We start from the raw sequence: 142084 nt of genomic DNA, 5'->3' as shown, positions 1-142084 counted from the left end.
AAACTGCAGGGGTAGTAGTTGCAAAGTATTAGACGCCACTTGTCAAGAATGCTTACATGCAATTACATTAAAAGAAAAGACAGTAAATAATATTACTGTTATTTCCGAAGAGGAGCGGAAACAAAGCTATACGGTTCCAGAGGGTTTTTGTCTGTCGAATGTCGGAGCAGCCGAAGACACCGTGTTGCGGGACTCGTACCCCATATGGTTATAAGGCAAAATCGAGCACAGGTGACGTAAACGGAAGCAGCTGCGTTCTCAGCTGATGTAAATAACTAGTGCCTGACTGGATAAAACTGACAACATGGCGGCCCTTTCGATTGTCTTAATGTGCATGGTTTTGTTTTGAGAACTACCACCAATCTCGGCTAAGCAAAGATCACAAAATATAAAAAAAATATGCTTTTTGAACATCCTGTGATATACCTGGGACTACTATAAGTTACATTAGTCCCAGGGTATACTTCATCGAATAAAGTATACATTTGGCCTACTGTCGTCTTTTCTTTCAAAACAATGCAAAGGGACAAGACCATTGTTTTCTCAACTACCCACTGACAGACAAACTTCCCTCAACAGATACCTTTAATTAAAATCCGTTCCCCGAGTGACGTCTGGTTGCGTTTTCATCGATCTATATAACGAAGTAATCCTTTCCAGATAACGAATTTATCTGTCATCAGGAAAGGATTAGTCCATTAGATGGAAAAACATACCTACGTAAAAACAATTCTGTCGTTAAACCCCTTCCGGATGGTGATTTATTGCATTTTCATCGGTCTATCCTGATAACGAATTAATACATTCTTGATAACGAGCTAATCCTTACTCGAGAACGGGTTAAACTGTTTGATTCACGAAAATGTAATACGTCATCACTCGAGGAAAAGATTTAACGAAAGATTTGTTTTGAGGGTTCGACTGGGTGGAGAGTCACAGACGAGGAACGAAGGAGCCGATAGCCACAGACAAGGAGTGGAGGAGCGGATGGTGACAGAGGAGGAGTGAAGGAGCCAATAGTCACAGACAAGGAGTGGAGGGCTGATGGTTACAGACAAGGAGTGAAGGAGCCCTCTGGTCACAGACAAGGAGTGAAGGAGTCGATGGTCAAAGACAAGGAGTGAAGGAGACGATGGTCACAGATATGGGGGAAGGGAGCAGATGGTCACATACAAGGAGTTAAGGAGCCGGACAGTCGAATACAATTCGGGATTGTTCAGCACCAAGCTGCAATAGCTACAGAATACTAATCATTGTTTTATTTCATTGTCACTAAACACTTCAGTCCATACATATTAGTGCCGACACAAGGCCAGTATTCTAAAAGGAGAATCCTGGACGCGTCCAAACTTACGAGAAACCGTGTCGTGGGAAGTCTTCTGCCATTCTCCAAGTTCCTGTTATTTATTTGTTTGTTTGGTGTTTAATGTGGTGCTCATTAAATTTTCACTTTGACACCAGTCAGGTTTATGAAATTGCCCACAGGAAACCAGAGTGCCCGGAGAAAACCGGCGTGCCTGTAGAAAACCACTGCGCCAGGTACCGACTTACATGACAAACCTCCACATGCTTGCCACGTTTTCAGCGGTGAGCCGGGATCAAGCATCTGTTCAATCCATTGCACAAAACTTTTGATATTGTCAGGTGCGATGTCCCTATGTGTGCTTCTGTGACTCCAAAGAGAGGATTAACCCCGCCTATACCTTTCTACAGGAGAAGGCCAGGAGCTCAGGCCATGGGACTTAAGCGAATGAGGTACAGCATTATACTGGCCACCTGAAATGGACAAATCGATTTCTGCCCGACGCCACCATCCGCAGCGCGTTGTCCCCTGAACACCCTAAAATGGGCCTACCTCAACCACTGAGTGAATTGAGTAAGTGCTTGGGGTTCAACGTCGTACTTAACAATTTTTCAGTCGTATGACGACGAAGGAATCCCTTAGAGTGCATGTAATGTGCCTCGTTGTTGCTGGACTGATTTCCGCTGTTCTTTTATCTAGTGCTGCCATTATACTGATACGGGTCAACCAGTCGTTGCACTATCCTCTTCATGCCAAGCGAGCAAGTTACAACTTTTAAGAGGGGTGACTCGACCCAGGATTGGCTCTGGGTCTACCGCTCCCGAAGCGGACACTCTACCAAATGTGCTATTGGGGCCGGTCCCTCAAACACTAAGGTACCAGTCTACACTACTTTTACATTGAGCACCTTTACAGGATCAAAAACAGGCCGCACTTCCCAGGTATATTAACCAATGCTTAAGGGCCACCAAATTTGGGCCAACCAATGAAATAAACAAATCAAGTGGCACTGAAGCTTCTTTCCCAGGCGTACAGTTTATTATTGAGGAAACTTGTTTTTACATCGAAATTAATTTTTTTTTCCGTGTTGGTTTACTTCCCAGGCAGAATGATTCCATCGTACTGCAAAGAGAAAGTGAAAGTAAATAACCATCCTGTGTATCAAGGACGTGAATATATAAAGGTGTCCAAGTTTCACTGCAACAACCAGGAAGGCTCACTTTTTACCGAGCAATGTACGACGCCTAAGTGCCACGGTAACACCCAAGAAGGCTCACTTATTACTGAGCAATCTATGAAACTTAACTGCCACGGTAAGACCCAGGAAGGCTCACTTTTTGCTGAGCAATCTATGATACCTAAGTGCCACGGTAAGACCAAGGAAGGCTAATTTATTACTGAGCAATCTATGACGCCTTAGTGCCTCGGTAACAACCAGGAAGGCTCACTTATTACTGAGCAATCTGACGCCTTAGTGCCACGGTAACAACCAGAAAGGCTCACTTATTACTGAGCAATCTATGACGCCTTAGTGCCACGGTAACAACCAGGAAGGCTCACTTATTACTGAGCAATCTATGACGCCTTAGTGCCACGGTAACAACCAGGAAGGCTCACTTATTACTGAGCAATCTATGACGCCTTAGTGCCACGGTAACACCCAGGAAGGCTCACTTATTACTGAGCAATCTATGACGCCTTAGTGCCACGGTAACACCCAGGAAGGCTCACTTATTACTGAGCAATCTATGACGCCTTAGTGCCACGGTAACACCCAGGAAGGCTCACTTATTACTGAGCAATCTATGACGCCTTAGTGCCACAGTAACAACAAGGAAGGCTCACTTATTACTGAGCAATCCATGACGCCTTAGTGCCACGGTAACAACCAGGAAGGCTCACTTATTACTGAACAATCTATGACGCCTTAGCCGTGTATGTACACGGTAACAACCAGGACGGCTCACTTATTACTGAGCAATCTATGACGCCTTAGTGCCACGGTAACAACAAGGAAGGCTCACTTATTACTGAACAATCTATGACGCCTTAGTGCCACGGTAACAACAAGGAAGGCTCACTTATTACTGAGCAATCTATGACGCCTTAGTGCCACGGTAACACCCAGGAAGGCTCACTTATTACTGAGCAATCTACGTTGCCTATTTGGTCACTTTCTACATGCATATACATAACTGCTCGTTGATGGACCAGTCTAACTGCACAGTTCACCTGGCACTATGACAAAAATAAAACACTTAAAATGTTTTTAATATCTGATGTTTTGAAATATTTCCTTTGACTTGGACATTAAGGTCAAGTGCTCTGTTGATCGGCTAATCATGTTAAAAAGGTTATCTTCAATGCAACATTATCAACAAATATTATTGTTTCGCAATACAACTGCAGTGACATCCTTTTGTGCAAGGACATTATTTTATAGCATGGTAGGCCTATAGAAAAAAAGAAAAAAAAAATCACCATTTGATGGAATGGTAGGGTTACTTGTCCACGCTTTAGCATAGTAGTTTATCAAAATAGGAAACATCAGTTAGGTTTTCTTTAGTTTTCCTACATTTTTTTAAATTTTTCACTGGAATATAAAGAACATACTTTGAGAGATTGGCTCAACCAGTGTTTTCTGTATTCATGGCCCTGCCCCCGTTCAGTTTTGTGAATTGGCTCTACCTTACATTAAAGAGACGACACGTTGTAAACGGGTGCCTCTCTGTTGTTGTTATGTCATATCTCCATCGATGCCTATTGCATTAATTCTGATGCAACAACCAGGAAGGCTCACTTTTTACTTATTCATACCTTTTGTTGGAACCATTTCATGGACTCCTCTTTATTGACTCTGTGTTTGGCTCCAATTGTGCTCTTCCTCCGCCTTCTTTGCGAGATGTTAAAGCCTATGGCCAAACAAAGCCAACAGGAAACAAAATCATAGGTCTGCTGCTACATAACGTTTGGCAGGACAAAAAAAGTGAGTGAATGAATGTTTGGGGTTTAACGTCGTACTTCACAATTTTTCAGTCATATGACGATGGAGGAATCCTAGAATGCATGTAATGTGCCTCCTTGTTGCAGGACGGATTTCCACCGCTCTTTTATTTAGTGCTGCTTCACTGAGACGACTTACCGAAAGCAAGTAAGCTGCCTCGCCCGAGCCATTATACTGATACGGGTCAACCAGTCGTTGCACTATCCCCTTCATGCTGAACGCCAAGCGAGGAAGTTACAACTTCCTCTTTTAAAGTCTTAGGTGTGACTCGATCAAGGATTGATCCAGGATCTACCGGTCCCGAAAACTGACATTTAGAAACTTCGTCACACTGTTCAAGCTTGTTTATGTAAGGTATCTGTATGATTTTTTCTTGCTATCTGCCATGCAGACATTTCCACAGACAGACACATCGCACAGAACCAGATTTCTATAGCATATGTATGATCCCCCCGGCAGAGTGATCAACAACACACAACCGGGTCTACTGATATGCATTCCCCCTCACCACTAACATCTATCCCCTTACATCAACATAATACCTGGCCACTGCTCTCACCCTTTACTAACATAGTTATCTGATTTTTGTCTGTCATACTGGTTGTTAGTTTTACTTATTTATTTGATTGGTGTTTAACGCAGTACAAGAATATTTCACTTATACGACAGTAACCAGCATTATGATGGCAGGAAACCAAGCAGGGCCAGGGTGAAACACATGACCATTCGCAGGTTGTTGCCAGACCTTCCCACGTATGGCTGGAAAGAAAGCCAGCATGACCTGGACTTGAACTCACAGCGACCACACTGGGGATTTATTTATTTATTTGATTGGTGTTTTATATATTTGGTGGGCTCAAACTGTGCAGATCAGAGGGGAAACCCGCAACCAGCCGGATTGGTGAGAGGCTCCTAGGGAATTGTGCCGCGTTGACGTGCTAACCCACCCGACACAGTTTTATAGTTGGAGGAAACCATAGTGCCCAGGGTACACGACCAAATGTTGACAAGTTAAAAACTTTTCCCCATGACAAAAACACTCGTGTACACAAGAATGCTCATTGCAATCGATGTCCCACAAATAAGCCGATGATATTCGTAAAAATTCCTGTCAAAGGTCGGAGTTCAAGTCACAAGCCATGTGCCGCAGGACATGCTCATTGGAACAAGCCGAATGAATAAATGAATGAATGCATGAATGCTTGGGATTTAACGTCAAACTTAACAATTTTTCAGTCATAAAACTCAGGAAGCCATTAGGTGTGTGCCGCCTCTGAAGTATCACCAAAGACACCAGACATGACACCCCACCCAGTCATACTATACTGACACCGGGCCCAACAGTCCTGGTTCGTTGCTCTAACCCCTCAGAGCTGAGCGCTAAGCAACAACCAATAAGTGCCAGTTTTGAAGTCCTTGGTATGACCCGAGGACTCCTGATTTCCCCGGACGCCCTATTAGGCAACAGAAGCGGTCCAACAGCAAACCAAAACCGGTTACAATTAATACCAGATGATTGCCGACTGCTTACCTGGTCGTCCTAAAACAACGTAGAAATCCATCCCGTAGATTCCAATACCAGGGTCATACTTGATTCCCAAGTCAATGTGTTCCTGGATGCCGAAGCCAAAGTTTCCTGTATCGGAAAAGTTGCCTTTTTTCAACTCGTACTCCCGCACCTGTTCAAATTAGGTATTTCTATACATTACTGAGTTTCATCCACACCTTCAGAAGAACAAGTAGCAGAGGACCCCACATATAAAGTTACTATTTTGTTTATCTGGCTGGTGTTTGACGCCATACTCAAGAATATTTCACTTACACAACGGCGGCCATCATGATGATGGGAGGAAACCCTCCGCAGGTTACTGGCAGAAAGTCCCACATACGGCCGGAGAGGAAGCCAGCATGAGCTGGAATTGAACTCTCAGCAAACGCATTAGTGAGACGCTCCTGGGTCATTATGACACGCTGGCATGCTAAACCCCTCGACCACGGATCCCCCATCATCATAAGTGTATTCAAAGGAAAGTCTGGCGTTGCTCCGTTTAAAGTGTATTCAAATATTTCTGTCTTCTATGGCAAGTTGCCATGTTTATAGCCTAACCACATACTAGTATGGAAGAAACCCTGAAACCAATTTCATACTACGTTCCTTAATACCCAGGTTTCAATATACAACCTTACGACAGCAGAGCGGCATGCCATTGAAATTGGATGTCATTCTATTATACCTTTCATCAATTACATCAATCTGCCAGTCTGGCATATACAACACAAAAACACTAATTATACAACACAAAAACACTTATTATACAAAACAAAAACTAATTATACCACACAAACACTAATTATACAAAACAAAAACACTAATTATACAACACAAAAACACTAATTATGCCACACAAACACTAATTATACAACACAAAAACACTAATTATACAAAACAAAAACACTAATTATACCACACAAACACTAATTATACAAAACAAAAACACTAATTATACAACACAAAAACACTAATTATACAAGATCAGACTGAATATCTGAATTATCTTCTTGGGTGGGCTTGGCTGTGAACTATTGCAAATATGATCATAACCTGTCAGTAGTTTTAGGGTGCGACTTTGCCACAGTAATGAAAAAATTCAAAAACTGCACATGGATGTGGACAAGAGAGAAAATAAACAACATAACATTTCATCATTACTTAAATGATTCTGAAAATTGTATTATGTACTAGAATACGAATTTTAAATTTTTTTTTTCAATTTTTTGAAGTGATATACAGTGGATGTCATTTAGGGATTATGTTAACTAACTCATTGACTCCGACAGCCCACTACAGCCGCCAGTACAGCGACGGGCTGTAGCCGTGCCTGCCTTCCGCCCGAGCAGGCTCCAGCGATCAGCCTCAACGGCTGCACTCGCCTCAGTGTGAGATTATACTGTAACGGGGAGTGACGCAGAGCATTTTTCTATTTTAGCATTCTAATGCTGGATGGATTTTGTCATTTATGTTTACAATATTAGTGTAGTTGAGGACGTACATTCATACAGACATCTATAAAATTGGATTATCAAACTGAGCATTCAAAGAAAATGCCACACCAGCAAAAAGTATTGTAATTTTGGAGGTGATGATACACGAATTCCCTGAATAAAATAATGTGTTTCTAAGTCATCTTTGAGGAAATACAGAGAAACCAGTTATTTATCGTGGGTTTGTTGATGTGTTGAATAGAGCCGTGCTATAGTCAGTCGTTTTCTCACTTCAGCTACGCAAAAATACCAAAACATCTTGTCGCCGAAGGCATTTGTCGTTCATTGATCAGTAGTTGCCCTAGATTTTGTCACATGACACAGCGTGACAGAATCATTGGTCAGTGATATTCAGGTCAGATCTACACTCTCCTTTCAGAATAAATGATAAATACAGAACAAAAGAATGTCTTCACTTTCACTTTCACTTTCCGATACACTAATATCTGATTCAGTGTCACATTCCCTTTGAGCAGACTGTCTATCATCGTTTGTGAAGCCTAAACAAACCTCTTCTTCACTGGACTCGGCCAACGAAAACATGTTGACACTTAATTTATTTATTTATTTATTTGATTGGTGTTTTACGCCGTACTCAAGAATATTTCACTTATATGACGGTGGCCAGCATTATGATTATGGTGGGTGGAAACCGGGCACAGTCCGGGGGAAACCAAAGACCATCTGCAGGTTGTTGGCAGACCTTCCCCACATACGGCCGGAGAGGAAGCCAGCATGAACTGGACTTGAACTCACAGCGACCGCATTGGTGAGAGACTCCTGGGTCATTACGCTGCGCTAGCGCGCTAACTGACTGAGCCACGGAGGCCCCTGTTGACACCTAAGTGTGTGCAACTCGAAAAATAGGTTCTAATCTGTGGTTACACATTCAAGCCAATAAAAACTGCCAAAATACTAGTAAATATAAGCCAAAGATATCAAGACAGGTGTGTTTTGATTGATTTATACTTGAACAAAACATTTGAAAGCAAAATATGCACCCAATGTGAAGTAGTGTCATGTGCGGGTTTAGCCGCTCCTCGGGAAATGAGGTCCTTATCGGCCGGATATACCTGCACCTCGGGTTGAGACAGAGCACTTTGCATGCGCCCACGCCGTGCTTTGGAGTGAATGAGTTAAAAAAAACAGCAGTCAATGATTTGATAATATTAACTTGGCCGACTGCCTTTTTTATTTAAAAAAAAACACACAATTTAACCTTGCATCAGCAAATGATACTAGCTGTCATTTCTCTGATATCAATCATATTTGTTCCTCCCTGGTGAACTAGTTAACATTAACATGAAGGACAGGTTTCCTGTCTCACATCAAGTAACTAAGGCTGCCAGAAGACAGGTTAGTGTTGCAAATTCAGTGAGTTTATTGTGGCACTTTGGTAAAGGAATGAAACAAGTTGAAGCAGTATATCTTACAGCAACTTGTGCCAAAAGTGCAATACTTTGTAAGGGACAGAACTCTGTTAGAATTATACAATGTTACCTCCCTTCAATATTCTAAATCAGTGGTGGTGGTGGGGGGTGGGTGGTGGTGGTGGGGGGTGGGGGGGTGGGGGGGGGGAGATGACAATTCATTTACAGTCAAACCTCTTGTATGTGGCCAGTGGAGTGAAACAAAATAAGGGGACGCTTAGAGCAGGTGGCCACATAACACACGCCAGGTAAAAGACCGAGCCAACACGTTCCTGTCTTATCTGTATTCATTTCAGATATGATAAACGTTTATGCGTACATATATTTAGCAGGTATATATAACAACAGTATACTTATGTTATATCTCCAAAAAATTAAGCATTGAGGGTTATAAGCCTAAAGCGTTAATGGTGTTCCCACAGAGTGTACATAAACACGCACTTACAACGAAGTCAGTGCATATGTGGCTTGAGCGCTTTTCTCTCCAGTATTTCAATGGTGTAGACAGTTCTACGCCTGTTGGGCTATTCCAATAACATTTTGAACTTTGAATTGCAGCTAGACGGATGAGCTGTATGAAAGTTTATTCGGTGATTTATGTATTTTTTGCCACTGTCGGTGAAGCAATCAACATACTTGTATACAGATCAGGGAAGTTCAACAGGTGTTCGCGAGGTCATATTTTGGCAAACCAAAAGGAAGACAATTCCAGGGGCCTACAAAGATTATGGCGGGACAAGCTTTCTGCTTTCACAGCTTCAGACGACCTCTACATGGGCCTAATCCAGTGGGTGTCTAGACAATAACCAGCTGGGCATTAAAGCAAAGAGGCTTTACTGTTATTGACCTGTAAACCACAAACTTCACTGGTCAAGACAACGATGTAGGTTACAACATCGCAAATTTTCAATCACTATCAAAGCTGCCGAAGTCTGTGGCCGCTATTTTGAAATTTTCAAATCTCTGATCGTCATTACTTTTGAAAATCTTGGCCGTGTAGGGCAGGTTGATACTGGACTTTGTTGCAATGTATAGTGGCAGCTGGCCATGTAGGGCAGGTTGATACTGGACTTTGTTACAATGTATAGTGGCCGCTGGCCATGTAGGGCAGGTTGATACTGGACTTTGTTACAAAATATAGTGGCCGCTAGCCGCATAGGGCATGTTGATACTGGACTTTGTTTACAATACATTGTGGCCAATGGCCACATAGAGCATGTTGATACTGGACTATATAAACTGGCCGCATTGGACAGGTGTCCGCATATTACAGGTAGTTTAACGTGGAAAATCGTTCAGGCGTGGCAGAGAGTGGCTGCTTGGGACAGTTAGAAACTAAACACAGGTGCCCGGAAGTACAGGTTTGACTGTATTTATGTTCACAATGCAACATTTACTTGGTAGACGGGTGCCTCAAGAGCACACCTGGAACCACTGTCAATAGCCCTTTGAATGGTGTACAATTTCTATCAATCCACACTTTCCACAAGTGTAACGCTGACACGATGATTTGACTCAGTGTTGCTGTTGCACCACTTACACTGGTGTTGTCACGTTATGGTCTTCACTATTCATGAATTACAAGGTGACATGAAGTCAGAATTACTGTAGGATTAAAGAAACATGTTTTTTTTTTTCAGTGTACAGCTTTTCCATGTCAAAGACAGCACATTTAAAAATGGAGCAAATCTAGGTTAGAGCATGGAAGAATACTTTAGGTTACACGGGTGCCTCAGTTTACACGCCCTTGTTTTCACGGATGCTTTGTCACTCAGTGGCCGAAACTAACGTCATGCCCCATGCCCGACTGTGAACCATGGCTGAGCTGAGAGAAAATACTTGCCTAAGGGGAACTGCCGGTTAGTCGTTTTTCAATTCAATTTGTACGAGTGGGCAATTCAACTGTTCAAAAAGAGGCTACAGGAAGTTTTTTCCAAATGTTACTGGTAGCTGGTGGATCATAAAGAGAATCAAGGCAAGAATTTACTAGCAAGTACAACGTCGAAGACAGTTGCAATTTCCGGGCACATGCTTCTGTGATTCCATAGGTATAGAGAAACAAACATTCAAGGAGTGACACTGTAGTCTTTGCGTGTTCAGCAAATGCAGTAGCTTTTCCAAGGCAGATTAACCAATCAGAAGCCTAGAATTTTCTTTGAATTGTGATAAAGATCTGTATTCCTGAGAGCTTAGTTGGGAATAATGAAGCCCATCTCGAACATGAAAATCTGTTTACCTTCAAGCCTCGCTCCAGGATTTCCTCAGCCTTCGCCCCGCGGACCGTACAGTGGACTGCGATCTTCTCGTTTCTACGGATACCAAATGATCGCACGGTATAACGAGCTGAAAGTGAAATGGCCTCAATAGAAACAAGCACAAACTACATAGCAAGAATTTACTCTATTTAAATCAGTTCCAGTTTCACATCCCACTGAAGAATGTTACATACACAATAGCTAAATTTTGATTGTCAAAAATACCCCTTAAGATTGTTTAGCTTTTTCTCTCTATAGGACATAACTGATGATTACGATTTATGATCGTTTAGCTTTTTTTATCTTTATAGGATATATGTATATAAATATATATATATGTATATATATAAACATATATATATGTATATATATAAATATATATGTATACATATATATATATGTATATAAATATATATATATATATGTATATAAATATATATACAAGCATAACTGCTATTATCAAATGAAAAGAAAAAAAAGCAACATTTACTTATTTGAGTTTTATGCTGTCTTCAAGAATATTTTCACTTATGCAACTCATTAGGGTGAGAGGAAAGCAGGCAAAGCCTGCAGGAAAGCAGCATTATGGTGGGAGGAAAGCTAGCAAAACCTGGCGGTAACCGGCATTATGATAGGAGGAAAGCTAGCAAAGCCTGGGGGAAACAAGCATTATTGTGAGAAGAAAGCAGCAATATGGTGGGAGGAAAGCAGCAATATGGTGGGAAGAAAGCAGTATTATGGTGGGAGGAAAAGCATGTAAAGCCTTGAACCCACAAAATAAAGCGGTAAGTTGAATAGTGAGATCTACTTAAGCCGGCTTGACCCACATCAGTGGTTACCTTTAGAGAAGACTGGTTGTTGTCCAGTGAGTTGCTCCAGCACCTTGGCTGCTCGGGTCAGTCTGTCACCCGACTCCCCCACACAGATGTTAAGACAGAGCTTACGGATCCTAAGGTCCTTCATTGGGTTATGCTTCCCCTTAGGGTCCTTTTGTTCCTGAAATATTTATTTTATTTGATTTATTTCATTGATGTTTTACGCCGGAATATTTCACTTATACAACAGCAGCCAGCATTATGGTGGGAGGAAACCGGGCAGAGCCCCGGGGAAACCCTCTACCATCCGCAGGTTGCTGGCAACCCTTCCCACTTACGGCTGGAGAGGAAGACAGCATGAGCTGGACTCGAACTCAGAGTGACCGCATTGGTGAGAGGCTTCTGGGTCGGTACGCTTCCGAGCTACGGAGCCCCCAGTTCGTGAAATAAGATTGTCTGATTGACTGATGTATATATCAGTGTTCAAGAATTTTCAATTGTATCATAGTGGTCACGTTTATGGGTTGAAGATAGCGAGAGCTGGATTTGAACACACAACCTCACTGGTCAAAACCCTGATAGTGGCAGCAAGCCAGTGCCTGATCCTGCAAGAATGTTGTTACCAGATCTCACTCTAAGTTTTGTACCTTTCCAATAGTAACGTAATGGACACGATCACGTACAGAAATGACAAACCATTTATTATTAATTCATGGATTTGATTGTTGTTTTCATGACATACTCAAGAATTCAGCTTGGGAAATGGATAACTTGCTAAACCCTTTAATGACGATTTATCAGCATAAATATTGAGCTACAAAATAATTTCGAGACATGGAATATGGCTTTTGTTATCGGGCAGGAAATCAGTCATGGTGCAAGTGAATAGCTATATGTTTTAGTCCTTTATCCATTTCCCACATTATCTGGTTCAGATGCCAAATCTATTTTCGGGCATTGTATGAACGTAGCTTTAATCCATCTCATTCATCACATGTGGTGTGCAAAGCCTGGCAAGTGTCTAGATAGACAGACAGATAGATAGATCCTTTATTTACCAAGGGTTAACATAATTAGTTATAGAACCAGTTTACATTATAGCCCTGCATTCGAACCTATACACATTAGTATGAGTAAAACATTACATATACAATTATATAACACAGAAAAATGTGATAATTTTAAATCAGCAAATCTTTAAATCATTTGGAGTTAAGTAGGAATATGACATATATGCTGTATTTAAACAGATGTATAATTTCATTATTTGATAAAATATTGCTTTAAGTATGCTCGTTTAAAAAGACAACATTTGGACAATATTTCACAGACACACTCAGGCTGTTCCATAAAATTGTAGCATAGTAAATAAAACTTCGTTTAAACTACTGTGTCCTATGTTTTGATACACAGAGTTTCTTGCTGTAAGGGGATCGGGTATTATAATTATGTACAGTTGGAGAAACGTTGAAGCTGTGCAAGTACTGAGGGGCAGTGCTGTTAAAAACTTTATAGGCCAGAACTTCACGCCTAAAATTTATCCTGTTAGCAATAGGCATGCAGTTCAGCTATTAGACTGTTTTGTCTTCAGTCTTCAGTAGAGGTGACATTTATTTACTTGATTGGTGGTATTTCACTTATATGACGGTGGCCAGCTTTATGGCAATAGGAAATCTGGTCGAGCCTGAAAGAAACCCACAATCCTTTGAAAAGATGGCCCTATGTGTACGCATTGTCTTATTTCGTTTTTCTTTACTGTCAGTGTGCTGTTGCACTGATGTTTCTACTAATGTTTCGGTAGTGTGTAATCCCTGCCCATTTCTGTATGTCAGTTTGGTGATGTGTGGTACGAGATATTTGATGGTTAATGTTTTTGTTGAATGCCGTGAAAGCTTTAACAGCACTGCATCAGATTTTTAAATGGCCTGCAAACCTGCATCTAATCCACGACGGATTTGATGTTTGATGGTTTGGCAAAGTTTTGTTTGGCCAAGGATGGCCACAAATGTATGTCGGAGTGCGCTCCATTTAGAGACCTGATGCGGTCACCTGGCCAGCAGCTTGCTTTGAGCATTACCAAAGAAGCCTAGGAAATTAGAGGTCAAAGTTGCGACAAAACGACAAATGAAAAGCTAAAAAACAGGAGTGTCCACAAACTCCAGGACCTGTGAGATGTACTTAGGCCTAATGGGTAAGTTTTTCCTCCAATGCCACAACAAATTGCTATGTTAACTGCAACCGGTTTTGACACGAGTGTTCTGACGCTGGTTTGGGGCTATCCTTGGGTGAACAAAATCTTTGCCAAACAGCACGTCAGCGCAATCTCAGATAAAGCTGCACCATACAGCGGACATCAGTATGTTAAGGACAGCACAGGAGAAGTGCAGGGTATTAATGCTCGCACACATAACCATGTTCCTGCATACATGTACACATAGCACAGTAAAGATCTTCGACTTCCGTGGAACTATTATGTGTCTCATTGTGTTGTTTAGTTACTCCGTTTTACCCGATTCTTTCCAAAATACAGAGACCTAACCTAGATTCGTCGACATTTTTGTAAACAACGTACGCTATGCACGGAAGACATCACATTCTGACCTCAGCCCGAGTACAGTCAAAGCATGTTGACAACTACAACATGGGAGGGTAGCTTGGAATAAAACGTGAAATTTAACATTTTCCGGGTTTGTCGATCTACGATATACTTCCCAAAACACTCAGAAAAAGTTTCCTAAACAGACGAACAAGGATGCGGTATAAGACGGTTTATATTTAGGGCAGATGACGGACGATTTCAACATTTATTTCCATACTCCAAAAATGTGATACCAACCACCATGTCTGAAGGGTAAAAAAGGAAGTGAAGTGAGAACTGTGGGAAAATTTTATTTCACTTTCGCGTGCAATTAATTTAACTAAAAATAAATAATTTCAGTGACATCTGATTTAAATTTTATAATAGGAAGTTTTTGCACTTTTACCAATTCGTACGTTCATACCAGACACTCCGATCTCGAGGTCACGTGACCAAATACATACCAGCCGCATAGCAACCATAAATAAGGAAAATCTGCAAAGTTGAAGCGTAAGGGTTACACAACGGAGAGTCAGAGATCAACTAAGGATGAGTTCAAGCGGCGAAGAAGAAGAAGTTGGCCCTTCTGTGGATTCCAATGACCCAGAAGAAAGAATCGCGGCTCGTCGTATTAGAATAGCGCGACGAATAGAAGCTCAAAGACGGTAGTTGCATATTACTATGTGTTGTTGTTGTTAATGCTATAATGCCATTTTGGGAGGTTTGCACTATACTTTGTCCACAGGTCGAGTGCTTAAACAGTGGACAAACTTCTGTAGAAGTGTGACTTATTGTAACACACGTTAAGGCAAGAAGTCGTTCATTTCAAATCAAACATATATCAAATATTAAAAATTTTCCAAAATGAACTTACTTTCACGGTTTCAGCTGTCATTTTTTTTTATTAACCGAGTTACCAAGGTTCTTGGAATTTGCTAGTCATCAAGATCCGTATATGGTGAAACTCTGGCAATACTGTTTGAAGAACAAAAGAATGAAAATTTTCAGCATGCTTTTTTTTGTGTGGCTTCTGCCCCCAAAATCAGTAGAAATTAATTTCTTTGAAACAATCTTCTGATGACTGTCATCACAATGCTGCCAATAAGACCATTACACATTTCAGTAGTCATGAGAGTTCATTTAGATGTATTCAAAACAATATTCAATATCAGAGCTACGATGAAAGCCCTCACCCTGTCTCGCCTAAATCTGTGTGAACTGACAAAACCCCAGGAATGCTGATTGGTCTTATATGTATGCACAGGTACAAATCTAACTAATTGAAATAAATAAGAAATCAATTTGGGACAGAAAAATCAGCATCAGTGTCAACAAGTCAGCAAAGTGAAACATTTTTAAAATTACTGACATCCACATTAAAGACCAGATGAAATATGCTTTTGTTTGCTGACAAAACCACATGGCTGCAAGATGTAATAGAAGAGTTTTGGCGACCAAGTATATGTCTACAAATCCACATTTCTTCAGAAAAAAGCAGTATCCAGTGCCATCTTAATAGCCCTTCATTTAACTGTACATGAATTGGCGTCACCATTAAGCTATTTTATTTTTCACTTTTGAAAAAAAAAAATGAGTGATATATAACATTTTACATGGTTGCAGTGCTGCTATGGGTGTCAACCCTGATGATCAGAAAGAGGTGAAGGAAGAGACAAGTAAGAGCGGGAAACAAATGGAAGACAGTCGACTGAGGTTGACCAAGCTTAGAGATGATGGAATGGAGCTGGTCACAAACATCAGGGTCGCTGGAGATGCTCGGGAACAGATCCGCAGAGGTGAAGAAGAGGAGTCAAAACGCCAGAGGTTGGTGCCCATGTGTAACCCCACACTATTCATTGTGCTCTGGGTGACAGTAAGCAGCCAGAGGCACTTGTAGAGCTGTTTAGATATTCCATTTATCAACCATAAATCTTTACAAAAATAAAAAAGATGTATGAGTGGAATACACTTAGCGAGAATAAAGCTCATAGGAGCGTGTTCTATCCTATGGCAGAAAGTAGAACAATAACAGACTGACAGAGTATAAGGGAATATTTGCATGTGGTGATAATATTACTGTGTCATATATAAAGATACGTGGCAACAAAACAAATTAACACAAAAAGGAATCATAAAAGATGTAAGAAACTTGATGGACATTTATGTGTGAATTTTATTTTACTTTTTTTCTTCATATTTGTCATTTAACCTATACGAGCAAACCAAAAGTGTGCCTTAATTAAACTGTTCAGTGAGATGTAATTTAAGCCTGGATTTAAAAAGAGATGTGATTTAAAAAGAGTGAGTGGTTTACTCTATTCTCGAGGGCAAATTGTTCTAAGGGAGAAGTATGACAGATTCGTTTTGTACATAGTTGTGTTTAAATCTAATCGCGTTCCTTTTGTCACATTGTAATGGGTAACTGATTGGATGAATTAAACATTCCGTTGCATGTAGATCAACTTGTATTCCACAGTATGGTGTGCATGTTCCACCAGTATGGTGTGCATGTTCCACCAGTGTGGTGTGTGTGTTCCACCAGTGTGAATGTTCCACCAGTATGGTGTGCGTGTTCCACCAGTATGGTGTGCATGTTTCACCAGTATGGTGCGATGTTCCACCAGTATGGTGTGCACATCTGCGAATCACCTACCGGGAAGTTTGGCATAACTATGGTTTACCCGAGCAACTCTGGTTTCCTCCACCCATGAAACTGACCACCATCGTAAAAGTAAAAAGAAGTCCTGTGTATGGCATTAAACGACAATAAATGATGTCATATTGTTACCCCTCTGCCTTGTATGTTGGATGGAGGTATTTCTAGGCCTGTACTGTTTTGGTCACCATCAGATGAAATGAATGGTGAATTTTAAGTTTTACTTTTATTCCATTTTGGGATCTTTTTGGTGTCTGTTTGTCCATAAAGCACGTATAGGGAAAACAGATGACTCTCTGTGTGAGACCTAATTGCGAGACACTCATGTTACAGTTAACTGATATTTACATTTGACATTTAAGAACGTTTTGTTTTGGTTTATTTTTTGTATAGAAAGGAAAAACTAGAACAAGAAGCCAAAACCGGGAGTGAAAGGTTTGAAGAGGTAAATATGAAATCTGGATCTGTATTTGCAGACTACTGTATATATAGTATATCATTTGTATATATACATGTGCAGATACAGGTATGTACAGTAATGTTCTCCATAGGTAAATTGTAGGGGCTCATTTGAATCTTTCAATTTTCGTACAAATGTGCTTGTTCTGTTCTCTTAATGGATGGATATGTTAAGTATACATGTTTAAGTTTCTTCTTGATCTTTTTTTTTTTGGTCCTCCATGGCTCAGTTGGTTAGCGCGCTAGTGCAGTGTAATGACCACCAATGCTGTCGCTGTGAGTTCAAGTCCAGCTCATTCTGGCTTCCTCGTCGTTCTTCCAACAACCTGTGGATGGTCGTGGGTTTCTCCTGGGTTCTGCCCAGTTTCCTTCCACCATAATGCTGGTCGCCGTTGTATAAGTGAAATATTCTTGAGTTCGGCGTAAAACACCTATCAAATAAATAAATAAATCTTCATCTTTTATTAGTGTTATTACACCTCGTACAGGAAAATTATATACTGATAACTATTTTTTCTTTTTTTTACAGATCACAAAGAAATGGGAATCTGCCTTGCAGAAAGATATTCCTCAACATTTACATGAGGTAAATATTAAGACCACACATACAATTTGTTGTTGTTGTTAACGTTCAATTTAACTAATAGGAAAATGTGTATTGACATTATCACAATCAACAAGACCCTCTTTCAAAAACTTGGTCAGTTAAATTTTCCGTAATTTTTCTCACAAATGACATCACCTTATGGCACTGTAATCTAGACAACGTGTTTCACAAAAGAACTGAGGAAGACTTACAAAATTTTGTGAAAGTGGCAGCTGCTCTCTGGAATGTGGAGTGGAAATAAGAAGATGAATATACTTAACCTGTAACTTTAAATAGGAGGGTTTTTGAAGTACTTGGCAAATTGAATTGTGGTTAACTCGGGTTTCCTCTTGAAAATTTGTAAGTGAAACTTCTTGAGTACAGTATGTAGTAAATCACCAGTCAAATGTGTGAAAACATGTAACTCTCACCAATGTGGTCGCTGTGAGTTCAAGTCCAGCTCATGCTAGCTTCCTCTCTGTCCATAAGTGAGAAGGTCTGTCCAAACCTGTGGATGGTCGTGGGTTTCCGCCCATCATAATGCTGGCCGCTGTCATATAAGTGAAATATTCTTGAGTACGGCATAAAACACCAATCAAATAAATTAAAAAATAAGTTTTAGGATTTTGTATTAGTGATTTTTGGTCATATTGCCTTTTTAACTACTACAATCTTTTTCTAGAATACTACTTGTTCTTCTGTTCATTGAACTCAGATTTACTCCAATTGACCCGTCTCTGTTTATTTAGATGCTTCGACAACAGAAGAGTTCATGTGATGCAATGATTGACGAAAAGAACAAACTAATATCTGACTTTCAAACAGTAAGTACATTGTTCTTGAGTCCTAAGAGAGGCCAGGCAGAAATATTAAACTGATATGAATAATAATATTCCTTATCTGATGAGGAATCGGACAGATATGACGTCGAGTGAGGTTGTTATGATGGAATGACTTTAAGCGCATTGAAGAGTACAATGTCATTTGTGGCTATATGTCAGGGTTGGGTGACATGAAGCGTTCTTGCATGACGCCACACTAGGGAAAATCAGTAAGGACAGAAAACTTTTGTTTCCGTGTTACCCTCCCAAATTCGCAACAGTGACTGTAATATGTTGCATTTTTCCTGACAACGTAAGGAAGTAATTCTGACCATTTAACCATGTTTTTAGGAAGTACAAGTCATGACACTAAATTAGCTCGTTCAGGTAGAAATAAGCCATTTCTAATTTTGAGAGGTTTGATGCCGAATGGTGTGGGTAATATCTACAGATAAATGATGGCGTATAAGTCCACTTAGGTGGACTTACAGATAAATGACCTTGTATAAGCACATTTAGGTGGACGTACAGATAAATGACCGTGTATAAGCCCATTTAGGTGGACGTACAGATAAATGACAGTGTATAAGCACATTTAGGTGGACTTACAGATAAATGACTGTGTATAAGCACATTTAGGTGGACGTACAGATAAATGACCGTGCATAAGCCCATTTAGGTGGACGTACAGATAAATGATTGTGTATAAGCCCATTTGGGTGGACTTATATGAAGTTTATTGGAGATCTTTTGGCAGTTATAAGTATATACCTTAAGCTCTAAAATGAAAAAAAAAACTTAAAATTTAGCCTCTGGTAAAGTTACCCATTTGCCTAATCCTTATCAACAGTTCTGTTGATCTTGGAAAATTGTTTTGAGGTTTGTTTCTGAGATATGTGTCAGATGATATCCTATTACTTGAAGAAATGGAAGTTTTAGCATCTAAGGTATTATTTTATGGCATTTATTTGCCTCTAAATGTACTCTTTTTTTAACATTTGACTATAGACTGTAGTAATAACACTGTGTTTGCATGTGCTCCCCCACCCAGGAACTAAAAGCAAAGGATGACCAGTATGTTAAGGATCTGAAGAAACAGGCTGAGGACGTGGACTTGATGATAGAGAGGATGGAAGAGCAGATCAAGAACCTGAGTAAAGCCTACCGAGAAGAGCTGAACCAGTGTGAGGTAAGGGAGATAACTACGCTAGTTGACGTATCGCTGAGTATAGCATACAGAGAACATATAGGTGACAGACTCAACAACGTTTCTAGGCATTACAATTTTCAGAGATCTGGAAAAACTGTGTAAAGAAAATTTAGATCCAGATATAAAGAAATTAAAAAGTTAAAAGAAGTGTGATGTCTAAGGATACGTTTGAGAGAGATCAAGTCTTCGGTCTTTGTATGAATGAATAAAGCACCAAAGCTTGTCTGGCTAAGAAGGTATTTTAGTGATGCAGAAAGTTTATGGGAACTGATTCCAACTCACCTATTCAATGGGCTAGGTGGGTTAAGTTTCCGACTACTTTGTAATTATCATATCAAAAAACTGAGCAAAATCCTTAAGCGTTTTTACTGTAGTGTCCTTAAGTTTTGGAAAGAAATACAGCCAGAGGTTGTTCCATTTTAGGGTCAAATTGTTTGGAACAATAAACTCATTTTGAAGGGAGGGAAATCTAGTTATAAGGCACTCTGGAGAGAAGCTGGGATTGTGTATATTCAAGATTTGTTTGATGAAACTGTCACTTTTAACCATTGAATTTGTTTGGTTAGCAAAATATGGTTATCCCAGTAACATACAACAGCTATAAGTTTGAAAAACTCTGAAAACTGATATTTTGAAAAATGTCTCAAATCACCCTATTGTTGTCGGTAAAAGGCCAAACTTTATTTTGATATGACGTACATCGGAGACATTAGAATGGATAGTGATAAAATAGCAACTAAATTAATGTGTAAATTTCTTTTAGATCGTATTTTTGTAGAAACAGCTGTTAAATCTGCCCCAGCCAATCTTCATTTCTCCAGATAAGAAAATTTGGCTTTTATCTCATGAAATTGGTGTGAACAACAAAGTGAAATCAATGCAATACAAGATTTTGGACTATTTATCCATGTAATAAGTATCTGTTCAGAGTGACAGTTAATGAGTTCCCAACCTGTGACTGGTGTGACCAGGAAGATACGACAGAACATATTTTAATTACATGTCCTCAGAAAGGCAGATTTTGGCATTTATATGTTTAAATTCTGAGATAAAATACTTTACAGAAGCTTCTGGGATATTTTGAGGGTCCGCATAACAAAGAAGTTAATTTCTCCGTATTACATTCAAAGTATTATATATATGTATGTCACATTATGAAAAACAGTGTCTATTTCTCGTGTGTCACTTCGTATATTCGTAACAAAATATCAACTTTATTAGGAGGTATCAGAAAGAGTAAATTTGATTACTTGAAGGCATTCCAGGTTTAGATATAGCATGCTGTTCTAGATCTAACCCTACATGAATATTATGTTCAGTCCATACTGATGCAGTCCATCCTCCTTCTGAAAATATTGTACATCATGACAAATGTTAGTGTTTCGGTATAACTGTGATATTGGAACGTTGTACACACATATATAGATACACAGAGATTGATACAATAATGTTCCCAAAGTAGCTTATCTACAATGTACCCTGTAACCCAGGCCACTTGGTCAATGTAAGGGTGAGTTGTAAATTCGTGGCCAACGGAAAATAAATCCCCAGTGGTACGTCCAGGGTTAACCGAAAAAAAATAAAAACAAGCATACAGAGAAGATCTGAATAAGTGTGAAATAGGGGGAGATAACAAGCTGACAGCTCTGCTTTAGGCAATACCAAGTTTATTTTATCTAACAAGTGAGCAGACACTAAAAAATGGAATAAAAATAAAACTGAAAATCCACCTTTTGATTTTGTTTCATCTTGAAAAGCATCTAATTTGTCGAAAATGTAGACCATCGTGGAAAATTTTTTCCTGTTGAAGACATGTTCACATGAAAACAGCCTATTCATAAAAACAGATCTGACAAAAGGTGGATTTACAGGTTTATTTTTATTTTTTTTCTGACTGTTTGGTGTCGGCTGGCCTGTCAAACACAAAACAAAATTGGTGTCACCTTAGGGAGAACTTATGATTATCCATTTTCTGTAATGGCTACTAAATACTTTTACCGGCCCGGATAGCACAGTTGGTAGAGCGTCTGCTTCCGGTAGATCCAGGATCAAGACTGGATCGAGTCACACCTAAGACTTTAAAAGAGGAAGTTGTAACTTCCTCGCTTGGCGTTCAGCATGAAGGGGATAGTGCAACGACTGGTTGACCCGTATCAGTATAATGGCTCGGGGCAGCTTACTTGCCTTCGGTAAGTCGTATCAGTGAAGCAGCACTAAATAAAAGTGCGGTGGAAATCCGTCCCGCAACAAGGAGGCACATTACACGTGCATGCACCCTAATGATTCCTTCGTCGTCATATGACTGAAAAATTGTTGAGAACGACGTTAAACCCCAAGCACTCACTCACTCACTCACTAAATACTTTTCATGCACACAGAAAGCGTTTGTGACAGAAAGGAGCGAGTTGCTGGAGATGCACAGGAAAAAGTGGGAGGAGAGGATGGTGTTAAGGCGTGAGAAGGAGGTGGAGTTTCTGAAGACACGCGAGAAACGCGTGGAAGAGTACGAGAACCAGCTGCAGCTGCTGCGCATCCAAGACTCTGAGGAGTACAACATGGTGAAGATACGACTGGAAACTGATGTACAGGTGGGTTGTTTTTTTCTACGAGTGCAGATATGGGGTATTCAAGCAGGGTGTAGCAAAAAGCATGTTCACATTTACTGTTTTGTAAAGATGTATTTTAAAGTGTTTAAATAAGGGTCTTAAGATAATTACTTTTGGTGCGGAAACTCATATTTTCAGGTAAGTATCATCCTAGTATCCAAAGAAGGTCCTCCATGGCCGAGATGTTAGGGGTGCCAGCACGGCGCGATGACCCAAGAGTCTCTCTCCAATGCGGGACGCTATGAGTTCAAGTCTAGCTCATGCTGGTTTCCTCTCTGATCATACATAGGAAGGTCTGTCAGCAACTTGTGGATGGCCAGGTGTTCCCCATACCGCATAAAACACCAATCAAATAAATAAAATTGATACCTACCAGAGAAACCCTAAAGCCAAAAAGACGATATGTCAGCACAATGCAAACAGGTGTTCAGATATTGGGTCAAACAGCCAATTCCCTCTGCAAAAATCAGTATTTCAACCGACTTGAACAAGTATGATGACAGTTGCACAAAACATATTTTCATTATTCTGCAGCTTGTTGACATATTTCTTACAACCTATTTGAGAAGAATTTCGATACTCGGTATACCTAGTACTGTTTATGAGTTAAGTTTATGAAGCTAAAGGATTGCAAATCACATCTAAAGCTGTTACCTGTGCTCTGAAAGGTTGAAAAATTTTAAAAATATTTTTGTTTTGAGCAGATCTTAGAGCAGCAGTTACAACAGATGAGAGCAACGTATCAGCTGAACCAGGAGAAGCTGGAGTACAATTTCCAGGTGCTCAAGAAAAGAGATGATGAAAACACAATCACAAAATCCCAGCAAAAAAGAAAGATTACAAGGTACACCTGCTGTATTTTCATAAAGGTTAACAGTCCAGATGGGTAGGACCAAAAAATAAAGAAGAAGAAAGCATAAAAAAGTAGGAACTGAAAATGTTGTCTTGTTATTTTCCATTTTGCTAGTTGATTTAATATATTTATTTATTATGTCTCCCTGCCCAAAAGTTAGTTGTCACCAGATTGCTGTCATTTATTTATTATGTCTCCCTGCCCAAAAGTTAGCCGTCAGCAGACTGCTTGTCATTTATTTATTATGTCTCCCTGCCCAAAAGTTAGTCGTCACCAGACTGCCTGTCATTTATTTAATATTCACACACAGAGCTTAATATACACTCTTTGGTAAGATGAGGAAACATTTTGCTGCAGTTCTTAGCTTGAGCCATCCCGCTTTAGTCTGCATCTTTGGAGTTATTTTCCACTCTAATACTGTTACAGGATTCTCTTGCAGATGTGAGTGTCTGACTATTTGAATGACTCATGAAAACCAACCCACATAAAAATACAACAGATTGTAATATGTGATGCCTCTAATGTTTGTGTTTGTTTGGTGTCTCTGTGTGGTTTTTGCGCTGGACACTCCCAATTTCTTGTGCCTATAAACCTTGACTGCTATCTTAACGGTGAAACTTTCTTGACTACAATATTAAACACAAATGTCATAATTACAAACAAGTCCAGCTCATGCTGGCATCCTCTCCGGTCGTAAGTGGATGCAGATGGTCGTGGGTTTCCCCCGGGCTGTGCCCAGTTTTCTCCCACCATAATGCTGTCTGCCGTCGTATAAATGAAATATTCTTGAGTACAGCGTAAAACACCAATCAAATAAATAAATAAATAATTACAAAAATATATTGATTTCTTTACATCTTTCTTTTGACAGGTTACAAGATGTCCTAAATGGCTTAAAAATAAGGCTTGCCAAGCAGGAGAAACAGTACAGGTATGTGGCTAACAAATAGCAACAGTACAGGTATTTGGCTAACAAGTAACAACAGTACAGGTATGTGGCTAACAAATAGCAACAGTACAGGTATGTGGCTAACAAGTAACAACAGTACAGGTATGTGGCTAACAAGTAACAACAGTACAGGTATGTGGCTAACAAATAGCAACAGTATAGGTATGTGGCTAACAAGTAACAAAAGCATACCCAGCAAATATGTGTCGGTCATACTGATGTAATTCTGAATCACTGGTTTATATTCTAAACGTCTTCAAGGCTTATTAAAAAGTACAAATTTAAAAAAAAGAAAAAAGACATAATTGTAGTAAATTGTATAATCAGCCTTTTTGTCCATCCTCACAGAATAGCGTAACGGAATTTTGGAAAAGGCCTGATATTTACTAATCCAGGCTGTGTAGTATTATGCCTGTTATTATGAAGCACTTACTTACGTAGAACATCCAGTTGCTTGCCATGATTTGACTGAAATATTGCCGATATGGCGTTACGCCAAAATCATTCATTGATTCCCAGTTGCCTGTATATTTTCTCAACCCCAATACCTCAACCTTTTAGCATCAGAAAAAGCAACTTACAGGGCAATTGATGCACATTTTTAATTTGATTTTGGAGACAAAACTACATTGGTTGGATAGGCCAGCTTCACAACTTCAGGGCTTCACAAGAAGTATAATTTTAGAAGTCTCAAAGAAGAGTGTCTTCAGAATATGCTTAAATAAACACTTTGCAAACATGTGAAAAGGTTTAAGAATCACATCTGAAATATTTTCACATCACATGCGGAATATTTTCATATCATCATCATTAAAACTGTGGAAAGCAAATTTTTTTTTTTTTTTGCAGATATTTGAGTGATTCGGATTAAATGGTGTTCCAAGTTGTAAATCTTTCTGTACCAGAGTGTCACTTTTATCCCTTAAGTGTCACTTTTACCCCTTAAGTGTCACTTTTATCCCTTAAGTGTCACTTTTACCCCTTAAGTGTCACTTTTATACCTTAAGTGTCACTTTTATCCCTTAAGTGTCACTTTACCCCTTAAGTGTCACTTTTTTCCCTTAAGTGTCACTTTTACCCCTTAAGTGTCACTTTTACCCCTTAAGTGTCACTTTTATCCCTTAAGTGTCACTTTTATCCCTTAGGTGTCACTTTTACCCCTTAAGTATCACTTTTATCCCTTAAGGCTTGTGTCACCTAATTCTACAAAATCCAGTTCAAGTTTTTTCACTGAACTGGAGGAGATCTTTAGAAGAAAAAGACCACGTAAAACTGAAGTTAGTATCAGGAGAAAGACAATTGAAAACTATGTCAGAAATATCCTTGCCATTAATTTTTTAAAAATTTTCAGTGAACTGAAAATGTGAATGTTTCAGTTTTCAATGGTCTTTTGGTGCTTGCCTCATTTTTCACAAGAGTTGTTTTGTCAAGGGTACTTAATTTCCAAACTGACCATTGGGGCTTTGAACTTTTCATGCGGGCTCACCTCCACACAAGAGTTGTTTTGTCAAGACTACTTAATTTTCAAGCTGACCACTGGGGTTAGCTTTGTACTCCCAATGTGGGCACATCTCCCCACATGAGTTGTTTTGTCAAGACTACTTAATTTCCAAACTGACCAATGGGGTTAGCTTTGTACTCCCAATGTGGGCACATCTCCCCACATGAGTTGTTTTGTCAAGACTACTTAATTTTCAAGCGGGCTATTTGGGCTAGTTTTGTATCCCCTATTCAGTCTCATCTCCCCACAAGGGTTGTCACAAGAGTTGTTTTGCCTAGGCTACTTAATTTCCAAACTGACCACTGGGACTGGCTTTGTACTCTTCATGAGGGCTCATCGCACCACAAGACTTGTTTTGTCAAGACTACTTAATTTTCAAGCTGGCCATTTGGGCTAGTTTTGTATCCCCTATTCAGTCTCATCTCCCCACAAGAGTTGTTTTGCCTAGGCTACTTAATTTCCAAACTGACCACTGGGACTGGCTTTGTACCCTTCATGAGCACTCATCGCACCACAAGACTTGTTTTGTCAAGACTACTTAATTTTCAAGCTGGCCATTTGGGCTAGTTTTGTATCCCCTATTCAGTCTCATCTCCCCACAAGAGTTGTTTTGCCTAGGCTACTTAATTTCCAAACTGACCACTGGGGCCATAGGAAAGTTGTAGTTTAAATCCATTTTTAAAACCAAAATTTTATATCTTTATATGATATGAAACATCCTAAACTGCGTATTAAGAAATAAAAACCAAATATCCCATGTATCCTTTAATTACTTGGTTTTAATGTTTCCTTTTCCCTCTGGCATGTTTGGTAAATGACCTGTGTTTTGTGTGTTTACATTTACAGGGATGAGAACCAAAGCCTTACGGAGGATTACAAGAGAATCCGCAAACAGTTTGAGGAACTGCAGAAAAAGTCAAAGTAAGGGCTTTTTGTTTGTCTTTGTGGATTAAGGGGGCCTCCGTGGCTCAGTCGGTTAGCATGTTAGCGCAACTTAATGACCTGCCTCTCACCAATGCAGTCGCTGTGAGTTCAAGTCCAGCTCATGCTGGCTTCCTCTCCGGCTGTAAGTGGGAAGGTCTTCCAGCAACCTGTGGATGGTTGTGGGTTTCCCCCGGGCTGTGCGCGGTTTCTACCCACCATGATGCTGGCCGCCATCGTATAAGTGAAATATTCTTGAGTACGGCGTAAAACACCAATCAAATAAATAAATAAATAAACAAAAGGTTATTTACATGTGTATGTATTATATATAACATATAGATGACCATGATATGAGATCACCAATCAATCAAATCAATCAAATCTTTGTGGATTAAGATTCTGAAAGGCCGTAGGTCTCTCAGTTCCTGTTGTTACACCTGATGATGGCACAGAGTTATTGTGCATTGGGGGTACTCACCTGAGGCCCAATTCCACAAAGCCTTTCCTGACTAAAGTCAAAATTTGAAGTTTTAGAGCTTATTCTTAAGACCAAGAAATTACCATTTTGACCACCTTATAAATGTCATCTTAAGATAAATTTATCAAACTTTCAACTTACAGAACCCAAAAGTGAGCATAGTCTGTGATGGAATTTAAAATTTGGACTTAAGTCAGATAAGGTTTGGGGAATCCGACCCTGTCCTTAATCCTTAACATATTCAAACCAGTACTGTTTGATAAGTCTTAGAAATTCTGGGGCAAAGAGATCTAAGCACATCATCAGTGCTCACAACTCATCATGAAAAGATGTTTTTTGATCTTATTATGGTGCTTAACTGGGCTAGCTGGTGCTATATACTCATCGTGTTTGAATTAGATTGCCATATTGGATATAACGGTTGTAATCAGAGCACAACTCTGAGATACCTACATTGTACTAGCATGATACTCAGTGTGAATACTGATTTCACTCGTTCGCCAAGTGCATACCTTAAGTCTTTCTAACATCATTGAAAAGTGTTAACTGCTTTTCTTTCCATACTTTATATACTTTCTTATTTCTTTTGTCATTTTTCGGAATTGGCCATGTGATTATTGATTTGGATTGTCCATTTTGATTGACAGCTGGTATACTATGGTCTGTTTTGTTCCTTAGATTTAAGGCATTGTCTCAGCAGTTTTACAGTCTGCTATGGCTAACGATATAGTACAAATCTCTCCATTGGCCAGTCAGGAATATGTTAATTAGCCATCTCTTGGTCCTGAAAGGTTTGTTTCGTTCGCTCTCCGTTGGCCACGGAAGGAGATAGTTGCCACTGCTGCTACCGAGTCTGGCTTCAGTGGAGTTGTTGGTGGCATGTATTGTAATGTGGTAACTCACGCGGCTTGATGCCACTTCTGGAACATTGGGACATCACACTGTGTCCTCCGGTGGCCACTGAATCAGCCATAGTGGCAGTCAGATTGACAAATGGAACGCATCCCTAGATCAAGGCAGAAGCAGATGTAGACTGAAGGCTATGAAGGGAAGGGTGATCATGCATCTGCCAAGCTTAACACTCTAGTACAGCACAAGTACTAACTGGATATAAATCTGTTTTGCCTTGCAGACATTTCATGGCTGCCGACGCTAAGAAATTCCATGACATATGGTGTATGAATGAAGAGGAGCTGAAGGAGCTGGGACACGGGGTGATTGAGGCTGATAGGGTGATCCATGAACAGCAGCTGGGGTTGAACTACCAAACCCCTGACATGTAAGTACAGGATTTCTCCCTCATTCCTGATGCTGCCATGACTGAGTGGTTAGAGTACCAGTGCAGTGCCTCTCGCCAGTGAGGTCGCTGTGAGTTCAAGTCCAGCTCATTCGGGCTTTCTCTGCAGTCATGCATGGGAAGGCCCGCAGCAACCTTCGCATGGTCGTGGGTTTCCTCCAGTCTGTGCCAGTTTCCTCCCACCATAATGCCTGCCACCGGCATATAAGTGAAATATTCTTGAGTACGGCGTAAAGCACAAATCAAATAAATAAATAAATCGTGTTGTCCCAGGATCATGAGATTTAAATAAGTGTTGACGTATAGCGTTGTTCCTTAACTGGGATTTGAACTTGGTTAAGATTATTGTACCAAGAGTGACCAATTAACTCTAAGACATCTTTATCCACCATCGGTATGTATGTATGTATGTATGTATGGATGTATGTATTTATGTATGGATGGATGTATGGTGGGTGGGTGGATGGATGCATGGATGGATGTGTGTGTGTGTGTGTGTATGGATGGATGGATGGATGGATGGATGAATGAATGGATGTATGTATGAATGTATGGATGCATGCATGCATGCATGGGGTGGAACGTCTTCTGATGTTGAGGAGTCATTAGGTGTGTGTACATATGCTGTGTCTTCTTGTGACAGGGAGAGTCCAAGCTGCCAAAGTGCTACCGCTACTGCAGTGTCATACTGAAGACACCAGACATGAGACTCCACCCAGTCACATTATACTGACACCTGGCAAACCAGTCCTGTTTCCTTGCTCTAACTTCTCAGTCTTTGGTGTGAGCCTGCCTCGGGCATGACATATCAGAGTTTTGGATGAAATAAACAAAAGCATGTTCCCATATGTTCATAAAGCATTGTAAACCTCTGCGGTTAATCTGGCTAAACAGTTGATTAAAGCTGAACCTGGTACTATTGTGTATCTACGATAGAAAAACTGCTGGCTAATTTAGTGAAACAATTTTTGCATAGAGATACATGTGGTACTGTTGTGCGTCCACAGTAAATTCATGGAGAACGAGGGCCCACTGAACCGTGATGCAAGTCTGGAGAAGGGTGTGTCTGCTTCACAGGTGCTTCAGGAGGTGTTATCACAGTCAGGTACAGGTATGGACGCCTACAGTGACATATACCATCTTTGAATCAGACAAATCAGACCAAAAGGAAGTTTTGTATTATTTGTTTATTTATTTATTTGATTGGTATTTTATGCCATACTCAAGAATATTTCACTTATACGACGTCGGCCAGCATTATGGTGGGAGGAAGCCAGGCAGGGCTGAGAGGAAACCTGTAACCATCCGCAGGTTGCTGCCTGACCTTCCCGTGTACAGCCGGAAAGGTATTATTTGCTGATTTCTTTATTATATCGTGCTGCAGCAAGGGGATACATACTAACTTGGGTTTGTTCTGATGTTTCTGAAACACTTCTCTGGTTTCTGTGTAATAACTGCTCTCATGTAAAGTTCACTTATTCTGTTTTCTGCCATGTAACTTGTTTATAAAGTCTTTGCAGGCTCTTCTTCAAAAGTATATTAAAAATTAATCTAGGCTTTGAAATTTGGCTTTAGCACTTTTTACTACACGTATGAAGGGTTAAGTGAAGACTAAATTGTTGCATTTTGATTTTTTTTGAGCTGAAGGCTAAGCCTAATATATTGAATTTCAAAATTTTGACATCAGTGAAAAATTGCTTTGTGGAATCTGTTCTTGGGCCATGTTTATAGAGCAGTGGCTTTTTGATTGACAGGTGGGAGCCAGGTAGGCGTGACTGGTGACCGTGGCGATGCGGAATCTGAAGGTTACCCTGAGAGTGAGGGGATGGAGCAGCAGAAAAGTACAATCATGTCCAAGATTTCAGCTTCTACCATCAAGATGATCCTGGAGTTGCTCTGTGATGAGTCGGTATGTACACCTTGTGTTTGTAGCAGGTGGGCCAGAGAAATGTGATAACCCTCTCATGTGGGTTATCACAATTATTGAGAATGTTTCAAAATTACGCCTACATTGAAAGGTCTCGCAGTAACCTGTGGATGGTCGTGGGTTTCCCCCGGGCTCTGTCCGGTTCACTCCCACCATAATGCTGGCCGCGATCGTATAACTGAAATATTCTTGAGTATGGCGTAAAACACCAATCAAATAAATAAAATCAATGAAATTCCACCTATGCCTGACTGACATTTCACACACATTATTGAAAGGATATTAGACACCTGTTCATAAAAGTTTCAGCACCAGAAGGGAAATACCATAAATTTCGTCCATGACTAACTTGCACATTTTTACTGATTCTGCGAGATCTATTGATATTAGAAAGATTTTTTGAGCTTTGCTTGGAACATGGGATGATATTCTACTGGAAAATTGTTTCCAGTTTCAGCCCCAAATATAATATTTTGTGACATTTATTTGCCTCTAAAAATGCACTTTTGTTTAGGAAATTTTAGGTCATTTAGGGTAGTATTGAAACAGCAGTGAATTTAAAACTTCAAATGTTCCATATCCTTGACACATAAAATTTGATTTTATATTTTAACACTGTTTAAAAACACACTTTATGATGCTGAAACTTTCCTGGAAGTTTGTCAAATAGCCATCATGATTATATGTACATGATGTGTGTGAAATATCAAAATCTTAAGTTTTGATCATTTTGAATAATTTCGATTTCTGGCCCACCGAATATTGTAATTCACTGTTTAAGTGGAAGAAAGTAAACAAATGAAGTTCATCAGGTTTTGGGGTTTTTTAAAAATATTTTCAGCCGATTTTTTTTACCATATTTGTTTGTTGTTCAGGGCTTCTTGGTGGAGACAAAGCTGAAGACTCTGCTGGCCCCGCTGGAGCAAGACGAGAGATCGCTGATGAAAGTGGATGCCATATTCAGTGTGAGTGAGTTTGAGTGGGTTGAATGAGCTACGCCCGTGTCAGAAGAAAGGTTAAATGATACACATTTAATTTATTGCAGACTTTCAGCTTACAAAAACCTCTTAGCAAGTCTAAATTGTGTCATCAGCAAAACAAAATTGGCTGTCCTTTCCACTTTTAGCATCAACCCTAATTCTTGAACCTTTTTAACCGCCTCTGCAACAAATATTTTGAAACGTTCTGAGAGAACTGTGGGATGTAGAGAAATAATTTGCACAATTTTATGAAGCTTGCATCATTCTTTAATGACACAAACAAATTATTGTTAGCGTCATTTTCATAATTGTACGCATAATTTCTAATGAAAAAGCATTTTAGTGGTTTAAAATGAAAAAGTGTTTTAGTGGTTTGAAAGGTTGAGGATTTACAGTTGTTACATGATGACAATCACACAATGTCACCCCTCACTCGTATGTAGCCAGAAATGACCTTGTACCTGCAATTGCTTGTGATATCATTCCAGCAGAATTGCTTATCTTGATATGCTTCCATATGTGACGGAAGGAATATCATCGTGTCACATCTGGCAAATTGTTCAGACTACCCGGGGATTTATTTTTGAGGACACTCCAGTTATAGGCGTGAAATAGTGTTACTTATCGTAAATCATTTCTTCCCGTGATCCGTGCAACCTGCGTTCTGAAGTGTTACCTTCATGTGCTGTAATTCGTCAATCTGTTTGCGTGTTTGCAAGGTGTTTATTCAAGCATATTCTGAAGGCATTATTCTGTGTAGACTGATAAAATTGTACTTTTTGTGGAGCCCAGAAATTGGCCAACCCAACCAATGTAGTTTTCTCTCGAAAATCAAATTTAAAATGTGCATAAATTACTCTGAAAATTGCTCTTTCATTTAAGAAAAGGTTAATGAAGTAGGGTAACTTAAAAGAATTTAGCCTAGTTTCTTTTCGAACTGGAGTAGCTCTTTACAAGGGAAAGAATTCACTTATACTGGACACTGTACTTCTTACGCTGGTCATAGCTAATCCTTAAGATATCCTTCACCATTTGCTGAGAAATTTATGAATGCGTTGATCATAGATGCCAAAGTTCTTAATGTATCAGGTGAAATAAAAATAGAGTGTGTAGAGAATAAAATGAACATGTAAAAATATTTATTTTTGATTCGAATGGTTGTAGGCTTTAGGAGTGGACACAGAAGAAGATGTTCACAAACTGTCAACATACTTCATGAAAGTCAGACAGAGGGAGGATGAAGAAAAGGTAAGGGGAGATAACCCCAGTAGTAGGGAATTTCTGTTTTCTCTACCATATATATTAGCCCAATACTTTCATTTATAAGCACTATGCCAGGTGTTTTAGTACATTCCTGTTTCTCAAGCGGTGCGTTTTCACACTGTTTCTAATGGTATGTGCACCAAGTTTCCTGCGTGCACACTTGCATACATGTAGATACTGAACAGCTAAGTAGCTAGTCCAGCTTTGTTTTTAAAATATTCAAACTTTAATATCGGTTTTGATTTTTGGAGGGTCCTGACCAGAAATTACATGTAACAACAGTGTAACAATCCAGTCTTGATTCGGACTTGTCTTGTCATTGGGGACGTCCAATCTTGATTCGGACCTGTCTTGACATGGGGGACGTCCAGTCTTGATTCGGACTTGTCTTGTCATTGGGGACGTCCAATCTTGATTCGGACCTGTCTTGTCATGGGGGACGTCCAGTCTTGATTGTACTCATGTTGAAACATTTCTTATGATATGTAATAATTTTGATTTTGCTTGACTACACGCTTACTTGCTTCAAACAGTTTACAATGAAAGAATTATTTTTCCTCTAAACTGTCTACCTCGCAGAAGAGTGACTGGCTGTGCAAATGCTTGATTATCTTGCGTTCTTGGCGTGAAATTCACGCAAGGTGAAATCATACTTTAAAGAGAGATTTACAGATTTTCAGATAATGAATCCCAACATTTTGAATTAAATTGACATTGAAAATCATGATTTTGCCTTGTGTGAACTCTGCTTTCCTGTCTCTTAAACTTGCTTGCTTATGAATCAGTGTGTTTGCTTCTCTTCCCTATCAAACACGTGTGTGTGCACAGAAAGATGAGGGTGACGAGAAGACTTTGGCACAGAGTCCTGATGCTACAGAGGTGAGCCTTAGAAGTCAATTGTGAAACGTTCTTATGCCACATCCACTTGTGACTCTTGAAGTTGTCATTGGGGACGTCCAGTCTAGATTTGGACCTGTTTTGTCATTGGGGACGTCCAGTCTAGATTTGGACCTGTTTTGTCACTGGGGACATCCAGTGTAGATTTGGACCTGTTTTGTCATTGGGGACATCCAGTCTGCATTTGGACCTGTTTTGTCACTGGTGACGTACAGTCTAGATTTGGACCTGTTTTGTCATTGAGGACATCCAGTCTAGATTTGGACCTGTCTTGTCATTGGGGATGTCCAGTCTAGATTTGGACCTGTCTTGTCATTGGGGACGTCCAGTCTAGATTTGGACCTGTTTTGTCATTGGGGACGTCCAGTTTAGATTTGGACCTGTTTTGTCATTGGGGACGTCCAGTCTAGATTTGGACCTGTCTTGTCATTGGGAAGGTCCAGTCTAGATTTGGACCTGTCTTGTCATTTGGGACATGCAGTCTAGATTTGGACCTGTTTTGTCATTGGGGACGTCCAGTCTAGATTTGGACCTGTTTTGTCATTGGGGACGTCCAGTTTAGATTTGGACCTGTTTTGTCATTGGGGACGTCCAGTCTAGATTTGGACCTGTCTTGTCATTGGGAAGGTCCAGTCTAGATTTGGACCTGTCTTGTCATTTGGGACATGCAGTCTAGATTTGGACCTGTTTTGTCATTGGAGATATCCAATCTTGATTTGGACCTGCCTTGCAGTTAGGAATGTCCAATATTGATTTGGACTTGTTTTGTCATTGAGGACATCCGGTCTTGATTTGGACATGTCTTGTCATTGGGGACGTCCAGTCTTAATTTGAACATGTCGTAATTGGGATGTCCAGTCTTGATTTGAACATGTCGTCATTGGGACATCCAATCTTGATTTGGATGGACCTGTCTTGTCATTGAGGACGTCCAATCTTGATTTGAACATGTCTTGTCATTGGGACGTCCAATCTTGATTTGGACGGACCTGTCTTGTCATTGAGGACATCCAGTCTTGATTTGAACCAGTCTTGTCATTGGGGTTGTGTGTTGGGGTTCTTGTCAGCAAGCTAGATCTGTCAAATCTTTCAAAATGAGAATTTGGTACAGACACTTTTGTCACCATGGCAAAGGTCTGATTATTAAAAAATTTGGGACACAATTTCTTGATTTTTTTCCCTCTATTTTTACCAGGTTTTACAAATTTTTTTTCTTTAAGAACCAATTTCTGTGTTTCATTGTTTTTTTTGTGAGTAGGATTTCTCACACTCTAAGTTATAACGGTGAAATTTCGAACACACTTGTTGATAAACTGATTAACATTTCATTTTTTCAAGTTTGACAGATTTTATAAGTGGTTTGATTGGTCAGGAGAATTGTAGACTTCCTCAATGGTTGTGAGGGCCTTGGTGAATGTAAGTGGTTGACAACGCCTGCCTGGCAGTTAGCACAGTCCATAAACGTTCTTTGAAGACTACCTTGCTGTCTTCCACCGGTGTGGTGTTCATGTCAATGGCTCCACTCATAAAACTAACAATCAAATAAATACATAAATTCTGGGCAGAAGTTGTGAAATTGGTGTTGCTTATGTTGTGGTAGGTTGAGGATGCGGACGCTGAGATCCTGAGGCTGACGGGCCGTGAGGGGGAGGCTAAGACAGAGTCCACAGTGGGGGGAAGTCCAGAGGACATCAGCCTTATCCACCCCAACGAGGTCATCAAAGCCCTTCGCATGTTTGTGGAGGACAACAGAAAACCTATCAGGTAAGTCACACAGCTTGTAACACAAAGAAGAGAGTAGAGGCTTTAGTGGAGTGACCAGTGAAAATTATGCCCAGAATTACTATTCTTATTATTTATGTCCTCTTGGGAATGTAATGTTGTGGTCTTGATTTGCACATCTCTGGGTGTGGCGTTCCCTAAGGAGGCGTTAAGATATCTTAAGAGAATTGCCCTAATTCCTTAACCTTTTCCGCACATGAAACAGCAACTTTCATTGGAGAGAAAACTACATTGGTTAGGTTGGTCAGTTTCAGGGCTTCACAAAAAGTATAATTTTATCAGTGTATACCTCCTAATGCCCTCAGAATATGCTTGAATAAACAGGCGAAAATGTAGACTAGTTGCAGTAGGTAAGACAATTGACATGTTCGTTTTCATGTGTACCACTACTTATATGGTCTAATTAATTTTTGAAGTTTTGAGTTTTATATAATGAGTTTGGTGATATCATTTGAGCATGACGTATGACCACTCTTACCATACTCAGTGCATTGCCTCATGTTGACAACAGTGCTCCATGTCGAAGGCCCACATTCTGGCCTTATTAACAACAGTGCTCCATGTCAAAAGCCCACTTTCTTGCGTCATATTAACATCAGTGCTCCATGTCGAAGGCCCACTTTCTTGCCTTATTAACATCCGTGCTCCATGTCAAAAGCCCACTTTCTTGCGTCATATTAACATCAGTGCTCCATGTCCAAGGCCCACTTTCTTGCCTTATTAACACCAGTGCTCCATGTCAGAGGCCCACTTTCTTGCATCATTAAAATCAGTGCTCTGTGTTAAAGGCCCTTGTTTCATGTTATTTTTATTTCCACAGAGAGAAAGGTCACAAGTCTCAATTTAAAATCACGGCCCTGGAGGCACGGGATAGTTCTGGAGACTCCCAGTACTGGGCTTCGTACGCGCAGCTGCTTAACAAGAGGAAGGAACAGGTGTGGAACGCACTGTTGGAGGCCTTTGAGAAATACAGGTAAGCATCCTGTAACGAGCATTAGGTTTGTGCTAGTTGCTCATCTGGATTGAGTGTATTCCCCTGCGGGGCCCCACGCAATGCTTCATTTTAGTATTATATGCATGTTTCTCTAAGAATTCTAGCAACTTGCATTGGCCCATTTCAGTGACTGCTTATATTTTTAAATTATTAAAGTTAAATATGCTTTTCAGAATGACGCGTGAAGGGTGTGCCATGTTGGGAGTGTGTTTTATTTATGTTTTATTTACTTTGTGGTTTCAGTGAGATCCTCTCCAGCCGCTCCACCCTAATCACAGAGACAGATGCTCTCCGTCAACAGAACGCTGAGCTCCGGATGCTCCTTCATCAGTATGTCAACTCCAAGGTATGTATTCTCTGTGTGCTCCAGCCTTCTCTGTCAACTCCAGGGTAGGTCTTCTCTGTCAACTCCAGGGTAGGTCTTCTGTGTCAGCTCCAGGGTAGGTCTTCTCTGTCAACTCCAAGGTAGGTCTTCTCTGTCAACTCCAAGGTAGGTCTTCTCTGTCAACTCCAAGGTATGTAGTGTCTGTGTGCTCCAGCCTTCTGTGTCAACTCCAGGGTGGATCTTCTGTGTCAACTATAGGCCTTCTGTGTCAACTCCAGGGTAGGTCTTTGTCTGTCATCTCCAAGGTATGTATTCTCTGTGTGCTCCAGCCTTCTGTGTCAACTCCAGGGTAGGTCTTCTGTGTCAATTCCAAGGTAGGTCTTCTCTGTCAACTCCAAGGTATGTATTCTCTGTGTGCCCCAGCCTTCTGTGTCAACTCCAGGGTAGGTGTTCTCTGTCAACTCTAGGGTAGGCCTTCTCTATCAACTCTGGGGTAGGTGTTCTCTGTCAACTCCATTGTAGGTCTTCTCTATCAACTCCAAGATAGGCATTCTCTGTCAACTCCAAGATAGGCCCTCTCCTGTCAACTCTAGGGTAGGCCTCTGTCAACTCTAGGGTAGGCCTTCTGTGTCATCTCCAGGGTAGGCCTTCTGTGTCATCTCCAGGGTAGGCCTTCTGTGTCACTCCAGGGTAGGCCTTCTGTGTCAGCTTCAGGGTAGGTCCTATTTGTCAACTCTAGGGTCCCCTGGAGCTTCTGTGTCAACTCCAGGGGAGGTTTTCTCCGTCAGCTCCGGGGTAGGTCCTCTGTCAGCTCCAGGGTAGGTCTTCTCCGTCAACTCCAGGGTAGACCTTCTTTGTCAACTCCAGGGTGTCACCTTCTCTGTCACTCCAGAGTAGACCTTTTCTGTCAGCTCCAGGGAAGATCTTCTCTGTCAACTGCAGAGTAGGTCTTTTCTGTCAACTCTAGGGTAGGCCTTCTGTGTCAACTCTATGCCTTCTGTGCCAGCTCCCAGGGTAGGTCTTCTCTGTCAAGTCCAAGAAAGGTCTTTTCTGTCAGCTCCAGGTAGGGGTCCTGTATCAACTCCATGGTAAATCTTCACTCAGCTGCAGCGTAGGTCTTTTATGTTAAGGATAGGTCTTCTCCGTCAAGTCCAGGATTGGCTTTTTCTGTCAACTCCAGGGTAGGTCTTCTCTGTCAACTCCAGGGTAGGTCTTCTCTGTCGGCTCCAGAGTAGGTCTGCTCTGTCGGCTCCAGAGTAGGTCTTCTGTGTCATCTCCAGGGTAGGTCTTCTGTGTCAACTCCAGGGTAGGTCTTCTCTGTTAACTGCAGGGTAGGCCCTGTCTGTCAACTCCAGGGCAGGTTTTCTCTGTCAACTCTAGAATAGGTCTTCTCTGTCAACTCCAGGTTACCTCTGGTATGTCAGCTTCAGGGTAGGTTTTCTCTGTCACTTCCAGGGAACTTCTTGTATGTCAACTTCAAGGAAGGTCTTCTGTCAACTCCAGGATAGGTCGTCTCTGTCAACTCCAGTAATGTTGAGGCTGGAGACAATATGGCGATAGTAATAAAATCTACTATCACTACATCTTTAATAATAGCGTTGTGACATACTAATGCTTGAATTGTGTCCCTTGTTATAATGTCCTCCTGTTATAATGAAAACATCTGTTAAATCTGTCTACATATAAAAACCTTCAAGTTTAAATATTGTTTTATTTTGTGCAGGTCAATGCTGAGCTGGAAATTCCTCCTACCAAAGTCCTGCAACTGGAGATGAATCCATAGACAATTGTCAGACTTTTTATGAATTCAGAGAGACGGATTTTTAATAGGATACTCACCGTGGATTTAAAAAAAACATCTTTTGTTGCTGAAATAAAGATGGCTGTCGTGCAGATGATGGTGGAGCCCTGGATATAGGCATGTGTGTTTTTAGCCCAGCTCGTCATACCTGTACATGTTTGTTTATTTGCAACAGTAGTAAAATCTTCATGTACAAAGTGTACATTATTTATTGAATAAGTGAATCTTGTCTGTGATTAACAACAAAATATTAAACTGGGACCAAAACAACATTGAACTCATAGTAAAACATGTGATTAAAATCTAACATCATTATTCTAACTCTTCCAGTGCATGTTTAGTTGATTTGGCAGCTAGTCATTTCCAACAGAAAAAGAATCTGTGAGACAGGTACCATAACTGCTCCATTATGAGATGCCTATGTATTTGTATATATATGTGTAAATGTACAGATAAATTTTGTATTTGAACTAAAGCAGCTTGTGTTGACTTGCCTGATTTTTAAGCCTGTATGAAAGACAGAGAAGAGTGGCTATGGCGAAAAATCAAGTCAGAAGTATAGTTCAATATTTCTTGTATGTTTTTTGCCAGTTTGTCCTGAGAAATTACAGTTTGAGTTATGCAGGGATTTGCGTGAAATTTTGTTCACAGGTTGGCCTTGGGCAAAGTGCTAATCCATTGTGGGGCATGCAGGAATTTATAAGCGATTCTTTACCACTGCGTGATATAGGACAGAAGTGCAGAGTAGTATTTTCGTCACCATGTCTGTTGTGGCGGAATTTATGAGTGCGAGTGAGTGCTTGGGGTTTAATGTCATACTCAACAATTTTTCAGTCATATGACGACGAAGGAATCATTAGGATGCATGTACGTGTAATGTGCCCTCCTTGTTGCAGGACGGATTTCCACCGCTCTTTTATTTAGTGCTTGCTTCACTGAGACGACTTACCGAAGGCAAGTAAGCCTCCCCGCCCAAGCCATTATACTGATACGGGTCAACCAGTCGTTGCACTATCCCCCTTCATGCTGAACGCCAAGCATTCTTTTCTGTGGGCTCGAGGGTAGGTCTTCTCTGTCAAGTCCAAGAAAGGTCTTTTCTGTCAGCTCCAGGAAGGGGGTCCTGTATCAACTCCATGGTAAATCTTCTCTCAGCTGCAGCGTAGGTCTTTTATGTTAAGGATAGGTCTTCTCCATCAAGTCCAGGATTGGCTTTTTCTGTCAACTCTAGGGTAGGTCTTCTCTGTCAACTCCAGGGTAGGTCTTCTCTGTCAACTCCTGGGTAGATCTGCTCTGTCGGCTTCAGAGTAGGTCTTCTGTGTCAACTCCAGGGTAGGTCTTCTGTGTCAACTCCAGGGTAGGTCTTCTGTGTCAACTCCAGGGTAGGTCTTCTCTGTTAACTGCAGGTCTTCTCTGTTAACTGCAGGGTAGGCCCTGTCTGTCAACTCCAGGGCAGGTTTTCTCTGTCAACTCCAGGATAGGTCTTCTCTGTCAACTCCAGGTTACCTCTGGTATGTCAGCTTACTCAGGCTGAAAATCAGTTTTCTTCACTTCACTCTCTGCTGTCAGTTGATGTCATTGGGAGAACGAAATCAATCTCTCTATCTTTCTTGATGTTAGCTGTGTTCTTAATTGGTACAGTTTGATGATTTACACCAAGTACTTGGGTTCCTCTGGCTATATCCTGACCGCCATTGTAGTCACATATATAAAATATTCTTCAGTTCGGCGTTGAACACCAATCAAGTAAATGAAAATTATTACACCAGACAGCAAAGACAAAGGTAATGGCTAAATAGATACATATTGCAACTATAGATCGTACTGCTTTTGTTGAGTGGATTGTGGCAGAATGGTTAAGAATCTCGCCTTTCAATCGCTGGGACAGACCCGGATAGCACAGTTGGTAGAGCCTCCGCTTCGGGACCGGTAGATCCAGGATCAATCCTTGATCGAGTTACACCTAAGACTTTAAAAGAGGAAGTTGTAACTTCCTCGCTTGGCGTTCAGCATGAAGGTGATAGTGCATCGACTAGTTGACCCGTATCAGTATAATGGCTCGGGCGGGGCAGCTTACTTGCCTTCGGTAAGTCGTCTCAGTGAAGCAGCACTAAATAAAAGAGCGGTGGAAATCCGTCCTGCAACAAGGAGGCACATTTCACGTACATGTACCCCAAATGATTCCTTCGTCGTCATATGACTGAAAAATTGTTGAGTACGACATTAAACCCCAAGCACTCACTCACTCAATCGCTGGGTTCGGGTTCAATCCCCACCTTGGACAGGGAATTTCTAGGTTCCTCCACTCTCACTATTCACTGGTGACAATAAGCAATCAATGACGCACGTGTTGACAAGTCTAACGTTCGTTCACCTGCATGCAGGTGTCAATGTAGCGTGCATATCTATACAACATTTGAAAGTTCGTCAGTAAGTTACCAAAGGTTGGTGGTTTACCCCTGGCACCCTGGTTTCCTCTATCAGTGAAGCTAATCGCCAAGTGAATTAGATGTCAGTCAAACGCAGGAACTAAATTAGGTGTATGCCCAAACACAGGAATTAAATATCAGCTGTCGGTATTTGGCCTATTAGATTACTGAAAATTGGTCTCGTGGAGACCATGTGATTTGTACCGGCAACATCCTGTCAGTAAAACACCGCAAATCCTATTAAAGTTCAGAATTTAATCATGATGACATAAAGTACGAGTAGCTTTCAAGTACATACCATGTTTGAAACGTTTCATAGGCGTGTGCATGCGTGGATGGCATTTCAGCTCATCCAGCTTAAACACTGACCCCAGCCAGGTAATACCAACGACTTTAAAGGAGAAGAAAATTTAAATATCATTCAAATACCATTGAAAAGAGTATGCATTTTTCCTCGCAGGTGCATGTCATAAAAAAATTCTAATATGTACCTCAAGTTGATATATTATAAATAAAGTCAGCGCCAAAATCCACTATGGGCAACTCCATTTGGCCAAAGAATTAGTCCTGAAGTCATCTGTGTAAGGAGGAAAACTGATGTCGGAAACCGCCTAAGTGCAGTTAGTATATTTCCGGTAGAACTCTTCTTCCCATAAGGTAGCGAACAGTACAGTTTGTTTTCCACTTGACGATCGGGAAACCGGAATATGGGACGTAGGCTGCGAGTTTACACGAACAAGCCGGCAGTTTTAAAGACTCTCATTGGCTGAGAGGCAACACACCCCCAACATAAATTACAAGGTGTTACAGATGGAGGACGCGATGGACTCCGCGATTTATACCAGCTTTGCTATATTCAGGCTTTACGTGTATGCAGCAAGCACCACCAGCTAAAAAAAAAAATGTGCTCTTTTCAGCCTATGGTTTAATGTTTTTAAGTTTTCTTCTCCTTTAAAAATGGAACTCGTTGCTGCCTTACTTGGGGCTTAACACTGAGACACATGAGCAAGGAAACAGGACCGGCTGGACATGTTGCTAGGGGGGGCGTGTAAATTGCTTCTATTTATACATTTACATGAACAGTTAGAATAAAACCATGACTGAGGTCACTGAGCTGAAAGAGGCCGTATTTCAGCGGCAACGTGTGACCATTTGCCAACCATCACACTGTCGTGGCTGCTCTGGTCTCACTCTCCATGCTGTACGTCTTAATTGTATCAGTATAATGTGGCTTGGGCAGGGTGTCATATCTGGTGTCTTTGGCACGATACTAGATCAGAATAGTCGGTTGTTCGAGGTAGCCGAACCAGTCAAGGGACTAGTTATTACTTTCCCAAACTTTAATGTTCAATTATCTCTTATTTTTTGAAAAAGAAAACAACAATTTTTTCAATATAAACCTTTCTTTTTTCTCTTTCACATGACACCCATTGACCCCAGTGGGCGCTTCAATCACAGGCAATACTGAAACGTGTAGAGCAAACAAAATTAAATACACTGACACCAAAGTTGACACGATTTGTCACAATATGTTGTCACTTAACAATGTTTCAGTCATTTGACGACGAGGAGTCGTTAGGTGTGAGTACATATACTGTGCTAATTAGCAAGGCATTATTAACAAGATAGGCAGACAAGATGAGCAGGACAGCAACAAACAAGATCAGCACAGCTAAATAGCAATGCCTTATCAGCAAGAGAGAGACAAACAAGATCACAACAGCTGGCAAGCAACCCATAAACAACAAGAGTGACACAAACAAGATCAGGAATGCTGAATCCCATGCATTCAAGATGGCCGCCCGGATGCACACGTTTCTGAGGAGTGCCATGACAATGGCCAAAGGCAAACTTGATATCAGCAAACCCATGCGCGAGATCAACGGCACCGAGTACCGAGTTAATCCTGATTTGATGTTTATTGAGGGCCCAGGATTACAATGTGATGAAGTTTTTCCTTCTTTGTATCCACGATGCATGTCTACCCTAGCCATAGTTTAACTGTCTGCAATATAAAAGACAACACAGAGAGTAAAACCAGAGCAGCGACGGCAGTGTGATCGGAGGAAAAGGGTCATAAAATGTTATTGTACGTTAAATGTGATGGCAATACAGAATTTTGAGTAATTTTATATCAGTGCATGAGGAGTAATAAATTACAACATCACTGCGTTTTTTTTTATATCTAATTCTGCTTAAGTCGTGGTGTTAGGGGCGTGTAAGTTGCCACTGTAATTTATGCAGTTACATGAACAGTCTGAATAAAACCCTAACAGGTAAACTGACAAGAGGCTGTATTTCACCGGTTAGGTGTGACCATTGGCAGTTTTCACACTTTCGTCGCTGCCCTGGTTTTACTCTCTGTGCTGTATGTTTTTGGTTATACAGATATTACCGGTGAAATCCGACCACTTGTCAGTTTATCTCGGTTACAGGGGCTCAAGCATGGCATCTATGCTTTGGCCAATAAGAAACCATGATAATGATTTCAGTGCTGCTGATAAGCTATTAAATGTATGTCGGTGGTTTATCGCTTTGGCAAGTAAGAAACCGTGATAATGATTTCAGTGCTGCTGATAAGCTATTAAATGTATGTCGGTGGTTTATCGCTTTGGCAAGTAAGAAACCATGATATTGTTTTCAGTACTGTTGATAAGCTATTAAATGTATGTCGGTGGTTTATCGCTTTGGCAAGTAAGAAACCGTGATAATGATTTCAGTGCTGCTGATAAGCTATTAAATGTATGTCGGTGGTTTATCGCTTTGGTAAGTAAGAAACCGTGGTAATGATTTCAGTGCTGCTGATAAGCTATTAAATGTATGTCGGTGGTTTATCGCTTTGGCCAGTAAGAAACCATGATAATGATTTCAGTGCTGCTGATAAGCTATTAAATGTATGTCGGTGGTTTATCGCTTTGGCAAGTAAGAAACCATGATAATGATTTCAGTACTGCTGATAAGCTATTAAATGTATGTCGGTGGTTTATCGCTTTGGCAAGTAAGAAACCATGATAATGTGTTTAGTGCTGCTGATAAGCTATTAAATGTATGTCGGTGGTTTATCGCTTTGGCCAGTAAGAAACCATGATATTGTTTTCAGTGCTGCTGATAAGCTATTAAATGTATGTCGGTGGTTTATCGCTTTGGCCAGTAAGAAACCATGATAATGATTTCAGTGCTGCTGATAAGCTATTAAATGTATGTCGGTGGTTTATCGCTTTGGCAAGTAAGAAACCGTGATAATGATTTCAGTGCTGCTGATAAGCTATTAAATGTATGTCGGTGGTTTATCGCGATGGTCGAGGGTTTCCCCCGGGCACTACCCGGTTTCCAACCACCATAATGCTAACCGCCGTCGCATAAATGAAATATTCTTGAGTACGGTGTAAAACACCAATCAAACAAATAAATAAATATACAAAAGGTTATTTACATGTGTATGTATTATATATAAAATATAGATGACATAAAATGATATAAAATATGAGATCACCGGGTATATACAAAGTAATGCATCATGGACAATTCTACACTTAATAAACACAGAGGCCTATTTTGACATAACAAACACTTCCATTTTTCGGAAAGGACAGACATTCTGGAATTTTTTAAAACATGTACAGGAAATCTGTCCCACGTATGCAAGCCCAGGATATCTAAAGGAATGTTTATAGGCATTCCGTCTGGGCTTAGGAAGAATGAGGTTCATGGAGGTTGTAGATCGAAGGTTATTTTGATAGACAGGTGTAGTGTAGGTAAACAGGCTGAATAGGTAGCTTGGGGTTAGTTCGTTCAGGCATTCAAAAATTAGTACAGATTTGTGCAACATGATTCTATAATCCATTTGTTTTTCGCCTAAATCTGCTTAAGCCACGGCGATATATATATAAGGGGTGTTATGCGTTGCTGTTTTTAAGGATATACATATATAGAGTAAAACATTAACTGTGGTAAATTAACAAGAGGGCGTATTTCACGGGTAATATTCTACCCATGGTCTTATATACAAACTACATCGCACTGTCGTCACTGATCTGGTTTTACTGGCTACTGACTTCATCCATGCGGCAACATCGCGTGTGTAGGCCTATTATCTAACATCATCGAAAACCGTTGACTGCTTCTTTTTGCACGAATCCGTCTTAAAATTTTAGTGTTTTATACATTCTTAGTTCCTTTGTGGTTTGTGTTTGGTGATTATTAACCTGGAACGTTCATTTTGGTTGATGGCTGGCATAAGATTGACTGTTTTGACGCCTATATAGAATATTCAAAAAAAAAAAAAAAAAAGTAAAGAAGATTTTTACTATTTCTGCAAAATTTAACGTTTGATAAATTGAAGATACAACATGCCAATATGTATGCATGCAACAACAGGTGGTATTTGAAACCCCAAAACTCTACGCCAAATATCAACAGTTTTCAGAATCAAAAATTTAGGCTACCAGAAGATGAGTTTTGTGACAAGTGCGAGTGATGTGGTAATTTAGCATAATAGCTTAATTACAATAAACCTTAATGAGCCACGTACGATACATAATCAAAAAAAAAAAAAGGATTTTTCAACCCAAAAATGGTATATAACACATCCATGTATTTGTGAGCGATTCCAAATTGAGACAATGACTGTTACTAACTTTGTGGAATTCATAAAGATTTTAATTTCATGGCAATCATGTAATTCAAGGAGAATACCCTATGATCACATGTATAGAGGTACATGTAGCTAGAATCTGTATAGAATATATAAATTTATTTATTTATTTAATTGGTGTTTTACGTTGTACTCAAGAATATTTCGCTTATACAACGACGGCTAGCATGATGGTGGGAGGAAACCAGGCTGTAGAATAGGCCTATAGGGCCTACAAGTACTGGATGATGGCTGCAAGCATGATGTTGCGTGGCTTTTCCATGGATAAGGTAATTTTTCGTACTGTTATCTCACAAAAGGATAATACATAGGGCCCTACATTGTCTGTAGCCATTGGAAGAATATAAAATCCTGCAGCATAAAGAAAGTAAAACCAGAGCAGTGATAGTGTGAGATAGCTGACAAATGCTTAGTCTACAAGTGACAGATGAAATACGACCACTTCTAATTTACCCCAGTTAGGGTTTTATCCCGAGAGTTCTTGTATGTACATCATTGCCTAAATAGTATTAGCGTGCGCACCTGTCCTAGAATAATCCATGAGCAAAATCCTAGCTTATGATGTTTTCTAAGCTGTTGCTAAGTTTTTAAAGGCATGTAGTCAGTTATTATCCTCAATGATCGATTATACTTCAGTTTCATGCATGTATAGGTATAGTGACGTACACACCGGCCCTAGAATAGCTCTACGTGTACGGCTACATATATAGGCTGCATCAGTACATGTTGGCCTAAAATTGTAACGTGTGCCTACACGTATATTGTACACACATGCAGCGCGCACATATAAGGATGCTATACATGCACATGTAACTCGACGCTATAATAATGGCTTGTGTTGCATTCCCACGTGCACTGAATCGAAATGTGTTGTGTGAAATGATAATTGGTTTCAAGTACGTCCCACTTCTGCCTGCAGCATATACGAGGACATGTTTGCAATGTGCGCATGCGCCAGCCACGTACGGAAGTCAACAAGCAGTCTTTTCGCTCACCTGTCTGTGTCAAGTCAATGCTGTGTTTGTTTTCGCGTGAACGAAGGTAAAATCGAACAAGCGACCTTTTTCAGCCATGCACGGGACAGTTTAACACTCGAAGAAAGGTTGCATACTGAGGAAAAGTGTGGTGCCGAGAACTTTTGTTTCGATCTGCCGTGGTTTAACTTCAAAGTCGGTAAGTACAATTTTGAAGACCTTACCTGCGCTAGCCCATCAGACAACAACAACAGCAGCAGCAATATGTCATTTCAGTATTTGCCGACTTGTTGATAATGCTGTTGTTTTTCTTGTGTTATTTGTTCGTCGTGGTTCTTTCACTTGGAGGTCTTGAGGCTAGTATAGATTGAATCACAACTTATGTAGGAATATGTAAGCCTTCAACTATTTCCCGGGATGCAGCAACCTGCGGATGGTCGTGGGGTTCCCCTGGGCTCTGGCCGGTTTCCTCCCACCATAATGCTGGCCACCCTCGTACAAGTGAAATATTCTTGAGTATGGTGTAAAACACCAATCAAACAAGTGAATAAATCAACTATTTACTTACGGTACCGGTACCCAAAGTTACCTGGACTTAAAATAATGAATTTACAGGCTTTTACTGTTTGGCACCATTCAGGAGTTGGAAATTCTGCTGTTATTTTGATCACCTGGTTTAGGATGTGATGTCAGATTCATGGTGATGTTAATTTACTTCCCACAATAAACATAGGGGGGTCTCCGTGGCTCAGTCGGTTAAAGCGCTAGCGCAGCATAATGACCCAGGAGTCTCTCACCAATGCGGTCGCTGTGAGTTCAAGTCCAGCTCATGCTGGCAGCCGTACGTGAGAAGGTCAGCCAGCTACCTGCGGATGGTTGTGGGTTTCCCCCGGGCTGTGCCCGGTTTCCACCCACCATAATGCTGGTCGCCGTCGTATAAGTGAAATATTCTTGAGTATGGCGTAAAACACCAATCAAAAAAAAAAAAAAACATAGGAATAAAAAAAAAAAATGAGTGGGAGGGATAAGGACAAGGTTGACGCCTTGGCTGGTTGCTGACCCACTTCTCAATTATTCAAGGGATTATTTAGTGAATTGATGTTAATTTATGGTGTGATAGCAACCAACTCTTTGCAAAAGCCAAATGAGTAAACAAGAAGGAAATATAGGCAGCGCTGTCATGACTGTGAATAAACATTACAACCCTCGTTATAACTGCATGTCTTATCGAGAGTCTTTAAGGTAAGGTTGTTGTCACTTGAATTTGTGGCTTGAATTTATTGAAGAATGTATTTGTCACAGTAAACATCTGTGAAGTGGTCATTGATGAAAAAAGGCATCAATCTTGTCTTTACGATCGACTGCCATCTCCTCTCAATTACTTGTTTTAAGATTTTCTAACATGAATTGGTTGAGCTGTATACTATAGACCCTAAGTATTAAAATCAACACCCACTATCATGCTGATAAACATATGCATTTAGGAGTCTCTCACCAATGTGGTCGCTGTGTGTTCAAGTCCAGCCCAGACTAATTTCCTCACGGGTCATACGTGGGAAGGCCATTGGCAACCCCCAGATGGTTGTGGGGCTCTCTGCGGTTTCCTCCCACCCTAATGCTGGTCATTGTTTTAAATAAGAGAAATGTTCTTGAATAAGGCACAAAACCAAATAAAAAAGATGCATAGTGGTTAATGAAACCAGAGCATCATGTATGTAAGCTATAAATGTCATAATGGCATTAACTATAAATAACCATTTAAAAGGGGGTCAAAGATGTTTCTTGGTAAGATAACAGCGTCCCTCTCACCCAATGAGAAAAAGAGTGATTATGAATATAGACTGATGTCAACTGTATATATACTTAAATGTCCTTGACCTTGCTTTAATACAGCTCTGCATTATTTATGTACTGCTCTCTGAGGTAGCAGTTAACTGTCCATTATTTGTAAGTTTGGTGAAGAATGCAACAGGATGTACTAAGATAATATTGACTTGACATCCACGTCTATCTGGTTGTGGAGCTTAATTGTCGCTCTAACATTGTCGGCTATGAAGATGTGAAGCGAGCTATGTATAGATTTAGTAAGAATTTGAAATCAGCTGTCTCATTTCCAGTTCTCCTTTTCCCCCATCTCTCCTAAGCTATTTTCATCAGAATGAGCCAGGTGAGGCCATCATTAAAATTATACATCTCCATTGTATGTAAAACAGCTAAGTGACCTCTACCCCCAACCCACCCCCCAAAAAAACACCTCTATTTTTTTGTAATAGGATTTTGAAAAAAAGGTTAATATGCATTCTATCTTTTTCATTTAGCAAGATTGACAAAATTTTCTTATCCGACTGATTGAGCGTATTTTTTCTCACAGGGTCAGGTTACACCCACAAAGTATTTTTTGAAAGGAAAGCCAAAGTGCAATTAATGAGGCAATTGTCTCTGTTCTGTTTCAATGGATAATCTGCTTTTTTTTTAAATGATAACCAGTATGATCTAGGCTGATAGATGTCTGATGTACAGGTGCATATAAAGCTCATGTTTATATTGGTATTATACGTACTGGTGACATGATGAAAAATTGCATGTCATTATTTGTGATTAGGTTAATGGCCCTGCTGAGCACCTGATTGCATGCTCGTATACAGTGATCAGTGCTTGCATGCTCTACACTGTACGTCTTCCTAATAACATGAATTAAGAGACCCAGGGATACATGTATATGTGCACACATGTGTAAGTTAATAGGTAAGCAAGATAACAATTTAATCCACTCTCATTCAGAGAGACTTTTACAGGTAATCCATAGAGAGGTCATATTTATATCAAGGGAGATCCAGGATCAAACCATGTGTCATCATGTAACCCTTCATGTTATGATGTGTCATCATGTAACCCTTCATGTTATGATGTGTCATCATGTAACCCTTCATGTTATGATGTGTCATCATGTAACCCTTCATGTTATGATGTGTCATCATGTAACCCTTCATGTCATAATGTGTCATCATGTAACCCTTCATGTTATGATGTGTCATCATGTAACCCTTCATGTTATAATGTGTCATCACGTAACCCTTCATGTTATAATGTGTCATCATGTAACCCTTCATGTTATGATGTGTCATCATGTAACCCTTCATGTTATAATGTGTCATCATGTAACCCTTCATGTCATAATGTGTCATCTTGTAACCCTTCATGTTATAATTTGTCATCATGTAACCCTTCATGTCATAATGTGTCATCACGTAACCCTTCATATTATAATGTGTCGTCGTGTAACCCTTGATGTTATAATGTGTCATCATGTAATTCTTCATGTTATAATGTGTCATCATGTAACCCTTCATGTTATGATGTGTCATCATGTAATTCCCCCGGGCTCAGCCCGGCTTCGTCCCGCCATAATGCTGGCCGCCTTAACCCTTCATGTTATAATGTCATCATGTAATTCTTCATGTTCTGATATGTCATCGTGTAACCCTTCATGTTATAATGTGTCATCACGTGATCTTTCATGCTATGAAGTGTCATCATGTAACCCTTTATGCTATGATGTCATCACGTAACCCTTCCTGTTATGATGTGTCATCATGTAACCCTTCATGTTAAGATGTGTCATCATGTAACCCTTCATGTTATAATGTGTCATCATGTAACCCTTCAAATTATGATGTGTCATCATGTAACCCTTCATGTTATGATGTGTCATCATGTAATTCTTCATGTTATAATGTGTCATCATGTAACCCTTCCTGTTATATGTCATCGTGTAACCCTTTATGTTATAATGTCATCGTGTAATTCTTCATGTTATAATGTGTCATCATGTAACCCTTCCTGTTATAATTTGTCATCATGTAACCCTTCATGTCATAATTTGTCATCATGTAACCCTTCATGTCATAATGTGTCATCTTGTAATTCTTCATGTTATAATGTGTCATCATGTAACCCTTCCTGTTATGTCATCGTGTAACCCTTCATGTCATAATGTGTAATCATGTAACCCTTCATGTTATAGTTTGTCATCATGTAACCCTTCATGTTATAATTTGTCATCATGTAACCCTTCATGTCATAATGTGTCATCTTGTAATTCTTCATGTTATAATGTGTCATCATGTAACCCTTCCTGTTATGTCATCGTGTAACCCTTCATGTCATAATGTGTAATCATGTAACCCTTCATGTTATAGTTTGTCATCATGTAACCCTTCATGTTATAATTTGTCATCATGTAACCCTTCATGTCATAATGTGTCATCTTGTAATTCTTCATGTTAAGATGTGTCATCATGTAACCCTTCATGTTATAATGTGTCATCATGTAACCTTCATGTTATAATGTGTCATCATGTAACCTTCATGTTATAATTTGTCATCATGTAACCCTTCATGCTATGATGTGTCATCATGTAACCCTTCATGTTATGATGTGTCATCATGTAACCTTCATGCTATGATGTGTCATCATGTAACCCTTCCTGTTATATGTCATCGTGTAACCCTTCATGCTATGATGTGTCATCATGTAACCCTTCATGTTATGATGTGTCATCATGTAACCCTTCATGTTATATGTCATCATGTAACCCTTCATGTTATAATGTGTCATCATGTAACCCTTCATGCTATGATGTGTCATCATGTAACCCTTCATGCTATGATGTGTCATCATGTAACCCTTCCTGTTATATGTCATCGTGTAACCCTTCATGCTATGATGTGTCATCATGTAACCCTTCATGTTATAATGTGTCATCATGTAACCCTTCATGTTATGATATGTCATCATGTAACCCTTCATGTTATAATGTGTCATCATGTAACCCTTCATGCTATGATGTGTCATCATGTAACCCTTCATGCTATGATGTATCTTCACCTAATTCCTGAACCCTTTCGCACTTGAAAGAGCAAATTTCATTGCAATTTATGCACGTTTTTAATTTTATTTTAGAGACATAAGAAAATTGGTTTGATTGTGCAGTTTCAAGGCTTCACAAAAAGCGTAATTTTATCAGTTAACGCAGAATAATACCTTCAAAATGTGCTGTAATAAACACTTTGCAAGCATACGAAACGGTTGAGGAATTACAGAGCTTGTATAGACCTCATGACACTCATCATTATTGACAACATGTATACGCAGGAAAGATAATATGAATGGAGCTTAAACAAAACGAAAAAAAAAAAAACAAATGTTGTTGTAATTAATCGGGTGCCTTGTGCCCATCCTGAGTATTACGTAAATCACAAAGCACAATAAATGTACTGTGCGATGGTGTATATTGTGTCTGATAGGTGTGCAGAGTAGGTGGTAATTTGCATAATTTATGTACATCTGCCATTACCTGTATAATACAGTATCTGTAGTGTAAGTACATGCATAATAGTGAATGTATATAGCATTCAGAATTTGTGAATAATATGGTGATTTAGTTTCACCTTTAAACTTGGGATATGGGGTGCATTTTGTCACCTTTACAAGTGGTTATACTGTTAAGGTCTTACCCCGATCACCTGTGCACTGTGATGATGGACAGGTATGACGTATATGTATATATACCTGCAACAGCAGTTGACATACAGAAAGTAGGTCAAGTTCCGATGATTTGCTTATAACCACTAAAATATGTCCAACATCTACAGGGTGTAAAGTATACAAGTATTTGACCTAAATTCCATCCCCAACTACGATTATTTTGTCATCAAGCCAAAAGTAGTGCTGATCTTACACAGGTGTTTGAGGGTTTGTTTTGGAACATTTAAGGATTATATCCTAAATGTAAATTTCAGCAAATGAGTTAAAATGTTGTCCCCTAAAATACAGTTTCAGAGGCATATAAATACCATAAAATATCTCTTGTGGGATGGAAACTTACATGTACTCATACATTGTACATTACATGTATATCCATGTACATTACATGTATATCTGTGTACATTATGTGTGTATCTGTGTACATTACATGTATATCAGTGTACATTACATGTATATCCCTGTACATTACATGTATATCTGTGTACATTACGTGTGTATCCCTGTACATTACATGTATATTCGTGTACGTTACGTGTATATACGAGTACATTACATGTATATCAGTGTACATTACATGTATATCCATGTACATTACGTGTATACCCCTGTACATTACCTGCATATCTGTGTACATTACATGTATATCTGTGTACATTACATGTATATCCCTGTACATTACGTGTATATCGGTGTACATTACATGTATAGCCCTGTACATCACATGTATATCGGTGTACATTACATGTATATCGGTGTACATTACATGTATATCCGTGTACATTACATGTATATCCGTGTACATTACATGTGTATCCCTGTACATTACTTGTATATCCCAGCACCTTATGTGAATATCCCTGTACATTACCTGAATATCCCTATACATCACGTGTATATCTCTGCACATTACATGTACGTGTATATCCCTGCACATTACGTGTATATCCTTGTACATTACATGAATATCCCTACACATTACGTGTATAAATTACATGTACATGCATCTTGGTGAAATGCATAGTTTGTATGTCATTTGTTGCATAAGTGAACTTTTTTTGAGTATAGTGTTAAACCCCAATCAAATATAAAACTAAATAAATATTATAACTAAACATGCAGGGTTTGTCACACATGATGCGTACATGTCCTTGTACATGTTCGATATCGCCACCCATACACTGCCATTTTATATGTCATATTAGTGAACAACTCTTGAAGATATACATTGACATATCTATACATATCTATATATATATGTGTGTGTATATATATATATATATATATATATATATATATATATATATATGTATGTATATGTGTATATATATATATATATATATATATATATATATATATATATATATATATACACCTCTAAGGAGTGGGTATTATATCTGTTTGTGTAAAAGTGCATGAAGATTTAGGTTTGACTTCATTAGTATTCATTATACTGGGGTGTAACCCATAACTGTCTGCAGGTTGCTGTTAGACCTTCCCACGTATGGCCGGAGATGAAGCTGGAGTTGAACTCACAGCGACCGCATTGGTGAGAGGCTCTTGGATCATTACGCTGGGCTAATGTGCTAACCAACTGTGCCATGGAGGTCCCCAAAGCACTCATTATAAAATTAGGGGATGCATGAATAAATGTGATCCATGCTCAGTGCAGCCTGATTCAGGCATGTACAATACACATGTGGAAATGTGATCCATGCTCAATGCAGCCTGATTCAGGCATGTACAATACACATGTAGAAATGTGATCCATGCTCAATGCAGCCTGATTCAGGCATGTACAATACACATGTAGAAATGTGATCCATGCTCAATGCAGCCTGATTCAGGCATGTACAATACACATGTAGAAATGTGATCCATGCTCAATGCAGCCTGATTCAGGCATGTACAGTACACATGTAGATATGTGATCCATGCTTAGTGCAGCCTGATTCAGGCATTTACAATACACATGTGGAAATGTGATCCATGCTCAATGCAGCCTGATCCAGGCATGTACAATACATGTAGAAATGTGATCCATGCTCAATGCAGCCTGATTCAGGCATGTACAATACACATGTAGAAATGTGATCCATGCTCAATGCAGCCTGATCCAGGCATGTACAATACACATGTAGAAATGTGATCCATGCTCAATGCAGCCTGATTCAGGCATGTACAATACACATGTAGATATGTGATCCATGCTCAGTGCAGCCTGATTCAGGCATATACAGTACACATGTGGAAATGTGATCCATGCTCAATGCAGCCTGATTCAGGCATGTACAATACACATGTAGAAATGTGATCCATGCTCAATGCAGCCTGATTCACGCATGTACAATACACATGTAGAAATGTGATCCATGCTCAGTGCTGCCTGTTCCAGGCATGTGCAATACACATGTAGAAATGTGATCCATGCTCAGTGCAGCCTGATTCAGGCATGTACAGTACACATGTAGATATGTGATCCATGCTTAGTGCAGCCTGATTCAGGCATTTACAATACACATGTGGAAATGTGATCCATGCTCAATGCAGCCTGATCCAGGCATGTACAATACATGTAGAAATGTGATCCATGCTCAATGCAACTTGATCCAGGCATGTACAATACACATGTAGAAATGTGATCCATGCTCAATGCAGCCTGATTCAGGCATGTACAATACACATGTAGAAATGTGATCCATGCTCAGTGCAGCCTGATTCAGGCATGTACAATACACATGTAGAAATGTGATCCATGCTCAATGCAACTTGATCCAGGCATGTACAATACACATGTAGAAATGTGATCCATGCTCAATGCAACTTGATCCAGGCATGTACAATACACATGTAGAAATGTGATCCATGCTCAATGCAGCCTGATCCAGGCATGTACAATACACATGTGGAAATGTGATCCATGCTCAGTGCAGCCTGATTCAGGCATTTACAGTACACATGTAGAAATGTGATCCATGCTCAGTGCAGCCTGATTCAGGCATGTACAATACACATGTAGAAATGTGATCCATGCTCAATGCAGCCTGGTTCAGGCATGTACAGTACACATGTAGAAATGTGATCCATGCTCAGTGCAGCCTGATTCAGGCATGTACAATACACATGTAGAAATGTGATCCATGGTCAGTGCAGCCTGATTCAAGCATGTACAATACACATGTAGAAATGTGATCCATGCTCAGTGCAGCCTGATTCAGGCATGTACAATACACATGTGGAAATGTGATCCATGCTCAGTGCAGCCTGATTCAGGCATGTACAATACACATGTAGAAAAGTGATCCGTGCTTAGTGCAGCCTGATTCAGGCATGTATAATACACATGTAGAAATGTGATCCATGCTCAATGCAGCCTGATCCAGGCATGTACAGTACACATGTGGAAATGTGATCCATGCTGAATGCAGCATGATCCAGGCATGTACAGTACACATGTAGAAATGTGATCCATACTCAATGCAGGCTGATTCAGGCATGTACAATGCACATGTAGAAATGTGATCCATGCTCAGTGCAGCCTGATTCAGGCATGTACAGTACACATGTAGAAATGTGATCCATGCTCAGTGCAGCCTGTCCAGGTATGTACAGTACACATGTAGAAATGTGATCCATGCTCAATGCAGCATGATCCAGGCATGTACAATACACATGTAGAAATGTGATCCATGCTCAATGCAGCCTGATTCAGGCATGTACAATACACTTGTAGAAATATGATCCATACTCAGTGCAGCCTGATCCAGGCATGTACAATACACATGTAGAAATGTGATCCATGCTCAGTGCAGCCTGATTCAGGCACGTACAATACACATGTGGAAATGTGATCCATGCTCAATGCAGCGTGGTTCAGGCATGTACAATACACATGTAGAAATGTGATCCATACTCAATGCAGCCTGATTCAGGCATGTACAGTACACATGTAGAAATGTGATCCATGCTCAATGCAGCCTGATTCAGGCATGTACAATACACATGTAGAAATGTGATCCATGCTCAATGCAGCCTGATTCAGGCATGTACAATACACATGTAGAAATGTGATCCATACTCAATGCAGCCTGATTCAGGCATGTACAGTACACATGTAGAAATGTGATCCATGCTCAATGCAGCCTGATTCAGGCATGTACAATACACATGTAGAAATGTGATCCATGCTCAATGCAGCCTGATTCAGGCATGTACAATACACATGTAGAAATGTGATCCATGCTCAATGCAACTTGATCCAGGCATGTACAATACACATGTAGAAATGTGATCCATGCTCAATGCAGCCTGATTCAGGCATGTACAATACACATGTAGATATGTGGTCCATGCTCAGTGCAGCCTGATTCAGGCATGTACAATACACATGTGGAAATGTAATCCATGCTCAATGCAGCCTGATTCAGGCATGTACAATACACATGTAGAAATGTGATCCATGCTCAATGCAGCCTGATTCAGGCATGTACAATACACATGTAGAAATGTGGTCCATGCTCAGTGCAGCCTGATTCAGGCATGTACAATACACATGTGGAAATGTGATCCATGCTCAGTGTAGCCTGGTTCAGGCATGTACAATACACATGTGGAAATGTGATCCATGCTCAATGCAGCCTGATTCAGGCACGTACAATACACATGTAGAAATGTGATCCATGCTCAGTGCAGCCTGGTTCAGGCACGTACAATACACATGTAGAAATGTGATCCATGCTCAATGCAGCCTGATTCAGGCATGTACAATACACATGTAGAAATGTGATCCATGCTCAATGCAGCCTGATTCAGGCATGTACAATACACATGTAGAAATGTGATCCATGCTCAATGCAGCCTGATTCAGGCATGTACAATACACATGTGGAAATGTGATCCATGCTCAATGCAGCCTGATTCAGGCATGTACAATACACATGTAGAAATGTGATCCATGCTCAATGCAGCCTGATTCAGGCATGTACAATACACATGTAGAAATGTGATCCATGCTCAATGCAGCCTGATTCAGGCATGTACAATACACATGTAGAAATGTGATCCATGCTCAATGCATCCTGATTCAGGCACGTACAATACACATGTAGAAATTTACATCAAGTAACAATTTTTTCAAAAATTGAAAGCTTTGCAGTTACATTTAACTGCAAAGTTATAAAAACCATTTCCAGTGTTAGGCAACACCAGTTTTACTTTTGCATTCGGATTTAGTTTCAACTGCATCTGTTATATTATATTATGTGAGATATGTATATAGTTCAATCTTGCAAATTGATAGAATTCGGGGATGCACTTAAATATAACTGCCCATAGCCTCTCTTTCAACACCATCGTCACTGACGTCACTTCATAAAACTGTGCATATTATTTCTTTATGCCCTAAAGTTCTCTCAGAATGTTTCAAAATATTGGCTGCAGAGGCGGTTAAAAAAGTGGTAGAATTAGGGTATGTGAGGTAGCAATAAATATAAACTCCGCACTCCCCAATTAGTGTTTATTCGGTATTCTGTATTAACATGTTTAATAAATACATGCAATCTAGAATAGTGACCCAGGCACTGTTATTTAGGAACATTGCTGTATATGTATGTAAGGCCTCACCAGTTTTGTTTTGTGTTTTACGGGTGACCCTACACTAAAAAATCCAAGCATGAAACAAAAATAAAACTCAAAATCCACCTTTTTATTTTGTCCAATCTTGATATTTTTAGGATTTTCTGTTTTTCAAAACTTCCTGATCATGGAAATATGTCATCAACAGGAAAAAATTTTGGGACAGTCCACATTTGCCACAGATTCGATGGTTTTAGAGTTTTATTTTTATACCTTCCTCTGACGACATTGAAAAAGGATTTTATTCTGTTTGTACAACAACAACGGTTTACATTGGTCTAGCCTAAACAAATTTGTAACAGTAGCTTCTGTAGTACAAGACTGTATAGAAAGTGTTAACGGTGCGACTGCACTGGTGCGGTACATTCTAAAGCATAGGAATCGCGTCTATTTCACCTTACCTGGGGTATAGATGTACAGGTATGTGTAGGCGGAGAATAGAAAGAGTCCCAGTAAATGTAAGTACCTACAGCAAATTTGACCTGTTTAACAGATGTGTACAGCATTTGCTTTTGTATAATTAAGGACAGTCTTGACAGTGTCATGGGTGAGTGCAGTGCCTTAGAGTCTTTTTGGTCAGCTGTGAATAGTGAATGGTCAATATTTTGGTACATTTTGCACCCCCTCCCCCCCTCTTCCCCCTTCTTTCTCTCTGCATGTGTACCCAATCTTCGTCCAGCTGAACTTTGTTACGTTATGGTAATGAACATTTTTCAGTGGCATTATACATTGTACATCAGGTTTTTGAGGGTACATTGATATGATTGTATACAAATTATGCCTTTTGTAACCTTTTGGCATGTTTGCAAGGTGTTTATTCAAGCATATTCTGAGGGCATTATTCTGTGTAGACTGATAAAATTATACTTTTTGTCGAGCCCTGAAATTGGTCAACCCAAGCAATGTAGTTTTGTCTCCAAAAGTGAAAGTGAAAAAGTGCATAAATTAAACTGAAATTTGCTTTTTCATGTGCGAAATGTTTGAGGAATTACAAAGCTATATTGACTTGTTGCTTGAAGAGGGGCACGTTTACACAATCAGTGTGTTCCTCCGTGTACGTGGTGCCTTTAAGAGTAAAAGTTACCTGAAAACCAGCCAGACGATTAAGGCTCCAGGGTTCAAAAGACCACTCCATTCGTTTGAATCTACAGTGTATTTAGACGAGAGTTATTCATGTATGTTGTATGCTTTGAATATTGCTGAACGTTTCATTTTAAAACAAACTTTTTCCAAGCTATGCATGTATAGTGACTATAAGGCATGTAGGAAACACTTTCCAGTTCAGGGTTAAAGTGATATGTAATACTGACATTTACATGGCCTGGTTTCCTCCCACCATAATGCTGACTGCCGTCCTATAGTTATTCTATTATTTGATTGATGTTTTACGCCATACTCAGGAATATTTCACTAATGCGACGGCGACCGGCATTATGATGAAAGGAAACCGGGCAGAGTCCGGCCGGCATCATAAAAGTGAAATATTCTTGAGAATGGCGTAGAACACCAGTCAACTAAATAAATGAATGTACCAAGAAAGCCTGATTAATATATTTTCATACCTACATATATGTACAGTGTACCTACCATGCATCACATTTCCAAAATAAAAGTACAAACTGTACATGTAGTTTTTAATACTTACGCTGTAGACTCAGATGTATTAATTACCTGTAGCCACAGACCACAGATTCACCTGTGTTTAATTAATTACAAAGTTTTTGCCAAGGACATCTGGTTACCCACAATGACGACTTCTGATGTCTTCAGGCTACCTCATACAAGCCCTTAGCTAGGCCAAATTGAAAAGTTTATTTGACTTAATTCTGGTTTCCTGTCGCCTACAGTAAGATTACTCAGTATTGAGATTTACTTACATGAACGTTCACTTACATGAACCTTCATTTGCATGTACATTCACTTGCATGTACATTCACTTGCATGAACATTCACTTGCATGTACATTCACTTGCATGTACATTCACTTGCATGAACATTCACTTGCATGTACATTCACTTGCATGTACATTCACTTGCATGAACATTCGTTTGCATGTACATTCACTTGCATGAACATTCACTTGCATGTACATTCACTTGCATGAACATTCACTTGCATGTACATTCACTTGCATGTACATTCACTTGCATGAACATTCATTTGCATGTACATTCACTTGCATGAACATTCACTTGCATGTACATTCACTTGCATGAACATTCACTTGCATGTACATTCACTTGCATGTACATTCACTTGCATGTACATTCACTTGCATGAACATTCGTTTACATGAACATTTACCACGAGCATACTGTATTTCACCTGTAATAAAAGTTTATGCATTTTTCAGATGAAGTACACATTTTTTTTCATTCTGATCAATTCGTCTACCTTATGAGGCAATCGTGATGTTGGCTTAATTTACATATATCAGCAAAACCTGAAGAATGGGCATTAACAGTATAATTTTTAGGCCTTGGTCAGCATCTGTAAGTGCATATTGACATACCAAAATAAAAATGAATGACTGATTTTTTGGGGTTTAATGTCGTACGTAACAATTTTTCAGTTGTATGACGACTGGGAGTCATAGGAGTGTGTGCACATACATTGTGTCTTCTTGTGGCATGGCGCGCCCTTACTGCCAAAACTGCTGAGGTATTATGCCATACCTGACACCTCCATACCTGACACCTCGCACTGTCACATTTTCCAACCAGTCTTGTTTCAGTGCTCGTCAGTGTCCAGGCAGCAACAGGTGCATGTACCATTTTTAAAGCCTTTGGTACATGTATGACCAGACCTGGGTTTGATCCAGCCTCCGAACGCGGACCCTCTAACCATTGGGCCACTGAAGCTGTCACACCAAAATAAAGTGAAGTAGAGTACATGTAGGACAAGAACTTGAGTGATACAAATACACATCTCGTTCTAGTAATGTAATACTGGTGCTTCTGGGTTCTGGAAAATTAGTGTCTGCTTTAAATAAATAAAACACTGTAAATAGAGTGACATCCTGAAATGAAATGAAATGAAATACATGGATTCAGCCTTTAATTGCCGACAATAAATGGTCAACAACGCTGGGTCAAACGTGAGTAAGTTCATCAGTAACCTGCCAAATGTCAGTGGTTTATCCTGTGCACTCCATTTCTCCCAATTCATAAAGCTGACCACCTTTATAGAAGTCATAAATTCTTGAGTGATAAATCAAATAACTGAATATACTTCTTGAAAAGAATTCATTGACCACTCCACTTCATTTTGTGATGAAATACTGCATTTGTTTGCATTTTTCACTATTATTTATTTATTTATTTGGTTGTTTTACACCATCTACTCAAGAATTTTCCCTTACGTGTATGTACATGTGTACTTAGTTTGTCAGTTTTTTTCATATGCATGCATGCCGGGGCATAAACCACTGAACTTCTGGAAAGTTACCGACAAACTTGTCCATATACAATACCTGGATACATGTACTAGTGCCTATATGTTCACATTATTGGAGGAAAACATGTTGTCCTTAGTGAACTGCACAAATGGTCACAGCAGCGAGAAATTCCTGGAAGGCTGGGGTAGTTACATACATGTACTGTAATTCTTTTCACCTTTCAAGGTGTTTATTTAAGGGTTTAACACCTTTGTCTTGGTGTTTGTTGTGTAACCCTTTATGGCTGAACCTTGTTTTGTATCTCGTCAGCGCTTTCGAGGGATTTGATGAGGTACAAAACCAGGTTCAGTGGTATCGGGTTACCCAACAAACATCAAGACAAAGGTGTTAATGTCTATTCTACCCTAAAAAATGAAGAAAATGAGGCAAAAAGACGGCATGTTTCATGCAGCTTGTTGCTGCCTTTCTCTTTCTCTCCTTCTGCAGAGGTCATACATTTTAAACCAATCAATGGCAAGCTTATTCCATTGCAGTTGACCCAGATATTTCAAAGCTACGTATGTATGACATCATGTATCGTTGAGTGATTTATTTATTGATTTGATTGGTGTTTTACGCCATACTCAAGAATGTTTCACTTACACGACGGCGGCCAGCAATATGGTGGGAGGAAACCGAGCAGAGCCCGGGGAAAAACCACAACCATCCGCAGGTTGCTGCCAGACCTTCCCACATACGGCCGATCGTTGAGTGACGTAGGAATGGAAAATTGCACTGTACATGTATTATGACATACCGCTGAGCTCAGTTTGGAACATCATGAAACAAATGTTTCTTTTTCCACTTCATGGCGTCTGAGTCTAAACTATCGAAAATGTAAAAACGGAAGCGATATCTATAAACTCTACGAAATAACACTTTTTTAACTGAAGGCAATTCCAATAGTTCACCTTTATATAAATCTGGAAACAAATCTAACAAGTAAAAAAAAAACTCAAATTCTTTTAACTGTAGGCATAAACAGTATGAAATGATACTACCCCGAGGAGGTAAACGTACCGGCCAGTGTGTTGCATTAGACACTCAGTGTTGTGAAAATGAAATGAAATAGAAATGATAGGTCATTTCTATTTAATATGTATATTTGCACACGGCCCGCAACTAACAGCGGGGTAGAATCAATCTTACTCTGAAGGCATTACTCTGTGTACACTGGTAAAATTACACTTTTTGCGAAGCCCTGAAATTGGCCAGTCCAACCAGTGTAGTTTTGTCTTGAAAATCAACTTTCAAATATGCCAAAAATTGCACTGAAAGTTGCCTTTTGATATGCGAAAAGGTTAATGAATTAAGGTACATGTCTAGATGGAAGCACAGGTGTATGGGAAGGTATACCCATGAACAGACCTGTTATCTCCATTCTTATAAACCCTGTTACCCATACACACAGCTAATCGTGTACAACCTGAAGAGTACAAAAGCCAGCACATGTAAATACTGAGTACAGGTGATAATTAAATGTCAAAGTATTATGACCACTTCTGACATGTACATGTACCTGGGGTCATAGTACATGCAGTTTCCTTATTAAAGTGGTCTCTTTTGTTAAAACGTTTTGTTGTCCCCAAGGGTTGACGTGGTTCTAACAAATCTAACGGAGATAAAAGCAGAGAACTCCCACTTTGATGTTACAGGTGGTTGATTCATGTACACCTGTGCCTTCCCCATTTATACTACATCTGCGTGTTTCCATGGCAATAGAACAGCAAGGATAAATCCACCAGTGGCTTCTTAAATCTATATACATATGATTGACAGTAGATGTTACATACAGCTTTGTGATGATCTTCCCAGGTGAACTTAGCTCTCTCTACAGGTAGCTTTGACTTAACGTGGTAGTGAACAGGTGTGCCACCTGAGACTCCCTGGCCGCATCTTGGCAGGTAGCAATCTGGGGTGTGGTTTTAGAGGTGGGGGTGTTGAAGACCAGGTGAAAGGTATGTGGTTGTCCAGTACAAGTGGACATCTTTACAATCAGTGTACCCTAAATCTTCAAGCTTTTCAACCGCCTATGCAACCAATGTTTTGAAACATTCTGAGAGAACTGTAGGGTGTAGAGAAATGATTTACACAGTTTTAAGAAGCCGCGTCTTTATCATGACACAAACAAATCATATTCAGGGGCGTTTTTATTATAATTGTATGCATAAATTCCACTAAAAAAGTGCTTTAGTACTTGAAAAGGTTGAAGATTAACAGTAAATCATTTCTAAAGTGCACAGGTATTGTGTGTGCACACAAGTATAATTCTGGACAGCGCGTAAACAGTAACATTTTAATGCATGTACATGAGTGTGCAGGGTACCTATGCTCCAGGGGCCCGTAATTCACCCCATTTCCCAATTCACAACCACAATTTTTTCTCAATTGGGGACTGATTTCCTAACATGTGACATTTTTTGGCATGCATGCACCTCTCTCTTACTGTTTGAGCCGTGGGGGTATAATTTGGGTGTATTATGAAGAGTGGCGTTTTGCTATGAGCCCACAGGCCCTTTCCCAAAATCCATGGATTATGTCCAGGGTAAATCAACATATAAACATGTATGAGTTATGTAGTATAGTGATATGACATCTACAGTAGATATACTCTCACGCCCATGGGGCTTATGGTATGAATGCAGTAGGGCCTTTAATAGCTTGGTGTAAACCTGTGTTAAGTCAACATTTGGGCGTAGTTAAGAGAGTACATATACATGTACATGTACCCTAAATGTGACCTAAAATTTTGCCCAGTGAAGTGCATTTTTAGAGGCAAGTAAATATCACAGAATATCATTTTCGATGCCGAAAACAATTTTCCAGTAGAATATTATCCCAAGTTTCAAGCGAACCCTTAAACACCTTTTTCTAAAATCAATAGAACTCTCAGAATCAGGAGAAAATGGGCAAGTTAGTCATGGACGAAATTTATGATCAGTTAGGATAGATTTCACATCATTTAAAACAATTTTGTTTTTGTTAGGGGCTGCCTTATACAGTAGCTAGCTTCCATGATAGCTACATGTAGTGGTAAGGTTGGTTTTGTACTCCTGTCTGTTATTTGACAGCATTGCCATTGGGGCTATAAATAAATAAGTATATTTCTGGAGGTTTATATTTCTGCACAGACTGAGAAAAATATACTTTTTGTGAAGCTCAGAAATTTGCCAATCGGACCAATGTAATTTTTGTCTCCAAAATCGAATTAAAAATGTGTATAAATTGCACTGAAAGTTGCTTTTTCATATGAGAAAAGGTTGAGGAATTAAGGTACATGGATTTGCCTTAGGATTTATGAAATGATTTTCGAAATTTTTGTGTCATTTTTATTACTTCTGGCTGGTTTTAGAAGCATCGGTTGACTGTTTGGTCTGATTTTGTAAGTTATCAGTCTAACATGTTTTGACAACTGTTTTGTGGTTCTGATGTGCTCTCGCTATGAAATTACTTTAAATTCTAGGTCCAATTTAGAGTTTTCTGTGAAGTTTGATTACTTACATGTAGTTTCTTATCAGAAAAATTTAAGTGTTGGCATCAAAAGTATCATTTTAAAGCCTTTGACGGATCCTGAAAGTGTAGTTCTACATTTGTTAGGTTAATTACAGTACACGTGTATATTGTTGGTTGATTGTCGACTGTTACCCAAGAGTCTGATACATGTATACAGAAAAAAGTGTTAACGAGGTGTTGATCAGTGGTCATAATGAAGGACATGTGTAGCCACAATCATATTGCAATTACTGAGTACCTGATCGCTCTGGTTAATAAACATTTACATGTGTACCTTTGTGATTTACCTGAGATTCAAGGTGTGAAGGGGAAAGAATGCAAATCGGGTAGTTTTTACACATGCTTTAGCTTTACACACCCGTCATATGTCGTACACACAGCCTATCATGGGATATCTCTTACAGTTAGTTTTAAAAAAGTGTAGATTTGTGGAGATGAGCTACATAGTGTCAGACTGATGTTAATGAGCAGATAACAAGCATTTATAGTTAAATGTCACCATGTTGCTAATTCTGTTCTTCTTGTTACACCTCAGTATTACCGGCCAATGTGTTAATTAAAGAGGGGATGGGTATAGGTGTTAGGATGGGAGTGGAAGTTATGCTCCTGTAGAGAAAAATTGACAATTCTGAAGCCAGTCATCAAAGGTGACTGTGCATTGAAACATTAAACCTGTATGACGTGGAAGTTCATCCACAAAAGTGCATTATTTAGAGGCAAATAAACGTCACAAAATAATATCATTTTGGTGCTGAAACTTTCCAGTAGAATATCATCCCATGTTCCATGCAAGCCTCAAGACATCTTTTCTAAAATCAGTAGAATATAATTGAAGACGTACATCATGGAGAATAAGACCAGAGCAGCGCTGACAGTGTGATAGCTTGCAAATGGTCACATGTAACCGGTATAATTAAAGACGTACAGCACAGAGAATAAGACCAGAGCAGCGCTGACAGTGTGATAGCTTGCAAATGGTCACATGTAACCAGCGAAATACGTCCTCTTGCCAACTCTCTTTGAACTCGCAGAATTAGCGAAAATGGGCAAGTTATATTTGCAGTCGTGGACAAAATTTATGGTCATTTTGGGTATATGTTTTTAACACAAATTTCAAATGAAGCTTTCTGAGAGCTTTGTGGGGCTGTGAATGAAAGAAATTCATATGAAAACATATTTGTGTTTAATATGTAAAATATTGATTTTAATACAGCTTCATTAGTAGTTTTGGTGCCCAAATGTTTTCAAGAACTGTAAAATGGCTATTCAGATATGCCACGAATACATTTATGGCTTCAATTTAATTTTAGTTTCTTCCCATTAAATGGTTGTTCATGCTTATATGTACCTCATTTGGCACCGACAACAGTACAGCCATGGCCGTACCACTTTTCATCAAAAATAAAATAAAAAAAATAAAGGAATCTGAAGTAAAGTTGAACCAGTTTAATGGCAACCAACGAAATGAAGGCCCATACACACACATGTGCACTGTCATGACTGTGGACTGTTAAACGCATAAAACTGTGAAGAATAAAGCCACGCAAAACGATTTAAGGGCATCTCCAGCTGGCTCGCATCCCAAAGCTTCCAGGACCTAGGCAGCTGAAGACCCTTGTCTGTTGTGGTGGGATACTCGATTCACCTGGCTTCTGACGTGTCTGCACCTGTAAATGTATACACGTATCTGCACACTGCCACATCGATACATGCACGTGTACATCCAGTTTTGTTTGTCACAAAGGTTTAGACTGAGTGAGTGAGTGAGTGAGTGCTTCGGGTTTGACGTCGTGCTCAACAATTTTTCAGTCATATGATGACGAAGGAATCCTTAGGGTGTATGTAATGTACCTCCTTGTTGCAGGATGGATTTCTCTTTTATCTAGTGCTACTTCACTGAGACACCTTACAGAAGGCTAGTAAGATGCCCTGCCCGAGCCATTATACTGATACGGGTCAACCAGTCGTTGCACTATCCCCTTCATGCTGAATGCCAAGCGAGGAGGTTACAACTTCCTCTTTTAAAGTCTTAGGTGTGACTCGACCCAGGATTGATCCTGGATCTACGGCTCCCGATGCCAGAGATTTAGAAACGATGGAAATACACCTGACCCAATCTAGTATGATAGGAAATTCAGCAGTACTGTTAAGAAAGCAGAAAATGGTTTCCTGTAAGTCACATTCACGTGTCAGGATGCAAGCCACTATACATATCAGAGCAGCCATGGTCACCCAGTCGTGGACAGTGGCCTTTGAAATTTGAGGCAACATTTCAAAGTAAACCTTTCTACTTGGCATTTTTAGTTTCTCTGTTGTCTTTACCATCAGTTACTGTGAATGGAGGCATGATTTCCACTCCTGAATTTCAATGAAACAGATATTTAATATAGTAAGCATACTGCCGCTAGGCTAAAGCATAGACTGTTGTGTGGGAATTAGCACTCAGCTCTGGTGTGCTGCGAGACCTTGAAACGTCTCTATTAAAAAAAAACTGGCGGTTGTCTTCAATGCAAAAATGACTTTTTTAATATTTAACCAACATAAGGAGCACTCTTTAATTGTATAACTGTATTGTGATACGAAGTAAATGCTGTAATTGTACGTGTGCATAGATACATTTACATGTATCCCAGTCTCGGAGTTATATTTCTGTATTTACCGTAAAACCTCTACAAATACGACCACTGACATATATGTCTTGGCATATTTTGGCATGTTGGAAAAATGTTACCCAATCGGTACAGATTTTTACCTGATCAGTACGGATTATTATCTGATCAGTACAGATTATTACCCGATCGGTACAGATTATTACCCGATCGGTACAGATTATTACCGGATCGGTACAGATTATTACCCGATCGGTACGGATTATTACTCGATGGGTACGGATTATTACCCGATCGGTACGGATTGTTACCCGATGGGTACGGATTGTTACCCGATGGGTACGGATTATTACCCGATCGGTACAGATTATTACCCGATCGGTACAGATTATTACCCGATGGGTACAGATTATTGCCTGATCGGTACAGATTATTACCCGATTGGTACAGATTATTACCCGATCGGTACGGATTATTACCCGATCGGTACGGATTATTACGTAATGTCCTAAAGCTCATATACGCACCCTACAACCATACGAATAGTACATTTTTAGTGTTGAAATTCTCTGAATTACATCTATTCAAATTGCATCCATGACTGGTTGAGTTTTTTGAGTATTTAGGGTATTGCTTTAATAGATGTTCATGTAGAAGCAATCTATGGTTCATACAGCTAATTTATACAGTGTATTCATGTCACATGTTAATATTTATTTGCCAGGGACTATGTGTGGTAAAAGGGTGTACTCTATACTATACCCATTTATAACGCAGTGTATTTAGTAGATTTATTGTGTAACTGTTGGAAGAAAGGTTGAGTTTTATTCCAGGTGAAAATGTAATACACCTTGCCACCTATAACAGTCCTTGCAGGATGCTTATAAAGGAACTATCAAACAAAGATTATGTTTCTATGTCATGAAGAAATTGGCCCAGAATTTTTGTTTAAAAAAACGTCATTTTGGGGTTATTTTTATACTTTTAATTCCCCCTGTATGTTATACGTATTTACCAATGGTCAATGGACAGATTTTTTCAGAAATTACGTCATTGTTGATCTCGCTTGGAACTCAATGAACATTCGGAGCTCAGTGAACTGTGTCACTACAGTATGGGCAAGGTGACATGTACACAGATACTCCATTTATTCTTCGGGCCAGCTGAGCTCCCCCTCCGCGCCCCTACACCCGCCCCCGTTTCATCTGCCCCCACCCCTTACCCCACGCACCTATTCAGGTAGATCTGTTCCGTCTCCACACCCCCCACCCCCTCTGATAGAGTTTTAACATTGTTACTTTAATTTAACCTACTGAGTTTCTGGACTGAATACTATTGCCTTTAGAAAACTGTACTTTGAAGCCATTTTTACCCCCCAAAGTGAAAGTTGAAAGATTTGTTTATACTGTTGCATGTTATTACACATGATAATCTACACATTAAGAAATATTATAGAAAATATATAGAAAGATTATAGAAAATATATAGAAATATTATAGAAAATATATAGAAAGATTATAGAAAATATATAGAAAATATATAGAAAGATTTTATGTATCCTTGAAGTCATACTACGACTATGCAAAGGTTAAACCATCTTCCAGTTCATGCTGGTTTCCTCTCCGGACGTATTTGGGAAGGTCTGCCAGCAACCTGCAGGTGGTCGTGGATTTCCCTGGGGCTCTGCTCGGTTTCCTCTCACCATAATGCTGGCTGCCATCGTATACATGTATAAGTGAATATTCTTGAGTACGGCGTAAAACACCAATCAGATAAATGAATAAATCAACTATTTACTTATGGTACCTATGTAGATAAATTAAACTGTGTATATGTAGAACAAAGTTTCTATGTTCTCTGTACCTAATCTTGTGAATGACTCGTGTGTCCTTGGTTAAACTACATTATTAAAATTAATGCAGATGAGACTTGTTTTTGATTGGTGTTTTACGTCGTACTCAAGGATATTTCACTTATACGACGGCGGCCAGCATTATGGTGGGAAACAAGTCAGAGGAAACCTGGGGGAAACCCACATCCATCCGCAGGTTTCTAGCTGACCTACCCACGTACGGCCAGAGAGAGGAAGCCAGTATCAGTAGGACTTGAACTCACATCAACTGCATTGGTGGAAGGCTCTTGGGTCATTGAGCCATGCTGGCATGCTGACCCTGTTGGCCACAAGATTTCTAAAAATTTAATATCCTTTAAACCAGAACTTTTGTTTGAAGTTTCTACATAGAAATGTAGTCTTGCCTTCCAGCTACAATCAGGACGAAATAGGTTCTAAGTGATTTAATTTGGGTTATGTACATGTACAGTATTAGAATGTCATGGTAAGACAGAATATAGTTATTAAAGTAAAACTTCAAAAATAAATATAACATAAAATTAGTCTAAGTTCAAGTCCAGCTCATGTTGGCTTCCTCTCCGGCTGTAAGTGGGAAGGTCCTCCAGCAACCTGCGGATGGTTGTGGGTTTCCCCATATGTACTAATTTTTTTTTTCTCATTCTTTAACCTGTGGATAGGTTTTCTCCGAACATAATACTGGCTGCCGTCGTACAAGTGAGTCGCTGTGAGTTCAAGTCCAGGTCATGCTGTCCTATCCCGTCATACGTGGGAAGGTTTGTCAGCAACCTGCGGATGGTCGTGGGTTTCCCCCGGGCTCTGCCCCGTTTCATACCATCATAATGCTAGCCGCCGACGCATGAGTGAAATATTCTTGAGTACAGCGTGAAACCTCAATCAAATAAATAAGTAAAATCATTCTATAGACACATGTATATTAAGCATGGCAATTTTCGGGACTTTTTGGCAATTTTTGGGACTTTTTGGCAATTTTCGGGTCAGCTTTCTTTGCATAGTGCAGACAACATTACGGTACATTTATACATTTATGTGTCATACATGCATTATCGGAAACAGGATGCTGTTTTCAGATAGTGTTAAGATATATATACATGTGCATGTATCAGGGGTCGAAATATTTCAAGAGCTCAGTATAAATAATGATGACCTCCAATTGAGTCAAGGTCATCTCCAAGGAGACTTTGTACCGTACAGACATTCATAATTTGAGACACGTAAAGTATTGTTTGATATATTTTATCGGCTTTTCCTTGCTATCTTACGCCTTTAAATCATATCATATGATATCAGTTCTTGTTGATGTCATCGCTCTGAAAATATATCAGTCATTATTGGCCCTGTGTATTTGACGTATAAGAGATTATAGGACGGAAGCAGGAAGCCCAGTCTAATCCTCAATATTGGATAAAGATCGACTTACGAATATAAAGTGCATGATCTTGCTACGGTATAGGCATAGGTGTTTTTCTTCACAGGTAAACATGTTTTGATGTTTTGTCTGAATACTATTTGACTATTAACATGATTAAGTTTATTTAATATTTAAAGTTTATTTAAGTTTATTTAAAGTTTATTAAAGTTTATTTAAGTTTATTTAATATTTAAAGTTTATAGCTCCTAAAATGAGCTTTTCTAATTCTTCAACCTTTTTTGTATGGTTGTTTTTATTTGTGTTTATTCAGGCATATTCTAAAGGCATTATTCTGTGTTCACAGATAAAATTACACTTTTTGTGAAACCGTGAAGATTGGCCAATCCAACCTGTGTAGTTTTGTCTCCAAATTTAAATTAAAAATGTGCATTTACATCATTTACATAATGATTGTAGCTTACATTTCTCTGAAAAAAGTGCTTTAGAGGTCGAAAAGGTTGAAGATTTATGGTAGTTCACGTAGGGTGCCGGATTTTTGATGTGGAAATCTGAGTTCAAATCCCGGTGTTGCTCAAAGAAGAAACTCTTCAACTGTTAGAGTGTTTCATGTAGATATAAGTAGATGGCGATGAGAAATGTAGTGTTAGACTATATAAGCAGTCCTGGTGTCTATATATTGCGTGTACATGTATGACTGACATAGCGAGATGCCGTTGGATATACATGTATGTATAATTTATCATTGTATATATTCTACAGCAGTGAGGCAGCACTACATTAAAATATGTCAACAAAGGATTGATTTATTTATTTACTGGATTGGTTTTTGTTTATTTGGTGTTTTATGCTGCACTAAGATTAATTTATTGATACATGTACATTGAAGAGCTATTATTTTGTCACCCAAGAATTTGAAACACTGTTTAGACATTAAAATGATATTGGCAGCTGAATTACCCGTGCATACAAAACAAATGATGAAATGGTAGAAAAGAAAATATGTGTGTAATAAACTGATTATTAGCTTAAGTAGTATGTAAAGTAAAACTCTAGGTTATATTTATTGTTTTATTTTATTTGATTGGTGTTGTTACGCCGTACTCAATAATATTTCACTTATACGACGGTGGCCAGCATTATTGTCGGAGGAAACTGGGCAGAGCCTGTAGGAAGCGCACAACTATCACACAGGCTGTTGGCAGACCTTCCCACTTTTCAACTGGAGAGGAAGCCAGCATGTGCTGGACTTGAATTTGCGGTGACTGCATAAACCAACTTGGCTCATCAGCCTTGATGGATGTACAACTGAATTAAAACCTGAGAGGAGTGTAGAGGAATATAAGAATGACATGTGATATCACATCATGAGCAGGCAGGTACACATAGCTGATTGCCACACTGACTGATGAAAAGTGTACATGTAGGTCTGTAGAGGCCGAGGCTTGTACACGGATCTATACCTGATGAAGTTCCAAGGCTTTTATGGAGTTTTATGGAGATTCAGTCATAATACATACACCTATACAGATCTGTGTTCAGCAGCTGAGGCTTTGAGCCAGCAATCTCTGAGTTTCCTGTTCACTCTTCTACCACTGCACTGATGGAAATCAAAAAAATCCTGGAGGTAGACAGAGTGGGTCAGTGCTTGGGGTTAAGCATCGTACTTAACAATTTTTCAGTCATATGACGATGAAGGAATCCTTACAGTGCATGTATGTGTAATGTGCCTCCCTGTAGCAGGACAGATTTCCAGCGCTCTTTTATCTAGTGCTGCTTCACTAAGCCGCCCCACCCAAGCCATTATACTGATACTGGTCAACCAGTAGTTGCACTATCCCCTTCATACTGAACGCCAAGCGAGGAAGTTACAACTTCCTCTTTAATAAGGTCTTAGGTGTGACTCGACCCAGGATTGACCCTGGATCTACCTAGATAGATAGAGCTTATACGTGTGTATCAACATGTTACAGTGTAGATGCCATTGTAATATTCCACTATTTTGAACATACCTGGTGGCTATTTTTACTCATCTTTAAAGGAGTACTGTCATGTCAGCATGCTCATGTTCCGAAGTCTGTCTGCATGTCCCCATCCTTGTATTTATTTATTTATTTATTATTTGATTGGTGTTTTACGCCGTACTCAAGAGTATTTCACTTATACAATGGCAGCCAGCATTATGGTGGGAGGAAACCGGGCAGAGCCCGTGGAAAACCCACGACCTTCCGTATTCTCCCATCCTTATAACAGCCATATCTGTGAACTGATTGACATTCAGAAGAAATCCATGCACTTTGCTGATCTGATCATAGGTATTCATACCTGTGACTTTTGGTCTTTCGAACTCTATCCTTTGCATTAATAAAGGTGTTTTAGGCTTTTTTTTCGCAGATAAACCAGACCATCGTATTATTATTTCTTGTTCACTTGGTACAGGTAGATGTATATGCCCCGGTGCAAGTTTGTTGAGATGTAGAATCAGTGAGGTGTGGTCGGAGAGTAGTGGTGACTAAAATGGCAGCCCAGTCCCACAATTCCACGGCGACCGAGCACCTGTTTGCCGACTACTGGGCGGAGTATCAGGACATCACGACCAGCAAACCCAGTGATGAGGAAGAGGAGATCTCTAAGACACCAGATGGTAGGGCAGGGGCTATGTACAGAAATAGGATTTGTTCTTCCCCATACAAGGCTGTTTAAAAAAGAATTAAAACCATGATGAAACACATGTACTGTTGATGGTAAAACCATCAACAGAGTAAATCAACAGAGTTGACTGGCCAACATAGGCTAGAAAAGGGAATATACATGTATGTCTATCTATTATGGCCAAAACATGTCTGTGAGGTTGATATGTAGAGTTATCTCCCTTTGTATTTCTGCTCACAGAGGGAGAACAGGAGCTGGACTGGCTCAAAGAAGCAGGCTATGGACAGCTGGCATCCACATTTGAAGGTACAGTATGTCTGACGATTGTCTCAGATTAACATGCTAATCACTCACCCTTTTCATTAAACTTTAATTGACTAAGGAGAACTGAAGGTGAAACTTGACATCTATTTTTACTGAATCAAATACTTATAACGTCACAGATTTTCTATAGCTGTAACACCGTATTTTATACCATGTTTCATTTTGGAAAGTCGGCTTGATCTTTTACATGAGTATCCAAGAGTACATGTTACACTGACCTTCATTAAAATAGAAGATCTTGGGCATCCCTCATTATCAAAACGTTACAGGTGGAATCATTTGACCGTAGTTACATCGAATTATTAAATTAAAAGAATTCTTTAAAACCTCTCCGGCCATAAGTGAAAAGGTCTCTCAGGAACATGCGGATGGTTGCGGGTTTCCCCACGGGCTCTGCCCGGTTTCCTCCAACCATAATGCTTGCCGCCGTCATATAAGTGAAATATTCTTGCATACCGCGTGAAACACCAATCAAATAAATTAATAAATAGATAAATTCATTAAAAAAATCAGAGGTTTATTTGAAATATCGTTTTTAGCCGTCTTTGCTTCAATTTGTTGCACATACGATGTATCCCATCTTCAGCGCTTCTGTTGTATATGTCACTTTACCCTGTGTTTACCTGTACTTACCTACAGATGGGAAGGAGCTGTCCCAAGATGCGATTGACGTGATGATGTCCACACTCACGCGGCGACAGGCGTCCGTCGTCAAGAAACGTGTGGACTCGATATCCGCCACAATGAGGAAACGACAGAAACACACCAAAACAGATGTCAGAGATATATTCGCAAACATGCCTGCTGAGGTATTAAAATCCTACATGTCTTTTGTTAAGACTAGTGCTGTTTTTTCCCTGATGAGTATTGGAGAACAAAATGAAAACGGACCAAGACTGCATGTACGAAAACCATGATGGCCTATTCGTGCAAGTGATGTCTTGATAAACATGCGCAGAGTAACTCACCACATTCAGGCAGATTTCTCATGGATATGGTGATACCCACGTCCACTTAATTGGCGAGTTTTGAGTTCAGATTCTTTTCTTACTAAAAACAGTCCTGCTTTGACTTGTGAAAAATGTGAAACCATTGTTAACACTAATTTACCGAACACCTGTCTCACCATGTTCCAGAGGCGTGAAAGATGCCTCTTTCCATCAGGAACTTTTCAGGTTCACAAATGTTTAGAACATAAAAGATCAAGTTGTAACTTCCTCACTTGGCGCTCAGCATTAAGAATAAGTGCAACGACTGGTTGACCCGTATCAGTATAATGGCTCGGGTGGGGCTGCTTACTTGACTTCGGTAAGGCGTCTCACTGAAGCAGCTTTACTCAAGAATATTTCACTTACATGACGGCGGCCAGCATTATGGTCGGAGGAAATCAGGCAGTGCCCGGGGGAAACCCACGACCATCCACAGGTTGTTGGCTGACCTTCCAACATATGTCTGGAGAGGAAACTGGACTTGAACTCACAGTGAACACATTAGCAAGAAGTTCAGAAACATGAGTTGAATTGATAAGTAATTGTTCTGTTTACGTTAGACAAAATCGTTACCCACAAGCCCTGAACATGTGCGGCGTGCTGAGTCCATGTACGTCACGCGGACGGACAGAAAAGGAAGTGGTAAGGGGAGGGAATCATCGTTCCTGAAGCGGGGAGGTTACGATATGAGGGGCTACAATGACATGGTACAGGACTACACTAACACAGGTGAGAAAACAACTAGGCTATTTTTTAAGTTTCACATCTTCACTTCGACAGGTTTTAAGCGTATTTTAAGACAATTTTCAGCCTACACTTAAAAAATGTTACATTATCAGTGAAGCCATGATCTTGGCAAGCCCACCAAGTGCACTCCCGCTGAAGAAAAGCCCGTGTGATGTTTTTTATTAATTTATTTTTCTGTCAGATGGTCTTGTTAACTCTCACCATAATACAGTGTGCATGTAATTAATAAAAAAAAATGGTATCATTTTCTTAGAATTTATAAAATTTAATGTATTATTCCCTCCTCTCCTTTGTCTCTCTATACACTGTTCTATCTGATAGTGATTTATCAAGTTTGTCAAGACATCTGGGGCTTTTAACTGTTGTAGTGAGTGTTTTCCTTGTCTCAGTTGATCAGTACCTATTAAACCAAAGAGATTGATTGCAGTTTTCTGTGGGTCACTTAGACTTGGTCTAAATTTCAGGTTATTTTATTTGTAATACAGTAAATAGAAAAAGCACCTGTTTTTATTTTGGACAGGTGTGGCGACGTTAAGCATCCAGCCAAAGAACACGATCACCCGGGTGTCTAGCTCGTCTGCGCCTAGTCAACTGACCCCTGCCTCAGTTAAGGAGCAGGAAGCGACCTGTCAGTTTGTGCAGGATGTAAACACACAGGTAAACATTTTGATGTTTTGTCAGACATACAATTTAAAGGCAAAGAAAAAACACAGAAATGAAGTTTATATGAGACTACAAATAATTGTTCATAAAATGGTTAGATTTATTTTCTTCCAACCAAGTAAAATTGTTTTGAAAACATCAGATTCTATGGTGGCAACCAGTTGGTATCAGTGATATCACTTCCATATTTTTGGCTTGAAATAGCTTGTGTCAGAGTTCATTGGGTGGATGTATTCACAAACCTATGTGTATATGTATTTTATAATTTGGAAATCTAACAGTCTGGGTGTTGAGTGGCATCAACCTGTGACGTCACCGGTCCCAATATGGCCAGAAATAAGCTGCCATAGAATCATATTTTAGTAGGTTGAAAAAATTCTAAAAAAATAAATCAGACTATTTTTACTTATTTATTTATTTATTTATTTATTTGAGTGATGTTTTACGCTGTATTCAAGAATATTTCACTTATATGACGGCAGCCAGCATTATGGTGGAAGGAAACTGAGCAGAACCCGGAGGAAACCCATGACATCCGTAGGTTACTGACAGACCTTCCTATATATGCATACCATTTTTATTGACCATGTTTAATGGTCTTTCATCTGACGTACACTTAACCTTAGTATTTTTTTTGCCTTTGACAAGGGTTTTTCAGTCTTGGAGCCTGACAGTGGACCATATTTTACCCAAAGTTTGGTGTATAAAAATGCTCTGTGAGCAGCACATGAGCGCTTAAAATTACTAAATGTGTAATGGCAACATTTACATTTATTTATTTATTTATTTATATATTTATTTATTTATTTGATTGGTCTTTTACAAGAATATTTCAGCAATATATATTTCCAGTATATACCCCAGGAAAACCCACGACCACCCGCAGGTTGCTGGCAGACCTTCCCACCTACGAACATTTACATATAAGTTTCCCTGATAAAACAGTAATCAAACTTCAGAGGTGGGCCTCTGTTGCCGAGGTTGTTAGCACGCCAGTGTGGCGCAGTGAACCAGGAGCCTGTCACCAATGCGGTTGCTGTGAGTTCAAGTCCAGCACCTGATATATGCGACAGAATTCTGAAAACTGGAATATCTGATGTTATGTTTGGTACCTGTATACTGTACATCTTCAACCTATTCGCCTTCTAAAGCAATGTTTTTCAGTGGAATTTATGCACACAGTTAATTATGAAAATAATGCGAAAATTATTCGGTTCTGTCTCTATATTATTTCTCTACACTGCGTAGTTCTCTCAAACTAACAAATCACGTGTTAGTCACAGAGGCGGTAGAAAATGTTAGGGTAGAATTAGGGTAATAAATATGTTTCAGACCAATCTATAGCCTATTGAAACTGTTCCTGTAAACTAAAAATGAAGTACATGGTTGAACAGTATTTAAAGCCCTTCATTTGTTTTTTTTTTTTTCTTTCAGAATGGGTCTTTATTGCCAAAAGATGATTTACCAGTAAGTCATTCAACTTCCAGGAAACATACCAGTATATGTCACCCTGCCCGTTACGTTTTGATGTTCTTTCTTTCAACATGGGTCATTGACTTAAAGTGCTGATACAGCTGTAAAGGAAACTAAGAGGAAAATAATGTTAAAATGATGTGAAGGATACCTTAGGGAGCAGAGCTAAAATTACTGTTCACAAATATTTAGAACGAATAACCCATTTTAACCCCTATAAGTAAACAGTTCTCAAAAACAAAGTCTTCGGCAGTTTCTGTAAAACTCTCTTGATGTGACATGATGATATTTCATATGTTACGATGAATCAGTTAGATGTGATGTCGAATGAGGCATTTATGCTGGAATGACATGCACATTTGGCGTGATTCGTTGCTGTACGTCAAGAATGGGTGAGGCGAAGTGTTCTTGTGTGATGTCACACCAGACAAAACTGGAAATGACACAAAACTTCTGTTGTCGTACTATCCTCCAAAATCCATAATCCAAAACTAATGACAGCGATTTTAATACATTGCAATTTTTTAACAATTTAGGGAAGCAATTCAGACTATCTTGATCCTTATCATTTGACCCTGCTCTAAATGAAGTCCTCACACTATAGTAGCTCTTTAACAGGGGGCGTTTTGGGCAGAATTCGCGCTTGATGGATACTAAACATAGTAGAGGTATAAATTTGCGCTTGATGGATACTAAACATAGTAAAGGTATAAATTTGCGCTTGAGGGATACTATACATAGTAGAGGTATAAATTTGCACTTAATGGATACTATACATAGTAGAGGTATAAATTTGCTCTTGATGGATACTATACATAGTAAAGGTATAAATTTGCATTGTTTTAGGTATCAGTATTAACATGATTTGTTTTATTTTAATTGTCAGAATTTCAAGCTTGTATATGACCCGCTGGGAGTGACCAGCACCACAGATCTCAGTTACAGCGACATTATTCGAATCAAGCCCCTCGCTGTCATAGAGCTGACATATTTGTTAGAAAGTCACGGCATATTGTACTCACGCAGAAAACCAAGGGTCAAGGCTAAAGGTAGGGTAATAAGGCTAAAGTTTGTTGTAATATCTCGTCAGATTTGAATTATAGCTTAATGGAAAAAGAGCAAACCCAATTTCTTATACCCAAATTCCTCAACCTTGTCGAATGTTTGTAACATGTTCTTGAGGCATCATTCTGTGTAGACTGATAAAATTAGACTTTTATTGAAGCCCTGAAATTGGCCAATCCAACCCATGTAGTTTTGTTTCCAAAATCAACTTAAAAATGTGCATAAATTGCAGTGAAAGTTGCTCTTTGATATGCGAAGACATTGAGGAATTAGGGTAAGTAATGTTGCTTTGGGCTAAAATGATATGACTGTAGGCAGGTTAGAGTTTTGTCAAATCCTGCAAGCCAAAAGGACTGCGGAAAAGCTCTGTTCTACTTAATGTGCTAAACTGAGGAAGTTTGGTTTTGGTTGCTGAATCACTGTACCTGTATATCATTACAGGTTCATCTAATCTGTTGATAAACTTGCACTTTTCCAGATCATGGCATATTTGGTGTCTCATTACAAACTCTCCTGGAGTATGACAGGAAACGACAACATGGCTGCAAAGTTCCTTTAATATTTCAACAGGTAACGATTTCATTTCAACAGGTAGCGATTTCATTTCAACAGGTAACGATTTCATTTCAATCTGTGTACATGTATAACGTCTGTAATTCTGCAATTTCAATTTAATTTAATTTCCTCTGGTTTGCCAGCAGCCTGCGGATGGTCGTGGGTTTCCCCCGGGCTCTGCCCGGTTTCCACCCACCATAATGCTGGCCGCCGTCATATAAGTGAAATATTCTTGAGTACGGCGTAAAACACCAATCAAATAAATAAATAAATAAATTTCCTCTGAAAACAAAATAACTTTTGTTTTGTTAAGTTGAGTTTCACAGTCAACAATTATGCATCAGTCTAAAGATTGTTGTCACTGTACTTGTACAATTACAAGGATTGTGACATTTTTTTAGTACACCTGTATTATGGGTTATATTATGGTAGGCTGTTATCCATTTGTGTGTCCGTCTGTCCGTCCGTCTGTCTGTCCGTCCGTCTGTAAACTTTTCTGATTCATTTCACTTAAGAATTGTAAAATTTGTGCACAATTTGTCAGTGCCAGCAGAGCACAAGCTTTTTGATTATTTCATCAGTACTTTACACTGTACTCCAGAATATTTTACGTATACGACAGCAGCCAGTATTATAGTGGTAGCTTTATGGTAGACCTTTCCACATGCAGCCAGCAAGGAAGACAGCATGAGCTGGAATTGAACTCACGGCAGCAGCATTTGTGAGAGGCTCCTGGGTCATTGCTTATTGAAAAGTGATTTCAATTTTAACTTTGAGTTATGTGCCTGCTTGTGATAAAATGTATTTTCTTGTCAAAATTGTATTTAGAAAAAAAAGGCAGGGGTGGTTATAGCGCACCAGGGTGGTGCAGTGGCCCCGGAGCCACCCACCAATGCGGTTGCTATGAATGCAAGTCCAGCTCATGATAACTTCTTCTCCGTCCGTATGTGGGAACGTCTCCAAGCAACCTGCAGGTAGTCGTGAGTTACCGCAGGCTCTGCCCAGTTTCCTGCCACCAAAATGCTGGCCGCCATCGTATAAGTGAAATATTCTTGAGTACGGCGTAAAACACCAATCAAACAAATAAAGAAATCATCATGTGACTTCTATATAGCATTAAACACTGAATCAGTCATTTTATCAGTAAGTGAATTAATTATGCAGCTATACTTTCTGTTGTTTGTAGTTAATAGCACACTTGGACAAAATAGGGTTAGATTCGGAGGGAATCCTGAGGGTACCAGGGTCAGCTGGAAGAGTCAAGGTAAGGTCATGATGAGGTCGTATGTCAGGGTTGTATGTCAAGGTCAATGACATGTCGAAGACGTGTTTTGAAGACCTCCGCTTCTACATGATGGCTGAAAAAGCTGTATATATTTTTAAAAAAAAAAATTACATCTTAAAATTCTCGAAATTTGTTGGGGTATAATTTGCCTGGAATGAAATTGATTACGTCATCATAAAAATTAAAATTTTTATACAATCATTTCAAAACTAGATACATACATGTATACTCGATTTGCATTGGCAAGAAAGCATTGCGTTTTCAAAATAGAGAACAAACCTGAAGCATCATTGTGAAAAAAAGGTTTTCTTTATTTGGTTTTTCCGTGACATATTAATAATTATTTTTGGTCACAGCAACTGCGACAAGATTTGGAAGAGCGTTTTTATCAGGAGGATTTCTCTTGGGAGGATGTTTGGCCAAATGATGCTGCAGCCGTTTTGAAACAGTTGCTAAGAGAGTTACCTGCCCCTCTTTTAACACACGAGTACCTAGAAGCTTTTGCCCAGGTGGAGAGTAAGTTTGTGGATATTTTGTTGAATAACATGTATTCAGGCAAATTACTGTGAGATTTTGTGCGGAAGCTTGATATTATGGGTCAAACAGACTGGCATTGTCTCTCTAGTCACTTTTTTGATTGATTGATTTATTTTCTGCCCTACTTATTTTATTTTGGTGTTTTATGCCCTACTTATTTTATTTTGGTGTTTTATGCCCTACTTACTTTGTTTTGGTGTTTTATGCCCTACTTACTTTGTTTTGGTGTTTTATGCCCTACTTATTTTGTTTGGTGTTTTATGCCCTACTTACTTTGTTTTGGTGTTTTATGCCCTACTTATTTTGTTTTGGTGTTTTATGCCCTACTTATTTTGTTTTGGTATTTTCTGCCCTACTTATTTTGTTTTGGTGTTTTATGCCCTACTTACTTTGTTTTGGTGTTTTATGCCCTACTTATTTTGTTTTGGTATTTTCTGCCCTACTTATTTTGTTTTGGTGTTTTATGCCCTACTTAAGAATATTTCATTTATATGACAGTGGCCAGCATTATAGTGGGAGGAAACCGGGCAGAGCCCGAGAAGTGGGGGGAGGGGAGGAGCTGGGGTATGTCATTGGGCCCCTCCTCTTGACCTAGAAGCTTTTGCCCAGGTGGAGAGTAAGTTTGTGGATATTTTGTTGAATAACATGTATTCAGGCAAATTACTGTGAGATTTTGTGCGGAAGCTCTACTTATTTTGTTTTGGTGTTTTATGCCCTACTGAAGAATATTTCATTTATATGACAGTGGCCAGCATTATGGTGGGAGGAAACCGGGCAGAGCCCGAGAAGGGGGGGGGGGGGGGGTGGGCTGGGTATGTCATTGGGCTCCTCCTCTTGACCTATCCACAATATGTACACAGTGGCTTCATGTAGAGTTATTCAGTCCATTCTCTGTTTTGTCTCTACCAACAGGGTAGAGGTCTATTGATAGTAATTCACATCGCTTTAAAGTGGACGCCTTCGATGGCCTAATGCTTAGTGCGTCCGTGTTGAAGTCAGGAGACCTGGGACCTCTTGTTGGAAATGTTTCCTCTATTTGTGTGTTTTGGTTGTCGTCTTGCAGGTATTTCTGACAAACAGGAACAGCTGAAGGCCCTCAACTTATTGATTCTAGTCCTGCCCGAAGCTCACAGAAACACACTCCTGGTAAAAATGCTTTACATCCTCCTTAATGCCAATATGTCTTTGTTGTTTAAAAGAAAAACATACTGTCTTTGTTGTTTAAAAGAAAAACATACTGTCTTTGTTGTTTAAAAGAAAAACATACTGTAATTCTTCAACCTTTTCTGATGTTTGCGAGGTGTTTATTCAAGCAAGTTCTATAGACAGTATTCTGTGGAGGCGAAAAAAATTATACTTTTTGTGAAGCCCAGAAATTGGGCAATCCAACTATGCAATTTTGTCTTCAAAATCAACTGAAAAATGTGGATAAATTTTGCTGAAAGTTGCTGTTTTATATGTGAAAAGGTTGAATTAGGGTATGTAAAAATAAAGAACAAATCAGAGGTAAGGGAATTAAAAAAATGACCCAGAAAATGGTTTGATTTATCGTGAATAGATCTTATGTTTTACATCATTCATCTTTCTCAGTATGTAATTGGTGTATAAAAGAAATACGCTCCTGGAAAGATAGTTTGAAAGGAAAAGTAAACGTCAAAAAAACGAAAGCTGAGAAACAAATTTGCGGGGGGTGGGGTAGGGGGTGGTGGCTGGGTGAATGGAGTTAAAAGAATTTAAAATATTGGAATCTCCGATGGCCTGTTGGGACCAGACAGGACAGTGACCTGTTTGCCAATATACTCACTCAGATTCCTGTTGGGACCAGACAACACACTGACATCACAGGACCTGTTTACCAATATACTTACTCAGATTCCTGTTGTGACCAGACAGCACAGTAACATCACATGACCTGTTTACCAATATACTCACTCAGATTCCTGTTGGGACCAGACAGCACAGTGACATCACAGGACCTGTTTACCAATATACTCACTCAGATTCCTGTTGTGACCAGACAGCACAGTGACATCACAGGACCTGTTTGCCAATATACTTACTCAGATTCCTGTTGGGACCAGACAACACATTGACATCACAGGACCTGTTTGCCAATATACTCACTCAGATTCCTGTTGGGACCAGACAGCACAGTGACATCACAGGACCTGTTTACCAATATACTTACTCAGATTCCTGTTGTGACCAGACAGCACAGTGACATCACAGGACCTGTTTGCCAATATACTTACTCAGATTCCTGTTGGGACCAGACATCACAGTGACATCACAGGACCTGTTTACCAATATACTTACTCAGATTCCTGTTGGGACCAGACAGCACAGTGACATCACAGGACCTGTTTACCCATATACTCACTCAGATTCCTGTTGGGACCAGACAGAACAGTGACATCACAGGACCTGTTTACCAATATACTTAATCAGATTCCTGTTGGGACCAGACCGCACAGTGACATCACAGGACCTGTTTACCAATATACTTACTCAGATTCCTGTTGTGACCAGACAGCACAGTGACATCACAGGACCTGTTTGCCAATATACTTAATCAGATTCCTGTTGGGACCAGACAGCACATTGACATCACAGGAGCTGTTTGCCAATATACTCACTCAGATTTCTGTTGGGACCAGATAGCACAGTGACATCACAGGACCTGTTTACCAATATACTTACTCAGATTCCTGTTGTGACCAGACAGCACAGTGACATCACAGGACCTGTTTACCAATATACTCACTCAGATTCCTGTTGGGACCAGACAGCACAGTGACATCACAGGACCTGTTTACCAATATACCCACTCAGATTCCTGTTGTGACCAGACAGCACAGTGACATCACAGGACCTGTTTACCAATATACTTAATCAGATTCCTGTTGGGACCAGACAGCACAGTGACATCACAGGACCTGTTTACCAATATACTCACTCAGATTCCTGTTGGGACCAGACAGCACATTGACATCACAGGACCTGTTTACCAATATACTTAATCAGATTCCTGTTGGGACCAAACAACACAGTGACATCACAGGAGCTGTTTGCCAATATACTTACTCAGATTCCTGTTGTGACCAGACAGCACAGTGACATCACAGGACCTGTTTACCAATATACTCACTCAGATTCCTGTTGGGACCAGACAGCACAGTGACATCACAGGACCTGTTTACCAATATACTCACTCAGATTCCTGTTGGGACCAGACAGCACAGTGACATCACAGGACCTGTTTGCCAATATACTCACTCAGATTCCTGTTGGGACCAGACAACACAGTGACATCACAGGACCTGTTTACCAATATACTTACTCAGATTCCTGTTGTGACCAGACAGCACAGTGACATCACAGGACCTGTTAACCAATATACTCACTCAGATTCCTGTTGTGACCAGACAACACAGTGACATCACAGGACCTGTTTACCAATATACTCACTCAGATTCCTGTTGGGACCAGACAGAACAGTGACATCACAGGACCTGTTTGCCAATATACTCACTCAGATTCCTGTTGGGACCAGACAGCACAGTGACATCACATGACCTGTTTACCAATATACTTACTCAGATTCCTGTTGGGACCAGACAGCACAGTGACATCACAGGACCTGTTTGCCAATATACTCACTCAGATTCCTGTTGGGACCAGACAGCACAGTGACAACACAGGACCTGTTTGCCAATAACTTACTCAGATTCCTGTTGGGACCAGACAGCTCAGTGACATCACAGGACCTGTTTACCAATATACTCACTCAGATTCCTGTTGGGACCAGACAGCACAGTGACATCACAGGACCTGTTTACCAATATACTTACTCAGATTCCTGTTGTGACCAGACAGCACATCACAGGACCTGTTTACCAATAACTTACTCAAATTCCTGTTGGGACCAGACAGCACAGTGACATCACAGGACCTGTTTGCTAATATACTCACTCAGATTCCTGTTGGGACCAGACAGCACAGTGACATCACAGGACCTGTTTACCAATATACTCACTCAGATTCCTGTTGGGACCAGACAGCACAGTGACATCACAGGACCTGTTTGCCAATAACTTACTCAGATTCCTGTTGGGACCAGACAACACAGTGACATCACAGAACCTGTTTACCAATATACTCACTCAGATTCCTGTTGGGACCAGACAGCACAGTGACATCACAGGACCTGTTTGCCAATATACTCACTCAGATTCCTGTTGGGACCAGACAGCACAGTGACATCACAGGACCTGTTTGCCAATATACTTACTCAGATTCCTGTTGGGACCAGACAACACATTGACATCACAGGACCTGTTTACCAATATACTCACTCAGATTCCTGTTGGGACCAGACAGCACAGTGACATCACAGGACCTGTTTACCAATATACTCACTCAGATTCCTGTTGGGACCAGACAGCACAGTGACATCACAGGACCAATATACTAAACATTACCAATATTGCTAAACTTATACATTTTAAATGAAGGTACTGCGATGGGCACACAACGGCAATGCCCTGAATCTAATGTTTTAGACACTTTTATAAAATCAAAAAATTTAAAAAAGTAAAAAATAAATCAAACTATTTTCTGGAACACTTTCTAAGTCTCTTGCTTTTGATGCATACTCTGTTATAACAGACTCAAGAATTTCACAGAAATCATGTATAAGATGATGGTAATCAGATTTATGGATGTTATAAAACCACTGACCTTTGGCAACTTTCTCACATGTGGCTACAGATATGCGCACTACAAGACATGCGGTTTTCAACAAACGTTAAGACTGCACAGATGGCAACATAACTGTTGTCATCCACTTGTTTAGATTTTGTCAGCAAGGCCCCATAAGTTGTAAGTTCGGAATAAGTGTCGAAGGCTGGGATTGATCCTGAACCTAGTCTGTCTTCGTGATATAGTGTCCTAGCGAGTATGTAAAACTCTCTCAAGGACCGCTTCCACCTCAATTTTGAGCTCTCTGTTACTGTTATATGATCTTTTGAATCTGTTTGATTGATTGTTCGGTGTTTTAAGACTTTTTCACTCATTATGATGATGACGGCTGTTTGGGTTATTGGTACAAGAGGCCACAGCATGCCACTAACCATTGCAATGTACCCTAATTCTTCAACATTTTCGCACATGAAAGAGAAACTTTCAGGACAATTCATAGATGTTTTTAATTTGATTTTGGAGACAAAACCACATTGGTTGTGTTGGCCAATTTCAGGGCTTCTTGAAAAGTGCAATTTCATCTGTCAACGCCTTTAGAATATGCTTGAATAAACACCTTGCAAACATGCAAAGAGGTTGAAGAATTACATGACCTCATGAACTCTTTTGATTCGAAATAACAAAGCTGAAAAATGTAATCTACTGTTTCCTTCTCCAGGCTCTGTTAAAGTTTCTCCAGCGAATCATTCAGCACACTGCAGAGAACAGGATGACACTGTCCAGCGTTGCCATGATCATGGCGCCCAATCTCTTCCTCGTCAACACAAAGTCAAAAAACGTACGCGATATTGAGGTCAGCATGGCCGCCGGCACGTCGAACATCGTCAAGATGTTGATCAAGTACCAGCCTTTACTCTGGACGGTAGGTTGTACGGATAGGCTGAAGGATTTTACAGAAACTGAATCTTATTTGTTTGTTTTTTTCAATTTAATTTATTTGATTGATTTTAAACATTTGTGCTGAAGAATTTTGCACTTCATAATTGACGAGTGAAACTGGTGAGGAAACCGTTGACCATCATCAGGTAGCAGACAAAATTCCTTACTTAAAGCTGCAGTAGAAAGAGTCTGTGAGCAAGTGAGGCTGCATCGTTCTGAAACCCAAACTTGTTTGCAGTGTTTCATAGAAACCTGTGTGTCGAAATAGACCTTCATATACCAGCTGTCAACCAATAAGGGCGTTCAGGGTCAATAATTGTAAGGCAATTCACAAAACGACGTTTAACGCATACCACCAAAGAAGTAAGAAAGTACATAAAGTACGGAAATAGGGCAGAATCATATGAAGAGAAGCAGTCAATGGTTGGTCAGACAACATGAGAAGTAAAGTTGCTTGGAAGGAAAAAAAGCAAAAAAAAAGTTAATCATCATGAAAAAAAAAGAACAGAGAGGCTACAGTCTAATTTCAAAGGAGAAGAAAACTGAAAAAAAATGACATTATAGGCTGAAAAGAGCACATTTGTTTCTATCTGGTGGTGCCTGTTGCATAATTTTGCGATTTTTCCTCGCCATCCACGTAAAGCCTGAAAACGGCAAAGCTGGCATAAATTGTCCATGGCGTCTTCCATCTTTAACACGCTGTAATTTATCCACGGGGTGTGTTGCCTCTCAGCCAATGACTCAGTCTTTAAAACTGACGATTTGTTCGCGTAAACTTGGAACCTACGTCCAACATTCCGGTTGCCTGATCGTCAAGCGGAAAACGAACTGAACTGTTCGCTACCTTCTGGGAAGAAGAGTTCTACTGGAAATGTACGAACTGCACTTCGGCAGTTTCAGACGGCAATTCTCCTCCTAACACAGAAGACTTCAGGACTAGTGCTTAGGCAAAATGGAGTAATTTAATTTCTGTTTTTGATTTTTGGATTTGCAGGTCCCTCCATGTTTGATAACGCAGATTAGAGACCAGATTGATCTGGAACATACGAGAAAAAGCCGAGACAAATCGGTAAGTTGCTTTTTACTGGTATATCAATCTTGAAATCGAATATGATGTACGAGGAGGAACTTGTTTTCAGAATATATTTTGTAGATCAGCTTGAAACAAGAATTTTTTCTGTTTTTTTAAATGCAGTTTTGAAGTCCCCATGGGAACCACAAGTTTACATTAACAAAGCTTATTGACTCTTGAAAGACACTGCTGGTAAACTGGTCTTGAAAAATATCGAGAGGAAAGATTTTAAGATTTTACATGTGTTTGTCAAACGTGTGTACCTGCTGTTCAAAATTTCAGACAAAATGGAAGATGGTTCATCTTAGAGGCTGAATAACCCTGTACTTGTTTTTTATGCACATGTACATTGTGTGTTTATTCATTTATGTCTTGAATTGTTCCATTATTCATTCAAAATAATAATTCATTGAGCAGACATTATTAAAATGTGTTCATAAATAGTAGACCAAAGTTCACAACTCTGAGAAAAGACCAACAAGGGGTTATGTTACGGTATTTGGGTTTATTGCACGAAACATGTTTCGGCCAAAAATTTATAAGGAGCACTATGACTTAATCAGAAGTAGGGTCCATCTAGGTCGGGAATTTCTGTTTTTTAGGTAATATAAAAGATGGAAATTTGAAAGAAATTAAAATTGAAACGGGGAAAACGCTGGTATAAAATTCCATATAATGGCCAGGTGCATCGCTTGAGTTGCATTTAATGAACATATTTTGAAAGACGGCCTCAGAATATACAGATAGTTGAAACAAAAAGCAGTGTTGGTTATTTCTCGGTGTTGTGAATTTGGTTTGCTTTGTTGAATTGTTCACAGTAAGAGTCAGAGGTAATTAAAAGGTAAAGAAAACACAAATCTGAAATCAATGTCACATGATAAACCATTGAACACCAGTACAGTAAAATAGTTCGATTTATTTTCGTAGAAATTTTTCAGCCTAATAAAGTGTATTTAAACGTTGGATTCTATGGGGGCCTTTTCTGACCGTATTGTGACATAATCACATCAGGTTTTTGCTACTTAACACATGTAGGCTTCTAGATTTTACCCTTCTAAATGCAAAATGCATCCTAGAATAGATGGATTTGTTGAGCGGGCCTTGAAATAAATTACATGTATTTCAAATATTAAATATGGATGTGACGTCGCTGATACCCGTCTCTGGGTTACTACAGATGACCATAGAATCTGATGTTTGAAAACCCAATTTTACTCTGTGTGGATAAAATCTAAAAAATTACATTGAACTATTTTTCTGGACTGTGTTTAACGGTTTTTTCATATAAACCTATTTTTTGTGTCTTTGTTATATTTGTTTGAATGCCGATATTGATGACTCGTTTGTGACTTAATTTGAACAGCGTAGGTATCGTGTGACGAGACAACGTTCATTACATCAGAACTGGCAGGTATAGAACACCGGTGGGGCATCACTTAACACCCCACAGGGCACAGATTGCTGTAATGGAACTGTCTTCTCTAGGGCACAAAACAGTGGCGCACCAACAGAGTACCGTTTCACATTTCTACCAATTATTTATAATTTCGTGGAATTTTTCACCAAGTAATTTTGCAGTATTGTATGTTCTGTGTTATAAGAAGAGTAATCTGCTGGTGAAAAGTCAAGTGAAGTTACTATATGTGCTATATTATAATTCTCATGACCCAGGAGCCTCTCACCAATGCGGTCGCTGTGAGTTCAAGTCCAGCTTATGCTGGCTTCCTCTTTGTCCGTATGGGGGAAGGTCTTCCAGCAACCTGCGGATGGTCGTGGGTTTCCACCCGGCTTTCTTCCACCATAATGCTGGATGCCGTTGTATAAGTGAAATATTCTTAAGGACGGCGTAAAACGGCAATCAAATAAATAAATAAATAAATATTAAAATTCCCATATAATATGACTTTTCACCAGCTCAGCAGAACAGTATACGTGAAATTAGTTAGTGAAAAATTCAGAGAAATTATAGGTGATTTGCTGTGCTACTTTTTTTTTTTTTTTGGCTCAGAGAGATAGAGAATTGACACATGCATAAAACCCATGGAATGTGTTTCCATTTCTCCAAATATTACATAATCTTTTCATAATTTAAAAACTAACAGAAAAATTTAAACGAATAAAAACCATACAGCTAATGAAACATACCTAGGCACAGGAATGTGTACTGTTTTTCTGCTTAAGTTCAGCATTTTTAAAATGACACATTTTACTTATTCTGTTTGATTCTTACCACTGACGAGTTTGATTAGTGTCTTATCACAAAAACACAGTAGTTGGCATCGAAAAGGTATCATTTTATTATCATGTCCTCTCATGACAAGCCAGATATCATTTCAGTCTGATACAGACCCTTTATCATGTCCACTCATGACAACTCCGATATCCATTCAGTCTGATACAGACCCTTTATCATGTCCACTCATGACAAACCAGATATCATTTCAGTCTGATACAGACCCTTTATCATGTCCACTCATGACAACTCCGATATCCATTCAGTCTGATACAGACCCTTTATCATGTCCACTCATGACAAACCAGATATCATTTCAGTCTGATACAGACTTGTTTTCATGTCCTCTCATGACAAATCAGATATCATTTCCAGTCATTATTATCGAAAGGGTTTTACATACCAGACTGGTGAAATAGAGTATTTACTTTAGGAATAAATAAATATTCACAAACTGGTAATTACATTGTAATTAAAACAATAACACATTTTAAAACATGTTGGACACATGTATGTATGGACTTGGCAAATTAAAATGCACAAATCAATAAAAGTGTAATCTTTTTAAATCAGTAACAGGACTTTTTTCGGAAAATTATCACCTGCTTGTTTTTGTCCCTGCACACCTGACGTTGAAGGAAAATTGTATGTACGCGAAGAAGATGAGGAAAATAAATTTTCCTTGTCATCTGTCAAAACAGGAAAGGCACTATTTTCTATCCATATGCACAAAAAGTCAGTTTGTGTCCGGCTGTACATGGGTACCTCTGTCAGCAACCTGTGGATGGTTGTGGGTTTCCTCCCACCATAATGCTGGCTGTTGTCATATGAGTGAAATGTTCTTGAGTACGGCGTAAAACATCAGTCAAATTAATACATGAAATCTGTGTCTGATTTGAAATGATTTATGTTCGGCGTATTTAAATTCTCTGAGTATTTTTGCTCTTAACATGTGAAAATAACTGAACCTCTGAGCACAAATTGATAAAACCAGTGGAGTAGGGATAATACGTGGATAATCCTGGTTGGTCAGTCACTTGACAACTCCGATATCCATTCAGTCTGATACAAACCCTTTATCATGTCCACTCATGACAACTCTGATATCCATTCAGTCTGATACAAACCCTTTATCATGTTCACTCATGACAAACCAGATATCATTTCAGTCTGATACAGACCCTTTATCATGTCCACTCATGACAACTCCGATATCCATTCAGTCTGATACAGACCCTTTATCATGTCTACTCATGACAACTCTGATATCATTTCAGTCTGATACAGACCCTTTATCATGTCCACTCATGACAACTCCGATATCCATTCAGTCTGATACAAACCCTTTATCATGTCCACTCATGACAACTCTGATATCCATTCAGTCTGATACAGACCCTTTATCATGTCTACTCATGACAACTCTGATATCATTTCAGTCTGATACAGACCCTTTATCATGTCCACTCATGACAACTCCGATATCCATTCAGTCTGATACAGACCCTTTATCATGTCCACTCATGACAACTCCGATATCATTTCAGTCTGATACAAACCCTTTATCATGTCCACTCATGACAACTCCGATATCCATTCAGTCTGATACAGACCCTTTATCATGTCTACTCATGACAAACCAGATATCATTTCAGTCTGATACAAACCCTTTATCATGTCCACTCATGACAACTCCGATATCATTTCAGTCTGAATCAGACCCTTTATCATGTCCACTCATGACAACTCTGATATCCATTCAGTCTGATACAGACCCTTTATCATGTCCACTCATGACAACTCCGATATCCATTCAGTCTGACACAGGCCCTTTATCATGTCTACTCATGACAAACCAGATATCATTTCAGTCTGATACAGACCCTTTTTCATGTCCACTCATGACAAATCAGATATCCATTCAGTCTGATACAGACCCTTTATCATGTCCACTCATGACAACTCTGATATCCATTCAGTCTGATACAGACCATTTATCATGTCCACATGAGGCCACATGTTGATTTTTAAGGGTGCATCGGCTCTGCTTTTAGCTTAAATGAGAAAAAAACATAAACTTGTTACATTTAAGGTCAGATGAAAAAGCCGGAAAACTTATAATACTTTCATAAATTTATTTGAATGTAAATTTGTTTATATCCAAACATATGCATTTAATCTGTGTTATATAATATTTGTAAATATATTAAAAATATAAATAAGATCAAGTTCCCGGTTTAACACATTTGTTAACTGAAAAGATCAAATTCTATTACAAATATATTTATTATACATTTGTTACATTCTCATTCATAACATTATAACGCAAAGACTGTATTTGCCAAGAGGTGGTCCCAAATACCCACCATACAAAAATTATTTTCCAGCGTATTTTTCTCTTTAGAGAAAAAATGGGATAAATATTTGTACTTGCACGAATTGCACTTAAAGTTACAAGCTTGTAAGCAACATGGTGACGTAATGGTTACAAAGCTGGTTACAGTGGTAGTTATGTGCTCGTAACGTTAAAAAGGGTTTGTGCAAGCGGGCCCACTAACTTTTCGCACTCTTTCATCTGACCTTGATGTCATTTTGTATGTTTACCTTTAAAAACTGCACTTACATTTTTTCACATATTTTTGTGGTGCAGGTTTAAACATTTCATTTTTGCACACCCAACATTTTAAGTTCACACTGGCATTCTGGAAAGGTCACCGGGATAAAATGGAACGCACACTTTGGTATTAATAACCATTAACTGTTTTCATTTCGACCATCAGTTTCACTCACACAGAATCCAGGTGATACATCTCTGTTAGCGGTGCCATTGTTTTCTGTTGTCTATAGAGTACTAGATCGACACATCTTAACCCCTCTAGTGAATAATGCAACAGGCTGCTGATATTGCATTGTAACACTGCTTCATTGGAATGGTCTATTTCATTTACAGGGGTGTCTATAGCCATACCACTAACACGGGTGGATTTGATATTTGTCTTCATACATATTGTATTGTACCTGATCGATTGATTGTGTGTATATATATATATATATATATATATATATATGTATATATGTGTGTATATAAATAGGCTACTAACACTGGGGGTGACGTTTTAATTTCCTTTTAACGCTTAGATATTGATATAGTTTACAGTTGGTGGTGATAATGAGCACTGATTAGAACTAGCTGTAGGCTTTAGAATCGTCTAAAATTAGCATCACTTCATTAATCAATGTTGTGGCCTCCGTGGCTCAGTCGGTTAGCGCGCTAGCACAGCGTAATGACACAGGAGTCTCTCACCAATGTGGTGGCTGTGAGTTCAAGTCCAGCTCATGCTGGCTTCCTCTCCTGCCGTACGTGGGAAGGTCTGTCAGCACCCTGCGGATGGTCGTGGGTTTCACCCGGGCTCTGCCCGGTTTCCTCCCACCATAATGCTGGCCGCCGTCATATAAGTGAAATATTCTTGAGTACAGCGTAAAACACCAATCAAAAAAAAAAAAAAAAAAATTCATTTGCCAAAACTGTTTCTGTATAATAAATATTCCATGTTACTGTATACTATAACTAGGTGTTTTACAGTTTATGTTAAATGCATCCCGGAGCTTTACTTACAGTGATGAGCTTTTATGTGTAGTGCAGGCATAAGCTAGTAAAAATCTATGATCTGTGGAAAAAGATGAAAACGTAAACATTTCAGGCGAAATGATTGTAGTGCGAGATGGAGCTAAAATAGCAAACTAAAGGGAGATAATTCTCATTGGTCAATAATTTTTTACTATGCATATTTAGCAGTTACTCCCCTTGGTCTGCTTAGACCACTAAGGCAATCGGTGTTGAAATGTTGAACGTTTTACCCACTTGTTTGATTTGTTTGAAAATCAGAAATTTGTCACAGTGACTAGGTATTTGAGAACCCATTCCAACATTGACTATATTGTTCGGAACTTACTCCCATAATGGCTAGATTTGATCACAAGACATTCCCATAACTATAGCCAAATATTTTAGAATCTATTTTTGAAATCATTCCCATGTAAATGGGTAAATATTTCAGAACCAATTCCACTCTGTCTAGATTTTTCAGAACTTACTCCCATAATGGCTAGATATTTCAGAACCCATTCCCATAATGGCTAGGTATTTCGGAACCCATTCTCATAATGGCTAGATATTTCAGAACCCATTCCCATAATGGCTAGATATTTCAGAACTCATTCCCATAATGGCTAGATATTTCATAACCTGTTCTCATAATGGCTAGATATTTCAGAACCCATTCCCATAATGGCTAGGTATTTCAGGACCCATTCTCATAATGGCTAGATATTTCAGAACCCATTCCCATAATGGCTAGATATTTCAGAACTCATTCCCATAATGGCTAGATATTTCATAAGCCATTCCCATAATGCCTAGATATTTCATAACCCATTCTCATAATGGCTAGATATTTCAGGACCCATTCTCATAATGGCTAGATATTTCAGAACCCATTCCCATAATGGCTAGATATTTCGGAACCCATTCTCATAATGGCTAGATATTTCAGGACCCATTCTCATAATGGCTAGATATTTCAGAACCCGTTCCCATAATGGCTAGATATTTCGGAACCCATTCTCATAATGGCTAGATATTTCGGAACCCATTCTCATAATGCCTAGATATTTCATAACCCATTCTCATAATGGCTAGATATTTCAGAACCCATTCCCATAATGGCTAGATATTTCAGAACCCGTTCCCATAATGGCTAAATATTTCAGAAATCATTCTCATAAAGGCTAGATATTTCGGAACCCATTCTCATAATGCCTAGATATTTCATAACCCATTCCCATAATGGCTAAATATTTCAGAACCCATTCCCATAATGGCTAAATATTTCAGAAATCATTTTCATAATAATTATATAATGATCACTGTAGCTTGATATTTCAGAACACATTCCTTTAATCTCTAGATATTTCAGAGCCCATTCCCATAATGGCTAGATACTCCAGACCATATTCCCATATTGCCTGGATATGTCTGAGCCCATTCCCATAATGGTTAGATACTTAAGAGCATATTCCCATATTGCCCGGATATTTTTGAGCCTATTCCCATAATGGCTAGATACTTTAGAGCATATTCCCATATTGCCTGGATATTTTTGAGCCTATTCCCATAATGGCTAGATACTTCAGAGCATATTCCCATATTGCCTGGATATGTCTGAGCCCATTCCCGTAATGTCTAGATTCTTCAGAGCATATTCCCATATTGCCTGGATATTTTTGAGCCCATTCCCATAATGGTTAGATACTTCAGAGCATATTCCCATATTGCCCGGATATATCTGAGTCCATTCCCATAATGGTTAGATACTTAAGAGCATATTCCCATATTGCCCGGATATTTCTGAGCCCATTCCCATAATGGCTAGATACTTCAGAGCATATTCCCATATTGCCCGGATATTTCTGAGCCCATTCCCATAATGGTTAGATACTTCAGAGCATATTCCCATATTGCCTGGATATGTCTGAACCCATTCCCATAATGGTTAGATACTTCAGAGCATATTCCCATATTGCCCGGATATGTCTGAGCCCATTCCCATAATGGCTAGATATTTAAGGCCATAATCCCATATTACCTGGATATGTCTGAGCCCATTCCCATAATGGTTAGATACTTCAGACCATATTCCCATATTGCCCGGATATTTCTGAGCCCATTCCCATAATGGTTAGATACTTCAGAGCATATTCCCATATTGCCCGGATATGTCTGAGCCCATTCCCATAATGGTTAGATACTTAAGAGCATATTCCCATATTGCCCGGATATTTCTGAGTCCATTCCCATAATGGCTAGATATTTCAGACCATATTCCCATATTGCCCGGATATTTCTGAGTCCATTCCCATAATGGTTAGATACTTCAGACCATATTCCCATATTGCCCGGATATTTCTGAGCCCATTCCCATAATGGTTAGATACTTCAGAGCATATTCCCATATTGCCCGGATATGTCTGAGCCCATTCCCATAATGGTTAGATACTTCAGACCATATTCCCATATTGCCCGGATATGTCTGAGCCCATTCCCATAATGGTTAGATACTTCAGAGCATATTCCCATATTGCCCGGATATGTCTGAGCCCATTCCCATAATGGCTAGATACTTCAGACCATATTCCCATATTGCCCGGATATGTCTGAGCCCATTCCCATAATGGTTAGATACTTAAGAGCATATTCCCATATTGCCCGGATATTTCTGAGCCCATTCCCATAATGGTTAGATACTTAAGAGCATATTCCCATATTGCCCGGATATTTCTGAGTCCATTCCCATAATGGCTAGATATTTCAGACCATATTCCCATATTGCCCGGATATTTCTGAGTCCATTCCCATAATGGCTAGATATTTCAGACCATATTCCCATATTGCCCGGATATATCTGAGTCCATTCCCATAATGGCTAGATATTTCAGGCCATATTCCCATATTGCCTGGATATGTGTGAGCCCATTCCCATAATGGTTAGATACTTCAGACCATATTCCCATATTGCCTGGATATGTCTGAGCCCATTCCCATAATGTCTAGATACTTTAGAGCATATTCCCATATTGTCGGATATTTCTGAGCCCATTCCCATAATGGCTAGATACTTCAGAGCATATTCCCATATTGCCCGGATATGTCTGAGCACATTCCCATAATGGCTAGACACTTCAGAGCATATTCCCATATTGCCTGGATATGTCTGAGCCCATTCCCATGATGGCTAGATACTTCAGATTATATTCCCATATTGCCTGGATATGTCTGAGCCCATTTCCATGGTGGCTAGATTCTCCAGATCATATTCCCATATTGCCTGGATATGTCTGAGTCCATTCCCATAATGGCTAGATAGTTCAGGCCATATTCCCATATTGCCTGGATATGTCTGAACCCATTCCCATAATGGCTAGATATTTCAGACCATATTCCCATATTGCCTGGACATTTCTGAGCCCATTCCCATGATGGTTAGATACTTTAGACCATATTCCCATATTGCCTGGGTGTGTCTGAGCCCATTCCCATAATGGTTAGATACTTTAGACCATATTCCCATATTGCCTGGATATTTCGGAACTCATTCCCATGATGGCTAGATACTTCAAGCCATATTCCCATATTGCCTGGATATGTCTGAGCCCATTCCCATAATGGCTAGATATTTCAGACCATATTCCCATATTGCCTGGATATTTTTGAGCCCATTCCCATGATGGCTAGATACTTCAAGCCATATTCCCATATTGCCTGGATATGTCTGAGCCCATTCCCATAATGGCTAGATATTTCAGGCCATATTCCCATATTGCCTGGATATGTCTGAGCCCATTCCCATAATGTCTAGATACTTCAGACCATATTCCCATATTGCCCGGATATTTCTGGGCCAATTCCCATAATGGCTAGATACTTAAGAGCATAATCCCATATTGCCCGGATATGTCTGAGCCCATTCCCATAATGTCTAGATACTTCAGAGCATATTCCCATATTGCCCGGGTATTTCTGGGCCAATTCCCATAATGGCTAGATATTTAAGGCCATAATCCCATATTGCCTGGATATATCTGAGTCCATTCCCATAATTGCTAGATACTTCAGACCATATTCCCATATTGCCCGGATATTTCTGAGCCCATTCCCATAATGGCTAGATACTTCAGGCCATATTCCCATATTGCCTGGATATTTCTGAGCACATTCCCATAATGGCTAGATACTTCAGGCCATATTCCCATATTGCCTGGATATTTCTGAGCACATTCCCATAATGGCTAGATACTTCAGGCCATATTCCCATATTGCCTGGATATGTCTGAACCCATTCCCATAATGGCTAGATTCTTCAGACCATATTCCCATATTGCCTGGACATTTTTGAGCCCGTTCCCATAATGGTTAAATATTTTAGCTCATTGACCCATTATAGATAATATTTTCGAACACCATCCCTTCTTTGCTGGAAATTTCAGAACCCATCCCCTCAACAGTTTACCTGTAGAGCCTGGCACACATGCGTGTACATGTATGTATTTGTGGTCTCTGTTTGAAGACGACGTATTTGAGGATGTGGGGAGATTATAGTTTGTCACACTATGTTTTCATGGATCAGTATAATGTGAATATTTACGATGATTGTTAGATTTATGGTTGGGGGGAAAAACCAGATAAGCTGGAATATTAGCTGTCAGTTTATAAAGAAGTGAAATTGTAATCCGAATTAAACTGGTTTTGCCTGGTAATTCTGTCCAGTTGCAGCCAATTTCACACATTTTCTTTTGTATAAGGGAGATTACCCTGTTTCTTCACCCTTTTCATTTACTGCTGTAGCCAATATTTTGAAACATTCTGAGAGAAACTTGGGGTATAAAGAAATAATTGGCACAGTTTTATGAAGACTGCACCTTCATTGACATAAACAAATAATTTTGGGCAATATTTTCATAATATAAATTCCTCTGAAAAAGGTGCTTTAGAAGTCAAAAAGGTTGAAGATTTTCAGTAGTTTTGGAATTTAGTCCAGTGGGGATTTCTTCAACATGTCCTCAGAAGTCTGTTACCTCAGTGGTCAATGGTCAGGTATCTGTGGTACTGACATGAACTGGCCAAAATGATACAGGTTAATTAGCTGACCTTTCGTTATGGCCATACTTTTGAATATTCTTTGCGTTGTCTCATGGCATCTCAGTAATCTGATGGTTATAAATTGATTAGGTCTCTCACCAATGCGATTGGTGTGAGTTCAAGCCCAGCTCATGCTGGCTTTCTTGCGGGCCATATGTGGGAAGATCTTTCGGCAACCTGCGGATGGTCATGGGTTTCCACTGGGCTCTGCTGAGTTTCCTCCCACCATAATGATGGCCGCTGTGGTATAAGTGAAATATTTTTGAGTATGGCAAAAAACGCCAATCAGATAAATAAATTGAATGGGGTTAATAAGTACATTAGTACATGGCTGCCTGCAGTGTGATGACACTGTCCATGTTAGTGCATCATACTATATACCAAAATTCTTCAACCTTTTCAATCACATTTACAATCAGTGTTTTGAAACATTCCGAGAGAACTATAGTGAGAAGAGAAATAATCTGCAGAGTTTCTTGAAGCTTGCATCTTTAGTGACACCGTCAAATCATTTTATTGTGAATTTCATAATAATTGTACACATATCGTGTTCCACTGAAAAAAAGTGCTTTTATAGAGGTCGAAAATGTTGATGATTTACAGTATACATGTACATGGACTGTACAAGATGGAGAAGTTTACAGGTTCATTTGTCAAGTGGCCAGTCAAGGAGATGTCCATCAAGTACGTCTTGAGCAGAGAATCGTGCACTCCACCGTCGGGTTTAGCCACAGGCAGGGGGAGCGGGGAGGGGGGTGGTTAGATACCATGGTGGTAGTAGTCACTGTTAAAGGACGGAATAAAGAACTGCATTGATGTATGCTTGGAGCACTGGGTACAGTCGCAGACTTTAAGTTTGCGGCTTGCTGGAGATGGATTTGTTCAGTGGGATTTAAGGAGAGGGTTACAGGGTACAAGACTCTTTGCTCAGAGCTATATTAACGAATGCTTTAAGAGTGGAGAGTCATCAAAAATTCTTTAAGTGTGCAGTAATCGAAAATGCTTTCAACAGCCCAGAGTCATCAAAAATGAATCACCATAATAAACAGTATTTTATATCTTTTGTCTTGATTTACGTTTGAATTTGAAATGTTGATGGCTGTTAGAAATGTGGATGGAGATTTTCAGATTTATGGTTACTAGTTACCATAGTTACATAGTAGTTACATAGTTACTACTGCAGCAGTAAACTAGCGTGCAAGTCGTGAGCTAGGCGTTATTATGGCTTGGCATTATTAATACATAGAATAGTTGAGGTGAACCAATCAAGCATTTGGACAGAATTGTTGTTTGACAGAAGTGCTTGTATTTGGACAATGACTGTAGGGTCAATTACTCCAACTTTAAAATTAAAGAAAGCTTAAATATGAAGTTAGGTTCATCACATAAAACTATATATAAATATACTTTTTTTAAATTTTTGTTTATATTTTTGTGAAGAGAGTTAAAGCCGTTTAAACCTTTGAATTCTGAGGTGGGCTTTGTGGATACTATCAGACTTCAGGAACTTCGATGTCAAAGGAAGTTTTTTCAACTTTAATCACAACACTGAATGTTGTAATAACTCTTTTAACCCATGAGTAAAAGATTACTGAAATAATGTTCTCAAAAATTCCTTCCTTCTGGTGAACATCAGGAAAAGAAGGCGAATGCCTAAATATGTCAGTATGGTTATTATTCCATTAATCCAAGTAAATAAATGAATAAATATTTTACCTCCATGTATTTAATTTGGAATATAGTGAACTGTAGAAATACATGTGCTTTAACAGCTGTTGACATGCTACATTTACATCTATGCTAATGAGACACATTCATTTTTATAATAGCTATAATTCCTAGATTTAATTACGATGAACATGAACTTAAAAATTGTGAGAAGATTTTGCTCATTTTAAGGTTTTGATTTTGTAGTTTTCAGTGTATACACTCTATTATCAGTAGAACTTATGGCTTTATTACACTGCTAATAGTGCTCTGTAAAGTCTTACGTAATAGACAATTCTCTTACCTAAGAGACAATTCTCTTACCTAAGAGACAGTTCTCTTACATAAGAGACAATTCTAATATTCCTTTTATGCCGCCAGCTGATTTCTGTGTTAACGATCATGGCGTTATGTCAAGAATATTTAAATTTAAATTAACTATGCATATTTTTCAATTCCTCATTGATGTGCTCTGTATTTATTTCACTCAAAGGTAATGACCAGAATAGAAATGGCTTATAAATATGAATGACCTTGAAATTGAACAAAGGACATGTTTAATGTAGTGGTTTGTAGCACAGCACAGTGTTATCATGCCCAGTAGGAATTCTATTGGGAAAAGTAAAAAATGTACATCTGTGGCATTCCCATTTCGTCAGTAATATCTGAATCAGATCATCTTAAATCAAAAGTTTATTACGGGAAAGTGCACATATAATCCGGAAATAGACAGGTGAATTTCTGTGAGAGAGTTGAGGAGTGTTTATGAATGGAGGACATACTTAGATAAAAGATGACACATGCACTTATAGCTGTAGCATGAAATTCATTTCCTATACAGCAAAGTGCTGACCATGTCATTTTCATTTATTGGTTAGAGTGAGGAATGATGGGGTTTATAGTTTCCACTGCTGACACTTTTAACGATGCACAGAGTTTATACGGTGTTTGGTGATGATGTGTCTGTAATAAAGTTTTGAAAATAATCGGCTGGATGTTTTATATAATATTTCCATGGTTTGTGGGTTATATCAGCCTTTCTTCAGTTCAGAATTTGATTCTTTTACTCTGGAAGACGAGGCCTACAATGGCTGAGTGGTTAGCATGCAAGCGCAACACAATGACCCACAAGCCTCAATGGAGGGTCTGACAGCAACCTGCAGATGGTCATGGGTTTCCCCCGGGCTCTGCACGCCCAGTTACTTCCCACCATAATGCTGGCCAGCATTTTAGATAAAATGAAATATTCTTGAGTGCAGTCTAAAACTCCAATCAAATAAATAAATGACTCAAATATTCCAAAACATGCACAATATCTGAGGTCAAATTTCTAGGAGATACATGGTATTTGAGATTAGCCATTAAATAATATATGCTGCTTTAATGGTTTCACGTACAAACTGAGATTCTTAGTTTATCTTATCTTCTTAGATTATTTACTTAGATAAGATAATCTCTGTCTGATACATATACGTATATATGCATATCATAACATAATTTGGGAATGGTGTCATTGCATGCATGCTATTATAATCAAATATGGTTCATTTGAAAGAATAACGATGACGTTATTAGCATGGTGGTGAAAAGTCTGACTGATCTCATGAATATTACCTATGAATATTCATGTGTATGAAATAATGTTGGCATGTATAACCGTAGGGTTCATGTAATCTGATAAAATAACATGGCATTGGTGTCATATTCATGGTATAAATGCTGATTCGTCATTAACTTAACATTAAATTAATGCGTATGAATAGGTGTAATGAAATGTATGATTGTTCACGTGATAGCATGTGGGAATAGTGTTAAAATCTGCAAAGAACTTTAATTCATTGGAAAAAATGGCTGAATGATTCATTATTTTTTTAATTAAGATTTTCTTTCATATCATAAAAGTTTTATTCATATTTTAAAAGATTTATTCATATCACTTTTTTATTTTTATCATGAAAATTTTGTTCATTTGGTTAATATTTTATTCATATTTTATGTTTTGTTTTCATATTATGAAAGTTATTTCTATCATGAAAATTTTATTCATATCCTAACATTTATTCAGATGTTTAGCATTGTGTTCATATCATGAAAGTTTTGTTTATGTCGTGAAAGCTTTATTTGCATATTGAAACTTTTTTCCATATCCGGAACCTTTTTTTCATGACAAAGTTAATCTATACGGTTATAATGGCTGATTGGGAAAAATGTCTTATTCTTTTTTGTGCGTAGGGATGTTTTCATGATGTCATGTAAAACAATTTTTTGTTTAGATCATGAAATTTCTGGGAAAGAAAGACAAATCAGACTTGTACAGGAAGCCAGCGATTGCCCACGAATCAGATTTCCACGAGGGCGTTATTCGGGTGCAGGCGCCCAACCTCACAAAGAGCTGCGCCGCCGTACAGTTGGACAGCACAACAACAGCGGGAGACATTGTCGCAAAATTCCGTCGCCATGACAACTACAGTCCCACGTGGCAGACAGACAATTCTTCCTCATCGTAAGTTTATTTCCTGACCGAATGTGGCTTTAAATATTCAGTAGTTCGTCTGAATGGAGTTAACACAAAGACTAGGGTGACAAAATCCCATGTGTAAACATCATCAGGATCAAGTTGATCAAACACACTTAGGGTACCTGTGTGCATAGGTAAATGTAGAAGTGAAGTGTGAACAATTTTACATGCATGTCATCGTGTTTATTTATTTTTTTTTTATTTATTTCATTGGTGTTTTATGCCATACTCAAGAATATTTCACAGGAGGAGCCTGGTGGAAACCCACAACCATCCGCAGGTTTTTGCCACACCTTCCCACTTATGGCCGGAGAGGAAGTCAGCCAAACACTTCATAAGTATAATATTATATTGCTTAAAGGGATACAGAATCGATTCTGATTGGCTGGTGTGAGAGATAGGCTAATGGAGGCTATGCCTTGCCTAAGCTGAATTTTAGGTATGGTACATTCATTCAAGCGTGACCAAGACTGCAAGGTTTAATTAACCCAGGGAAGTCTCCACTGTCAGCCAATCAGCGCCATTTCTGTATCCCGTTAAGCAAAAGAACTTTCATGAGCAGGGACATGTACTTTGCCAGGTGCAAGACGGGGTAACTGGATTCGATTTGGTGACCTCATCTAAGCCATGAGCTTGTTGTTGGCACTAAAAGCAGTCGTGTATAAATGGTTAACAAAAAGATTTTAAGAACGGACATTGTGAAAGTGATACTTGGCTATGAATTAATTTTTTTATTACTTTATTTCAAATTTTGAAGTTATGTCAGCAGGACATGTTGGACTATGTGAAAGTTATTCACTAGTCGTTGTTATTTTGTGATTTCTAGGTCTAAAGCAGACAGAAGCCACAAGGCGTTTTCAAACCCAGACAATGCCACTTTTGCTGAGGACAATGCTTACCTCTTCGAGATAGGAGGCAATATTGGTATGTTCCTGATAGTGTTTTATATCCAGCATGTTTAGTAATGGTGTACTGTGTCACCAGCTGCCAGGACTGGGGCTTTTATATGATGTTGTACCTGTGAAGTTTATCAGGCTGTATGCTCATCCTGTATGCCCATCCCGTATGCTCATCCTGTATGTTCATCCTGTATGTCCATCCTGTATGTTCATCCTGTATGCCCATCCTGTATGCTCATCCTGTATGCCCATCCTGTATGCCCATCCTATATGCTCATCCTGTATGCTCATCCTGTATGTTCATCCTGTATGCCCATCCTGTATACTCATCCTGTATGCCCATCCTGTATGCCATCTGTATGCTCATCCTGTATGCTCATCCTGTATGCCCATCCTGTATGCTCATCCTCTGTGCCCATCCTCTATGCAAACTGTAATGAAAAAGCACCAGTGAATCTGACAGCCATCCTATACATGTATATTAAAGTGAAAAATTCTCAAATATGGCGATTTATAGGCAATTTAAGTAGTAAATAACAGAATCATTGGCTACATGTATATTAATAGGTGTAAACGTGCCAAACTATGTACTGTATTTCAACATAAATTTAGAAGTTTTCACTTTGTTTTTGCTTGATTCTGAATGATTCATTCTGAACCCAGTTGATTCATCATGTTTGATTCATCCTGCTTCTAATTGATTCGTCCTGATTTATTCATCCTGATTCTGATTGATTCATCCTGATTCTGATTGATTCATCCTGATTCTGATTGATTCGTCCTGATTTATTCATCCTGATTCTGATTGATTCATCCTGATTCTGATTGATTCATCCTGATTGATTGATCCTGATTCTGATTGATTTGTCCTGATTGATTCATCCTGATTGATTGATCCTGATTTTGATTGATTCACTCACCTTATAGGGCTATTTATTGAAGAGTTGTTTTGTAAAGGTAAATTTTTCTGCAGAAAGCTTGTTGTCATAACATGTGTCATGTTAAGGCCTGTATGTGTTTCTGAAGGTTCAGATTTACATACCAAATTTTAGGTGAAACAGGGTAATTAGCTATTTTTTTGTTCCCTCCAGGTGAGCGTTGTCTGGATAACAACACGTCCATGCTGGAGTTGTACAGGGTGAACCCCAACGCGGAATGGGTGGTGAAGACCAGACCTGTCTGATGACAGCTACCCCCACACTGCCAGCTGGAGTGTTTCCCCTGTGCCTTGCCCTCTCTCTCCCGCAGGAAGTGGATTTTCTTTTTTTTTTTTGTGGCTCCCTCCTGATATTCTCCACGTGTCAAGGATAAACCAACATGCATGTGCAATATAGATAGGGCAGGTCCCAAGAAAAATCAGAAGATTGATGCATTGTTACATGAAGGTTGTGTGTCAGACATTGTTTCCTCAATATTTGAAGTAAAACCACCCTCTGTTTATATGTGTGTTGAATACTGGTAGCTGTAGTTATGTTCCATGCAGTTTTATCAGAAAGTTCCTTGGCTGGAAACCATGGATTAAATACAAGCCGTAGAGCATCTCTCCTTTTCAAGATAAGACCTGGTTTTAACAGCTGTTCAAATTTTTCAGTTTCAGATGCTTTCAGTGGTATTACTGTTTTACTACTAGCTGCAAAGTTGAGTTGGGTTTCTCAACTTTCATCTCCAACCTTTTCGTTTTACTATACCAAGTAGGGTTTGTGAAATATCTCCACTCTTTCTGAGTTCACTTTCTAATCTATGTATTGATACAGCACCTTCAAGATACTTATGTTATGCACTTGTTTGCTGGCGGGATTTATTATGAAGTGGCTTATGATGGGGCTCTCCAAATCTTGTAACCCAGAAAACAGCAGTACCCTCTATCTACTTAACTAACAATACCACTGACTTCAATACCAACACCATGAATAATCAACTCTAACATTGTTATTCAAGTAGGTAGAGCGCGCTGCTGTTTTATGAGTTACAAGATTTGCTTACCTTTGTAGAGGGCTGGTGACCCCCTTCTGCTCAAAGCCAGCAAAACAGTGTAGTGCAAGGATCTTTGATGAATGAGCACAGTATTTACAATCTGCCAAGTAACACCAGGGGCTGGTTTCATGAAGCATACTTAACTAAGTAAGCATGGCAACATGTGTTGTAGATACATGAAACGCACATAGCTAAAGGCTACTTAACACTAGGTACACTCCCTGGGTCTAATTCCAGCAAAATTATGTTTGGGCAAGAAATAAACCAAAAAAAAAGTGGAACGTCAGAATTCCTTTGATTGACAATATTTGGGAGAAATTGTTTGATGTCTTGCTCAAGCTTAAATCTGATATCTGGGAATACATTTTAGGGGAAATTTAATGAAATTAAATCTGATGTTTAGATGAACCCTTGTTCCAAAATTTCCCAATTTGGTTTTGCCGAAATGGGTCATCTTTAAATGGCACTGTATCTACAATAATATATGCAAGATCAACTGAATTCAATGTTCGGTGAAATGAGTAAAGCTATGCAGCCAGGTTGTCACTGTGAAGACCTGGGGTAAGTTGTTCAAAAGTGTATTAAAGTTAAGCCAGGCTTAAGACTTAATACCAGTCTCATCCTAATTTGACACTTTAGTCTGGACTAAAGTTAATAGGGGCTTGAGTTTTAATACAGTTCTGAACTCCTGTGCCCAGCATTTTAATTACTGGCATTGTATTAAAACTTGTAGTAATGTTAAAGGAAATGTGACATGTTAAGAACCCCAGATTAGGGTTCTTTTAGGATGCCCAGAATTTAGAAACGAAATGGAATAAACAAAAGTACCATGGACTGAAATAATGGCATTCTAGGAGCGAAAAGCGTCTATAAGATTTGTGTGGGGTTTCTTAGGGCTTTGGTAATTTGCATGTCTAAAAGAGCCAAATTGGCTATTACGAAGTCGTTGACCCATGGGTTCAAACTTAATGTTGCAACATTTTCAGGTAGGACAGGTACACTCTTGCTGTTGTATTATGCGTTTTGACATTGCATCAGTTTCTTGATAATTTTCCATGGGCATTTTGTGATTTCAGTATTCAGCTTTAGTATGATTGATTGGCACTGACCAAATAGGGCTGTTCATGGAGTATCTGTTTATTGAGAGTATTTTGAAATAGTTGGGGCCCTGATGTTTGTGGATGGGGTCGTAACTATTGTGCGACTTTGATTTGATGGTAAACTACAGAATCCAGTTCTACAAAGCAAATTTGCGTATGAAAATGTCTACGGTTGAAAGTTTCTTCAAACGCTGTGTTGAACGGGCGTTGAACTACGCAGGTAACAATCTAATCAGGAATATGCACATTTTACTGTTAATATTTTCGGGGGAAAAAAAGGAATTATTGCTGGTTGTTATTTTTAAGCGCTGTATGTTGTGATGTTTGTCAGAAGTGGCTTTTTTTTCCGGTTGTATATCTGAGGAGATTTTTACTTGGGTAATTATACTGAAGTGTTTATATTACGTTGTTAATCAGTTATATGTTTATACTGTGTTATATGATCCCAACTGATGTTTGGTGCACACTTGTAAATACTGGAAAGCTATGTAGAGTTGATTTTTAGCTGTACATGTTCCTGTGGGTGATTGATGTAGTTGACCCAAATATCTAGCCAGTTTTAGCAAATGTTGTACTGTTTTGCCGTCAGTCTTTGATGCTTTGAAGCATATTTATATTTTGATTTCAGAGATCACGGTTGGTTCCCTTGTATTTCAGAATTTTTATGCGTGCCAATTCGAAGAGGTATGAGCTCTTCTGCATTGATAGGCCTCTCGGAAACTGTCCTAGAGACAGGTATATATAAATCATTAGTGTGAGAAATCATATCTTTCAGACAGTTCTTATAATTTTAAGGAATTGTGTCCATCCGGTTTTCGTTTGAAAGCCTTTAAACTGCTTTAATGGTTATTTCATTTATTACGGGATTGGAATAAATGTTGTTGTAAACATAAAATACAAGCGAGTGCCTTTCTAAAGGGGTACCGGTAGTGCCCCTTCGAAGGGGTACCGGTAGTGCCCCTCTGAAGGGGTAGTGCTTCTTTGAAGGGGTTGTGCATACATGGACTACTAATAACCCAAAAGGAGACATTTTTGACATCTCATACCGGTACTGGTTTAGTTTTGTCATTGCATCAAGATCTTGTATTGGCTTATACGGAAAAAGATTTTTACAGGGAGTACATCAGTAGTGTTTCAATTAAAAAAAAAACAGGTATAAAAATGAGAACATAAAACCTTAAAATCCCATAAAAAAGTATAAAATGTTATAAAAAAAAATAACAGCAGATAGCATCTGATACCCAAAGCTAAATAGATATATCCAAAGAAAGGCTATAAATATTCGTGATACTAGTCTTTCTCCTCATACATAGCAAAAATTTCCACTGCAAAACTTTACGCAGGCAAATAGGAACGCTGCAAGGATTATGTTTTAAGACCGGAAGGGAGAAAATTGTTTTACAAATTAGTTCAAAACTGAACGGCATTACGAGAACGCAGACCTCTGTCAAAGCTGATTAATGTTTTAAACAACTCGATGATTGTCAAAAGGTAAACATAGCCTTTCTGTGTATGGCGCTGTTGTATCTGGCAGTGGTGAAACGTACAAAATAATCTGTTAAATTTATCATAAAATCTGTTGTCTGAGTGATGCTTGAATGTATTCTGCTATTGCAGCAGATTGTTCTGTTAAATATAACACACATATGGCAGAATGTATGCTAGCCTCACTCAGACAACAGGCTTTCTGTTAAAATTAACAGATTAATTTTTTGAGTGTAGTTAAAAAAAATCATGGATCGCCGTGCAGATCGGGATCACCGCCAAAATTTGATGGATTTTTCCCAAGCCCAAAGAAAACTCTGCTCCAAATTTCATCCAAAATCCCTGCTTAACTTTCTCCGTAAATTTACTGACACACAGACTTAAAGAGATACAGAATCGATTCTGATTGGCTGGTGTGAGAGATAGGCAAAACCTGGCTGTGTCTAACCTCAGCTGAATTATAGGTATGGCAGATGTATTCAAGCGTGACCATGGTTGCAGGGTTTAACTCAGGGAATCTTATCTTCACTATCAGACAGTCAGCGTCGATTCTGTACCCTTTAAGCATTAGAAGACAGATGAACCCAAAAAGTGAAAATGAAATTTTCTGTGTGTGGAAGTAAAAATGTGTTCATGCAGGAAAGCATCAGTAGATCTGGACAGTGGTAGAGTACAAAGTAGACTTGACGTGGTGTTCACGCCTATGTAAGTAAATACGAGTCAAAAACTGCAAAGAATGTTTATATAACCTTGATATTAAATGTATCTCCAGTCTCCAGGACTGTAGCTGTTCTTCACTCGACGTGGTCAAAATTTGGTATATTTTGTGCTGGTAAGATGTATTTATCCGCCAACTGTCCGAGTTATATGTATGTGTGAAGCTATGTCTACAGTGCTTTTTCTGCTCTATATATTTATATGTTAGTAACATGCGTAATGTATGCAATATACTTTGGGCATGATTTTGTGATTTTCCCCAATAACGCTTGGCAGTAGAGATATTTTTAAAAAAACGTTTAAACATGCAGAAGAATGTATTTAACTAGTTATTAAATGTGAAATAATTTATATCCGTGCAAGTGATTAAGCCACAAAGTTTGGGGTCTTAAGATTAGATGTTGAACTTCATGCAAGCTGCATGAATTATGTAAATCTAGGTCAGTTTTAGCCAATACTAGCCAAACCGTTGTTTTCCGGGTTCAGGTGCTCTATTTTTCGTGCTAATTGTCTGGAGACCATACGCAGCCAAAACGTGTATGTGTGTGTGTGTTATAGGATTTTTAAATTGTTTATTGTGCTGATGGCATTATTGTTAATTTTCCCCCTTATTTCTCCTTAGACAATATCTAAACATTTGTCAGCGTTTTTGGGCTGATAGATAACCTACGCAAATTTCGGGCCAGTATTTTCACATGTTGGGAAACATGTTATTTCTAATATATTTCTTATGGGTTAGCACTTCAAAATTTTTAATCGAGTACATTATCACCCATTTATTACTATACGATGTATAAGGGTGGTCAGTGGATTCGATAAAATTTGACCTTTCCGTCTCGTGCGGACTTTGTTTGAATGAAAACTGACACCAGTGTCCTCAACGTCCTCACGCGGATCTGTATTAACTAGTACGTGCGGACATGTTTGAATGAAAACTGACACCAGTGTCCTCAACGTCCTCACGCGGATCTGTATTAACTAGTAAGTTACAGTGTTTAAAGTGCTCGTTAGAAACCTGTTGTGTGTGCTTCAAATGAAAGGGATTTCATACATATCATTTGTTAATGTAAACAATGCCGGAGATAACGGTTTTACTTCCTCTGATGGCGATTCTTGTCCACCATGACCCAGTTCTCGTGGCAATGTTGAAGATTTCTGCGCAGAATTCGCAAATGCTGGAATCGGAATACGTCAGTTTTACTGAAAACTTTGTTCCGCATGTAATAACTTTCCCATGCCTTTGTACAAGAGTTTATATTTATTAATAATTAACCATTTACTGACAAATGGAGCCTACATTTTTTATCGTAGGCTTTATATATACATATATCCTTTGATCTAGATATATTAAAATAATTTTGGTTAATAAATGTATGGAGCTATTTTTAACCCTTTTTCAAAACTGCAAAAAAAAAATTCGTCCATTTTAGAACTGTCTTCATACCAAACAAAACACAGACTGTTTGAGACTCTTTTTGTTGCCAATGTTCTCGTTTCTCTCTTCTTTTAGCTGTTCTGTTTACACGGAAAGAAATTCTAACGTTATTTCAGACGCCATATACTTGGGGTCTAATGTCTGGCTTGAAAACCGTCCCGTTTATCGTATGTCCTGGCCAATACCACCTTGTAAATCTGCAGAGAAACCCTTTTTATGCAATGATATGTATGTTATATTTTTACCCAGACCATGTTATATCATCGGAATATGCAAATGTTGCTGTTTAAAATCATGAAGTAATTGTGTATTTTGTTATTCCCGTTTTGTTGTTGTTATTGTTGTTGAACTTCACTCTCTGTACAGTCGAGAGTGACTCAGCGATTTTTGTATGCGTTCCATAACGCTCGGCATGGTATTAAAGACGTTGTCTGGAAACCCCAGGCTTTAATTCTTTGTCCGTCTTCTGTGACCAGTAACTTCAATATTATCAGCAGTTTAAAGCGGGCTTTACAGTTGTTGCAAATCTTTTGTAGAAAGCTATGATTTTGTCGTGGTATTTCTGGGTGCTTTACTCGCTTTTCCGTTCTGAAAATGAAAATAATTAATTTCCTGTTAATTAGATATGTATGACACGTGTAGTTGTCTTTGGATATATATAGAATAACTCCACAGAGTGCATTCCATGAGACATGAATATTTTTTATCGTTGCAAAAAATAGTTTAATTTCGGTATATTGTGTATATGTATACACTGAACAGCACCTCACAGTGCAAATGTTCACGTGATGTAAAATGCCAATTTTTAACAGCCCTGCTTCAAATACTCTTACATGTCCAGGTCTTTTCTGTCTTGTGACCCCACTTCTGACGCCAAAATTTCACTCCCCCCCTGTCAGTTTCTGTTGCACTTTATATAATCTCACGTTTCTGAATATTAAAGCAGATGTGTTGTGCTGTAAAAGCATGAGTTTTTGGTATTAACTCGCATTTTTTTAATCGGTTACTTAAAGTTGCGTGCGGGCGGCCAATTTTTCTGCATCGATCGAAATTTGACTTTATTCCAAACGGGCATTCAAAGGCGCAGACGAATTGTCTGTTCATCCACAGGACGATTCAATTTGTGGCGGCTGTGCGAAGGAACAATAACCGACAGAGTGCTCTTGAGTTTAGATGTCCGAATAAAAAGCCTTTAATCGTCGAATACCGGCTCCGATGGCTCAATTGGGGTAAGCGTCCGCTTCGAGGGAGGTAGATCCAGGTTCAGTCATGGGCGGGGTCACACCTAAGACCTTAAAAGAAAAAGCTGTAGCGTTCATCGCCTGGCGTTCAGCATTAAGTGGAAGTGCAACGAGGATAAGTCCGCTCGGTGAAACATTAGATAAAAGAGCTGTGGAAACAAGGAGGCACATTACATGCACTCTAAGAATTCATTCGTCGTCATGTGACTGGAAAATTGTTAAGTATGACGTTAAACCCCAAGCACTCAATCACTCAGTCTTCGACTCTTGGTGATGGAGGAATTGGCTGAGAATAAAATTGTATGTACGATATTATGTTAAGACATTTACGGTAGGTTCCAGAGTCTTCCTTTCCTTTGATCAGCCTTGACAGTTACCCGGAGTAAAGATTTTACATGCTTTTACGGGGTAAAGTCTGTCCTGTTGGTCATTCTAGGTAGGTATTTGACAACGTCATCTTTGAGTTTTGCTGGCTTGGTGGGAATGTAATAGTAATGTTAGGTGTCTATTACGTTGCGTAATCTCTCATTCAAATGACGTGTGTAGGAAGGTCTACCACAACCTGCTGATAGTCATGGTTTTTACCCCCGGACTCTGTCCGGTTTCCTCTCAACAATGACTCTCAACGTGACTAGATTAACGTGTGCCGTATTCAGCGTTTGCCAAGTTGAAGTTTCTGTAGAACAAACACGAGTTAATTAAATCTTTCTGTTCGATAGAATAAAAGTTCCACTAGTTCGCCAAAAGCGGGGTTCATGGTTCGATCCCAGCATCTGGTGACTTCAGATCCCATACAGGTATTATTATAAGGCGACACTTTTAGTTCTGCATTTGTAACAAATTCAGGCATTCAGTCGTAGTAGAATAGTGAATCCATAAAGATTTGATTCATGGAAGTAATATATCACCTTAACTTCATAAAAAGATCAGGTATATACATGTAATTTCCATGACCGTAATCTTTTTTAGTTTTGTCGATCGTAATATCGTGCAACCTTGAAAAAGTCAGAGGGCTCTTGTGGGCTCGGATGCTGAAGCGCTATAGCTCTCTGCGATTGTCAGGCCCTTGGCCAATTAGGTCGCATTGGGAAATCATAAACACTTGGCAGTTCAAGAGCATGCAGTTGTCCAGTGACGCAGACAATCAGATGGCGACGAGGAGTCATTAGGTGTGTGTACTTATACTGTGTCTTCTTCTAGCAGGGCGAGTCCAAACCGCCAAAGCGCTGCTCGTCACTGAAGTATCATGCCGAAGACACCAGATACGACACAGGCACAACTTTTGGTTTTTGGTATGGCCCAACCCGAATTTGATCCCAGGTCTCCCGACTTCAAGGCGGACACAACCATTAGGCCATAGAAGCTGTTTAAATGACATTTCTAGCTGTTTATTTTGTCCTCCATGGTCAAATCTCAACAGAAAATCTTTTGTGCATTAGATCAAACTTGTATTTAGGTTTCAAACGGAACCATGCAAAGAGAAGCAGTCAACAGTGTCAATGCCCTAGGCGACTGAGTGAAATCAGCATTCATATCGTGTACCATGCTATAAGGCAGGCTGTTTATGATGGAACTTTTATCTGTTTATGATGACGAACGGACATCTCATTCTGGATTTTAGAGTGTCCTTTATGGGTGTGGCACACGACTGCTGTAGTTAACGCTCACAGTATAATGTAGAAACGAACGCATCGACCGTGGACAGATTTTTGCGTTTTGCTGCGTGCAGAGAAAATATTAACATCTACCGCTTTGCGTGTAAGTCGTAAAGCCTGACATTTCCGTTCATTTTTTATAAAACGCAATCCCAAAGATCACAGATCCAAGTAAAAAGCATAATGCGACCAACAAATGGGATTAACTATTGGCGTGGGGCTGAAATCGTCTTTAGGTTCTTACCTTTTGTTTACAATGGATCAAAGAATAATCCCATGCGGTCTTATGAAAGCCGGCCTTTCTTTTGTGGACTGTTTTTTTTATCCAAGATCAAATGAATACGTCAAATGTATACGTCTACTTTTTGAAGTGTTAATGCATTATCAAACATGCACTCCGATTCTGGTCGATTTGATCGACAAGCGATAAGGTCAATATAGAAGAGGTTTAATGTCAATTGTTGACTACGGATAACATCGTGGTCTCCAGAGCATGACTGTTTGTCACACGTATTAGACGTCAACGTCAGAATGTCGATAATGAAATAAATTGGATTGCTACGTACTTCAAACAGATTTATAAAATGTATGTCCAGTTAGTGATTACAAATCTTAATGTTCGTGGAGCTGTGAGAGCAATAAGCGGTCAGTTAATGATTACAAATCTTAATGTTCGTGGAGCTGTGAGAGCAATAAGCGGTCAGTTAATGATTACAAATCTTAATGTTCGTGGAGTTGTGAGAGCAATAAGCGGTCAGTTAATGATTACAAATCTTAATGTTCGTGGAGCTGTGAGAGCAATAAGCGGTCAGTTAATGATTACAAATCTTAATGTTCGTGGAGCTGTGAGAGCAATAAGCGGTCAGTTAATGATTACAAATCTTAATGTTCGTGGAGCTGTGAGAGCAATAAGCGGTCAGTTAATGATTACAAATCTTAATGTTCGTGGAGCTGTGAGAGCAATAAGCGGTCAGTTAATGACCTGGCGCCGATTCCACAAGGCCTTTTGAGTGAAGTCAAAATTTTAAAACTTTTTGATGCTTAGTTTTTGGTAGCGGAAGTTAAATTTTGGATAGATTTGTCTTAAGATAACATTGCTGAAGGGGAGACAAGCTTTTAATTTCTAAAGCCCAAATATTAAGTTATGAGATCGTATTTCAAATTTTGACTTAAGTCAGAAATGACTTTGTGGAATCGACCCTGGGCCCCTGGATCACTAATCGATCTTAGTCTGAAGCAAAATTGCAAATCACTCAAAAGTTCTTACGTAACAAGGTCAACATATTGCTTTACAACCTAAATTTTGGGTAAGTTACCGTAAAAGATATTTCAGCTAAAATAACGGATACGAACATACTAAGTTTCATGACTGAAATTTTGACTTAACTCAAAGATCGCATTGTATTTATTAAGCAATATAATGCTAAAGTCATAAATTGGAAGTGCCAAACTCAGATCAGGTAAGCACTCAAATACTGGTTGGGTCAGTGTTCTGAAGTTAACAACCTGTATTCAAATTTTAAACTTCTTGGAACGAAACATTTGAATTGCAGTAGGGCTTGAAGTTTTAACATAAGTTTTGCGATTTTGATAAACATGTGTCCATTTTTCCAACACCAATGTAGTGCACATATCTGTAGGTCACATATGGGAAAGTTCGTCCGTAAGGCTCGACGGCATCCCCCACCCATAAAACTGCATGACCGCCATGGTAAAAATGAAATTTCTTTTTAGAAACAATGAAATAACTACCGATAAAGGCTGTTTAATTCTAAACAAAAGTATATCATCAGGAATGCTAGAGCACATAGTAAACTAGAATGCACTCCAACAGCGCGAACGTCCAGCTCAGCAAACTGCAATTTCCACCATCGTACAGTCAAAGGAACACTGTATTCCTGTAATATTTGCCAGTGGTAAAATCTCTCTTGATCATGTGATCGTGATATGAGTATTACTTATACTTGCTTCTTGTTCAACGCTGAACTTCAAGAATTTGGTAGGTATGTTGCGGCGGTCAGGTTAATGGAACGGAGGATAACGGACTAAACCACCGCACCTAACTAATTACATGCACGACATGCGCCATGACATAATCTTGATCTATTTATTTCATTGGTGTTTTACGCCATGCCCAAGAATATTTCACTTATACAACGGCGGTCAGTTTTATATGGTGGGAACAAACCAGGTAGGTTGCTGGTAGGCCTTCGCAAGTACGACCGAAGAGGAAGCCAGCAGGAACTGGACTTGAACTCAAGGCGACCGCATTGGTGAGAGGCTCGGGGGTCATTGCGCCGCGCTGGCACGATAACCACCTGGCTACGGAAGCAATCTCTATCGTCCGAACGAGCAGGAGACCCTTTTTGGTTGCTCGCTCCAGGCTTAATGACAATTTCAGCCCGTGCGTCCTATCCTTGCCGGTGTAGCAGACCATATCTCACTGGACATCGCTTGCAAGACCGTTTTCATGGATACTGTCGCCTTCTGCCAATTTGGCTTGCAAATACTAGAGTTCACGGTTTGTAAAGCCTTAACTGAAAGTTGTGTATCTCCGTTGCGCTTTGATTTCAACTATTCATATATCCAACGTGGCGACCATATATCCAACAGGATGGATACACAGCCCTTGGCTTTTAAAATAAATTTAAACATATCAGCAATGAGGAGGAGCCTCTTGTAGTCACGTTTTTTTTTTTTGCATAGAATGTTTCAAATAAAATCATTCTTCGATGACTTCTACATTTTTGTAATCAATATGCATCACTAAAAATTCTGCGGTGAATGATAAATATCTTTACATATAACTTTCAATTTCCTGAACAATAATTATGTCAGTAACCTTGTGGTGCGCTCTTTATGTGATGTATTTACCACAGGTAGCTGGAAGCCAGGCCTTGTATGAGGGGTTTCATCAAACTGCTCGATCGCCATAATGTTTAGTTAGCACATGCTCAGTACGTAAGGTTTTTTTCCAGTTACCGAAGAATACCTTTCCAAGAATATTTCGTGTCATGATGACGGTACAGTGGACAAGGTGAATAAGGGATTTGGGGGTAATCATTCAGAGAAGATACAATGGACAACGTTAACAAGTGGCCTGGGATCATTTTTCAGTGCGGCTAGCGTGGGCACGGTGAACAAAGGGCCTGAAATTATCTTTAATATTTGCAATATATGCAATATTTGTTCAATCAAATTTTGCTGTGCAGTTAATCTCACTTGTCCGTCTTTTTAGTCTCACTTTTAAGTACCATTTTAACGTCGGAGTTTCGCATAGCCTACCCTTGTCAATTATTGCCCCTATCAGATATACAGAATTGTCGCGTTCGTTACGTTGTATACACTTGACCGTTTGCGCAGTCGTTCGATGGAGATAACTAGTTCTCCACTATCTCCGTATGGCGTGCACATACGTAAGTCAGTAACTTGCCAAATGTCGGTGGTTTACCCCAGTCGCTTCGGTATTGTCCTTTCATTAAACTTGCCCTAATCGTTTAAGCGAATAAGGCGTGAAACAACAATGAAATACGTAAAGAAAAAGGGTATACGGTGAATGGCACGAGTTTTCTCGTTTCTTCACTCATATAAAAGAGAAAACATTGAACACCAGTGAAATAAAGGAACAAATTGTCTGATATGCTACAGCCTCTGGTCAAGTCAATTTAGCTCGTCCCTTTGATGGGTGATTTCACGACCTCAGGTATAAAACTACAAAAGGTAAACGGCTCGCGCTCTGCGAAGGCAAGTGGCGTGTTGGGCAGACAAACACATCCATATTTTATAGCGAACTCACTTAGTATGGCTGATTCAAAGGACTGATCCTAAGTATTTGTCGATGTTTACTGCGTCTTATATTGGCCGGCTTTTATTTAACTATCCAGCCCTGTCCAGTATGAGTAGTACCTGATAAGGGTTTAAGATATGGCTTGTGTATATATATATATATATATATATATATATATATATATATATATATATATATATATATATATATATATATATATATACTGGAGGGCCGCTTTGGTTGCCTAATAGTTAGAGCGTCCTCCTTGAAGTCGTGAGACCCGGGATGAAATCGAGATCAAACCCATGTTGGTTCGCACCAAAAATCTAAAAATAATGCTACCCGTTTCTGCCTCGCTTGACGCACAGTACTGAGAGTTTAGAGCAAGGAAACAGGACTGGTTAAATAAAACCTAGTGTCAGTATAATGTGACTTGGAGGGTTATCATGTCTGGTGTCTTCGGTATGATACTTCAGTGGTGGCAGCACTTTGACAGCATGGACTCGCCCTGCCACAAGAAAACTCAGCATGTACATGTACAAACACCTAATGACTCCTGGTCGTCATATGACTGAAAAATTGTTAAGTGTAACATAGTAGAGTATAACCCAGTACTGGATAAAGCTCCGGAATCCAGTGCATACAATTTTCTATTTGACTGGGCTTTATCAAATGCCACTGGTCCCTACCAGCAAACAATGCAACTGAATTGTAGTGAGCAGCTAGAATACGACACGCTTTCTGATGTGTCGTAGTCGCCGAAGAAGCGTACACTCAACGCGTTGAGTGTAATGCCTACATCCACAACCGTCACTGATAGGCCTTAGTGGATCTGTCGGCGCTGTTTACGGACATTGTGTTTCTCTCTGGTATCCCAGGCAGTTTTATTAGACACAAATTCATCTGTGTATTTAGCGGTCGTTGACACGGCGGAGAAAAGATAGCACCCGTTGAGACCGTTAAAAAATGCAATCAATAAAATCATAAACATAAAATACACTGGTCGCGGTGACATGTCAAGTAGTTAATAAACACGAGAAGCTTTTCATAACATAATTAGAACGACACAAATGTGAATTTAAGTGAATAACGGCCGTAGGCACTTCGTTCCGGCATATACAAGATACACAGATATCTATTATCTGGGATAAAAAAGAAGCTGTCTAAATTTTCTAAAAAATGGATTTCTCTTTAGCAGTGAAGTGCCCCAGTACAATGTCCAACTATCCAGATTGACCTTCATTTTCAGGTCATGAGGCTGTCTTTGGGGTAGTACACCAGCGCTAAAAAATGTGAGACGCTTTACGACAGAGAATGTATTTACCGGTATTAAGGAAAAATACGGGTGACCCTCATGCGAGAAATAAAAATAATATTTTATTTCAGAACAATATATATTAATATTTAGATCAAGCATATATTATGTGCTAATCTTACTGACAGCCGTGGTCCCCGGGGCCTCCGGGAACGAGGTAGCTAGCCTGGGAGCCTCTCACTCATATGTGTGTGCTAATCTTACCGACAGCTGGGGTCTCCGGGGCCTCCAGGGCTGAGATGGTTAGCCTGGGAGCGTCTCACTCATATGAGTGTGCTAATCTTATTGACAGATGGGGACTCCGGGGCCGAAGTAGCTAGCCTGGGAGCCTCTCACTTATATGTGTGTGCTAATCTTACTGACAGACGCGGCCTCCGGGGCCTCCAGGGCCGAGGTAGCTAGCCTGGGAGCCTTTCACTCATATGTGTGTGCTAATCTAACTGACAGCCGTGGTCCCCGGGGCCTCCGGGAACGAGGTATCTAGCCTGGGAGCCTTTCGCTCATATGAGTGTGCTAATCTAACTGACAGCTGGGGCCTCCGGGGCCTCCGGGGACGAGGTAGCTGGCCTGGGAGCCTCTCACTCATATGTGTGTGCTAATCTAACTGACAGCTAGGGTCTCTGGGGCCTCCAGGGCCGAGGTGGTTAACCTCGGAGCCTCCCACTCATATGTGTGTGCTAATCTTGCTGACAGCGGTGGTCTCCGGGGGCCTCCGGGGACGAGGTAGCTAGCCTGGGAGCCTCTCACTCATATGTGTGTGCTAATCTAACTGACAGCTAGGGTCTCTGGGGCCTCCGAGGCCGAGGTGGTTAACCTCGGAGCCTCCCACTCATATTTGTGTGCTAATCTTACTGACAGCTGGGGTCTCCGGGGTCTCCAGGGCCGAGGTGGTTAACCTCGGAGCATCCCACTCATATGTGTGTGCTAATCTTACTGACGGACGGGGTCTCCGGGGCCTCCGGGGCCTCCGGGGCCTCCGGGGCTGAGGTGGTTAGCCTCGGAGCCTCCCACTCACATGAGTGTGCTAATCTTACTGACAGCTGGGGCCTCCGGGGTCTCCGGGTCGAGGTGGCTAATCTTACTGATAGCCGGGGTCCTCCGGGACCTCCATTCTTCTCGGAAGAATTAACACATGAGTTATAACAAACGCAATCGCATGTCCATGGAAACACAGAATAAGGACTTATTTTAACTCTTCATTAAATGATTGTATGCTTATTTATTTATTTATTTATTTATTTGATCAGTGTTATCATACAGTTAACCATCGAATTGGTGATAAGAGGTTCCTGGGTCATTCTATGGTTTTATTTGTACATATATTCTACAGTAAATATAGTCACAACAGATCAGATAGATGTACATATTTACAGAACATATTTACAGATATGTACATCTGTTCACAGCTTCCATCACAAAACGATCTATCCTGGGGCGTCAGTGAACCCTGGTAAAATCAACCAAAGTAAACTTAACATCTGCTTCTCCAAACTCTTAAAACGCAGATCTTAAAATCTTGACAGTAGTTACAATGATACCATACGGTAAATGGTGTGAAGTATGACTGTCAGCATGTTCAAATGATAGACAGATTTATAATCTGCACCTAAAATTTAGATTATTCATTTCTTTGATAGGTGTTTCACGACGTACTCAAGACCACAAAATCTAAAAGTGTTAATCTGACAATAAGAGAGTGTTAAAGTACAACCAATTTAATACGTATTCATATGTTTGAAGAACAATATTTTTAACGACCTTGCAAAACGTGAAATTTCCGAAACGTTCGGAAGTGTTATCTTATAACATTACACATACTTGTTCTTTCTCATCACTACCACTGGAGATGTTAGATTCAGCATTATAACACTCATATATAACACTTCTGTTTATTTATTTATTTATTTATTTTATTGGTGTTTTACGCCGTACTCAAGAATAATTCACTTATACGACGGCGGCCAGCATTATGGTAGAAGGAAACAGGGCAGAGCCCGGGGAAACCCACGACCATCCGCAGATGGCCGCAGGCCTTCCCACATACGGCCGGAGAAGAAGACAGCATGAGCTGGACTCGGTTCCGTGGCCGAGGAGGTTAGCACGCCAATGAAAAAGCAGCCACCCATTAATGCGGTAGCTGTGTGTTCAAGTCCACCTCATGCTGCCTTCCTCTCCGCCATACGATGGAAGGTCTGCCAATCATTGGATTATCAATAACGTCAGAATTTAACAGTTCTTTTCGGTAAAGTGCTACCCTGTATGGATCTGATCGGTGGGAATTTTACACCGTTTTACAACTTCAGTGAGTTATACTAATGTGAACATCAGCGATACACTTTACCTTCAAACAGGTGGATCTATTTTTCGAAGGAGTGGATGTTAAAAGACAAATGTCATTGGGGGTTCCATGGATGGCTGAGCGGATAGTTGGATTATCACAGTTTCTGTGATTTTCCGAACCAAGTCACAGCTAGGCAGCTATAGAAGGATTTTCGTCGCCATGGTCAGATAACGGTTTAAAGCACTTGTCTTTGCTGACTTTGTTAACTAAATTGAGGTCAAGCAGGAAAGCAGGTTTCATGTAGATGGCAATCTTACTTTGTGACTTAATTTTTAAATCAGATTACCTCTCATCGGTAAGATGTATAACGGGTAACAACGTTTTGCTTTTGGTGACATTTTAGAGCAAAAAGTAATACTTTGTGTATGGAATCCATATGGCTTTTATTCTGTCGTGGCATGTTATAACGGGAAAGACGTGATTGTCCGTTACTTTTGAATCCCAATCTGTTCGGTTAAGGTCTGTAACGCTCGTCATTTTGGAACTGTATCTAATACAGCTTAACCTGGGGCTAGGGACCGTAAAGGCAGCCATGTTCACTACATCTGCATGATGCCATTATGAACAGTTGCAATCATAGCGCGACTGAGATACCTTGTTTAATTGTTATTTGACCTGGAACTCATTCATGGACTACGAACTGATTTCCGTGGAGTAAGACATTGCCGTGTATGACCGTACCAGGGGCTGTATCTGCATCGTGTTAAATAAAATCGTCACATTTGACTAAAAAATCACTTGCAATCAAAGCGCAGCGGAGATACATAATCCTGGCAGACCTTTCCCGGTACGGTGCATAGTTTACGAATGTCTGTTATTAAGCCTACTGATGTAACGTATATATATATATATATATATATATATATACGTCAGATCCACTACATATAATAACGGCCTATAACGCTGTATTTTAAACATTGCCAGATCGATACTTTGTTCCATATTTATTACCACGATTCTTATCAACCGAGCGGTGAAATGAAACTGTATGATGTTTATACGGGCCCATAAAACCTTGTGTAGTAACGGGGTAATACACAATGTTAAAATGTAACAGAATCTGTCAGTAATGTTGCCGTGTTTGGATCGACTCGATCAGTGCTAATTTCGTGTTATCGGCTTTTATGTCCGTTTTACATATTTTACGATTTTTTTTTGTCCGGATGTGTGCATGCTTACACACAAAAAAACACTTGTGTTGTATCAACACAAAAACTTGTCTGTGATTGATTATTTTGTAACACAAATATGTGTACTCCACATTTATTTAACACATCCTTGTGTTGGGATAACACATTTCGGTGTTGAATTAAATCAACGCAAGTTGGTGTGGTAGCTTTCAACTCAAATGTTTTTTTGTGTGTAAGTGACCATGTTTTTTTTTACTGAGAGTTATAAATGGGTGGATTGTAGTAAATGTCATTGGCAGCCGAATATGAAGGTCTGAATTGAAACTAAAATATCAAAGTTCATGTAACATGATTTGTTACTTTGTTGATTTGTTGGAATATCTCTGTTTACATAAGATATGATAGATAAATTAGCCTTTGATATTGCAGCTGTGGCGAACCAAATCACTAAGCACGACATACTCCACAGACGGATTTGCCAGTGACATCATTCTAAGAGCTGATTTAAAATCTACCCTTTGATGTCTTTTCTAGGTAAATAAGAGCCAATGGGAATAAAGACCTAATGTATGCGAAAACCTTCATCTGTGATTTATTTTAGGGGTTAACGCCGCGGTTGTGTAACCAGATACCGCTGAATCCTGTATATCCCGATAAAGCATTCGAAGGATTTGACGAGGTACGAAACAAGGTTTAGCTCTATCGGGTTACACAACAAACACCAAGACGAAGGTGTTAAAGTCTATTCCAGCCCAAAAATTGAAGAAAATGTGGCAAAAACTGCATATTTCATGTTGCCATTCTGATGTACTCCCTTAATAGGGGTCTTGCATTTTAGACCAATCATCGGCAAGATTATGCCAAGGCAGTTGACCTAGATACGCCAACGCTGCGTATGTATGACGTCATGTCTTATTGTTGAGTGACGTGGAAATGTAAAAGTTTACTGTGCATGTACTAGGCTGTATGACGTCATACCTTTAAGCTCAGATTAGAACGTCTTGAAACAAATGTAAACTTATTTTTCAATGTCGTCTGGGTGTAAGATATAAAATATGTAAAAACAAAAGCGATATCTATAAACTGTTTGATGTTAGTCTGTCGTGTAAAATGTCACGCGGTGTTCACTCAAAAAATTTATCTGTTAATTTTAACAGAATGCCTGTTGACTGAGTGGTTCTAGAGTATACTCTGGTATTGCAGTACATTCTGTTAAATACAACATAGATTTTCTATTTATTCACCATAAAGATTCTATTGGACTGATACATGTTAGAGCCATGCAGAATCGTGCAGAGGCCATGGAGTACCGTGCGGCAGCCGCAGAGTATGGTAAGCCAGAGTACAGTACGTCAGCCACAGAGTACCGTGTCGCAGCCACAGAGTACTGTGTTGCAGCCACAGGGTACAGTGTGGCAGCCACAGAGTACAGTGTGTGGCAGCCACAGAGTACAGTGTGTGGCAGCCACAGGGTACAGTGTGTGGCAGCCACAGGGTACAGTGCGGCAGCCACAGAGAACCGTGTCGCAGCCACAGGGTACAGTGCGGCAGCCACAGAGTACAGTGCGGCAGCCACAGAGAACCGTGTCGCAACCACAGGGTACAGTGTGGCAGCCACAGAGTACAGTGTGTGGCAGCCACAGAGAACAGTGTGTGGCAGCCACAGGGTACAGTGCGGCAGCCACAGAGTACAGTGTGTGGCAGCCACAGAGTACAGTGTGTGGCAGCCACAGAGTACAGTGTGTGGCAGCCACAGAGTACAGTACGTCAGCCACAGAGTACAGTGTGTGGTAGCCACAGAGTACAGTGTGTGGTAGCCACAGAGTACAGTGCGGCAGCCACAGAGTACCGTGCTGATTATGAAACAATGTTGTGTTACGGTAACAGAAACATTCCATCATTTTTTGAGAGTGTCTACATGTTAGCGCCCAATGTTGTGTGTCGTCTTTGTTAAACTCCGTGGTAAAGTCATTTACATCAGCGTATGATTCTTCTTGGGTGAACTGTATGATAAACCTGTCAAGTAGTCAGTGCAAGTAGTCGAAATGACATCTTTTAAGTAAAAATCTAGTTCATTAAAAACTGAACATGTACATATTTAAGTTCTGTGACGACAGTATGATAGTTGGCAAACGCTTATCCATTTGGTCAACAAAGGCAGGGATGTTAATTTATTAGACGTCACTGGTCTGGAATTATTCAAAATACTGTTTTGTCATCACATTTAACATACAAATAAATAATGTGCCCAGTCCACACAGCACAATCTCGATGGAAGGCGACTAAAGGAATCCGCAAATATATTTTCGCCGAAGAAAGAGTGTTTACGCGACCAGTAATAAAGTTAAAAGGTAAAATCTTTTACGTGAGTGCGTGATTCTTTCAGATGAATGCATTCTATCTCGGTCTTCTGTCAAGTATCCAGTGATTATGGACATCTTTGTCCTCAAACAAACAAAGATGAATATTGGTTTTCCATCGACAAGTGCAGACAGCCACATTTAGAGAACGTTTCGACTCTTGACAGCACTAAAAAAACGATGGGTGTTTGTCAGATATTTTAGACAATTGTATTATTAAAGGAGAATTGCAGATCTATTGGCTAAATGTCAGTTGTGAAGACACTTCTATCACGTTAGTAAAAAACGACTTAACGTCTTCAGCATGAGGATTTTTTTATGACGCAGCCGAGTTGAAAATACTGGAAAATTAACGGTATCATCTGAACAGGAGCATGCGCGTTTTGGTCACATAGAGCCAGATTGGAAGAAGTAACGTGCTTGCGATAAAATAATTAGAATTATATACTTTAAGTAATACTATAGTTTGTATTTTCCTAATTGCGACATTCACAACGAATACGGTATAATACCATTAGCAAATTTAGCAGATAACAGTTATGGCTAAGATCAAACCCTACGTTGTGAACCTCTGTGTTCCATTTTATACATCTGAATATGTTGTTTAGTTTAATTTGTCCGATCGTGACCTATGCACAGGAAATGTTTCATGCCTGGAATATTCATTGTCTGCCCGGCATCATTGAAAACTGATGACTGCTTCTCTCTTGTGTGTTACCGGCTTTATTTCATATTTGTATAATTTCTTACATACCTTTGTCTTCGGGAGTTAGTGTTGAACCTTGTTGTGGAAATGGATCTTGCGATTATCGACTTGGAACGCCCTTTACGGACTACGAATGGTATAGGAATGTCGGACTTGACGCTTATATTCACAAGTATTCTGTGTTAACCAGCAACAAGAAAGACTTATCTATAAAATATGACATACACGACGTCATTAACAAAGATACCACTAAGTCTTATACTAGCACATCATTGTTTTTTTTTACTACAAGAGCCGCTTTGTGGGCTATCGCCGCTATCAGGTATGGAATCGACTCTGCAGGTGTTTGTTGTTTTGTCTGTTTTCTTCAGTACAAAAGGCGGTCGCTCTGAGTTCAAGTCCAGCTTATGCTGGCTTCCTCTCCGGTCGTAAGTGGGAAGGTCTGTCAGCAACCTGCTGATGGTCGTGGGTCTGCCCGGTTTCCTCCCACCATAATACTGGCCGCCGTCGTGTAAGTGAAATATTCTTGAGTACGACGTAAAACACCAATCAATCAATCAATCAATCAATCAATCAATCAATCAATCAATCAATCAATCAATCAATCAATCAATCAATCAATCAATCAAATGAAATCATCCGAAAGGGAATTACGAAGGTTAACTTTTAGCAATGTATGAAGAAACCCTTCTTTATTTGCTAGATCAAGTCAGCTACCTCTCCAGTCGTAGGTAAAAAGGTGTGATAGCAACCTGCGGATGGTCCTGGGTTTCCCCTGGGCTATGCCTGATTTCTTTCCACCAGTGACTGTCAGTGAATTATTGTTGAGTACGGCGTAACACTCCAAAGAAAAAAATCGGATTATCACTACTTGATTGATGTGAAATAACCTATATTTGAAGGTAAAGACACTAAAGTTCAGTGGTAAGAAACCTTACTGAAACTACTTATTTCTGTCAGATAAATTGATGCTGAAATTAGTTACAAGTTGATATGGGTTATCTAGTACGTCACGATATGCCCTACTGTAACGGATATGGATAAACTTAAGCGCTAGAAGAAATTCTAGTTGACCGTAATGGTCAGTCATGATGGACATTTCCGGTTGGTGATCGCAAGACTAATTTCAAAAACAAAGTTCTTGACCTTGGAAAGTACATGGATCTAGGAGTGGAAACACATTTTCAGCCATAATGGGAATGCCAGGTGAGTAGACCAAGGTTGTAGCTTATAAACCATCGATGAACTAACAAAGTGTATGTACGTAAAACACGAAATTCAGACGGATTCATATAAAAGGAATCAATCAATACTTTCCAATGGTGCCTGAAAAACGTTAGGAATCTTCTTGTCGCGTAAATATAATCATTTAATTACCAGTATAGTGCACTACGCTACTTTCTACTTTGTCGTCAACCAAAAATATGCATGTCAGATTCGCTTTGATTGCAATTGATCATGTACCCATGTCAGATTCGATTTGATTGCAACTGATCATGTATCCATGTCAGATTCGATTTGATTGCAACTGATCATGTACCCATGTCAGATTCGCTTTGATTGCAACTGATCATGTATCCATGTCAGATTTGCTTTGATTGCAACTGATCATGTATCCATGTCAGATTCGCTTTGATTGCAACTGTTAATATATCCATGTCAGATTCGCTTTGATTGCAACTGATCATGTATCCATGTCAGATTTGCTTTGATTGCATCTGATCATGTACCCATGTCAGATTCGCTTTGATTGCAACTGATCATGTATCCATGTCAGATTCGATTTGATTGCAATTGATCATGTACCCATGTCAGATTTGCTTTGATTGCAACTGATCATATATCCATGTCAGATTCGCTTTGATTGTAACTGTTAATATATCCATGTCAGATTCGCTTTGATTGCATCTGATCATGTATCCATGTCGGATTCGCTTTGATTGCAACTGTTAATATATCCATGTCAGATTCGCTTTGATTGCAACTGATCATGTACCCATGTCAGATTTGCTTTGATTGCAACTGATCATATATCCATGTCAGATTCGATTTGATTGCAACTGATCATGTATCCATGTCAGATTCGCTTTGATTGCAACTGATCATGTATCCATGTCAGATTCGCTTTGATTGCAACTGTTAATATATCCATGTCAGATTCGCTTTGATTGCAACTGTTAATATATCCATGTCAGATTTGCTTTGATTGCAACTGATCATGTATCCATGTCAGATTCGATTTGATTGCAACTGTTAATATATCCATGTCAGATTCGCTTTGATTGCAACTGTTAATATATCCATGTCAGATTCGCTTTGATTGTAACTGTTAATATATTCATGTCAGATTCGCTTTGATTGCAACTGTTAATATATCCATGTCAGATTCGCTCGGATTGTAACTGTTAATATATCCATGTCAGATTCGCTTTGATTGTAACTGTTAATATATCCATGTCAGATTCGCTTTGATTGTAACTGTTAATATATCCATGTCAGACTCGCTTTGATTGCAACTGATCATGTATCCATGTCAGATTCGCTTTGATTGCAACTGACCATGTATTCATGTCAGATTCGCTTTGATTGTAACTCTTATTATATCCATGTCAGATTCACTTTGATTGCAACTGATCATGTATCCATGTCAGATTCGCTTTGATTGCAACGGATCATATATTCATGTCAGATTCGATTTGATTGCAACTGTTAATATATCCATGTCAGATTTGCTTTGATTGCATCTGATTATGTATCCATGTCAGATTTGCTTTGATTGCAACTGATCATGTACCCATGTCAGATTTGCTTTGATTGCAACTGATCATATATCCATGTCAGATTCGCTTTGATTGCAACTGATCATGTATCCATGTCAGATTTGCTTTGATTGCAACTGATCATATATCCATGTCAGATTCGCTTTGATTGCAACTGATCATGTATCCATGTCAGATTTGCTTTTATTGCAACTGATCATGTATCCATGTCAGATTCGCTTTGATTGCAACTGTTAATATATCCATGTCAGATTCGCTTTGATTGTAACTGATCATGTATCCATGTCAGATTTGCTTTGCAACTGATCATGTATCCATGTCAGATTCGCTTTGAGTGTAACTGTCCATGTATCTAACGTCGCGAGATGCGTACACAGCCTCTATAGCTCAGGGGCGATAGCAGAGCGAGGAAAACAGGCGAGGGTAGCTCTGTCCTCCACCCCCTTCAAAACAACACTTAGGGATGCGTCTGAAATTGGCTATTAACATTTACAGCATTCTGCCTACACACTCCCCTGACAGCATATTGTTTGGAAGAAAAATGTCTTCGTGTGACTGCTTTCACCGCTTGTTTATTTATTACTATAAACAACGGGAGCCGTTGTTCATAACCCACTAAGTACAGTGTAATTTAAATTTCTCTTTGTGGGCATACACTGAGACAGACTGAGATGCCGAAGTTGGGGTGTGGAGTGACAGAACATTTCTTACGAGGTATATAGCTCTCCATGGAATCTCCCTGTCTGAGTGGAGAAATGTCACGGAAAATCCATTCTCTGCGCGGTTCTGCCACAATCTAATTATCTCTTTTTATTCTCCATTTGGGAGGAAATAATAATTTGGACGTGGTGTAAGTGGAGTGAATACTACAGTAACATTCTGCTGGTAGCAATCTTGTCATTCATAAGAAGTATATCGTGGAGTAAACCCTGAGCGACACTATTTGAAACGCTCAGTGATGAGACGCAACAGTATTGAGGGTACGGAACAAAGGGAAGTAACTGTGTGGTTGATTGGCTGGTGTTGGGGATATTGGCTGGTGTTGGGGATATTGGCTTGTGCCAACCCCCTGATCAAAAATTCAAAATCTTCCAGGAGACACAGCAAATTACACAACTGTGTGGCATATCCTGATCCTGTACTTTTTTCTCTTGATCTAGCTAGTCATGGTTTGTGTTATACGTCGTAGTGGGAATTAGCCTTGCGATTATTGACCTAGAACATCCTTATTGATTCTTGGCTGGTATACGAATGTCTTGTTTCCACGTATAGATTGTGAGGTGCGTAAGAGTGGAAACCCGCTGTCGCAGGCTAAATCGGAATTGTGTGAATTTATTTCAACTAAATAAAAAGTGATCTAAAATAAATTTCGTTCCAAAACAGTCTTAATAAGCAGCTTATCAGCATTACGATTATAGCAAAATGAATGCATTAAAGACAGACGGTATTTGAAGTGTATACCATTCCAACAACCATTCTCTCCCCCGCCTCCTTCCATTTCAGTTCGTGATCGTATATAGGACCATATTGCGTGATTTCACTCTTTCTTCACATTTTTTGACTCACTTGTTCGAATTCATTGATTTCTTAGTGTTTTTTTGAACACTTTTAATTTTACGCCAATGTTTTTTTTGTTTGTTTGTTCGCATTTTAAATTTCCTTATTTGTTTTATGCACTCTTTGATTTCTTTGTTTGTTTTAGGCACTCTTTGATTTCTTTGTTTGTATTATGCATTCTGTGATTTCTTTGTTTGTTTTATGCACTCTTTGATTTCGTTGTTTGTTTTACGCACGGTTTGATTTCTTTGTTTGCATTATGCACACTTTGATTTTCTTTGTTTGTTTTATGCACTCTTTGATTTCGTTGTTTGTTTAATGCACTGTTTGATTTCTTTGTTTTATGCACTCTTTGATTTCTTTGTTTTATGCACCCATTGATTTGTTTGTATATTTTATGCATTCTTTGATTCCTTTGTTGTATGCACTCTTTGATTTGCTCTCTTTCCTTGCTTGTGTTATGCACTCCGATTTCCTAATTTCTTTGTTAGAACTCTTTGCTTTCTTTCCTTCTGACATTTTGAGCCTGTATCAAGAGGATCTGACTGGTAAAGTTAGTGAAGATAACGGTTAAAGTCTACGCCCTACACTGTCAAATATTCCATTGCAAGCACGACCCAAGTCCGGTTTTTGGCCTTGTTCACCCGTGTTTGCTAATTCAAGCATATTGCCAAACACTTGCTAACTTCTTTTCAGATGTTTTGGCAAGCATATTCTTGGCAAAAACTGTTTCATGATATTTGGCAAAACAGCCAATCACAGAATAGCTGAGAATCATGTGATCTTGTTGGGCGAAATGGGAGATTCCCAAGATGGTGAAAGATAATGAGTAGAATGAACACCACATCGGCAATATTTCAGCTATATCGTGCGGAAAATAAATGTGGTGACAAGACAGCGTTCTGAGTAAATCTAGATCAGTGATATCTAAGAAATTACAATTAATATCAATGCAGTTTTCAAAACTTAACTGTGTTTAAACCCTGGGGATAGAGGTGTGTAATTTGCATATTTAGGCATTTGCATGAACAGTTAGAACAATTCCCTGTTTGAGGTAAACTGACAAGAGGCCATATTTGACCGGTTATGTGTGACCATTTACCAATGATCACGCTGTCTTGGATGCTTTGGTTTTGCCCTCAATAGTGTAAGTCTTAAATTATAATGAGTGGACATCTGAAGAAACGGTAAATTTAATTATAAATTTACCACAGTTTAATACTTCTATACGGAATATGAAGCGGGGGACAAACCCTAGATTCTTGAAGGATACGTATGCCAAAGTGGAGTTAAGCCATTATCATTCATTCATTTATGCATTCATTTATTCATTCATTCACTGGAAGGCGACCCAATATGGTTCCTTTTAAGAACCTATCCCATCGCCACACAAGCCAGGATTTTGTGAGCCTTGGTGGCCACGGGAGTTACGACGCTGAACAGTAATTGCCAAAAATGGCTGCTACATACAAGGTTCCATCAATGTCGTTCTTCCTGTGGTTTGATATAGATTTGATATTGATTTGATTGATTTGATTTATTCACAAAGAATATTGTAACAAAGCAAATTATACGACAAATAAAGGTATCGTGTAAGAAGTATAAATTAGCAAGGCAATAATAAAATATATAAAATAATATCTGGCGGGAACTCCGTGGGGTTTGTTTTATCTCAGGTAGATAAATTAAGGAATCTGTTGAACGCACTGAAGGAATATTTCCTGAAAGTTGAAACATAATATTTAAGAGATCAATGATTTAATAATTCATAGCTGGTGAACATAGGATACATCACATGATCTGTTTTTGATGAATGGAGGTAAATAACGCCGCTTTTCCTTTGAATTTCTAAAAACATTGGAATAGAGGAATATTTCTCTGACAATGTAATGGAGCCTTTGCTTATCCATTATACAGTTTGAATATTTACCGGTAACCCAAGCACATCGAACCATTGGCAAGGTCAGTGTCTGCTGCTATTTGTAAACAATTAATAGAAAATGTTCGCTTGTGTATATCAGGCTTCGGCATTGTTAACGCATCAAAAAAGCACATGGCAAGGAAATCAACGCAACTTTTAAAGTTTAACGACAAATCTCATGACCTAAAACTTCAGTAGAAACAACTGATGTTTGACTTGAATGTACCATGGCACTGGTTAATGGCATCGGGGCATCAGAGAGGGCCGTCAGTGCGGTTGCCCAGCGAGGTCCAACAATCTTCCAATTTAAGAGTCAAAAAAGAGGAACAGGACACCGATTTTGGGAATGTCAACACATAATTCTGATCACACCCCTTAATGTAAACGGTGTATTTATTTTCAGTGGTAGTAAATAAGAAATGTCTACTACTCCTGAATTACTTATGTTATACCGGTAATTCAGTAATCGCTTTATATTAATATTTCTAGTTACATGTTTCTAGGCTCATCTATTAAGTTGTGATACCAGTCATTTATATGTTGTACTGCGCTCACGTAGCCTGTAGCGACGGATGCACTATTACAAATGCTTGACCGATAATGATCAAGTAGTCTTACCCATTAAGTGGCTTAACCAATGAAACACCAAAAGCATTTTTAATTGCCTCACCAGTGAAGTAGCCAATAATGTGCATTAGAATTACATGTCAGGTAACCCAACAAGGCAAGTATATCCTGGCCCTGGGGAGGGGAATAAGTGGATTCCTCCGCTCTAACTGTTTGTGGGGACCTGGTGCAGCCGAGATCGATCCAGGCCCATGAGGTCACAGGGTCGAATCCGGCTTTCGTTGTGCTTTTGTGTCAGGGATTTTTGTGAAGGTAAAAAATTAATCAGTGCATAATGAATACATTATCGAAAAGTATGTAAATCAATCAGTCAAGAAATAAAATAAAAACGCATTTAAATAAGTGAGTAAAGACACAAGCGAACTAAATTTAAGAGACTATATCCCAGATTTTTGGAGAAAACTCGATTAGCGCAAATCCACTCGAAGTTTTATTATTAGTTTAGAAAATAGCCCAGATAGTTACATTCCACAAAATATCAGCATCGTCTGTTCACACGTTACCGTTCAAAATCGGCAATGAAACAGTTCCTAAAATTTATAAAGCGGATCGCATTGCAACATTTTGAAACTTTCGTGTTCTCGAATCTACAACACTGTAAATAACATAAGTACGATATTCACTGAAGAGCAATCATTTGAGGAGCTCTTCCGAAATACAGAATATATGATTAGATCAGGGAATTTGAACTCTTTAAAACAAGGATACATATTTTGATCAACATTTAGGTATCATGGTACACGATTTGATATTTATATACCTTCTACGATCTTTGGTGGTTAGTGTTAACGTGTTTTAGGAATTGGCCTTACGATTACTGACTCGGAACGTGCATTTAAGTTGACGGCTGGTATACGATGATCTGTTTGGACGCATATATTTAGAACACTCTCCTTGGGACGAATCTATGCGTCGAAACATTCTTGTACCAGCCGTCAACCAATAAGGACGTTACATGTCGGTAATCGCAAGGCCAGTTCCCAAAAAAGACGTATAACACAAACCACCAAAGAAGTAAGAACGAGAATAAAGCATGAAAATAGGAAAGAATCATGCAAACAGAAGCAGTCAGAAGTTTTCAATGATGTTGGGAAGACGCAAGGTATGTTCTAGGCGACTGAGTGAAATCATGTATCATGCTAGAATATAAGTTGTCGATAACAAAATATGCATTTCAGTTGCGCTTTGATTGCAACTGTTCATAGATCCAAGGCGGCGGGCTAATTCAACACGATGAATACACCGCCCCTTGCCCCGGGATAGGCGGAATTAGACACAACCATGGAGCAGAGCGCCAGAAATTCTGGACGCTCTGTCTATATTTACTTAGAAAAGTATTATAATCATTGTAAAACTTAAGAAACTTGGAATGAAGGCGTTTGATGGAATGACCTTGACACACTATTTTGGCAGTAATAACTTAAGACATCCCTAAAAATCTTTGCTAACTGATATGCGTAGCGCCGGTCTCAAGATTAATACACAAAAGAGGCTATTTTTGGCCGAATCGTATCGGTGTAAATGCTTCGTTGGTAGTATGACGTCACGAATGAAGTTAACAGGCGTCACCTGTCTGTGACAGCGGCAAAGGGAATCCGGAGCGCTTTGTTCAATTAGATGGCAATCAGATGGTATGGCAAGTTGAATTCTAGTACGGCGACCTGAAGAAAACAACGGCCATTTGATAGCCAATATGGCCATCTGAAGGCTATGGCAGCAACCTAAAGGCCAATATGGCCATCTGAAGGCTATGGCAGCAACCTAAAGGCCAATATGGCCATCTGAAGGCTATGGCAGCAACCTAAACGCCAATATGGCCACCTGAAGGCTATGGCAGCAACCTAAAGGCCAATATGGCCACCTGAAGGCTATGGCAGCAACCTAAACGCCAATATGGCCATCTGAAGGCTATGGCAGCAACCTAAAGGCCAATATGGCCATCTGAAGGCTATGGCAGCAACCTAAAGGCCAATATGGCCATCTGAAGGCTATGGCAGCAACCTAAAGGCCAATATGGCCACCTGAAGGCTATGGCAGCAACCTAAACGCCAATATGGCCATCTGAAGGCTATGGCAGCAACCTAAAGGCCAATATGGCCATCTGAAGGCTATGGCAGCAACCTAAAGGCCAATATGGCCACCTGAAGGCTATGGCAGCAACCTAAAGGCCAATATGGCCATCTGAAGGCTATGGCAGCAACCTAAACGCCAATATGGCCACCTGAAAGCTATGGCAGCAACCTAAAGGCCAATACCAATGCAATGCGAAAATGTTCAATTAATGATCAGTCGACGGAGGTTAAGCTTTCTGAATTTAAAATTCGCAGTCTTCGTACATCCTGCTTTCACGTTCAGCGTATAATGGAATAGACCAGACAGCAGTTGATTGAGCGCCAGTGTACTGCAGCTACCTATCTGGGGCCTGGTACACAAAACCGATTCTGACTTACTTTAAACTTCAAAAACCTCAATATAATACTTTGTTTTGTGGTGAAAGTTGAAATTTTGGCAAAATATTGATTTGTATGACTCCAAATTAAGCTTTATACTCGTATTTCATAGTTTGACTAAAGTCGGAAATGGTTATGTGGAACCGATTCCTTATTTAGCTTACTTTGGGCCATAGATGTTAAGTTTTTGACCAGCTCATAAATGGAATGTAAATATGAATGCGTCAACATTTCAGCTTCGAGTATCAAATACAAAGCAATGTGACAAGGCCATAAATTTTGACTTAAGCCAGGAGTGTTTTCTTTAAATCGGCCCCAGTGGTGATTGCAGCAGGAGTCGTCAGTGAGGCATCACTACGCGTCCGAAGTGAAATTTTACCTGCTGAGGTTTCAAAGCAAAAAGACGCTCAACCCTATGGAAAGCAAACCAGAGGAAAATGGTATTTGAGATGTACATAATTCAACCATATCTAATGTGAGTTCGGGAAATTCAAAAAGTGGCACGTTCAAGGACGGCGTTGAATCCACGCCTTTTGTATCCTACCGAATGAAAGACAAAACTTTTAGCTACTCGGTCACGACCTTCTCCCGCCATGCTTTTTATGATTCACCACACGAAGGTCAAGTATATCAGTGGTTACCTGTTGGCAGCTCGAAGTCGTTTCGTGTCGATTTAGCAATGGATACGTTAATAACATATATTGGTAGATCGTCCGAACCAAGCGTAGATCGATTACTATCTGTTATATAGAGGAGGCCTCCACGACGTTCGAGTATAAAACATGCCACCATGTCGCAGTTCATAGCCGCAGCACTTTATTTATTGACTGCTAGATCGATCGATCGATTGATTGATTAGTTTGTTGTATATATAACTTTATCAATCACTTCATCCGACTGAGCTGTCAATTGTCCCAGACGTCCCATCAATCATCACTTCAGTGGTTTTGTAGTTTTCCCCCCTCCTCTCCGTCACTAATATATATCTCTATCATTTAGACAGGTTTACTGCCGTTCGGATAGACTTTACATATCTATCTCACCTAAAGCGTTAAGTTTCCCAGGTCAGGTGTGAGTGTTGTTCTTCGTGATACACCAGCCAGACGGGTGAGGTCGATGGTCTGTATAGCGCAGGGGGGTTTCCGATGCATGGGTGACAACTTCTAGCAGGCTGGTATAGCCTGAATATTATGTAGATTTGGCTTCCTATCTAGTACCGTCTTCGTACCGGACACATACTTGTACATCGCGATGCAGTCCTGAAAACAGCTATTGATCCCCAGCAAAGCCGAAGATTCTCCGCCCGTACATCCATACCACTGTGCACAGCCTGAGTGACGGCGAAGCGGAGAGGGAAATGGGGACCTACCGGTAGCTTCGTGGGTGGATGTAACTGTGCGCGTTGATGCCTTGCCGACTTTCCTTACTCCCAGTATACACACACAACCTCCAGCGTCTCTCTCTATGTGCTGCAATTCTAAGTGTTGCGGGAGCGTTTATTAACCCAAAAGACAAGCCGTGTTCCTTTGTAGCTCGGCTTAGTCCATTAGTCAGTTGTGAGGATACGACGTCTTGTGAGCGGTGTTGCCAGCTTTCAGAGCTTATAGAGTTGAATAAAACTTTTGAGGAAAAAGTGATTTTGTTTTTCTGCCCTGGAAGCGAGTACTCCGGGGATCATTATGTGGAATTACACGGGATTTGACGGAGTCCTTGAGAACGTAAGTAGCCATTACACTTCTTTCTGAAAGCTCTGTGATAGACGAAACTGTATGTTTCTTTTTCAGCTTTGGTTTACCAGGTTGAATAATGTGTTTTATTCTATACGCATTAAAACGCATAGGCTAATCTTTGCTATAACATATCATTTTGCACGTTCATACGTATTATTGCTCTTACTGTTGTGACAACAACCATTGGTCGAGTTTGCAGATCTTTCAGATTGTGTTTATCCTTGAATATCAGCGTTGGGTCTCTACCACAGAGATTTTCCATGGACATGAACAAATTATTCATGTTTATACCCTTGCCATGCGCATCAGTCGAATAAGAGCCTTTGGAAGATATAAACAGTTCCCTGTTCAGTCTTTGAAAAAATAGCGCCCTAGTGGGTTTAGTTGAGCCAAATTAGTCATATGCTTTAGTGCCTTGGTGCTTTGGCGTAATAGATGTTTGTGATAAGCGAATTGACGCGACAAAGACTGGTGATACAGACATACGGGGGAATGCTGTGGTTTAATTACTGCCGAGATCTGAACAATATATGTTACAATATATGTATATCTGTGATATATGTTAAGTACTGGCGACAACTGAATAACTGTGGTATATGTTAATTACCACCGAGATCTGAACAACAGCAGTATATGTTATTTACTGCCGATATCTGAACAACTGTGGTATAGGTTAATTACTGTCAAGATCTGAACAACTGTAGTATATCTTAATTACCGCCGAGATCTGAACATCTGTAATATATGTTAATTACTGCCGAGATCCGAACAGCAGTGGGGTATGTTAATTACTGCCGAGATCTGAACAACTGCAGTATATGTTAATGACTGCCGAGATTTGAATAACTGTAGTATATGTTAATGACTGCCGAGATCTGAACAACAGTGGTATATGCTAATTACCGCCGAGATCTGAACAACTGTGGTATATGTTAATTATCGCCGAGATCTGAACAACTGTAGTATATGTTAATGACTACCGAGATCTGAACAACTGTAATATATGTTAATTACTGCCGAGATCTGAACAGCAGTGGGGTATGTTAATGACTGCCGAGATCTAAACAACTATAGTATATGTTAATTACTGCCGAGATTTGAACAACTGCAGTATATGTTAATTACTGCCGAGATTTGAATAACTGTAGTATATGTTAATGACTGCCGAGATCTGATCAACAGTGGTATATGCTAATTACCGCCGAGATCTAAACAACTGTGGTATATGCTAATTACCATCAAGATCTGAACAACTGTAGTATATGTTAATTACCGCCGAGATCTGAACAACTGTGGTATATGTTAATAAATGCTGAGATCTGAACGACTGTGGTATATGTTAATTACTGCCGAGATCCGAACGACTGTAGTATGTGTTAATTACTGCCGAGATCTGAACAACAGTGGTATATGTTAATTACTGGTGAGATATGAACAACTGTGGTTTATGTTAATGACTGCCGAGATTTGAATAACTGTAGTATATGTTAATGACTGCCGAGATCTGAACAACAGTGGTATATGCTAATGACTGCCGAGATCTGAACAACTGTGGTATATGCTAATTACCACCGACATCTGAACAACTGTAGTATATGTTAATGACTGCCGAGATTTGAACAACTGTGGTATATGTTAATAAATGCTGAGATCTGAATGACTGTGGTATATGTTAATTACTGCCGAGATCTGAACAACAGTGGTATATGTTAATTATTGGTGAGATATGAACAACTGTGGTATATGTTAATGACTGCCGAGATTTGAATAACTGTAGTATATGTTAATTACTGGTGAGGTCTGAACAGCTGTAGCATATGTTAATTACTGCCGAGATATGGACAACTGTGGTATGTGATAATTACTGCCGAGATCTAAACAACTGTAGTATATGTTAATTATTATCGAGGTCTGATGAACATGTGGTCGCGTGAGTAATCAGGCATTCAGTTAAAAACAAGCTTTAACATCATCTCCCCAGGGTCATTTAGCGGTGCAAAGCCACTGACAGGGACAGATTGACATGACACGATGGACGATATACCCAGTAAAAGCGTGATCAACTGTTCCGGCGGTATCAAATTACAGAATCTTCACTCCGGAGTGGGTGAGAAAAAAAATCAAAGGCCATGTCAATAATTAAAACCACTCTTTCCATTAGTTCAATATATCTGATGTTGAGATGAGCATCCTGAAAACACAGCAATTTGTAATTCTCTTGGAAGCGGCGCTCCGCAATTAAGGCGAGAAGGAACTGTGCACAGGCGCCTTAGAATACTTAATCTGTTTCCGTCTTTGCACAACTGTGTGTATCCTGACTTTTTAATAAAAGTATATTCGGAAAATGCATCAAGCGACCGTGCCTTATAGCAAACCCAGGTACTATGATTTACACATCAACGCCGTGCCTTATTGCAAACCCAGGTGCTATGATTTACACATCAACGCCGTGCCTTATAGCAAACACAGGTAATATGCTTAACACATCAACGCCTTGCCTTATAGCAAACCCAGGTACTATGCTTTACATATCAACGCCGTGCCTTATAGCAAACCCAGGTGCTATGATTTACACATCAACGCCGTATCTTATAGCAAACCCAGGTGCTATGCTTTACACATCAACACCGTATCTTATAGCATACCTAGGTACTATGCTTAACACATCAACGCCTTGCCTTATAGCAAACCCAGGTACTATGCTTTACACATCAACGCCGTATCTTATAGCAAACCCAGGTACTATGCTTTACACATCAACGCCGTGCCTTATAGCAAACCCAGGTACTATGATTTACACATCAACGCCGTGCCTTATAGCAAACTCAGGTACTATGATTTACACATCAACGCCTTGCCTTATAGCAAACCCAGGTACTATGCTTTACATATCAACGCCGTGCCTTATAGCAAACCTAGGTGCTATGATTTACACATCAACGCCGTATCTTATAGCAAACCCAGGTGCTATGCTTTACAAATCAACACCGTATCTTATAGCATACCTAGGTACTATGCTTAACACATCAACGCCTTGCCTTATAGCAAACCCAGGTACTATGCTTTACACATCAACGCCGTGCCTTATAGCAAACCCAGGTACTATGATTTACACATCAACGCCTTGTCTTATAGCAAACCCAGGTACTATGATTTACACATCAACGCCGTGTCTTATAGCAAACCCAGGTACTATGATTTATAGCAAACCCAGGTATTATGCTTTACACATCAACGCCCTGCCTTATAGCAAACCCAGGTGCTATGATTTACACATCAACACCGTATCTTATAGCAAACCCAGGTACTATGCTTTACACATCAACGCCTTGTCTTATAGCAAACCCAGGTACTATGCTTTACACATCAACGCCTTGCCTTATAGCAAACCCAGGTACTATGATTTACACATCAACGCCGTGCCTTATAGCAAACTCAGGTACTATGCTTTACACATCAACGCCTTGCCTTATAGCAAACCCAGGTACTATGCTTTACATATCAACGCCGTGCCTTATAGCAAACCCAGGTGCTATGATTTACACATCAACGCCGTATCTTATAGCAAACCCAGGTGCTATGCTTTACAAATCAACACCGTATCTTATAGCATACCTAGGTACTATGCTTAACACATCAACGCCGAGCCTTATAGCAAACCCAGGTACTATGCTTTACACATCAACGCCTTGTCTTATAGCAAACCCAGGTACTATGATTTACACATCAACGCCGTGTCTTATAGCAAACCCAGGTACTATGATTTATAGCAAACCCAGGTATTATGCTTTACACATCAACGCCCTGCCTTATAGTAAACCCAGGTGCTATGATTTACACATCAACACCGTATCTTATGGCAAACCCAGGTACTATGCTTTACACATCAACGCCTTGCCTTATAGCAAACCCAGGTACTATGATTTACACATTAACGCCGTGCCTTATAGCAAACCCAGGTACTATGATTTACACATCAACACCGTATCTTATAGCAAACCCAGGTACTATGCTTTACATATCAACGCCGTGCCTTATAGCAAACCCAGGTGCTATGATTTACACATCAACGCCGTATCTTATAGCAAACCCAGGTGCTATGCTTTACACATCAACACCGTATCTTATAGCATACCTAGGTACTATGCTTTACATATCAACGCCGTGCCTTATAGCAAACCCAGGTGCTATGATTTACACATCAACGCCGTATCTTATAGCAAACCCAGGTGCTATGCTTTACACATCAACACCGTATCTTATAGCATACCTAGGTACTATGCTTAACACATCGACGCCTTGCCTTATAGCAAACTCAGGTACTATGCTTTACACATCAACGCCTTGCCTTATAGCAAACCCAGGTACTATGCTTTACATATCAACGCCGTGCCTTATAGCAAACCCAGGTGCTATGATTTACACATCAACGCCGTATCTTATAGCAAACCCAGGTGCGTGCTATGCTTTACACATCAACACCGTATCTTATAGCATACCTAGGTACTATGCTTAACACATCAACGCCTTGCCTTATAGCAAACCCAGGTACTATGCTTTACACATCAACGCCTTGCCTTATAGCAAACCCAGGTACTATGCTTTACACATCAACGCCTTGTCTTATAGCAAACCCAGGTACTATGATTTACACATCAACGCCGTGTCTTATAGCAAACCCAGGTACTATGATTTATAGCAAACCCAGGTATTATGCTTTACACATCAACGCCCTGCCTTATAGTAAACCCAGGTGCTATGATTTACACATCAACACCGTATCTTATAGCAAACCCAGGTACTATGCTTTACACATCAACGCCTTGTCTTATAGCAAACCCAGGTACTATGCTTTACACATCAACGCTTTGCCTTATAGCAAACCCAGGTACTATGATTTACACATCAACACCGTATCTTATAGCAAACCCAGGTACTATGCTTTACACATCAACACCGTATCTTATAGCAAACCCAGGTACTATGCTTTACACATCAACGCCTTGCCTTATAGCAAACCCAGGCACTATGATTTACACATTAACGCTAAGCCTTATAGCAAACCCAGGTACTATGATTTACACATTAACGCCGAGCCTTATTGCAAACCCAGGTACTATGATTTACACATTAACGCCGAGCCTTTTAGCAAACCCAGATACTATGATTTACACATCAACGCCTTGCCTTATAGCAAACCCAGGTACTATGCTTTACACATCAACGCCCTGCCTTATAGCAAACGCAGGTACTATGATTTACACCTCAACGCCGTGCCTTATAGCAAACCCAGGTACTATGATTTACACATTAACGCTGAGCCTTATAGCAAACCCAGGTACTATGCTTTACACATCAACGCCTTGCCTTATAGCAAACCCAGGTACTATGCTTTACACATCAACGCCTTGTCTTATTGCAAACCCAGGTATTATGATTTACACATCAACGCCGTGCCTTATAGCAAACCCAGGTACTATGCTTTACACATCAACACCGTATCTTATAGCAAACCCAGGTGCTATGATTTACACATCAACGCCTTGTCTTATAGCAAACCCAGGTACTATGATTTACACATTAACGCCTTGCCTTATAGCAAACCCAGGTACTATGATTTACACATTTACGGCGAGCCTTATAGCAAACCCAGGTACTATGCTTTACACATTAACGCCGAGCCTTATAGCAAACCCAGGTACTATGCTTTACACATCAACGCCGAGCCTTATAGCAAACCCAGGTACTTTGATTTACACATTAGCGCCGTGTTTTATAGCAAACCCAGGTACTATGCTTTACACATCAACACCGTATCTTATAGCAAACCCAGGTACTATGATTTACACATTAACGCCGAGCCTTATAGCAAACCCAGGTACTATGATTTACACATTAACGCCGAGCCTTATAGCAAACCCAGGTACTATGATTTACACATCAACGCCGTGT

General features: G+C 39.5%; 3 protein-coding genes across 5 annotated transcripts; 2 read left to right on the top strand and 1 right to left on the bottom strand.

Moving 5' to 3' along the window:
* Positions 1–2319: 2319 nt before the first annotated feature.
* Positions 2320–12042, bottom strand: LOC135463694 (large ribosomal subunit protein uL5). The gene is made up of 5 exons (XM_064741079.1): positions 11874–12042; positions 11016–11122; positions 5839–5986; positions 4121–4215; positions 2320–2425 (listed from the first exon to the last, which is right to left on the bottom strand). Exons 1-5 carry the CDS (start codon positions 11995–11997, stop codon positions 2396–2398), a joined length of 504 nt encoding a protein of 167 aa, XP_064597149.1. The 5' UTR covers positions 11998–12042; the 3' UTR covers positions 2320–2395.
* Positions 12043–14911: 2869 nt separating this feature from the next.
* On the top strand, positions 14912–38893 carry LOC135463799 (dynein regulatory complex protein 1-like). Of its 3 annotated transcripts, none has more exons than XM_064741239.1 (20): positions 14912–15092; positions 16051–16251; positions 17477–17528; positions 18072–18128; positions 18878–18952; positions 20001–20138; positions 22538–22747; positions 23470–23609; positions 24490–24549; positions 26915–26989; positions 28603–28749; positions 29775–29878; positions 30522–30676; positions 31570–31659; positions 32839–32922; positions 33766–33816; positions 35435–35598; positions 36437–36589; positions 36854–36956; positions 38659–38893. In XM_064741239.1, the coding sequence occupies exons 1-20, from the start codon at positions 14977–14979 to the stop codon at positions 38716–38718; spliced, it is 2235 nt and encodes a 744-aa protein (XP_064597309.1). In that variant the 5' UTR covers positions 14912–14976; the 3' UTR covers positions 38719–38893. The 3 variants fall into 3 exon arrangements, with proteins under 3 accessions (XP_064597309.1, XP_064597310.1, XP_064597311.1); XM_064741240.1 differs by lacking the exon at positions 38659–38893 and adding an exon at positions 37080–37194 and having other exon boundaries at positions 36854–37004; XM_064741241.1 differs by lacking the exon at positions 33766–33816.
* Positions 38894–46841: 7948 nt separating this feature from the next.
* On the top strand, positions 46842–109904 carry LOC135463673 (rho GTPase-activating protein 18-like). Its single transcript, XM_064741053.1, has 17 exons — positions 46842–46989; positions 73207–73411; positions 73660–73725; positions 74383–74552; positions 75293–75461; positions 76000–76136; positions 77577–77609; positions 78502–78664; positions 79159–79250; positions 80422–80499; positions 80877–81036; positions 82121–82203; positions 86477–86680; positions 87692–87766; positions 102678–102907; positions 103749–103846; positions 104913–109904. Exons 2-17 carry the CDS (start codon positions 73285–73287, stop codon positions 105002–105004), a joined length of 1977 nt encoding a protein of 658 aa, XP_064597123.1. The 5' UTR covers positions 46842–46989; positions 73207–73284; the 3' UTR covers positions 105005–109904.
* Positions 109905–142084: the final 32180 nt, after the last annotated feature.

The sequence above is a fragment of the Liolophura sinensis genome, chromosome 3 (assembly GCF_032854445.1).
Source record: "Liolophura sinensis isolate JHLJ2023 chromosome 3, CUHK_Ljap_v2, whole genome shotgun sequence".
NCBI classification, from domain to species: domain Eukaryota; kingdom Metazoa; phylum Mollusca; class Polyplacophora; order Chitonida; family Chitonidae; genus Liolophura; species Liolophura sinensis.
This window is presented reverse-complemented; position numbering and strand designations above follow the sequence as displayed.

Excerpts from the sequence above, each read along its gene's own strand:
- LOC135463694 (XM_064741079.1), bottom strand. The coding sequence starts at position 11,997 with ATGAAGGACCTTAGGATCCGTAAGCTCTGTCTTAACATCTGTGTGGGG. Across the intron at positions 11,123-11,873 it reads ACAACCAGTCTTCTCTAAAG|CTCGTTATACCGTGCGATCA; the intron begins GTAACCACTGAT and ends TTTCACTTTCAG. Across the intron at positions 4,216-5,838 it reads CGTTGTTTTAGGACGACCAG|GCTTTAACATCTCGCAAAGA; the intron begins GTAAGCAGTCGG and ends GTTTGGCCATAG.
- LOC135463799 (XM_064741239.1), top strand. The coding sequence starts at position 14,977 with ATGAGTTCAAGCGGCGAAGAAGAAGAAGTTGGCCCTTCTGTGGATTCC. Across the intron at positions 18,129-18,877 it reads TTCCTCAACATTTACATGAG|ATGCTTCGACAACAGAAGAG; the intron begins GTAAATATTAAG and ends CTGTTTATTTAG. Across the intron at positions 29,879-30,521 it reads GTTATCACAGTCAGGTACAG|GTGGGAGCCAGGTAGGCGTG; the intron begins GTATGGACGCCT and ends TTTGATTGACAG.
- LOC135463673 (XM_064741053.1), top strand. The coding sequence starts at position 73,285 with ATGGCAGCCCAGTCCCACAATTCCACGGCGACCGAGCACCTGTTTGCC. Across the intron at positions 81,037-82,120 it reads AGCTTTTGCCCAGGTGGAGA|GTATTTCTGACAAACAGGAA; the intron begins GTAAGTTTGTGG and ends GTCGTCTTGCAG. Across the intron at positions 103,847-104,912 it reads CGAGATAGGAGGCAATATTG|GTGAGCGTTGTCTGGATAAC; the intron begins GTATGTTCCTGA and ends TGTTCCCTCCAG.